Source organism: Accipiter gentilis, chromosome 12 (genome assembly GCF_929443795.1).
Source record: "Accipiter gentilis chromosome 12, bAccGen1.1, whole genome shotgun sequence".
Classification (NCBI taxonomy): domain Eukaryota; kingdom Metazoa; phylum Chordata; class Aves; order Accipitriformes; family Accipitridae; genus Astur; species Astur gentilis.
The window spans coordinates 15350111-15472006 of record NC_064891.1 but is presented as its reverse complement, the minus strand read 5'-3'; the positions used below and the strand labels follow the sequence as shown (position 1 = coordinate 15472006).

The 121896-nt window shown below is 38.2% G+C and overlaps 3 protein-coding genes across 6 annotated transcripts; all 3 read right to left on the bottom strand.

Moving 5' to 3' along the window:
* Positions 1-9773: 9773 nt before the first annotated feature.
* HSPA4L (heat shock protein family A (Hsp70) member 4 like) lies at positions 9774-35989 on the bottom strand. 2 transcript variants are annotated; one of them, XM_049815393.1, is made up of 20 exons: positions 35633-35989; positions 31296-31353; positions 29677-29817; positions 28008-28130; positions 26427-26526; positions 24506-24639; positions 23339-23583; positions 23175-23251; positions 21784-21935; positions 21179-21285; positions 20635-20768; positions 19224-19426; positions 17789-17836; positions 16523-16624; positions 15852-15989; positions 14846-14971; positions 13211-13318; positions 12329-12448; positions 11583-11744; positions 9774-11133 (listed from the first exon to the last, which is right to left on the bottom strand). In XM_049815393.1, the coding sequence occupies exons 1-20, from the start codon at positions 35737-35739 to the stop codon at positions 10939-10941; spliced, it is 2580 nt and encodes an 859-aa protein (XP_049671350.1). In that variant the 5' UTR covers positions 35740-35989; the 3' UTR covers positions 9774-10938. The 2 variants fall into 2 exon arrangements, with proteins under 2 accessions (XP_049671350.1, XP_049671351.1); XM_049815394.1 differs by lacking the exon at positions 17789-17836.
* A 2285-nt stretch (positions 35990-38274) lies between these two features.
* Positions 38275-48543, bottom strand: SLC25A31 (solute carrier family 25 member 31). Its single transcript, XM_049815574.1, is given in 9 exon segments — positions 38275-38441; positions 40747-40752; positions 41387-41521; positions 41778-41932; positions 43230-43269; positions 43271-43348; positions 45824-45951; positions 47114-47300; positions 48484-48543. Coding segments are annotated over 9 exon segments (945 nt in total). The 3' UTR covers positions 38275-38285.
* A 1045-nt stretch (positions 48544-49588) lies between these two features.
* Positions 49589-107528, bottom strand: INTU (inturned planar cell polarity protein). Of its 3 annotated transcripts, XR_007507839.1 has the most exons (17): positions 101309-101455; positions 96110-96693; positions 84492-84577; positions 77970-78173; positions 73523-73641; positions 70787-70876; positions 70141-70218; positions 69145-69334; positions 63252-63305; positions 61801-61863; positions 59362-59583; positions 58364-58786; positions 57723-57820; positions 56795-56984; positions 52757-52911; positions 50111-50769; positions 49590-50076 (listed from the first exon to the last, which is right to left on the bottom strand). XR_007507839.1 is itself a non-coding variant. In XM_049815392.1 (16 exons), exons 1-16 carry the CDS (start codon positions 107504-107506, stop codon positions 50658-50660), a joined length of 2781 nt encoding a protein of 926 aa, XP_049671349.1. In that variant the 5' UTR covers positions 107507-107528; the 3' UTR covers positions 49589-50657. The 3 variants fall into 3 exon arrangements, 2 of the variants coding, with proteins under 2 accessions (XP_049671349.1, XP_049671347.1); XM_049815392.1 differs by lacking the exon at positions 101309-101455 and adding an exon at positions 107394-107528 and having other exon boundaries at positions 49589-50769; XM_049815390.1 differs by having other exon boundaries at positions 49590-50769.
* Positions 107529-121896: the final 14368 nt, after the last annotated feature.

Genomic DNA, 121896 nt, shown 5'->3' with positions numbered 1-121896 from the left:
ACTGATGAGTGACTAACATCTGCCCCTTTTTGAAGTGTGTGCTGGGACTTGACAAACTCTTACCTGAGAGAGTCATAAGAAATGACAGAATCCATATTTTCACATACACCTGTTTGTTCCTGACATCTGAAAAGAGAGCACAGAGTGTAGATGCTTAAGAAGGGGCTCAGAACTGAAGACCAAAAGCTGTGTTTGGACTGAAGTGAAGGATGTTAGCATACAAAGCCCTAAAATACAATTCTGTTCTGGAAAGCAATGGCAGTAAGTTGCATGGGACCTCTTCATTGGAGTCCTAGGCTCAGATCTGGCAAAGAGTCCCATCTGTGCTCCACTCTGTGTATTGCAGGCAGCACTGTTGACATCAGTCAGATTAATCACACCATGCTCATGTAAGGATCTGTGTAAATCTTCGCAGAATTGGTCAGTGACTTCCATTTCAATTTATATGCCTTATAATTACAAAGTTACTCTTTTGCAATTGTTGCCTACATAGAACCTCATTGATTTGGGAGTCAAACTGCATGTTGGTATGTTTTGGTTTTTTTATTTGTGAGGATAATAAGGAGCTTGCATTAAGCCTTTATTTACACATTTGTAAAGCCATTGCATCCTGGGAGAAAGCAGAGAAGTATTTAGGAAGGGGTGACAGTAAATCACAAGGAGTAGAGGTTAGCTCCCTCTGAGATAGCTCTACAAGGTTTAGATAAGTAAAAAGTTAGGAAAAATGTGTTTCTGTGTTTTCTTATTTAAATCAGTGTATTAAAAAGTTGTTTGCAAAATATACTGAGCTATGAAAAGTCCCTTTTGCTCCTACCTAATTCTGCCTGTATGTAGATATCACTGCAGTATCTATAAGCTTTTTCTGAAAGCCTTTTCTCTGGTGGTTGCAATAGTTTTGGCTACCTATATAGAGTGTGCTCAGAAGTCTTATGACTCTCTTCAGTTATAGCTTCTACTTGATTTTGACATGTGATCCTGTCCTGGAAAGTACAAGTAGAAACGGAATTGTTTTATTAAATTTTACCTGTTGACTTACTGAAATGTTTGAGACAAATCAGAATTTGCATTTACTTTCCTTTTTGTTTTTATATTCGAAAGAGAAGAAAGTGTACTGCAGTTTTGTCTTTAGCTATTTATTTATCTGCTTGTAAATGCTGGGACTTTGTATTTTCCTACTCTAACCTTTTAAGGTTGGGGATTTTTATTTTTATTTTTTTCGCAAAACCTATGTTTGACTGTCAAGTAAGTATAATATCCTTTTGCCTCTGGCTCTTTTCTGGGGAGCTGAAGGTTATTTGGGTCAGCAGTGCTGCTCAAAAGTAGAATTATGAAAATGCTGGAGAGAGAAGAGCTTCTCTCGTGTATGAGGAAATGGAAGTGAGGCAAGGTAGTGGAGTTGAAGGAGTGGGTAGCAGAGCACCTTACATTCTGTGAGTACGTGAGTAACACACTGCGTTTTCTGTTCACTTACAGAGGGATAGTCATTGAGTACACTTTACTGGGGTGAGCAGTTTTGATTACTCCCTGACTAAATCTGTGTTGCATTACTTTTCTCATGCTTTCCTTAGAGAAAAGACCTAGTTTTAGAATCACAGAATCATAGAAGCAATTAGGTTGGAAAAGACCTTTAAGATCATTGAGTAGTCCAACCGTAAACCTAGCACTGCCAAGTCCACTACTAAACCATGTCCCTAAGCACCACGTCTACACGTCTTAAATACCTCCAGGGATGGTGGCTCAACCACTTCCCTGGGCAGCCAGTTCCAACACTTGACAACCCTTTCGGTGAAGACATTTTTCCTACTATCCAATCTAAACCTCCCCTGGCACAACTTGAGGCTGTTTCCTCTTGTCCTATCCCTTGTCACTTGGGAGAAAACCCCGTTTCTTTATGGAAACAGTTCTCTAGAGGAAAACATTTGTGGGTTTTTTTTTTTTTTTTCCTAACAGTAAGCAAAGCAGTAACTACATATGTGCCTGGATGTGGCGAGTTGCCTGGACAGGAGCTGGAGTGCTTCGTGGAGAGGGATCAGGCTTATGGGAGCTGGAGAGGAAGCAATGAGAAACCAGTGTTCTCTTTTGGGTGCTCTGCTTTCTTCTGTTTGACGCTGAATACTTCCTCCACTTTCAGGCCCAGAGATGTCAGCCTGCTAAGTTTTATCAGGTATTTGTGAACTGCTTGATGTTACAGGGAAGTGCTTTTGAAAAAGCAACAGTCAGGGAGAGCTGTTTATTTGAACTGAAGAACTTGGATGCAGTTTATAAAATAAATTACTAGGAGAGGGGAAGAAAAGAAAAAAAAAATGCAAAAAGGGAGTATAGTTCATGGGCACATTAAGGAAAATGGACAGTTCAGTGAAACTGGCTGTTGCTATTGTATGGATGTATCTACTCATACAGTTTACTGAGTGCTGTGGGTGGCCATAGAGATAGCTTTTTGGTCCCCATGGATAACTGTTACGCAGGTGGGAGTGTGGTTCTTTTTCATTTTTGTTTCAATTCTGTTTTCTGAGTATTAAAATAGCCAGGTCTTCTAACAGAAGACTGCAGACTTCAAACAGAAATTCAATAGATGCAGGGTGGATGCATGGAACTACTGATTTTCTACTCCCTCATGCTGTTCAAGTGGTCATCTGCCTGAGCTTTCCAAGAGCATTAGTCTCTAATACAGGAAGGAGGCTATTTTTATCATGTATTGGGTTAGATGAGCATAGATCATGCAAGCAATAGATAAGCTGGGTTGTTTATTCCTTGTAAATTAACACTCAAAAGCAGCAAAGGTAATGCCACTGACTTTTCTGAAATATCTGGTGAGCAGGTTGGTAATCGTTACTTAGTAAGAACTTGCAAGGTGGAGCTTGTGTGGTTATTATTGTGTGGTTATTATTTGTTCAGTGACTTTTCAAAGCACAGATCTAGAACAGCAGTCATAAATGGGATGACGTTTGCTTCCCAGATCAAGTGTCCATCTCCACTTCCTATGCTAGAATTGCCATATAAAATTTCATAAGGATATTTTGACCTGCCTTGGTATTGTAGACAATGCAATGCAGGTAGATGATGGAGTAGGTGGGGAATACTTATTGCAACGAAGTCCTGAAGCATTTAAAATATGTGGAAAGAGTAAGTAAAGGGGGAAAGGTTATTTTTGGTTGAGAAAGGAAACTTCTTAGGCCACATCTTCCTGTAGTATTGTCAAGACAAATGTTTCCTGTTTTGCTTTGTCATTTTAGTTTCCAAGAGTAGCTCTTGTGCTGGTTGCTGCCATGCACTACGGGAGGAACTCCAAGCTCTGGCCTAGGATTTTTATGCAGGTGCCTTGCCTTCCTGGTGTTGAGGATGGCTGTGGTCCTGGGAATGTAAGGTGTTTTGCCCTTGTCATAGGTGTTGTGTGACTTGAATGAGTCACTTACTTAACTTTACTCTGCTTTGGTGGCAAAGTAGTAATGCACATTTATTTACCTTCATCTGTGCAATGCTTGTAAAATGTCCAGCATTATTTCTGGAGCCCCCCCTAAAACGGACACAGTACGTGCAACAGATCAACATCCTAGCATAAGGATGTTCCCATTTCAGGGCGTACTCAGCATTTGTAGGACTGTTAGACTATACATCTTTGCAGCCACTGAGAAACTTTAAATTGTTATGCAATTCATCTGGAAAATCACCCAGTTGAGGGACTATTGTTCATTTTTCAGAAGTTTTAACATTTTTTCTAAGACTATGGGCTACCACTTTTAATTTAAGGAGCTTCACTGCAAATAGTGCTGTCGACAACGCCTGTGGTTTCATACTTTGCAGCAGTCAAAGCAGATGAATGCAGCTGGCTGAAGGTGTAGCTAAGCAAAGGGTATCTGTTTCAGTCAGCCCTTCAGCTCAGCGTTCAACACTGAATTCTGTGTAGTGGCCCTCCAGTTTAGAAGGAAAAGGTTAATTACAGGTTCCTGCAGAACCTGTTGTGGTTTGGAAGGATATGGAAGCAAGGAGAGTGGGGAGGGAAGAGCAACCACAAGTAGATATCCCTCTGCAGGTCTTGGGTTTATTTCAAGATTAAAGTGAAGATGGACGTCTTCAAGGCAAGTTAAAAGAAAACAAGCAAACAAAAATCCCTGCCACCACCTTCTTTAGAAACTGGTGTTTATAGCTGCTGACTCAGAAGCATCAAATACTTCTGTTAAAACTCCCTGACTTTTTTTTTTTTTTTCAGATGATTTTTTTGGAGAAAGCTCTTTGTCCTACTTTGTCCTCCTCAGTGTGTGAGGCTCTGGGGCAGAGGGAGAAATGTTTGGACAGGCCAAACTCTGGCAACTGCTGGCCCTTGTAGATTGACTTCCACTGCAGTGTTTCTTACTGGGTGTCCTTCTACTGATACCCATGCTGTGGGAAGCACCAGAATATTTACAGGCCTAGTCTTGTAAAATCTGAGTCCTCTGATAGTTGAGGGAGTTTTGTCTTTTCTTTGGCTAGTTAATTGCTCATAATTAACTCCGCTATAGGGAGACATGAAACTGCTGAGGGGTTAGACTATTGTCCTGAAAATCATCAGGCTGGTGTGGTTTATTACTTAAAATCCTCTTCTTTAAATTTCTGGTTTTGATGTTGTTATTGTAACACATAGAGTAGGGCGAAGAAATTGTTGTTTGGTGAGTGCTCAGGCAAGATGCGGGAATAGACAGGACGCATAGTTGTAAAGTTATATAGGAACCCACTTTGATAATTCAGTACTTTTAAAAATCCCTTTGGTCAGATGGTGTGTTTTTCTTATTTCCCAGCTGGATTCAAAAGATGCTCATAAAAAAGCAGCCTTGTGAGACAAAACCACTGGTGACGCGATTCCAGGTGCTCCTATTGCCTGCTAGTACCAACAGGAGCAATGGAGAAATGTAAAAGGCAGTTTCAGGGCTGTGCGGTAGGGCAGGCAGGGTTTCTTACCTTTGCTGTTTATGTCTCAGCTGAGAATATTTTTCTGCTGAAGAGTTATCAAAGTTCAGTGCTGCAGCAAAAATATGAGAGAGAAACAAGGAGCTTCAGAACTCTCGCATCTGTTTTGTGATGTTTTGTGGAGCTTTTAATTAAGTCTAACAGATAATGGAGGTTGGTGTGGTTTTTTTTTTTTTTAAAGGAAGGACCTTTTGCCACCCCTAAATCCCAAACCTTGCCTGTGAAATTAATGATATTGTTGAAATAGTTTAGTAGACTTTATTTGTTGAGATCTAAGTATGCAAAGCCTGGAAGAAATGCAGACTTTGTGAAGCATTTCAAGGGTATTGAGGAAGATGGATATAAACATGTTATGTCATGTTTTGATACATTCTTATAGGTTATGCAGATGTTCTACAGTCATTGCATACTGGTGGAAGATGGAAGGATTCCCGTGGCACTGCTAAGACAGTAAAGAACTCCTGGAGTAAGCCCATGGACTGCTGCACTGTCTGTATGTTGCAATTTATCATTTGAGAGAGATGAACTGCTTGAAATGTGCTAATTTGTGCTCATCCAAATGCACAAGTGTGACTACAGATGTGAAAATGACTGGAGTTGCCCAGAGGCACAGGAGTACTGTGTTGGGACTGCAGCAGGTGGAGCAAAGAGTCACTCCATTTGTAGGTAATTCATCTGGTAGAATTTGTCAGTAGAAGAAAGTCTGCAGCTGACTGGGACAGAGAGAAGCATGAGAGAAACCACACCTGACTAAGCAAGCAGGACAGGGTGAGCCAGCAAAAATGCCTATTTCTTACCTGTGGTCTTTTGGACAAATGTATATTGTATCAATCTGTGACATTAGACGAACCTTCTGTTAAGAACATTGATGTAAAAAATGAGGTCTTGAGTGGTCATTTATGGTTCAAGTAGCAGTTTATATATTTATTATAATTATACACAACCTTGACAATCTATATTGCCATTCAAAAATAAATTGCAGTATTGTCAATTTGCACATGATCTGTCACTAATAAGAATCCCATTTACATACATAGTAAACATTTTGCATACTTAAAACACTGCTTTAAATCCTAACACTCCCATTTCTTCCCTCCCCCCCCCTCAAGTCCTGTGGTGTTACGTTTAGACTATGTAAACAAACTTTTCCAACTATGCAACATTCAGGGACTACCACCTTTTTTTATTAATTTAATTAAACCATTTCAGCACTTAATAGAGGTGGCCGGTGGGTATAGCTCTTAATTGCATTTTTGTCTAAAATGATTCTTGATAGATAACATTGCAGTGATTGCTGCTTTTCATTACTTGATATATTTCCTTCTGACCAGGAAAGATGGAAAACAGGGTTTAATATTTGTATCAGGTAAGTCACATGAGCACGTTCCCAGTTTAGTATTCTGCAGTACTAATGGTCATATTTAGTTGTTTTCACTTTTATTTAGCTGTGTAATAAGTGGTTGAAGTCTTCAAATTTCAACTGTGGAGAATTAAGAATTTGGCTAAGAGTCAGCCACCACCCACTTTCTCTAGCTACAAAGGAGTTTGTATTTATACTGCAAGAGTCATCTTGGGAGTTGAAATTAAAATTTACAAGGCATTACCTGCCTTTTGTCAAGCAAAATGGTTTTTACTACCTCTTCTGACAGAGCGCTTGTGTCTTCTGGTGCCTGAAAGGCTAGAAGACTTAGCATAACAAAATTAAAGAGGCAACATAATATTCGTCCATCCAGTTAAAACTAGTGATAGCTAATGTAAGCATCCCTAGAGGGCGTGGGCACCATAGTGACCCACAACTAAAGTTTTGGCATCTGGGCTTCAGTTTAGAAGCGCTTACAGAAGTCAGCATATTAGAGTATTGCAGCGTGGTCACACAAAAATGAAAGCCCTCTTTTGAGGAATGGGAGTCCTGACAACACTGATCAATGGGAATTAAATTTAGCTTTTCCTACAGCAGCTGCCTAGGTGCTGTGAACCAGCAAATACAGTGTATTTGTAAAATGGTTTCATGTTGTTGAAAGCTAGTGTCAGGTAACTGAAAGGCATGGATAACCAGAGCACTGAGAAGTGTGAAGATTCCAAGGTTTGTTAAGGCTGTAAAGTTCTCATACTAGCGTAAAAGAAATACTTGGGAAGAAAAGGCTCCTGCTAGCTCCTTGCCCGTCTCCTGAAGTTACACTTAAACATAATCCTTACAGTGAACAAATGACTCGAATATGGAGTATTTGAGAACAGTTAGTAACAGGAAGAATCTGTAGTAGCAGAGGTTAGAGTTCAGCACATGGAGATGTTTTGAAAAAACATTAAATGCTGAAGATACAAAGAAATCTTATCAACAGACTCACTGGATGCTGTAGATTAACACTTTCAAGTGGAAGAACCACAGCTTCACACTGCACAGCACTGCAGTGGTACCCTCTGGCTGCCCACAAGGCACACGTACAGAACACCGCGGTCACAGGCCTGTACACATCGGAAGCGGCACCACAGGAACTTCCCCTCCAGTGCTGCCATCCATACCCGACCCAGAGACCAGGGCACCTTCCCCCTCCTTCTGCCACGTTGCCTTGCGAAGCTGAGTGGCAACACAGCTTGGGGCTTCACCCAAAGGGCCTGGAGGATTTGGGATCCAACTGCCTACTGAAGTTTTGCAAGCATGCCCCAAAGGCAGTATTTAAACAGTGAAAGAAGGACACTGCCAGAAACAAACAAGGGAGAGGATTCTTCATTCAAATTCAGACAAAATGAGGCAGGCAGCTGTATTGGGTTGTTTTATCACATAGCACCCTTGCCCGTTGAAAGGAAGAAGAATATAGAAGTTTAACGTAAAGGGATTGTTTAAAAGCTGTTTATGTTACATCTGAATTAAGTTCAAAGAAAATGCTGAAGTTTACTGAAAAAAAAAAAAAGATGTGGAAAGGAAACTATGCATCAGTTGTAGAACAGCTAGTAGCAACTTAGTTTAGTAAAGGAAATTAATTTTAAAGCCATGTCTTAGGCAAGCGCAGTAATGCTCTAGAGAGGAGAGAATCAGTCCTCTTTAAAAGAAGATGTTACTGGTAAAATAAAGCAAAGCATTTATGCTCTTTTAAAATTAAACTTTTACATGAAGCTGTAGACTGTGATTAATTTTATTTTTTTCTTAAAACAAAACTGCCTTTACAAAGACAGTGTTGCTTCCTGTTTTTTCTTTTTGTGGGATGGAGGGAACATTTTCAAACATTAGAAATGTATCTTACCCTCAATAGAAAGTCTCAAATAAGACATTAGCAACAACTACCTGCTTTTAAAATATACAAGATGCAGAGTAGCATACCACAAAACTTGTTAATTTTATGTTGCAAGATATTCATTCTGGTGCTGTCAGGGTAGCCATAGGGTAACTTGCCTGTTGAGTCCAATGCACAAAACCTCAAGTCCTTCATAACTTATCTACGTACTTGAGAACCTTAAATCTGCATCCTGGTAAACTTTCCTCTTTGTTCCTGAAAACAGATTATGTATGAACAAGTCCTATGTTCACATGTTTATGTGAAGCTTGCTGCAGAAAGAACAATTTTGCCCTTCCAAAGGGGATTCTTAACACATACATCAGCAAGCAGTTGCTATCAGCAGTCTGTGGGTAGCATTCTTCTTCACCAGGGATCTAGAGACAGAGCAAATGCACAGCAAAAAAAACTACTCTAGTAAGAAAACCTTACTACACTTGCTTAACCATATCTGCTTTTAAGCTTGCTGTAAGATTATTCCAGCCTTTATACACAAGAATTGCCTCAAACATTTGTAATGTACTATTAAGCATCTGATGACCACAAGCAGAAGACATTCTGTTCTTACATGTGACTTCGTTTTAGCTATTGGAGAGCTTACACTGGAGCTGTCCAGTTTGAGCTCTTCTGCCACGTATCAGAAAGTCTACTAGACAAATTAATGTGTAGATGGGTTTTAGGAAGCCAATACTTAAGAATGCTACTCATTACACTGCTGTGGTAAAGGCATTAAGATATTCATGTTAAAGCCTACAGGACCAAAGCTAAGTCAGTCATGTACTGACTTATACTTAGGACAAGTGACACTGAAATACAGTCACCCCCTCAGTGCCAAAGATGTGTGACTACAGCGGCAGAATTCAAGACTGAGGTTGCAGAGTAGCTGCAGCTCTCTTCAAGGTCACTCGGTTTTTGTTCAAGGGCTGTAAATACAAAAACTCAAGTGCCAGACCATCCCCAGTTAATTGTGTAGAGGAGGAGTAGTAGAGCAAAATACATGCATCCCAGTCACTTGACATCAGTCAAGAAGATACAATTCTAGCACTTTAGCTAGTTTAGCAGGTTTATGTACAGCTGTAAATGATGCTTCCTTTTTCTGTGAAGGTATCTGACAGTATAGTTCATGTCTACCACCTCTAGCTTGGGTCACAGACTCCTCTCTCTCTTTGTAGCATGAACAGTGGTAAAACATGAAGGGCACAGCTGTAGATAAAACAGCTGCTAAGGCCAGAACCAAGAGCAGGACCCTTCACTTGTTCACCACAGTGACAATCTTGTACAGGAGAACTGCTGCAGGAATGCCTGATTAACACCCGAACACCTCAGTGCACTTCAGCAATGGAGTCCAAGTCATTTAAGTGTATGCTGTGACTTATCTCAGTCTCTTATGCTGACTTGACTAAGAAACCACTCTTCAGAGTCAGAGTAGCCCATTCCTAGTCTGGTAACAGAAGAGCTGTTTAAAGTCAAAAGAAAAGCAACTTGCTCTAGCAAGCACTACAGTACCTTGGTGACTGACAAGCATTCAGAATATATGAACATACACTGGACCCTGACAATGTCTAAGCCATGTCTAAGATGTATTGAAGAAAACAGTGACTCAGCTGTGTAATACATTGTAGACACTTTCATTAGATCAAGTAAATGACCAAAGATAATGGGTAAGCTATGCAAGTTCATCAAGTAGATTTGATCTTTGGGGTAACAATATCCAGTTTGTAAGCTCTTTTGTTTAGATCCTTGACCAAAGCTTTATGTGCCGAGTACCAAGGCTTAAATAAACTCTCTAAGCTTGCAACAAACAGCATTGAAGTAACCTCAAAATCAGGGTGCTAATACCCGGCTTGCACAGCCCAATTTCTGTTGTTTCTCCTTCCCAGCACAAGATGTGATCAAGATGTAGATTTCATTCAAAACAAAAGAAATGGAAATAGTAACATGTGCAATAAGACATTTTCAAGGGAAAGCTATGCAACAGTCCTTATATATTCTACCCCTTCATACTATTATCATCATCCTATGATAAACACAGTACGTTATGTACAACAGTGTGCACTGAGACCATTCACTTAATTTCAGCACATGGCAGAGCCATTACGCTAGCATTTTGTAACTAAGATTTTAGTTAGTGGTATGGGAATCTAAAAAAATGTTTAAGCTTGTATTATTCAGTTTATATGAAAAAGACCATACAATGCTCATGGTACATCAACAAGATGGACTAGTATGCCAACTAACCTCTATTTTAATATTTAAATTATAACAATACAACAACTAGAAAAGGTCAGTGCTTCAAGTGACAAGTTTTGCCACTTCAATTCCAATATTTTTCCAAAATAAAGATGCAATTAGATCTACACTCGAGCATCAGTAGTGCAATACAGTATCCTTTCCTGAATAAAGGAGCTGAGGTTTATCCACAATAAAAGCTTTAAATAAGGTAGATTGTTGCCATTTATATATCAATTCTGTATGTTTGATATAAAATATATTGGGAAAGCTTAAACTGACTTATACAATCTACATTTGGCTAAAGCTCCACATAAGCAGCATGAGTGGAAACGAACATCAGAGTTGTACTTAATATAAAACACTTTCAAAACTACGCAGCAACAAATGACAGAAGGTTGGCTAAGAATAACTGAACATCTGAGGTGTGTACCACACACAAAAAAATGGACCCTGTGGTTACTTGCACTATTTTAATTCAGTAAAAGAAATGCAAGATTTAGTCCACTTCCATTTCTCCAGGTGGTTTGGTCTGCTGAGAATTGTCCTTCGCTGGTTCAGGTTTTGTTTCAGTACCGCTCTGTCCGTTCACTGGTCCATTGTGTTCACCATTAGCTTTTGACTGCCCATCATTGGGAGATTCTATCTTCGGTTTGGGCTTGTATATAATGGGATTACAGAAGCTATCCAATTCCTAGTTGTAACAAAAGTGAGAGAGAAAGTTCATTTGGTGGCACAGTAATTGCACTAATCTAGAAAGTGTCAAACTTGTTTCAGGTTCATAGTGACCTGGAATTTAATTTTCAAGGACGAGACTTTTCAATTCTATCAAGTCTAGAAACTTAAAATAAAGCCTTTCACTAGCTTCTGCTCTGTTTAAAGCCTATATGGTAACCCATTTTCTAGAATGCCTGGTGCTGTTAACTCAGGACACTTTGAAAAGGGTTATTCAGAGGTACTGCTGTAAATCAAGAGCCAGAATTTAACATTGTTAAAACCCAACTGCTCCCTCTGTATGGATCTTTCCATAGCTTTAAAATCTCTGCAGGTATAATACTGTAGCTCAACACAGAGGCCAAAATCTTGCTAAAGAAAAACTTGTTAGAAAGCAACGTGTACAATGACTTTTTTTTTTTTTTTTACCTTCGATTTTGTCAGTATTTCTGCCACTTTGACAACTGGATCCTGAGTTAGACTTAGTTTGTTCTGGGCATTCATTTTGCTGTTCAACCAATTCATAGCCTCAGTAATGTATTTTTCAACTTTTTCCATCTCAGCAGGATCTAGGTGATCATATTTTTCATCCTTAGGAGAGAGATATTTATATCATTGATTAATATATGCCTCTCACCCAATTAACAATTTCATGGACACATAATAAATAGGCCAACACTGCTATAACCTACTAGAATTTTTTTTTAACAAGCATTTAGTATGAAGAATAACTGTAGAACAAGACAGACGAGACATTTTTAGACATTTGAAATTTTGGGCTTAAAGTTCACACTGCTGAAGTGCAGGTTAGTAATGTAGTTGCACAGAAGAAAAAAAAAAAAAGCACCTGAGATTTACTGTAGTTTGATTAACTAACCTCAGCAGATAGTCTTGTAAGTTATAGAAACAATGGTAACAGCCATCACTTGGGATACCCGTTTCAAGTGGTACAAGTCACCATAAAAAAAAGTGACTATGTTTAATTTGTGTTCTCATGGAGAAACCGTTTTTGCTAGCAATCCAGAACAGTGTTAGAAGTTCCCAGGAACAGAAGCACAACAGCCATTTTAAAGCAGCTTAACAGGTAATCTATAGGATTTCTTTTTAAACACAAAAAACTCTACAGCCAAACTCAGACACCCATTATAGTTCATTCCCTAAATAATTTGCTTTACCTTATTTTTGTATGCTTCTACTGCTTTCATAAGGAGCTGAATCTTCTTTCCCAGTTCATTTAAAACTTTTGGTCTCTCTTCATGCTCCATGTATCTCTCCTGAATAGGCTGTCCAAATTTCTGGAAACATAAGCACAAAGACCTTGACAAAATACAAGTTTACTTTAGTCTGGTCTAAGAATAGATTGTGGTATTGGAAGGAAGGTTGCCTTTAACTCCTTTTCTCACCCATTCAAGAGCTTAATCTTTGCATTTTACTTTAGTGCAACAAAAAAAAGTCCAGAAGTTTGAACACAGGAGTAGTGCCTGTCCTTATTAGGCTTAGTATTTTGCAGTTCTTTTCAGCAATGAGAGCATTTGGAACAATGCATTTTAAAGAGAAAAAAGACGAGATTTACATGGATGGTTTAAGTTAAAAGCAGTTCATCTAAAAACTTCTGGGTTTATCCATTGTCTGTTTTTTTATTCTCTTGAATACTGGTATCCAAGCAAGAAGGCAGTTGCCAGGATCTACACTGCTGTTTCCATTGGTTATATCTCCCCCAAAGGAAATCTGACTTGAGAGAAAACAGTTGGAGCACAAGAGCTAGAGACATACTCTGCTTCAATTTGACTCTTTTCAAATTAGGAGCACAACTGACATTAAACAAACTGCATTTCTAGTTCTAAATATTACATTTGTTTCATAACTGAACTACATCCAAATACAACCTGAATGTCCATACTTTAAAGTTCATGGATTTACAAAAAACTCACATATGGGTATGCATGCACACACCCCTCATTAAAAGAGCATTGCTTACTTAGCCATATATATTTATATAAACGCCCCCACCCCCAAACACACACACACTTTTTCTAGAAAGTAACTTAAAACCTTACTCTTAATTCCTGAAGCTTATCCATGTATACTTGTTTTGGCTGGTCCTCTCCATCTTCATAAAGCCAGTTTTCTGTGTCCTCCAACATCAAGGTCAGCTTGTTTGAATCCTACAAAGCAAGTGAAGAACACTCTAGTTCAGAAAGGAACACGACAGACAAGACTTTTCCCCCCAGCACACAAAGAACCCCCCCTACTCAGAAAAGACTGTTTCATCAGTTTAAAATATTCAAAGTGATAGTGAAGGAAAACATTAATTAACAGACTTCAAAGCCAAGATTTTACATAACGGTAAGAGAGACAGGACAACCCTACTAATCTGATTTGCAGGTGAAGTTCATACAAGTTACAAAGTTTCAGGACTGATTTTATAGGAAAGCACATGCATCTCTCAACATTCTTGCATGTTATCTTTACATGGGAAGTTCTGCTTCTCAGGTTCTCTGATAGCAAGACGAAGACCAGACAAATTTGGACAACTATATATATAGTTGAAGTGTTTTAATTGGACTCTACTGGCTATAAACAAAGATTTTATGTTTAATTGTTTAGCAAAAAAAAAGATTTTATCTATCCCCTTAACTTATGCAAGAAAGAGTTTTGAAATTGGTATGGGAAAGGCAGCCTCCCGCCCTTGAGTTTATACTGGAAGGGCATCTACTGCATTGCTGGGTTGATGACCAGGTACAATCCAGAGAGCAGACCTTAAAACTGCTGCTGGACATTTGTTGTTTCAACAACTGGTTGCGTGTGTACCAGCCACTTTTTAGATGCCTGTTACAGAGAAATGATTATATTACAAGTGTTCTTTCAATACTGCTTTTGCAAAAGCCCAGCATACAGCTTTCTTCATCACCTTTACTTGGACTTCAACAGCATGCTAAGTTCAAAATACTTTAAGTGGGGAAAGAATCTTGCTTCTAAGTTAATAAAATTAGACAATGAAACACAGAGCTACAGACATTCAATTTCTGCTCGTTTTCATTTTATTCCTACCCACTCGTGCCATTTAGGAGCTCATGGTGCTCTGTCCTGCTTTCCTACCCCCACACCACAGGATTTTTCTTTTCTGCCTGCATCCAGAATCTCTGCTTGCCCCTGAGAATCTTCTCAGACAGTACAGAACTCTCTACATGCTTGCATGTCAAATGCCAGGTGTAAGTGTAGTTTGAACTTCACTTCTGTGAAGTTAATCCTACGTTCACAGCTGACTGTATTGGAGGCTGAAATAAGCCTAACCAGGAATGAGTGGCAAAAACACCCCATTGTGACTGGCCCAGAGGCTCCATGCATCCTTGATGTAGATTATCTCAGGAGAGGGTATTTCAAGGACCCAAAAGGGTGCCGGTGGGCCTCTGGTTATAGCTGCCTTGCAGACGGAGGAGACCGAACAGCTGTCCACCTTGCCCAGTCTCTCAGAGGACCCTTCTGTTTGGGGGTTGCTGATGGCTGGAAGAACAACAGGTGCCAATCGCTACCACAAAGGTGCACTGGTGGCAATATCGCACCGAGACTCCCTGATTCCCATCCACAGGCCGATTCCAAGAGACACCTGCAGCCTCCACATAACCCACACTCCAAACTTACAAATACTAAGGAACTTTTTCCAATAGTGAAAACACATAGGCAAGTCTTACTTCTTCAGTGATGAATTTCTCAAAGACTCCACACAGTTTGTCTCTGAAGTCATACACATATTCTTCAACAGCATTCTTAGCATCATTTCTTTCTTTCTCAAGCTTGTCTTGCATCATCATCTTCCCCTAGGGTGGCGAAAAGCTTATTTAGAGCTAAAAGCATTTCAAGTGTCAAGCTTCTTGATTACTCTTTTGAAACTGTACCACAGAACTTTGCAGAAGCCTGCTAATTCATAATTACTACTAAAATTTTCACCTTTAAGTCATTTTCACTGCGGGCAGAACTGGAATGGGGGAAAAATGAGTTCCTATTTGGAAGCTCTTTGGCAAATGCTCCAACATAGATGGATCAGATATCAATTATGATCTGACCGCCACAGACAGGACTAGAAGTAAAGACAAGTCTTGACTCTGGTTTGGAAGTCACTAGGAATTGTTCTGCCCTACAGAAAGTATTTCATATTTTATTCTTCAGACTAACCATCTTTCACAGAAGAGCTTATGCTGGTGGGGTCTTCACAGACATGATACCTGGAAAGTTCAGAAAGGATCCTCTGAAAGGGAAGTTTTCTACATGTTCTAATAATTTCCTGCTGGCGGAGGACTTGAAGGGCAAAAATGTGATATAACCAAGGACACAGCTTCTGTAAAGCACCAAAACTTCTGCAAATGCTACTCCTGACCAGTATCAGGTCAGACAGTAAAAATTAGCATTCCTGTAACAGACTGCGCAGCCTTTATTGGCAATCTCTGGCATTTCCTGCCTAAGAACAGAATCGATACTTTGGGTAATGACAGGCTAATAGGTCAAACTCGGACATCTGGGTACTTAAGTCTAATGAAACTAATTAATTTCACCAAAAATCCCAACCAAAACAAAACTTACAATTAAGGACAAACCCCTAAAGAATTCTAAATTTGATACTAAATTTACGCTTGCAAATACTTTCTACATAATTGTTTACAGTGACATTAATGTAAGTGGTCACGTTTTTATGCTGCTTACCTCATTTTCTATATAGCAATTGATAAGATCTTGTCCCAGTTGTCTGTAGAGGCTTGCCTGTATAGGTAGGTCAATACTCTTAACTTTTGCTTTAGTCTTTGGCTGGGCAGGATGATCTTGCTTGTCTCCAGAAGCAGCCTATAAAAAGATTTACACTATTAAGACACTGCAAGAATAGAAATGCTATTCCATTTATGCTCAAAAAAAGAGAGACAAATGAAACTAGCAAGACAGATACAAATTAATCTTATGTAAATGAAGCACCTAATTATTCATCTGCTATTCAGCATCACCACTAGCTTAGTATCAAACCAAACTGGTGGAATTTAACTTCTTTAAACATAACGTGAAGAACTGTTGCGAAAACTTGTTCAAAAGCTAAAGGCACCGCGTATTCTTCTTCATAATGCTTCTTAAGTTTCCCTAGATTCCATCTTCACTATAAAACTATGTTAAGTAACAGAGACTTATTTCGAAGTCTTAATCATATACTATGTTGAAAACGAAAGTGCCAAGGTAGGATTCCTAACTTAACCACTTCAGCATAGCTGTACTCCTCTAAATACAGTCCCGTGTTTTGCAACTGGTAAGATTAATGACTTTGAGATTACTGGGCAAAAAAGGACTAAGGGAAGTAACATTACATTTCCTTATCAATACTGAATACAAACTTTTGCTTCAGATCCTGCATTTTCAGTTTCCTCATCTCCTTGGTTCTGTTGTTCAGCTTGACTTTTCTGAATACCTTCATCTTGATCAACCTGCATTTTATCCTAGAAAAAGAGTTACATAACTGAATGCAAAAGTTTGCTGTACAATTTAAGACTGTCGTCAATTACAGTAAATCACAGACAATATATGGACTTATGAATCAATCTTAAGAATTTTTGATTCACCATATTTGAACAGGCATTTTGATACAGTAATTGTATTCCTATCTTTCTCAAATTAAATGAGAATTCTATTCCACCTGTTCCTCTTGAAATAACAATGTTACCATATGTCCCCATTACAGAATTACACTAAGCCTTGTGAATACTCCCTTTTAAATTAGAAATAAATACATATAAAACATATGCAAAGAACATTCTAGAAACACACCACCAACACAGGCAATAACAATAGGTTCTCTATGGAACAGCCAGAACTTTGACCTCATACCATTTTTCACCTAAACTTTGAAGTTTGTAATCCAAAGCAGAAGTAATCTAGTCATTGTAATTGTTAGCTGCATCTGTCTCACAGGACCGTGAAAATTAGTTTCTGTAGTAGCCTCCTGGAGCACATGACCAACTGTTTTCCCTCCCTGCCAACCCAAATTAAGAAAGTTTCACTTATATTTATCTGTAGTTGACCTATGCCTTATTCTAAATTTAAGGATCTTAAAGATATCACTGATTACTAGCACCGATCACTTGATTTAGTTTAAGTAATACAATTCCCTGTCATCACTGCAAAAAAACTTTTAGTAACAGTAATGGGTAAGTCTAAAGTTTTCAGGATGACTCCAGTACTTGGACATCCAGAGCATCAATAACTAACAACCTGTAGCCAAAGTCGGGAAGGTCTAAGATTACTTCCATTACAAGGAATTAAAGTTCCTGGATTCACAAACTACACATGCATGTAAAATAATTTACTGTTAGTTCTGCAAAATACAAGAAAGCTATTTAAGGATTTCAAACTCTAGCACAGGTGTGTATGTTGCAGTTGAGCTATGTTAATTGATTCAGCAAGTTTTTAAAGATCAAAGTTGAAAACAAGAAGGCTACGTTTACCTAATTTAAGCTTGGTCACTTCAGAGTAGTAAAAAACCCCAACCCTCCTCATTTACTGTTCTTACTGTTCACACAGAAAAGGCAACAACTGGAAGGAACTGTTTTGCCTACACAGAAAAGCTAGAGGGAGGGAAAGTAATACATATATACACCACAAACCTCCTCCTCAGAGTCGAGGGTATCATCCTCAATAATGAAAGGTAATTGCTGACAAGCACCATTGTAAAACAGAAGACGTGTTAGATGAACAGAAGTACTACAACTTGAAAGCCCGAGGATGGAAGTGGTTACTCTTGTACTGAACACATTGTACTCATCTTGATAACCTTCACATGCAGCAGCTTATTACACTAAATGCGACTATGTCACTTCTGAACTTTTTCACTTGTATACACACATCAGATGCAGAGCACTTGTCCACAAGGAACCGCATTGTGTTTGGCATTTCAAATATGCTCAAATTCCTGGCAAGCAGTATAATATTTGAGGAGTTGCTTTTACCAATTATGTAATACTAACTGCATAACCACTTGCTCCAATTGCTACAGTATATTCAACTGAGGTGGAAAAAGCTGCTAAGGACAAATTTTAAAAGATAATGACAGGAAATGCATTCACCGCTTCCTCCAACACAAGCTGCTGAGTATTTGCTTTCTGTCCAACCTTATTCCTTCAGTAAGCCTGACGGCCTGCGAGACTGTCACTCTGCTGACCACTTTGCAAGATCACAAAGAGAGCAGGAGTGGAAGCAGCAGCTTGCCCACTGCTTTATCCTCTTTTTGTCTACACTATCATCTCTCTCCCCTGTGAACTGTGACATAACCAAGATCCCAAGCTACAGAAGGGCACAAGCAAAAAAAAGAAAGGCTGCTGAGGCCACCACTGGTGTGCCGTTCCCAGCTGCAAAACACTCGCTGGCACCCAGTCCTCGACTCTACAATGTCAAATGCAATTGCTGCACCTCACTCCTCTCAGTGATCTACTTCCAGTACGCAGTGCACTATCAAGGAAGTTGATCTTCCTTGCATTAGAATGAGAGAACGTAATTTTGTTAATTTCTCAGTATTAACGACAAAGCTGTTACACATTTATTTCCAGTAATTTTCCCCTATAGGCTTACAAGCCAGTCTGTAAGAGCTGCCAGTACTGAACTACCTAAAGAAATACCCTTAGTGAAAGAATGTTTATGAAGAACAAGTTTTCCATATATTAAGAAATACCATATATTTTCACTCAATGAAAATGTAGTACTTGACGAAAAACAAACCTTTACAATTCATTTGTCAACAGATCTCATTAAATATGCTGCCATTTGATAGCAATACCAGATAACGCTAAGACTAGTAGAGAGATGGTAAAGAACAAAAGAAATATTACTTATTTTCTTTAGAATCTGGTTTTACACTTTTTTGCTTTCTTAGCACCATATGTCACCAGTACTTTTAATAACGAAGACATGTGTTACATAACTGAAGAAATAATTTAAGAGTGGAGAAGTAGCAATTGTCAAAAGCTATACACTATGATTTAATCTGTAATTATTGGCTCTCTTGTGAGAGTAACAAGGAAGGTAGATATTTACAACTTTACATACCAGCTCATCATCTCTGCCTTGATTCTTACTTGATGATTCAGTGTCCATAGGTGTGTCATTGTGATCTCCCTCTATGTTCTGCTTCTCTATTATAGAAGCATTAGCCACGCTGAAAAGGCCATGAATATTGACGCGCACCTTAACCTTCACTTTGGAGTTGTCGCCATCGTGTTGGGGACCAACGTTTTGAATAGTGAAACGCCCTTGAAAAAAAAAGATGGGTTTTAATTTTTGTTCCAAAAAATAGTGGAAGAGGAAAAAGAAATAAAGTACATTCCTTGAATGGTGTTAATTTAAATGGCAACCTCATGTAACAAACAAACTAATTGGAAACTTACTACTCAGTTGTCAATTCCACAACATTAAGCCACAGCTAGATGAACTAAAACCTGGTTGCCCAATCATTATCAGTTAACTGATAATTAATAAGATGGTTTTGCTTTATCTGTATTTCATAAAAAACTCAGAATAACAGTTTATGAGGTGTTCTACTTCTCTGTTGCCTTCTCTAACCATCACACTAGAAAAATTACTCCAATTTATCTCGAACAGTTTCTTTCATTCACATAACTCAAACTTTGCACTTCAAAAATAAAATGTTAACAGAGATAGAAGATTCTATTTGAATTTGGTAACACGGATGCGCTACGTGTTTTGGAGAACGAACAGTACTTATTAAGGCTTCTGGAAGCAGTGAGATCAATACTTTTATTTTGCAACTTGCTGGAAATTTGACTGTAAATGATGCAGACTGTGCACATGTAGAGGAGAACGTTCTTTCCTAAAGATGACAGGCTTCTTGCATAGACAGCTAAATAGGCAGCACCAAGTTTGTACCAGATTCATACATGAGTAAATAAAATTGTGAATTAAAGACCCTGCATAGTCTACTAATAACTACAAGTAAAGTAGACCAGGAAACTTATCCATACGATCTAATACTTTAGACTACTACAGATGTTTAAGTTCAGGAAATGCCTATCTTGTTCATTCTCAGATTAACAGAAAGAGACATGACAGATAACTGTCTAGTGCTAACAGCTCCTTTGATCCAATTTCTTTGAAAAAACCCAGGCTGGCAGGCACATAAGATCCTTATCCATTTTATAGAATTTGAAAGAACCAGACAATAAGAGCACTGAACTCTTCGTACCTATTTTTTTTAAAGCATTCAGAAACACTCAACACAGACAGAATGAAGAAAGTAAATTTTTTTAGGAACTGACAAAAGAAGATGTCGATGCCACCTGCTCACTGCATCTAAACCAAGACGACTGTGCCAAGGCTTTCTAAAAAACATAGGCTTTTCTATAACCTAGGAAATATGGAAGTAACGTATCTCAAAAAAAGGAGAACGACTTTTCCCATTATCAAGGAGTTGGGTATAGGGTTTTTATTCACATGGCCTTACCTATTCTGGAATCAGGATAAGGCACTTCATGTGGATGGGTATAGTAAGCTTCCAGGTCAAAAGGCTCTTTCTTGTGAAAAGTGATTACTTTTGAGAATGGAGCAGCATGGTTCTTACTGAAGACTTCACACTCCCTGAAGCAGTAAAAATCTTAAGTAAGGTTAAACCACTGAGCATAACATAATGGATAATCAAAATCAAGGTATGTTAATGATCAGCTGCTGTGCTAACCAAGCAGCTAAATAATTTAAGTCAGTTTATGACAAGAGTTGCAGGTTCAAGGCCTGTAGGTCTCAAAGCTGGACTATGCATTCCATGTCACACTTCTTAAACATTAAGCAACTTCACATAAACATTTTTTAATGAAATGTGTTCCAATTCTTAAGCAGTAAACAGAAATCAAGAGGTATAATGCAAAAAAAGAAAATTAAAACCGTTCAAGTGGACAACAACTTCAAAGTCCAAGGCCTGGTCTTCCCCATAGCTCAACATCCTTCTTTGTATACACAAACACACACTTTTTAGTAGGTACCATACAACTTACCCTGTTCCTTCTTCATAAGATGATTTCCACCTTAAAGTTACAGAATAAGGAACAACATCTGTGATGGAAAATTCACGCACTTTAAAAGCTGGGGAAAGAATTGCACACTAGAAAACAAAGACCGAAATTTTATTATATCCACGCAGTCAAATAAACAGCAAGTACAATAATTAATACCTAAATGCAAAAAGGCTACAATTCATATAGGTCACATGGAGGTCCTGCTCATCACAGAATTTTTAGCAGAAACTTCCTATGCTTTGTGGAAAGTTAACTGAACTAAAAGACTGAACTTAAGTAACAGTAACAGATACTACCTCCCCAGTGATTGTCAGTCAAGATAGCCAGCAAAGCTTCCAAATGACTACACAGAAGTGGGACAGTGCAATTTGAGTTATCAAATTTAACAGCTCCCTCATGACACAGCAGCAAATTAACAAATGGAATATAGTAATTTCTGACATGGTCACTGTCACCAATCGTTGAAAGAACAAGTAAGACTACATCTTGTTTCAGCTATAGTACCTTTTGCTTTTGGTTAGTTTTATTTCATTAGTACATGATGTTAAAGAAGCAATACGGAGGTTTAATTTCATTAACTATACCTGCAAGGCACAGCCTCTTGCAACAGCTTCATCAGCATTTAGCGTGGTGCTTATCTCTTTACAGAAAAAGTTAGAGATCTGTTCCTTCACTGCTGGAATTCTAGTAGCCCCACCTACTATTTCTATACTGTAGATATCTTCACGCTGAAGTTCTAGAAAAGAGAGTGCATGGCCTTAAGTTATCAAGATAACGAAAAGCTGTCTCTGAACAACTGATAAAAAAAAAAGGACAAGAGTTCTCTTATTATCTAGACACTGTGACAAGCACTGAATATATTCGACAGCCGACAAAATCTTTAAAACCAGATTTGTCACAATGTGTCCTATTCGAACTCTTTGTCCCTCCTGCAGACTACAAAGTTTTCTAGCTGCACAAACCTGGAAATTGCAGAAGCCAAGCATCAATGAGGACAGCTGTTCTTTAAAATGCATTGCCCGTTTGCATCGCCTTTCTGATGCACATAAACCCACGAGTGTGAAATAAACCCACGAGTGTGAAATTGGGTTTTTCTTGGCAGCCCTACACTACTGGACAATACCTCACACCTCCCAAACAAGAACAACAAAATGAAACCCAAATATACCTCATTTTATGTCTGGTTTAATTTTGGTTGCCAATAAAGAAAAGCAAACTAAAAATAAATAATAGAAAACTAAAAATATATAAATATTAGACTGTGCTTGCAGGGTAACTTTTTAATTCTGAATTCAAGATACTGTATGAAGTGATCTCAAGCAACTGTCAGTCCTTGAACAGCTCTGCTCAGCAGTTATGCAGGTTCTTACTTCCTGTATTAGCTATTTAGCCAAGTCACAAGATATGCAGAATTCTTCCCTTTCTTTTAGTTGAAGATGCTGGAATTAGGGGTAAAACCTTTCCCTGTGAAAGTCTAATTCTCTCGTTTACACTACATTAGCAGGGGGTGAAAAAAAAAATTGTTATTTGCACATGCTTCCGATAAATTATTTCAAGAATATACTGCCAAATTCTCAGGTCAGTGAGGACATGTATGTATCTCGTACGGAACAGGCTGGCCAGACAGTTGCAGTAAAGAATAACAGTTTTTCCCATCATAGTTTTGGTTTGGTGGTTTTCCTTTTTTAAATAAAATAATCTTTTGGAGCACCAGCCTCTTCCATTACACAGGGTGAATGAGGGTCAATAAACCAAGGTTGCAGAGTGATATGTGCACTAAATGAGGCAGGAATGGCATCATGCATACATGGCAAGCATATGAATGGAACTTACATTTAACTTTTCAGTACTTAGCTTTGCAATTCTAATAAATACAAAAATATATTAAAAAGATATCATTAAAGAGATCTAGGGTAACTGGATTACTAGTTACTTTCTTGAACCAAAAGTAGCATCTAAATGAACTCCTACTTACTAGCTTGATCCATGGCTGCTCTTAGAGGAGTTTCCACTCTGGACAGAAGGGCAGCACACAACTGCTCAAACTGAGCTCTGCAGGAACAGGGAAAGTGTTTCATGTCACAAGACAGCTTAGAGACCACACTCCACTGCACTGCAGTGAAAAACAGCGCACAGTACCTGTTCATCTTACTGGAGACATCAAGGTCATTCATGAAGCACTCAATATTGAGTGGAAGGTCAGAAGCATTTGCGCTCATAAGCTTCTTCAGTTTTTCACATTCCTGATACAATCGTAACAGCGCTCGGGGATTCTCTTTTACATTCAGTTTGTATTTTGTCCTAAATTCTTCAGAGAAGTAGTCTACCAACGCCTCATCAAAATTCCTACCACCTATGAAAGGGTCAAAGGTAGTAGCCAAGACCTGCACAGAAATGAAAGAACAACAACTAAAAGTTATTAGACAATGTTTGTTTAGATATAGGGATAGCTTTCATACAAACACTAGTTTTATAAGTTAACACCTTTAAAAACAGGTTTGATACAGGAAAACTCTTTGTGGTTTTCTCACCATCTTCTATGCAATTGCCAGATAGAACAACTTAAAAAGACAGATCACTTCTCAATTATTTAGTTTCTGCCCTCCCCAAATGAAATACTACCACATCTACCATGCTGCAGCCCCTATTCTGCTTACTAGCTCAGTAAAGAAAAGGCAGACTAGGATAGCTATTTTGTCATGCTATTACTAGTTTTGTGTCATTTACTCAAAACAGAAAAACTGGCTATCATCTTCCACATGACTTCAGATGACTACATTTTGCTACAAAAGACAAAAACATTCAGCCATCAGTAGCTCACAGACAAAAACCTCCAAACAAGGAAGTAAAGACTGTTCAGTTTTACTTCACATCCTACTGAATTTAGATTTTGAACTGTCATGGATGGCAGAAAAAAATAATAAAATCCATCATAGAGCAATTCAGTGAGTTCAACAATTTCCCATAAATAAGTGAGCCGCACAACTAGAATGCTTATGAGACTACCAGAATATGCAAATATTTCAGTGCTATAACATGGCACAAAAACTATGCAGTATGCTTAATTGTCAAGCACTTTTCAAAACACACTTTGGGATACTTAATTTCTGCATTTTATAAAATTTGATTTGCTGAAATAGCCAAAAAATAGCAGAAAGTTTTTGTATCTGGCATTTCAAAAATATTTGCTATAGACATTTATTTAGTTTTAAAAAGAAATAATCTTTCCACAGAACAGTACTTTGAGTATTGTGCAATTAAATACTTCAGGAATATGGGATTTTACTGTACGACTTGAAAAATTACCTTCAGTTTTCCCTTGTTAAAAGCACAGATTGAAACCTGATACGCAGAATGCCCCATATCTACAAAGACCACGTTTCTTGGCTTCTCTTCCAAGGCTGGCAGATCTTGCTTGTATATTCCATAGGCTAGTGCAACTGAAATAAACCAACCCACAGAAGTTAAGGGAAAGCTGTATACAACTGTAAAGCATGCGTTAAAAGCACTACTGAAAGAAAAACACTACTTACACTTAATCTTTCTAAACATCTCCATTACTCTGCTTAAATAGAACATAAGGGTCAAAAGGGTCACAAGTTTTAGACCATTATGAGTTGCCACATTCTTTATTTTAATTTCTTATTGTTTGTTCGTAGTTTTACTAGTACATTACCTCATGTTCATTCATGTAAATGACTTAAGTATTCTGTATAACCTTTCCAACAAACTTTCTGTATTCTTTCCAACAGCTGTGTGCTGTGCACCTTCAAAGCACTAACTTAAAGTCAGTAGCATAGGTGCCATATAAATTTATATTTTTAGATCCAGGATTCATCAGATGGATTGTTTTTGCTTCTGCTTAATAATTACTCTTCACGCATAAAGCATCTCATCACAAAGAAAGTAAACATGTTGAAAACACATTTTTCACTGACAAGGGAGGAAAAAGATTTCAAGTGAAGGTTTAAAGCATCATCTTGTATTTCAGTTCTGCTTGTGACCAAATTAACATTGTAATTTGTGAAATTGCACAGATTAAGTCTCATGCCTACACCTCTCCTTTGAAATGCCTTACTTTTGGCATTTTTTAGCTCAGCTTTGCAAAATTCAAGTGTGGTCAAGAGAGAAAAAATGTTTTAGGAGACTAGTTTACACAAATCTAAGATTTCAATACCAGCACTCATTTGGAAAGTTGGTTAAGATTTCCTAAAAGCAAAGAGAAAAGAGAATTTAAATCAAGAAAAAAATAAATAATTTACTGCTTTAAACAGCTCCAACTTTAGTTCCCATGAAGTGTAACATACTCTACCCTAGAATTCACCAAAACCAGTGTAGGGCAATAAACAAATTACTTCACAGAAACAACAGTTGTGCCAGTGCTACAGCTGACAGGATTGCCACAAGTTTAAACTGTCACTATCCCACAGACTTATGCTTGACTTGATTTGGGTATTTTGAAAACTCATACAGTTGTTTCTAAGTATTATCAGCAAGTCTGCTTTCAGAAAAAGCTCCACAAAATGCAGTCTGTGTAGAAGCAGCTTTTAAAGCATACCTGTTCAATATTTACAAATGAAAAATCTTTGCATTACATATTTTAAAATTTCCCTTCAATGTATTTCGCTTCAAATGTATATATTAGCTTATGATTAAAAAGTATTTCTCTAATACTTCCATGAGATTTATTTTTAGTCCAGCACATCCATCTTCCAGTAAGATAGAAAGACCCCACTATACACCTATATTAAATAATGTATTTCCTGCAAGCGTTCAGACAGATGCTGATTACATCTGCTAATACTGTACTATGCTATTATTTAATACAACAATCGAGAATTTGGGTCAGGTGCACACCCCAACTGGATCATTAAAAAGATTATGATGCTAGCTCAGGCCTTCCCAATACAGCTGCTGTAGCTTCATGGTACAGCAGAGAGGTAACCACAGATACCAGCTTTATTTCAGAAGCAGAGTAGCTATTTTCAAATGGCACTGTATTCAAGTTAGCAAACTCAAACTCTCATTCTGTCTCCTAAGTGCTGAACACCACCCCACCAAAATAGTTGCTGTGTTTCCAATTCCCACGCTGGATTGGGCAGTACTAGCCCAGATAGTACTGGCCCTAATTACACAATTAGGACCTTGGGAAAAAGCTATGTCATCATCACATCACAGATTCAATAGCCTGAATGGATTAAAAAAAAAAAAAGTTGCTGCCCTTTACCTGCTGTAGTTTCATTCATCAGCTTCAGACAGTTTAATCCTGCAATTTGTGCAGCTGCCATTACAGACCTTCTCTCAGCATCAGTGAAGAAACTGGGTACCTGTTTCCAAAAAAAATAATTACATAGGATATTATGAAATATGGACTTTTAAATTTTAATAAAGTCAGACTTAGCCATTAAGCAACCCTATAAATTTCAATACCACAAGGAACTGTTATAAACTAACCTTGGATTAATAAGGCAGTCTGAATAAAACAGCTAGGTAATTCATCTTGGTGTATATTTTCCTTAAAATTTCAAAATATGACAAAAGCGGAGTGACATCCAGAGTTGTTTTAAACAAAGTAGATTTAAGCACCAAAAAAACCTGAAAACGTTTTCTCAGATTCTTCTCATGAGTCTTTGATCTTAACAAAGTCAACACAGTAAATATCCATACATAGCCCCAAAATAATTTACTGCAGAAGCACTACAGTGGTGCTGGAATTAAACAGTGCTGAACTAAACTTTATGTTACAACTGAACCTGTATCCATTTCTCAGTTACCACCTCTACCAGAGTGCCAGCTTACAGCGCGCTACAATATTTGGTTCCACCAGAAATAGCCAAAGCACAATCAGGGCCCATTTAGAAACTGGTTGCCATCAGTTGGTGTACCTTCAACTTCTGACAAGCTTAAGACATAGAACTACATTCATAGTGTATTTTGTTAGCTACCATTGTGGTGTATGACCAAGGATCCTTGCTTGTGTGGGAGGTATTCTCTCGAAGTGTCTTTGTATACCATAAGGAAGCAAGGAAAAAGATTAAAGCAGATTTTGAACAGCTGAAATATACGGACACATGGAAACTGGAAAGCTGACAGAGAGGGGATAACCCTAATACTTCATGCCCAGACTTCTTACTAGATCAAGAGCAGAAGTGAAGCAGTACACAAAGACAATGTGAAAAGCAGACATTCAGGATTTCGTATCAGGAACAAAACCTTGTCTTCAAGCTCCCCCCACCTCACCTCCCCTGCCATGGGTGAGAACACTAGCTAAAAAACCCCAACAAAACAACACAAGTAAACCAGCCAAATAAAAAGACCTCTTCAAACAAATGCAGGTACTTTGGGGTTCTCAAATTGCCAGTATGACCCTCAGAGCCATAAATTTCAGGCAACTCTCAACTACACTACAACCCAACAGTGTTCAACTATGTAACAATGAAGAAATTCAACACTAATTTGGGAAGGTCCTTTGGAACGGAGGAAGATATGCTTACACATAGGACAGTTCCCATTTATAACAGGAACTACAGTAATCTATACCTAGCACTTGAAGTTAGCCAGTCTGGATCAGCTTAAGAAGTATGGTCCTTCTGAAAACACACTCTTGATTTAACACATTTTCCATCTCCTCACACAGGATTACAAAAGTATTCTCGTTTGGAAAAACCTACAATAAAGGCCCATTTTTTGGGGGGATGCAATTTCTATCCACTACTTGTATCTCTTACCATTGCACCATGGCATAAATGGTACTAGCTTACATAAAGTTATCTATAGAAAGAATTGCAATAAATGTGTCACAACTTACTGAAATCACACAGTCTGCCACTGGTTTCTTCAAAGCACTTTCTGAAGTCTCTTTAAGTTTGGCCAATAACATGCCTGTAATCTGTTCAACTGCAAACAGTCTCTCTTCATCTAGGTATCTCACCTGAAACAGAGAATTGCAATTTTGTAATAAATCATCTCAACTTTTCCATAAGATGTGTTACTTGGATGTTTTTTGTAATTTTGAGCATTGAGACCCAAGTTTAACATCAGACTCTGGACACAAATAACTCTCCTTTATCAACGGATTTGTGCTACCTACGATAAATCGTAACAGTTCAGTTTAGCTGAAAACGGTTTTGTGGGCAACTTAACAGCTGAGTTATCTCAAGGGGCTATTCACAATGCTACAGTATTTTGGGGGGGGTTTCTTTTGGTTGGTGGGTTTTTTTTCAATTAAAAAAACAAACAGAAAATGTGTAATACGCATAGAATCACACTTGTCCTAACACGAGTTAAAAATAAGAGTTTTGGAGCAAACCCAAAGAACATCTGCTTCCTGCAAGGGTCACTCAAGCACAAGAGGCAGGAACGGGGCAAACGAGGCAATTCTAACAGCCCTGCCCTACTCAGGAAACACATCTGAATCTTCAGCCTTCATGTAAGGTTCTACATCCTGAATTCCCGACAGGCTGCCATCTTTCTAGCAATCCCAAACACTCCTGTGCAGGGAAACTCAGAAAGATGAGCAGCAGCTATACTTACACTGACAATTAGCATGATACGAGCAGGTATACAGAACAAAAGAAACTCACTTTGTGTGGTATAAAGCCCTGCCAGAAAGCAACCCAAAGTGCACTAAGTGAGGATGACTGGGAGATTTGCTTCAGAAGCACACTCCTGATCCAAATTAAAATGCTATGGGATAGACAGATTCAGTGACTGAAGCCAGAAAGCCTAAACTTTGAGAAGAGCAGTTTCCAGCCATTTAGTTTGGAAACAAATTAGATGTAACCTGCTCTGAAGATGTAATCCGAACATTATCTTGTTTTCCCAAAATTTTGTCTCTGCATGCCCGTGAGACCTAAACTCAGATGAGACTAATAATCACACACTGTAATTCTACGCATTTGAAGGTAAATCTAGTAAGGTAAGGTGAAAAGCTACTGATAAGACTATAGAAAGCTAATACAATTGATGAGAAACCTCAATGCACACCTTGGAAAAAGTACAGTACTTGAGCAGATGTTACTGCAGGGAATAAAATGTTCTTCATCTCTTGGTAACAGCAGATTTATTACACAGTTAATTTTATCGAAGGTGAATGAAACAAACTTAACCTTTTGGGGGGTGAGAGCTATTAACCTTTTACAGCATACCTGTATGGGAGACAACACCATACGTTTTTTACACTACTTTATTACTAGAAGACATGAGTATGTAATACAGACCAAATACTCTAGATCTTCCTTAACATTTCAAGAAGTCAGTGAATTACAAGGAGAAACACAGCAAAACTATGCTAAGGCAGGCTCTGTGAAAAATAAAATATGTTATTATACTGGCTATCACCTCACATTTCTTTTCAAAATGAGTAAGAATATATTTAGTTTTCTTAGGGAAAACATAAGCCAGTAGGCAGTTAAGTGATAAAGATCCAAAGCACTCATCTCCACAACTAAAATACTCTGCACAAAGCTCTAACCCACCTTTACACCTACGGAGCCATTCGGCATCTTCTGAAGTTCATAGGGAAGTTTGGCCCTTTCAGCTTGTATGTAAGGGTCTTCAAATGCTCTTCCATGCAGTTTTTTGAAACCATGTAATGTATTTTTTACATTTGTAACAATCTGTGGAAAAGATATTTTATTTTTAATTACCCATGACATGCAGACTATAGAAGACCATCCAGAAAGGAACTCTTGTTACGTTGAGCTTAATGCACATACCCAAGCCCCATGTCAAGCCCCACACATTTACTGGAAAGCAAAGGGCAGGGGGGAGGGAAAGAAACATCTATTTTTTAAGCTATGGTCCCCATTAAAAAATTCAAATTTACTTCCCTCTTTAATACCCATTAGCTTGCTGCCATCAATTTTCACTGTACTTTTTATTTTAGAGGAGCTTTCTGATACAGTATGCAATATTTGAGATCACATTATGTATTGTTCCAAGGGCTGTCTGCAGGAACAAATGAAGTTATTACCTACATTAACCTTAAACGAAGCTTCAACAAACTAATTCATTTTAATTCCTTCAAAGTTCTCCTCTAATTCCAATCCCATCTGGACATAAAGACTCTCCACACCTATTACCTCATCAGTGTTTCAACCTAATTACATTAAGGACAGACTTTTAAGTAAAGAAAGGACCAGAACAAAAAAATCCCAACAAACACAATATTTAAGCTATTGAAAGACATTACTCCAGCGTAGTATTTTCCAAGATAAACTAGTCTAGTTTACTAGTCTAAATAGCAAACTTCATAGCTGGGAGGAATACTGACAGGACACCTTCTCACCAGCAGAGTTCAGGGGTCGAGTTCAGATAAGAAGTGTAAAGTTTCTCAGAATGAAAGTGATACAGCTTCTGCATATAGTGACTGCTCATGGTGCTAACGGTGAGTTCTATTACCTTTATATTTGCCAGGCAAATTTCCAGTTACCTACACTCTACATTAAGGGGAAAGAAGTCCTCAGCATGCTAACACGATGCATGGATGCAGAGAAAAAGGGTAAGACCCTGTCTATTTTGAATTTGTAGATTCACACTGGCTATTATGACTTTTTACCTACTGTCCTTCCAAAAGAAGGTTTTTCTAGGTTGCAGGTGAATTTACAGGGAATTGGAGAAATTTTACTTCCGTTCAAAGTTCCAGATTGAGACAGTAAATTACTAAGATGCATTCATTTAATATTATAAGCAACAACCAGTATCCATACCAAACCTCCATTGTTCCAACTTCAGTTTCAACTTTTCTTAAACATAAGCACAGTATTCCTTCCCATCCCCAATGGTGATTTAATTATTAACTGTATTCTTGCTTTCATGAGTAAGCAAGAAAAAAAAATCTTTCACTGGGGAAAATACAAGGTTTTCTGTTTCTTCCAATTTTTTACTCTGAATGACAAAACAATGCAGAAATACTGTTTCAATTTTAATACAGGGAATATACTGTTGAAGCAGTAACTACTACTATGAAATGTACACTTACTGTAGAAAATTTTCTTTAAAACAGAAAAATATCACATTGGTTCATTACTTTTCTTCCCACAGTTCAACAGTAGACAAGTCAGGAAAGTAATACAATAGTTTTTGATCCATTTACCTGGCTCTTTGCTGCATTCCCAATGGCCCGGGTCTTGGATCCTAAAGATATACATGCTCTAAGTAAAAACAGAAAAAAAAAAAAGAAAAAAATTCAGCTTTAAAAGAAAATATCATAAAATATTGCTGTGGTACTTTAAAACATGTACAAAAATTAAAGTAGCAGAACATGGATGTGGTGTTTAACAGCATTATTGCATGAAGCACCAGAACTTGCAGTGCAATTCTAGTTATTTTTAGTTATTTATTTTTAGTTATATTATTCTTTGCAAATTAGTTTAGAAACTGCATGCAACCGCAATTGTGGCCATTATAATTGCATTTAAGGAATTCTTTAAAAGCTTACATGTTCAACAGATCTTATCATGAAGGTAATGAATTAATAGTTACTTTTGGGTCACAGCTTATAACCAAAGCCTGTGACATTTGATTTGAAAACACGAACTTTACCAGTCAGGTTTTCTTGACTGAATAACCCTGAAGTCTGATAGTACCCCATTCACGCTGTAAGAGCCATTAGCAACAATAATCATAAGGCAACAATAAAAAAAAACCATCTGAGCCCCAGGTAGCTGAACAGCCCAGTTCTACAAACTGCTGAGCACTTCCCGTGATCGAGGGCTACCAGGTACCTACTGCAAACAGGCAAAAGGGGAAATGTCTGGGAACAGCTCTCAGCCACCAAGGGCTTGGGAAGCTGTAGGGTAGTGCACGGCCCCTTCCAGCTTGCTGCTTCTCAGGTTATCACTGAGCACCCCTCTCAGCCTCACGTCTGGCTCTAGAAAAGCTCTAGAAAAGTCTGCCCCAGGTCCCCAGGCACCATCCAGCCACCTCACTACTGCCTTTGGAAAATTTTTTTTTTTTTTGGAAGTTACTGTCACCACACCTTCGCTTTACAGATTTCAAATAGAACTCTTTCCCTAAAAGGGAACTGATCTGGCTAAAACCATTCAGTAATAAATAACAGATATAACCCAGATTTCCTACAGTTCAAATTTAACTGTTTAACAAATGCATAAAGGTCACTATAGTAGATTGGTTCCTGCCTCCTCTCCATCATTGCTATGACAGCACTGTATGTTATTTGGTAGTATCATCTAGCAATGTTTTCTGCTATAACGCCACACCAAACCTTCTCCAGATTTAACTGCTGCAAACAGACAATGCATTGCCCTACATTTTCAAATATGTAGTTCAGCTTTCACTAACAGGTTTTACAATTTTTAATGTTGCTTCAACGACTTGGTTCCAGCACAAGCGGATGGATGGTTTCTCCCTCCCTTGGCTAGGAAACAGAGATGTCAAAGAATAAAACATGCTCGCTTTGGCTCCAAGCACTTCAGCTGTATCCAAGACAGCCCTTTAGGAAACACATCCACCATAAGGATACAACTGTCTCCCCCACCCCTACCCTCTGCTGCTTTCAAATAAGCTTTTGTACAGTACACAGACATTTCTCAAGGTAGCAACTCTCGTCACCAGGAGGACATTTCAATCCTCTCCATGCATTGTCTTGAAGAAGATGCTACCTCATAATTTTAATTACAGTTTGTGATTACACTAATTACACATGGTCTGGAAAAAAGTTAATAAAAATTACAAGCTATCAACAATCAACTGTTTTTCTATAAAACCACACAGTGGTGAGGCACAGCACCCAAAAAGGGCCACTTGCCATGAGTTTAACACACCCAGCGCACTACAAACACATACAATAGACTTGCTGGAGTTCCCAGTTCAGGAAAAGCCAAGTGTCAGTTAACAGCCAAAGAGACACTAAGGCCAAAAGCCTTAAAAAGTACAAGTTCTACTGAAATGGATGGCTTAATGGCAGATTGTGTTAAAGCTTTGAAGATGATACACATTCTACAGACGCTAACAATCCCATGCCTTAGATCACAGGATGCAGGTTTTAGGCAAACAATATTAATAAAGGATCACCTGAATGTTTTAACAACTGGGACACTGGATTTATGACTTGAGTGCTGTATTGTGACAATACGTATGTTCTGTGAGCCTACGCTGCTTTTGTGTGTAGCACTGAAGTATGCTTACACTAACACTGTACTGTTCACAGCAGTATTGCACAGATATCTGAACCAGCTCCAAAACTGGAAGCTGGTTGCACTAATTAGCCTTGCCCAGAAAGAGCAATTAGCCTTGCCCAGAAAGAGCAATTAGCCCTGCAGAGCACAGTCAGGACTGTCCTATCTTTAGGACCTAACCCAGTATCTTTATGTGGCTTGATACCACCACACTGGGCCTGAAAGTGTACCAGCTTGTCCAGAACTAGTTCAGATACTTTTATACCACACTACACAGATAAAACAAACATCAACACTTTGTATTTCAGGGAGTAGGTCCCAAGTATTTGGGACATATCCAATCCATGTTAACTATTAGGTAACTTCAAGCATCTACATGATGTAAGCACCTCTGTAGAAACGTATAAATAAAAAGTTCATTTACAGTGTTGCTACATGCAATAGGCAGAAAAGTTCTGATGATTTAGGAGTTAGATCAGCCTATATCACACAAGTCCTGTTTGAGGTAAGGTTTAGTTACTATGAAAAACTTCCCTAACTAATAATAAGCCTGTTACGTTTCTATTTACTTTTTTTGGTTTGCCTCAAAACAATAGCATTAGAACAGAAATTCCTCATGCTCTCCCATGTTACATTTTAGAGAAAGAAAAGCAAAAAGCCAGGAAAAATGTCACTTTAAGCGAGCTAACTAATGCCTTCAAGTATTTGTGCACTCCAGATGCTATCTTGCTAACTGTGCTTTAAAACCCTTTCATAATCACTTCACAAATGTCTTGGAAGTACAGTCACTCAGACATTAACGTGAAAAATACTAAACACAGGGAAACCTGTGTGAAGCCTACCTGCAAAGAACGCACTCCAAGAACACCTAAGAATTGAAAGTGCTCTTCAATCAAAAGTGGGAAGGAAACTGCAGCTGCCTGAGGATTCCATGGGCAACAGTTTCAAGGGATTCCTTGCACAGAATTTGAAAGGCCCCAGAATTTCAGCTGTCATAAAACGTGCATAAGGATAATGCCTTCTTGAGAGTTAATGCAAGAAGTGTATTTTTCCAAGTAGCAAAAAGAATTTTAAAGCATACCCCCATTAATACAGACAACATGCATTTTAGCACTCTTGTACTTTTAAAAAAGAACTTTTTAGAAAGCAAAACAAACCCTGCGTTTCTCTGAGATCAAAAAGACAGCAATGCTAAAGTTACTATGGCCTCATGTCACAGAAACAGCTTTCTGCTGCTGGCTACAAATTCCTTCAATAAAAGTAAGCACCATCCAACCCCCTATTTTTATATGTATTATGCGAATTCCTGAATTCTCCTTGAAAGTTACACACAGATGGAGCTCTAAAAATCCTAGACGTATCCCACAGAAACACAAGAGAAAGATCTCCACCTACTCTTGCGTATCCCATCATCACGGACGTTGCCCACTACCAGCCCCCCCCCCTCCCCCGTACTTCTTGCAAGACCTCGGTATTCCACGGGCAGCAGATGCAGCGCGGTACAAGTAAGAACAGGTCTGAGAAGAGGGAACTCATCGCGCCACTTCCCTGTTTCCCCGGTGAATCAACCACCTCCTCCTCCCCTGTCTCACCACCACTCCATCATAAAATTGTTAATGAAAACGCTCCAAGCCCTGGCAACCGTTCTAGAGTTGGGGAAACACATGCACTTAACCGAGATCTTTGTCACACGAAACCAAAGTGTTAGAAGGACAGGAAAAAACCCAAAAAACCCCAAACCACTCCCATTGTGCCTCAAGAACCGTGTGGCACATCCAGCACTGCGCGGTATTTCAAGGACACGGGAGAGTCAAAAGCCGAGCGGGGGATGGGGGGGGGGGAAGTGTTTCTCGGCTAGCCTCCTGCCCCAACACACGCCATGTCCACCCCTGCTTAAAACATTTCCCTTGGTACCCAGAAAAGGGCACTGGCCCGGCAAAAGCGGCCGCGCACTGCTCCTGAACGATCGCCAGGCCTCGGCGCCGGCCGGCGGAACCCGGCTCCTCTCTCGTCGAAGGAACCGGAGATGCAACCGGCGGCGGGCCGGGGCGTCAGAGCCGCGCCAGGAGCGCCCACGGGCCGCGGAAAGAAAGGCCCTACAGGGACACACGCCACTCCCCCCCCTCAGCGCTCGGCCGCCTCAGGGAAACCGGCACGCCGGCGGGGGGGGGGGGGGGGTGGTGGTGGTGGGGGCGGTGAGAAGAAGGAGAAGAGGGCGGCCGGGCTCACCGGTACGGCGAGGAGGGGGAAAAGTGCCGTGGGAGACGGGGGGGGGGGTAGCGGCGGTACTCACGGGGTGCAGCGGTCGCTGTACTCGTTGGCGATGGTCTCGATGCCGCCGCTGCGCGCCACGCCGATGTAGCAGTTGAGGAAGCCGAGATCGATGCCAACGACGGACATGGCTGCGCCCGGTGCTTCCCCCGCCGGCCTGCGACTACAGCGGCAGCGGCGACCGTCTGGGCTGCTGGGAGCCGGCTCCTTGCCCGCCTCTCCCCCACTGCGGAGCACCGGCCACCAACCGGCGGTTACTCTCCTCTGCGCAGGCGCGCTGCGCCGGCCGGCGGGGAAGCCGCCCGGCGCCGGCTACGACTTCGGCACTTTCCGGAAGGGCTCGGGCGCCGCCGGCTGCGGGCGGCTCGCGTTCGAGAAAGATCTGGAAAGGGAGGGAGAAAGCGTTATCTAGAGCGACACCCCGCGCCCCGACGTCAGAACTGCGGCGGGCCACGCCCCCGACCCCCTTAAAGGAGCCGGCGGGCGGGAGGTCCGGCCACCTCTCGCCCACCATTTTGATGTGAAAGGTGGTTGCGACACGATATATAATTTAACGGGGCGATGACAGCCCTTCCTTCCCCTGCGGGTCCCGGAGCTGCCGGCCCTCTGGAGCCGGGCGGCGTGGAGAACCCCCGCAGTCCCGAGGCTGGGGGGGGGAGGGGGGGGGCTAGGCCTGTATCAGCCCGAAAGTGAGGGAAAACCGGGCGTTCCGTCCCAGAGGGGTCGGGATTGCTGCCCCTCGGGTCCCACCTTTCTCCAGTACGGAAGAGTGGCTCCCCAGTTTGCTCCTAGATATGCCCAGAAGTGCCCTCACCTTCTGTCGGTTTTCTTTCCTAGAAAAAAGACATCCGGCAACCCGCGTATCCCTACTGCAGCTACTCCATTTATTTTTTTTATGGGTATCATTTTAAGTATGGAGGACTGGAACTCCACAAAACATACCAACCGGCTGGAAAAGCGCCATTAAGTATTTATTTGCTTCTAAAAATGACATCTTTCTGACACAGCTCGTAGCACGGCACTGCTCAGTCTTGTTCCACTGGAGAGACTAAAAATAAGTGCTAAACCACTAAACTAGATTCACATCCCTGTCAAGTTTTGATTATCTTCCCCATGTGTTATTGTTTCAATGGTCTACATCACAACTAGAATTTTCTAGTAAAGACAACAGATGCCGTTTCCCTCTCAAACCTCAAGCAAGAGAAGCCGCTGTTCACAGAGTTACTTGCAACACAGCTACTATTTCTCCGTACAAGCAATTAACCACCTCATTTTCCGTGCTAGTATTAGGATCAGAAAGGTAAAGCAGGTCCAGTCCCACCTGCAGCAGCTAGGGAGACAAATCCCAGCTCAGGTTTCTGCTGCTTCACTCCCTGTTACAAAACCAGTTCTTGGCGATTCAAGGTATTGCAGCATCCTGCTTCTGCAGCACCACCTGAGGCTAACTCCTGACTGAAAAGAAACCTTGGGCCAAGAGATTATATGCAAATGTAGCTATGCAACATTACTAAGCCAGGCCCAGAAGAAATTGTGCAACCTTGCAGCAGGGGGACAAGCCATCACTGCAGAAATGCTGGCATGTCTCACATCTCAGCAGGATAAATCAGCCTGTACGCAGCTTCGTGCTGCCACTGCAGTGTTGTTTCTGGCAACCAAACCAGCTAGTTTCAGGCTGCAGTCAGGAGCAGAGACGTGTGTAAACATTCAGAATAGCGACAAGAAAGCGCCAACGGACTTTTTATTTGCTTTGTCAAGAGTTAAGACTGTTAGGAGTTGGGAGATGAGATCGTAAGCAGCATAAACCAAACTCTTAAAGCATTTCATAAGTCTTGTTTGTGTGCTTCAGCGTCATAACACCCGATCTGCGAGTGTGAACAAAATTCAGTCAGATCAGATTAGCCACAAACTTGCCTGAGCATATCCCCCCCCCCCCCCCCAATCGTCTACTGTCACCGTAGCAATCTGGGAACTGGTGTTGTCCAAGTCTTTCTAATTCTTGGCCTGTGGATCCCATCTGACATTTTAGAAACCAAATAAATATTTGTACTCACTCAAGGAGCTAAGGGTTTTGTGTGAACTTAACAGTTGTGGAAAAACATTAGGAATGCTGCTAGCCTTAATTTCTTTGAAACCAAACAATTGAAGTAAAGGCCTCCTAAAAGCTTTCTTTGGTCCCTAAGTTATCAGTGTTCCACAAGGTTTGGCTGCTTTTTCCTTTCCCTATTGAAAATTTTTTTTTCTTTTTACTGTGGTTCATGGAGAAGCAGTAGTGCACTGCTGATGTGTGTACACGTACTTAAAATGGGCTCTGCTGACAGGCTAGGGAAACTGTTACCCAAACATACTCATGTACCTGCCGTAATTTAAAATTCAAGATGTGTAACATTCAGCATGAATAAAATTGAAACATTCAGAATTTTAAACAAGAGGCAAGTATTTTCTTGGATTTGTTTCTTGAATGAAGACAGTGCTCTTTAGTTCCCTCATAACAAATTATTTAATTTAGTACATGTTTAGTCACAAAACCATCCAACAAATAATTTCTTAAAAGTATTGTTTGTATAACATTTAAACTAAAAATATGCTATGCAAACAATGAGAATTCTGTCGTGAACACTGTACAAACAATAGATGTTCACTCACTATTTTAATCAGATCCTGAACTCTCTGAAACATCAAAAGTCCTTAATTTTGTCATAAAGAACTAGCTCTAAGGCACCTCCTGTTCCACAAAGGATGTTGGAGAATGCTTCGCAGAAGAAAGCACTAAGCCCCTCTCGATTGTATACTTTCATAAAGCAGTCAGTGGTTCCTTTAGACTGACGTTCAGTCTCCCTGCTCTGCACACAAATAATAAGGACAAATCATTACTGCACTGCGCTGAGAAAGAAACTTAGATGCCCAGGAAAATTTGTCTTTCTTTAGTAAAGAAGACTAAGGAACTTTTTCTTTATGTTTCACTTTCTGCAAAGGAGTGATTTTTTTAACTAATGTTTATGTGATGTAATGCTCTGTTAGCTGGTTCCAATAGCTAAATTTAGAAAGGTTGTGATCCTTCTTCTGACACTTCTTTTAAGCTTTACTGGGCAAGTAGAAGGCTTAGGAATTAAATGAGGTCACTCCAGTCCTAAGGGTGCTCTGAATGGTTTCAATGCTATTAAAACTTCCGCAGCTCATTTTCTTCCTTCTTTAGCACCACTGAAATATTTTTATACCAAGTAGATTTCAGTTCATTAGCAATCAATAGAGTCCTCTAAAAAATGTTAAGGTCTCGACAGCCACAACAATGGAAAAACATAGGAAGGCTAAGGAAGAGCGCTGTCCAGTTTTCATCTAGCCCACCTTGTTTCTGAGCATAAATTTGCTCAACAAACAAAAACAAAACAAGAAGGAGGATTTGTTAGAGACCTCAGCACCATGTTCACTAAAACTTGCTTTAAGTGCTTACAGGTGAAGGAAATAAAGGATGACAAGCAGCAAATGTCCATGTACATGCATATGACCATTTCTGGACAAGTCAGAGCTTAAAGTACTGAACCTTCCCTTCAGCTTTTTCCAAGTGTAGTATGACTGAAAAATCACACCAACTCCTTTAATGTTTGAAAATTTCAACAGCGGAGTCGAGACAGCCCAGAGGAACGTTGTTGTAGCTGTTCTCTGCACAGCAGAGCACCTGGGAAATGCTCTTACCCACTGTGGAACTCAGCATAATGACGACAGCAAATCTCTCAGATACTCTGAGTAACACCACAGATCTGACAAAGCGGTTTTTTGTGTATGTGCTTGGTGAACTGTCAGACAGTTTCTGTTTTGGAACTGCAGTCTCTTCAGGATTTGAGGACTGGATTAGGAACTGGCACTCATTTTTGTCTTCACTAGCAAAAACCAAGTACACTTTTCTTTTGAGAGATTAATCCAAAATCCATATCTTTATGTGAAATTCTACTGGAAAGACAACACTAGTTTTTTTACTTAATGGTGAAGATTTCCCTTAAATTACCTACATCTTCAGTCCACCTGCAATATCAAGGTTAAGGTTCTAGAGTCTATAATGGCAGAAAGATAATCTTGCCTACTTCAGGCCTTTGTGATATACTCTGCAGCTAATAAAGTGACCTTTGAATTTTCTGATGAAGACAGTGTTATATTTTGTTACATCTTCTGTTAGGAATCAGGGTATGAGATCACTATAGATTTTTCCTGAACATAATAAGTGCAAGAAATATATTTATGATAAATATTCACATAAATCAATATAAAAAAAGCATAGTAACGTAGCTAGAAAGCATTTAAAATATTTTGGTTTGCATCAACATGAATATATGCAAATGAAAGGATATTTGGTAATGGTTATTCCTGATTAGCTGACAGAAGTCAACTTTACAGAAAGCAGTAACTGTACTGTGCTCATTATTTCAGACTGTTATCCTATTTGGCAAATATACTTTTAACTGAAGAAATAAAAGTGGCTATATTTAATTCAGGGCTTCCTCTTGGTCCAGAATAAGCGTCATGGTAAGAAATTGATAAAAATCATAGTAATCAGCTTTATTTGTACGTGAAGCTTTAGAACTACATGAATGAAACAAGGACACCGCATTAAATATATTTATACATCCACAACATATATACCTCCTCTCATTCTCATCTTTTGTGCTAGTAGACCCATTATCTTATTTCATATGATTATAAGGTATGTTTTTAATAATCTTTTGCTATTCTCTATTCTCTGTCCTCCTGGTAAGTTAATTACCAGACATACAGGTGATTCTTTGATGAGGCCTCAAGAGGCACAGCACTTATGAATAAAGACAGCATTAACTGTAGGCTTACTGCTGATTAAGCAGATAAAGCAGAATCTGAAGACAGTGAAATCATATTTAGTCTGAAAAGAAGTCAGTAGTGCTAATGGTGTTTGCCCACTGTAAGCTTCAAGGTTTCTGATATTTAGGACAGATTACCAGAGGTATGCAGGCATTACATAAGAATCTAAGTATCCCCTGGGATTTTTTGAAAGCACCTAAGCAAGTTCTGTGCCAGCATTTATTCTGATTTTCTTTTGACTTTCTGGAATCCTGGTAGACAAGAAGATACTCTTGAAACAAAACGTAGAGACACTTCTTTGGAACTAACAACTCCTTTCTATCATCATATGGCAAAACCTCCTCAGGGATGCAGGGAACAAGGTCCTGATTTTTCAAGAGCATTTTTGTGGGTTTTGATTTTGTGTTTGAGGCTGATCTTCACAGCAAGAATTTATCATATTAAATGTACTTCAAATGCTACTGAACCACCTAGTAAAATTACCTAATAGCTAGCAACAAGATCCAACATTAATTGCTAATAATATACTATCATATCCGTCACATGCTGAGAAGTAATTCTCAGCTTGTGCTGAGCTTTGAAGATTACTGATTCTACCTCACACCTGAAGAACAGCTGTGTGCCACAAAGATTATTTTTCTAACTGCATTAGCTAGGCTAATAAAGGATATTATTCTACCCACAAACCTGTCTCACTCTAAATATCTGGCTTCTGAGTAGGAAAAAGAAAACAGATGCTGTCTTTCTACTAAAAGCTCTCACAAAGCCATGAACTGTTTTACCAGACTCCCACAATACCATTATGGATTTTTCTTCTTGTCTTTCTGAAGATGTTTCCACTTTTTTCCCTGAACAGAGTTTTGCCTGCTGTAAAGCTATACAGCACTTCAGTTAGTACATTAAACTTCAAAAATTTAGTAAGTAATTTTCACAAAAGAATTGTAAGTTAGACAGTACCTGCATGCATCATCCTGTGTCTCTTGACAGTGTCAAAAGGGTAAGACAGCATTCCTGAGCAAGTAATCACAACTTGAGCAACAAAAAAGTAAACAATGAATGGAGTTTGCTTTGGATTTGGCAATAATCCCTGCAAAATAAAACAAAACTGGAAACCTGTACAAATTCTGTAATATATATGTCAAATCCAGCAGATATCAAGTATAATTTTGATAATTTCTGTTGTTAATCCTACTGTGAAATTACTTGGCTCTTCAGTAATACACTCTATTGACCAGAGTAACTGTAAAGACAAAAGCTGTAACTAGCACCCTCATTAGTTCATAATAAATATTTAAAATATGATAAAGATTTAAAACACATGCATTTTTCTTTGTAAAAGCTACCTGAGTGGTGTCATAACACCCAAAATGGGAGGCTCGGTATACAATGATTCCCTTTATGGAAACGCCAAAACCCTGGTACAGGCCAGTAAGTCTATCTGCCTTTGCAATTTTAATAATACAGTCACCAAGTCCCTGGAACTGTCGCTCAGCAGCACCTAATATAAAAGAAATTTATGCACATGGTTATGCTTTACAGAAGCCCTTCTCTTTAGTACAAACTACTCTGCATGACTGAAACACTTTACCAAAATTATATGAAAAACAGTAGATCATTGTTTCCTCCACTTATGAACGAAGCATAAAGAAGAAATCGAAACACATGGATGGACGAGAACAGTTTATTCAAACAGATAGTGGTATCCAGTTGCTGAAACACTTTCCGGTCAAATAACTACCATTCCAATATTGTCCTCATTCAGCAGAGTGCTTATGTATGAATTCTCTTACCCTCTCTCTGAAAAGAATTTTTTCTAAATAATACCATGCTTTCACTTCCTCCCCCCCCCTATTCATACTCAAATTTATTAGAAGTGTTACTCGTTTCAGCTTTTCCCCTATAGTGGAACACTAGCCACAAACTGTGACAAAGTTAAAGAAATCCATTTTTTATATCTGTAGATTCTTCATCTGTTTCTGCATTCCACAGGTAACTACACCTAAGCTCTTAGGATTCTCTACAGGTGAAAACACAGCAAGCAATAAACCGATCTTTGAAAGAACTTCAAACTGTACACCTTCTTGTGTGCTGAAGGTATCATGAAAATATAAATTCGGCCCAAGTACTGGGCACAGAAAGCAATAGGTAGAGTCAAGCAGCCAATTCCTGGGGACAACCCTGCACAGCACAGACAGCAACTAGAGTTAACTTGTCCTGTTATAGGCAAATCAGGAAAGCCAACAACAATACAGAAAGCAGAGATTTCTTTCTTTCTGCTACAAAGCCTTCCACATACGGTTTTCAGGAAATCAGTTTTATCTATTTGAATGAATGAAACATACATCTAGATACATATACTACCCAAAACCTTTGTTGAAAATCTTCAGTTGATACTCTTGATATAGAACAATGATGGTCATTAGGTCTTTAAATGACACCCCATAAAACTATAGGTCAGCAAAAATTAAACTCCCCTAGTTCATGGCATCAAGAGTTGGCAAAACTCCATTAAACTTTTCCATACAGAATCTAAAAAAAACCACAAAACTTTGAGAGATATGCTATAGCACTATTTCCAAAGAATCCTCTTTCACTCACCTTCATCCTCTCCTTTTCAATAAAGATCTTACATTTCTTAATACTTTTAAGTTTGTAATTGTGCAATGGTACATTTTTAAGTAATAGAAAGAATTCTAATAATGTTGAATATTGGTCTACCTCTAAAATGAAGTAAATAGAAACAACCTGAGGCGCATCAGATAAAACTGGAACTGCCATTTAAAAGATTTCACTACCTTTCCCAATACCAGCAGCTAAATTAGTTCGCGTGAAGTCTTAACGGGTATACCACACACATGGATGTTGCTCCTGCTGCTCCGCCAGAAGCCAGCTTTGCCAAAAACCATTTCCAGAACTGAAACACAAAAATTGCTGTATACACTGACCTTTGTTGTAGATACTAAACAAAACCTTAAAGCATGCAGAGTAAGAGCTATCTAATCCATGCATTATTTACAAAATAATAAAGAAACATGGCAGTCTCAGAGTAAGACCTATATTGGGGTATTTTGAAATTTCAACTTGTAAAGATTCCCTGGTTATTCTTACATTTATTAAAAAATATTTATAAGCTATTTTCTTTTTTCAACTTCTGAATTATATGGTGCTCCTGTGACCCAGATAGCAGATAACATCTTTCTCATGTATACCAGTCCTTCATAACAACTGGTCTGTGTATCAACTTGATACAATTATGCATCAACTCTCCATGATGGGGAAATGGGGAAACATAAATCAAAGTACTTACTGTCACTGTGGCCCATACTATTTACCAAACAAGAAAAAGCTAATCACAGTAGAAGAAACATTTTGCGTAACATTTTTACGTGGCGATATCTGACATAGCTCGGTTGACTTAAACGGCATCACAGGTACATCTTGTGTAGTAAATGCAGACCATGTAGATGTACCCAAAATGACTTCTTATTTGCTGCTTCAGTAACAGCAACAGTAGAGCTGTAGTAGTATGGAGTCCAGCATAGCTTAACTGCCCTAATATTCTATCAGTTCTACAGAAGGCTTTGCAACCTGCCTTAGCTCATGTTGCTGCATAAACTTGCTAGCAAGCCTGAGAGGAGGCAGCTGCAATATGAAGATGCTTGACTGTGACAGTATTACCTTCAATAGCAAGTGTCTGGCACACAGATACAGCCTGTCTTCTTTAACAGAAGTTCCTTTGCACTTTACTTCCCACAATCTAAAGGTTTTAGTCATTAGTATTTTTTTTAAAGATAACCCAGCTAAGTAAAAACTAATGCATGGAACCATATTGTCTTTCCCATTTTCTATTCTGCACAAAACATGTAAAAAAGCATCCAAACACCCTGAGCTCCAACAATGGACATGCTACTCTGCTAAACACTATAGTTCTAAAGAAATTAATCTTGATTGCTATTCATGGAATGTTTCTAAAATTTGAGTCACAAGCTCATACACATGTAAGCCATCTGGAAACACTTCTAGGAGATGGAAAGGAGATTTCAAGAACTATAAACACGGTTATTTACATCATGCATGTTTTACTTTTTCCACTGTAAGGAAAGAAAAGAGCAACCTTAAACTCTTTACATACAAAGTGACTGTAATTGAAAAAGGGCTGCTTAAGAATTTGCATGCAATACAAGGACATTAATCAAACTTTAATGACTGACAGCATTTCTCCTGGTCAGCACCACCAGAAAAGCCTGTGGCAAGAAAAGTTTCTGGCACTGCAGTAAAAAACTGTCAGCAAGAGAGAGCACAGAACACTGGATTTTTCTTTAAATTATCAAAACCTAACCAAAGAAATCCTAAAACAGATAACCTAAGACAGACACAAATAAAACAGATTTTCCAGCTATTTTCACATGAAACAAATTAGATATGAAGAACTTATTTTTCATTCTGATATGAATTTTATGTAATTTGTCAAATGCCAATATCAACATTTCACATCGAGACCAAGATTTCTTGTAATTAATTCTATGGGTGTAGACCTCTATGTCTTTCAATCCATCCAAGTTAAGGGACCTTCCCCAAGTACACAGAATTGCAAGGTAAAGCAGCATAGCCCAAAAGTTTAATTGCCTTTTGGAGCTATACCCTAAAACTGCTACTTTTCTGGTGCATTGTACGAAACTAAGTTCTTAAAATGCATTAAATATTGATAAGTATGTTTCTAGCCTTACATGTAGAAAGAAATCAGTTTTCAGTGTGAAGCATTACTTATCCACAGCAGTAATATGTGCTTTACTATCTGTAAGTTCTTTCTGACACTTACATGCTAATAATTATCAAGAAAATAATGTGAAAAAAATTAAAATGAGAGACTCCTGCTTGAGGGATACTACCCAAGAACTTCATATATTAAAATAAAAGCAGCTGTAATTTCATATAAGTGAAATTACAAACATAAAGGGTTTTGAGACTAGAGAACATGTTAATGCAATCTGAACTGTGAGAATGTAATTTGTGGTTTTAGATAAAGCCCAGAAATGTAGATGTCCGAGTCTAAGATTTTTAATATCCATCCTAATACTTGCATCAATTAACTCCAAAATAATTATGTCCTGAACAAAAAAAAATTTGACTGCAGTTACAAGCAGTTATTTACATGCACCTCACAAAGTCATTAATCATTAAAGATCAAACCCCAGATTCCATTACCTTCAACAATAAGCTACACATTAAGCTGAGCTCGCTCTTCCTCCTGTTATAAAATAAGCTCATTACAAAACCTTATCAATATACCACCATTAATTACCAACCATGCTGAGAGAAAGAACTGCACAGCTCTCAACCAGATCTAGTTTGCTTATTAAACAGAACTAACATGCAAGAGATTATTTACCTGTTTTTCTTCATCCACTTTGGACATAAAAATCTGTTTGTATTTGTCCTGAAAAGCAAAGTTTAGAGCCTGTGTTGGGAAATACCGTGTAACATTTGCCAAATTGCCATGCCAAAAGCTGAAAAATCCTACAGAAAAAGAAACAGATCTTTAAAATAACATTTCCAAAGTTTATGCTACACCAAGTATATTATACAGTATTCCTTCTTTTGTTTCTACTTCAGTATGAGCTGTAACAAAGGCCACAAATGTTCCTTTTCAGGTCCTTTATTTTTCAGACTTTTGGTACTGGAAATCTGGCTTTATTCTGACACTTACCAACAGATGTATGCATTTGGTGTTAGCATAAGAAAATGTAAAACTGTACATGAAATAACGCTGAGAAATAGGTAAGATTGTCAGCTTCCTTACCTCATACATTTCTAAGACTAGAGATACCTCTGGAAACTGCAGAATAGAAGAGTATTTCACAGAACTGTACAGAAATGATTTTCCTGAAGTAGCCTGCCTATGCATTTTCGCTTCCATAGGGGGTGCTCGCACTCCATATTATAGCAATGACAAACGGTTTATGCAGGCATCAGAAACTTGGTAGCACTTCTGTAATTATATTCTTCTTCTAAATTAAAGAAAGGATCCATTTGGACACTAAGATAAATGTATAAGAAGCTAAATGGAACTGAGGAAGTAGTGCAGGAGCAAATCTTATGTGGATTGGGAGGGGAAAAAAAAGTATATGAGGATGTTCACAGACATTGGGCTGTCTGGCCATGTTACCAACTTTACTAAGCAGTGACAACAACGTGATCTCTGTAATGTGTAGCCATGCTCTTCATTCAACTTACTAATTTTCTTGTGTTACCAGGAATGAAGGCAAAGACTCCTTAAGGACAAAGAAAACTCAAAACTGGGGTTTCATTTCTTATTTTGATCATGCATTCCTACACATTGAGGATGCCAAATAAACAGTGCTTTTGTAAAAGTATCACAAGGAAAACTTTAAGGGTATTTTATGCTGTCCACAAATACCAATGAGCATGACTTTGCCACTACCAAATAAACGAAAAAAAATCCTGTGGGGACGTACCCAGCAGTAACCCCCTCCTCACCACCTCCTCCACTGGTATCTGTACTCCTTTGAGTGCCCACAGCTCACGATGGATGCTCCATCGCCGTCGTTTCAAAGGCATTTTTAAAAGATTTTTTTACAAGGTTTGGGAGGAAGAAGGCAAGACGCGGGGACTGGGGAGCATCCCAGGGGAAGAGGCGGCCGTGGCTGGGTGTCCCTACCTTGCTCCCCGGGGATGTGCACGAAGCAGTCCACCATGCCCTTGTACCGCTGGTCTGTCCAGATGTGCCTGGACAAGGCCTGCACCTGCAGCAGCAGCTCCACCTGCTCGACAGGCGCCACCGCCATCTTGGAGACAGCAGCCACCACGCCACTGGCCAGCAGGTCCCTCCCGAAGGAGAAGGGGTCCTAGGGGTCCTCACCCTGCGGGTCCGCCATGGCGCACGGCACCGCCCTGGCCGCCCCCCAGCCGGTTCCTCTTCTTCCCAAAAAGCACGTGGTTGGTGGGCACCGAACTGGCTTCTTTTTCCTCAAAAATAAAAAGTTGATGGTCTTGGGGTACCCAGGAGCTGAGCCGCCTCTGTCCCCCCACCATTCCAGGCCCAGAAACTGCGCCATTTGCTCTTACTACACGGATCTGTTCCCTTCCAGGCAGTGCCACCCTCTCCGAGCTGCAGGCAGCAAGCTTTCCAGAGACCTCAGGAACTTTCCAGAAGCTGCTGTCAGCTGTGGGAGCTGGCCCCTCTCCCCAGATCAGCAACTAGAGACTGGAAAACCAGGTAACAAAGGGTAGTTGTTGATCATATTGAATTATGAGTTAATAAACATGATATATGACAAATAAATGAACTTCAGACAAGTTAATTATACCCATTCCATTGCAGGTCAGATGTACCAATTCCTTCTAGATTGCTGATAGCATTTTTTTTTTAATTGCTTTACCTCCCCTGCATCTCCTGACTTCATGACTAATGAAGGCATGAAACACCATGGTTTTTGTTGAGGTTTTAAAATGATAACTTTTGTTTCTTGCATTCTCTTGACATGAGTAATTTTAACCCTGATACTCCATTGATTTGTTGTATACCACATTGCTTTGCTAATACTTTTTTAAACAATAATTTAAAGGCAAAAAAATTTATCTCTTGAGCCTTACTACTACCATTTTAACTCCTTTAGTAGCTTCCCCGTATCTATTCCTCTTGACATTAATTCTATACATCGATTCACAGCTATAATCTTCCTCAAAGTTACAAAGCTACAAGATTTGTATCAAAGATACCTGATAAAAATCTGTGTTCTGTAGGAAATGAAATCGTATCATCCTTTGGGGTTCTTTTAAAACATACTCTTTACAAATCTGCAAAATACAGTCTCTGCTCAGTTGACTAACAAAGTAACCAGTAAAAATCTCCTTAAGTGTAGTATCAACATGATTAATGCAAATTTTGCCATGTTTTGTTGCTGAACTACACTGGTTTGAGTACAAAAGTTGTACCATACTCAGATGCCCGTAATTCTGTTTCAGGTACAGTTTCTTGTGAAGGAGCAAGCCAATCTAAATACCTGATTGGTACCAAAGGAGTCCCACCTTCCTTCGGTTCTTCTTTTCTCCATGCACATCTGCATATTCACACTGTTTCTTCTGCATTGATTCAGTTGTGTTTGTCCCAGCTGAGTCAACAGTTTAACACACTACGCTGGCAGCAGAGTAACCTAGGTCTGACTAAACACAAGGATCTACATAAAAGTTAGCTGTCCTATTCTTAAAGCATTCAACTGTCTTTTTTAGCATTCAAACCCGACCTCTAGAAGACTGAAACAAGAGACAAACATCAGCAAAATTACCCTTTTCCATACAGATAGACACTTATGTGCAGAAACATACATACAGGTTCTGTAAAAGCTGTTAAACCTGCTGAAAGCACTGCATCAAAGACTCCTTGCTTTGCTATGTTACTTCTTCCATCTACAATGAAATTTAATATTCAAAGCCCACATATTTTAGACTTTTAAAAGGTGCTTTTCAGATGTTATCCATACTATTACACAATTTTTTATATCTCAGAGTAAATCTCACACCACTTGATTTACAGATGGGGAACAAATCTAAATCAGTTTTAATCTCAAACTGAAATACTCTGTCTCATCTTCTAGGAACCATAAATTCTAGAGACAGACGATTAACAAACCTGCAATCATATGCTTACACTTCAGGCCTAAGACTTCTACTGCTGGGAATTAAAACAACTGTTGAGTGATTCAAGACAAGCTGTGAATCCCTCTGTGAGAGTGGGCAGTTAAAAGCATTTGATTGACTATTTTAGAACTACTCTAAACCGTGCAATTTACTAGTGAAAACAAGATCTATAGATTTCATCATGAGAGCCTACGGAACTGAATTTACTTTCCTGAATACTTAAACTTTTTGATCCCATTGTTTAAAATGCAACTTTAGTAATGCATTTTATGAAAAGCACTCATTAAAAGCAAGTAGAAACAGCAGAAAGGGGGGAAAAATGCACTGTTGATATAGAACATGATGAAATGCTATGCAGATGACCAGATCTAAATAAGCTGGCTGAGGGTACAAAGACTGCCCCCAAAAGCTTACATTTTAAACTAAAATTCAGTAAAAAAAAAGCTTTGGAAGCAGCTGGTCTGTAGATTACAAACATTGTAACAATTTGTAGGAAAGCTGATTTTTCCAGAAGAATTCTGATTTTGCAAACACACTGCCTTCTCTTGCCTCATATGGAGGTAACATAACATTTTTTGTAATAGCCAGCTGTAATTTGTAGAAGACCTAGCCAAATAAATATTGTTTAAATAAACAAAAGAGAAAATATCTTAAGTTAAAAAACACTGAGTTAACACTTTACTGGTCTTTGCCAAATATAATTTTTTTATTATGAAATTATGAATACAATATAAAATTGGTTGAGTGCAGGCATAGGTCTTAAAACCATCACCCCGCTGTCTTCCATCTTCTTTTGGGCTTTCAAGATTGTGTTTTAACAAATATAAGTATTATTTATAGTTGAACCTCATCAAGTCAAGTAAAACATCAACCAAGTGCTCAAGTGTGCAAGAGACCACACTGGCAAAAATGATAAGCCATTAGTTTTGTGTGGCTAAGTGCCATGAATTGGCTAAAAGATTTCTTTTTTTTTTTTTTTCTTTTCTTTTTTTTTTTTTTTTTTTTTTTTTATTGACACAGTACTACTGAAAACACTCAGGATTTTTCATGCCCTTAGAGGTGCAAAATTTTAATTAATTGGAAACCTTTTTTTTTTTTTTTTTAACTCCATCACCAGTTGCCAGATATTCAGAGAATACTTTTGAGGATATCAGCTTATCATTTTACATTGCATATTATACACACTGAACAGCAGTGAATGTACAAATTATGTGATGTTTTCATGTAATAAAAGTTATGATTGGGATAAATAATTCAACAGTAATAAAAATAAGAATTTTGGTTCTCTGAAATCTTTTTAAGTATTCAATTGATGAAATCATTAGAATCATCACTGAAGTTTTACCTGTGTCATTACCAGAAGGTAGTTTTTTTGGTTTTGTTTTTTTGTGGTTTTGTTGTTGTTGTTGTTGGGGTTTTTTGGGGGGTTTTTTTGTTTTTTTTTTTAAGCATTTGAAAGATACATTATGGTTTGGCACCACAATTGAGTTAATTTCTCTTTATACTGAAGTACTTTAAAAAGATGACAACACCCCACAGGATGGCTGAATGTTCAAGAGACTCATCTATGTAGCTAATCCGAAGGACAGTTTAAAGGCCAGTTCAACAGCAGCTTCTGTGACTGAGTCATGAAAACAGACATAACACTCCTGAGGTTTTGGATGTAGAATGAGTCTCCTGGAAAAAAAGGAAAGGAAAGAAAAAAAAATCATCATAGGTGTTAGCTTTTTCTTTGTTTGATATATTCTGGTTGTACTCTGAGGTTTCAGTAAGATGTTAAGAACAACTGCTGTTTAAGACAGCTAGCAAATGTCTGTGGCTCTCCTGCATTATCTTACTATTCTCAATACATCAGATTTTTAAATCAAGTTATTCTCTGCTCAGTTTTCTCCACACTATGTATGGAAAAAAATCTTCAGGTTTTCAGGGTCTATTTGTATGGTACTGGTGTGTTTGCAGTCATCCAAGTTTCCAGGCTACAAGCTGCAATCAAGTTACCTGGGAGCAAGCCCCAGTATTCATATATGCACTGATTTTTTTACACTTAATACATCTAGGTAGGTACATTCCCACATGTTAAGCTAATAAGCTCTTTCAGGGAAAGAGCCAAAATAGGAAAGCTGTTAATACTTGTGCATAACTGTGTGTAGCATTATAGCATAGCATATACCTCTGCAAATACTAATGGACTACCCTTGGTTTAACACGTTGTTTGATAATGCAGAATGAAAAATTATTTTTTAAAAGATAGCAACATCAGTGCAAACACTTTTAGACGTTTAAATTAAAGATCTTGATTTTTCCAGACCCAAGGATAGCAGACAAACTGGAGTTATGTACGTTCGTGGTGGGAAACAATTGTTTTCTTTTTAAACGTCTAACTTGAAGGCAAACAGGTTGAACAAAAGCTCTGTTAGAGTATTTCTACATTATTATTCCTGGCTAATATAATTACCTGTGGATGATGTTTCCTCTCATTCTATCGGAAAAAAGTTCTTATGCCATATTCAGAAATGTATTTTGCCATTTTCTTTCCTATTTGTGCAATAGTTGAACTAGTCGAAAAATCCAACTTAATAAATTAATCAAGCATAATCGTTTATCTTCCTTTTACTCCATGACTATACTGAATTTGTTTTTCATATAGGTTTCATTTAACTGGGCATTTGCATTTTAGTTTCTATTTATCTAATTGGAATACCAAATACAGAAGATGAATGTAGAGAACAAGGAAACATCCTATTGAGAATGACCACCCTTAATATGACTGTCTGCCTACTGCAGCCGAAATCTAGACAGCACAAAATACAGCAGATGGAGGAAAGAATAACATATGAGAAGTGGCCACTGAACAGGGCTTACTGACCTGGACTTAAACAATTACGACATCTGATACGTTCTGAATTGTGAAGTGATACATACTACTTTTTCATTGCACCTGATTTTAATTACTTCAGAAAATCTATTATTTTTAATATTTATTGCCTAGGGCAGTATGCTGTTCTGCATGCAAATCAGGCTTAGCTATGTAGTAATAACTATATGCATCATTAAAAAAATTATTTAAAATTAAGTTTAAATAACAACACAAACCACAATTCATTTACAATGATAATGGCAGAACTTTGAAAGCAAATTGAGGGAAGAAAACTCCCTTTCCAAAATATCTCAAATAGTCTGGTAGGTTGATTTGATCTTCCCAATGAAAAAAAGCCCCATCAACCAACAAGTACAATTGTTCACGTTACCTCTTTGTATCACTGAATCAGCATTATGCATGGAGACAAGACAGGTGGGATGGACTTGCAGAGCAGGGAATGGAGAGATCAGAAGGAGTGCGAGGAGCACAAAGGAAGTGCAGGGTATTAAAGAATATGATTACAGCACATCAGCATGTCTGCATAGCACAGTGCAGCACTGCAAAGGATGCCAGCTCTGTGGTGTTAACATGCTGGCACGGTGCTCACCTGAGTTAACACACCTATATTTTACAGCAGGTGGAACATCACACCAGTGCAACTTCCCAGATCCCAAATCAAAGCTACCTCAGTCAGTCAGCTCAAGTATTTCTGTCATGTGCTACAGTTAAATTTATTCTTAAAGAACACAGCGATATATTCAAAATGGAAGACTTTGGGAGAAATACATATGTGTTTAAACTCACCCCACAACCCAGTAATTCATTGTTGGTGGTGGTTTCTTCTGATCAGTCCAGTTATCAGGAGAGCACTCAAACAAAACTCCATGTTCTTTTACCAGATCTAGGTCCTCAGCTGCCTTACTAAATTCTGAAATCCCACTGGCTGCTTTTTTCTTTTTCTGTAAAACAATTGGTGAAATGTTAGTATACAATGACATATTCTTACATAAGCACTAGCAAATATAACTATGGAATTTCTTCAGGAATATCTTATGAATAATACTGCTTTCAAAAAGGCAGACTTGGAAGATCTAACTTGCTTACATGATTCTTTTCTCCACAGTTTTATTACTTTGGCATCAACAGGCCTTCCCATTGTTATACAGCTTGGAGGTAGACACATGCTCCCTTTTTTGATTCTTTTTTTTCCTTCTAGCTGAACACTATTTGTCTAATAAGACATCTGAAATAGTACAGCTTCTTTTAAAAAGTGTGTTACAACAGCTAAACCTCTCATCTTTCTCTGTGTGCCTCCCTAATTAAGAACTGTGATAGTAAAAGTCTATTGAATAAACTTGGCCAGGCAGGAATTTCCTTTTGTAAATAAACAGTTGAAACACTTTGCTCAGAGCATTTTCTTGCTCTTACTCAGTAAGAGTGCATAAGACGTCTTTATTTCCTATACATTTTCATGTTTCATTGAGTTTTTAGGGCTATGTTTTGCACAAAGGTTTTGAATAAACCTTGCAAAAGTTCCAGTTGTTTCTAACTGAGCTCCTGGTACCTGTTTGGTAGAAGATCAAATTGCATGCACAAAAACTATTTTTCTCTCTTTGCTCTGTCTTGGTGCTCAACAGTCCTGTGAGTCCAATAAAGTCATGGTATCTTTCACCAGAAATATGAGGGGAAAAAGATCAGAATAGACATGGAGATAAACACAAGAGGAGTTTTAAAAAGGGTTTGTCACTAGTTTAACTCTTCTCTCACTGAAGTCAAAGGAAGTTTATTACTCTTTTGTAAATGTCTATGTAAAAATGAAAAAACAAGCTTTTAATCTTTTTTTGGTTTTGAAGCATGAGAAGTGAGATAAGATTATGGAAACAGGAGTGGAAATCCCTTTGAAACAAATCTGTCTTAAGAGAGTTCCTAAGCCAGAGAGGGCATCTCTGGATCTGCCAATAAAACTTCTGTTCCCATCAGTTGCTTCAAAGGTGAAAGAAAAGCTTTTCTTGAAAAAAGTCTCAAGGAACTTCTCTTTGCCACATGCAGAAGCAGAAACTACATCTTTTGATCTGCCTACAGTATTGAAGATGTTGGGGCTGAAGATTTAGAAGAGAAAAGATGGACAAAACATCACAACTATCTTAATTTCTCAAAAATGGTGGAAGAAAAAGTGAAATACACCTTAGCATTTGAGAAACCAAATGTCTATTATTTGCCTGAGAAGATGTATTTCAAATTTCCCTAAACATGCTTTGGAATAAATTCATGAAGCATATTCTATATTACTCCTAGTTCATAGAGTGGAAGCCATTTCACAACAGATGACTTAACCCCTCCTGTATCTTTTCTTAGTACATAAAATTGTTATAAACCCTGTTATTGCTAATACTGGTACTGAAAAAGACTTTAAGAATATGTTAGTACTCAGTCTAATAATCTTCTCCATCAAAATCGGGGTAATTATAATGCAATTTCCAAGCTGGTATTTGTTTATATTTTAGCACATCTTACACTACGCTATTCATACTGAAAATACTCAAGAAAATAATATGTATTAAGAGGGGATATTTGATAGAACTATGAGGGTCTATATGCATTAAAATGTCTTTCCTTCTGATTTAAAGGTAAGAAAATACCAAGATGATGATGATGCTGCAAATGAGGTCAGGGCTGCTTATCACATACACCAACATGTATTTTAGGGTTTAAGACTAGAGAGCTTTTTTTGCTCAATTTAAAATTTATTAAAAATTTCTGTACACATTTAGGAGTTGTAAATTTTCAGTTCTCAAAAAGTGAGACAACAAATTATGGATGGGTTTACTGTAATTTTGCATTACTGGCGCAATTCTCTAAATCCTAAACTATAACAATATTTAGCTGATACCAAATAATAAGCAGTATAATAGCACATTTCTACATTTAACTTTTTTGTTGTGCACTATGAACAAGGAAAACTTCTATTCATTCTTTTATATTTTCTTCATGCCATAAGGCAACCTGCCAATTTCAGCATTAATTGTTGGAGCCAACATGCAAAAACTACCCCAAATTTCTCTAAAACAGAAACTTTGTTCTGCACCACATGTTCAATTATTTCTGATTGTCAGAGCAGAATGAACCCAGCTGCTGCCTACTGTACTCACATCTGAACAAGCCAGGAAAGCATGTGCCAAGGTAGCTGTGGCCAAAACAGAAGTTTTGACTTTCAACCGTGAGTTTTTCACTTTTTATGAGCTACACCTAATGGTTGAATGGTTTATTAATTTTTTGTTTGTTTGTTTGAACTATGAACTGTCTATTTAACAGTTGTAACCAAAGGCAATTTGATGATAAGAAATATTTGTGTATTCTCTCTACTTGCTTTTGGGCTTCTAGATGTCCCACCAGAAGTGCCCAAAATACACGACTCATTGCCAAAGTCCTACTCAGCCAAACCCCAGTGTCATATGAAGTTGACAGAACAATGCACTAAATTAACCTACTTTTCTAACACTTAAAAATTCCTACATAATTTACAAGGCACATCGGTCTAACCAGAAGTGACTTTTTATGTAACTTCAATAAAACGTTAAGAAAAATCATACTGCTGTTTGCAAACTGCATTCATTCAATTTCTACTGTTATTTCCTATTTCTCATTTAATTCACTTGGATTGTCGCTTTAGGATTTAAAAAATTCAACTGATAGACAGTATTCCACTTAGGTTTATAGTTAATTATTTCTCTTTTCCGAACGGATTAAACAGGTCACAAAATTAATAGAGATTAAATGTTATCCTAATTTGGTTCATGTCAATAAAAATCAACTCTGCAATTAAGAACCAGACTTTTAGCAAAAAAAAGTGTGCACAGAACACAGAGTGTCTGATCTGGAGTACCTCATAAATTGGTTCTTATACCTATTGTTTAGGTTTCTGCATTACTACTACCATCTTACTCCAGATGGATCATTTGGAGTAAACAGAAATTTTTAATCAAACACAAGGCAGTACAGTTGCTGACATCGGACCTGACCATTTTTAAGTCTAATCTAAATACCAAGTACCCACATAAAGCTCTGGTAGCTGGGATGATCAGGCTTCAGCTCAAGCCTAGAGCAAGGCTTGAACTGGTATCATTGTAAAGGGAAAAAGCCTTTCTTATCCTGGCACCCTACCTAAACTAAAATCCAAGAGATCTGGCAGCACAGTTAAAAGCAATCCATCATTGTAGCCAGTCTTCTTTTAGACCAATATCCATATGACCAAACGATTACAGACATTAGTGAATGGCAAATCTATAAGCAATCTTGGGTAGCAAAGAGACAAAAGACAACTAAGAATGAACAACGTAGAGTCCCTCTTCAGGTCCCTGTTCAGACATGCTAACAGCATGGTGAGGGGAGACCACACTGTCACTGCTCATGTGAAACATTTTCCATGAAAAACAGAGGGTCTAAATTTCCTTTTGCTGCCAATCTGAAAACCCCTATTTTGCGACCAGTCTGAAACCCTCTCTTTTGCTACTTACAGTTCTTGAACCCAGTGCATGAAACTTTTTGCTAAGTTACAAAGAAGAGTCCTAATACAAAACAAGAGTAAGAAAATACTATACTGGAGACACAGAGTATTTATTTTGAGGGCATTTTTGGTGGGAGACCGAGACATAATGGTATGCATACTTGGTTGGATGGTCAGAGAAAGAACCTGCCCGTAACAGTGAAAACATAGAGCTTTAAAAACAACCACACACATGCAAATACACCTGCTAGTGAACTATTTAAATAGTGGAGTGAAAACAATCTTGAAATACTGAGTTGAGAATGTAAATAGAAAAACAGAAGACAGAGCTTCCATACTTCTTTCCTCATGGACTGCTGAAAAACAGAACGAATTGAAAGACAGCAACGGTAGAAATTCTCAATTAATTGAGGGTGGATGGAGCCACCGAGCCGTGCTACTTCTTTGTGAGTTGGAGTAATAAAGATTCCTTGCATCGTTTCCAAAGATAGATAGTGGAAGAGGGTATTCTCAGGACCAGATGTCAACCTTAAAAAAAACAGGACAATTCAATTAATATTAAAATAATTTTGAAAGAAATTTCAGTTAAACAACATATACTTTTGTTTCTTAAGACAGATTTGTTTTTCTGCTACCTACAACAGAGTACAAAAATGGATACAGACATTCCAAAAGTGCCTATTTCTACACCAAGGAAATCCTGCTAATTTGGACTGTCAATACTCAATTAAAAAAACCCCAAACACAAACCAAAAAACTATGGTACAAGTTAGGTATTGCACTTGCATTCTCAAAATTTCTCACCAAAAAAAAAGGAAAGAAGAAATAAAAGCTTGGGGGGGGGGGGGGGAGGGGCAGCACGGGAGGAAAGCTTTTTTTAGAGCTCAAACAAAACATCACAGTGACTGCCATCACAAGCAACACGTGGGAACTGGGAAGAACACGGCTTCTTCGTCCTTTGTACACCTTCCTAGAGGTACCAGGGAGGCACAAGGTATATTTGTGGGCCAAAAACTCTTTTATTTGAACTTCCAAGGTCACATATATGTGGGGCATGTGCATACATTCTACTGACATATTCTTGAGAAACAGTCAACTTCTCTAATTAAGCTCTCCATTTAAGAACTTCGCTTTTGAGAATCCTTGTACAGCAAAGTTTTGGTTAGAACAAAATTATGCAGGAACTTCTGTGATCTGCGCATATTCAAAAAAAGATCCAAGTATGGCCTTAAAAATGAAATACTTGATAAAAAGAAAATTTCTTACTTGATAGCATTAAGAAGTTCTGTATCTTTCTCTGAAAGGTTCTTTTTGAGGTTTCCTAAATGAAATGGATTTGGTAGGGTGTTTTTTTTTCTAGTGGTCTGAAAAACAAGCAGATAGACAAATTAACAGAGAAAACACAGCTAACAAAAGAACAGAATCAAACCAACAAACCACCTACTTAGAAGAAAATAATGTAGCTTTTTTTTCAAAAGGCTCAAACAGTTGCATCAACTTATATAAATGTATTTTATAGCCTATTTTAGACTAAAATGGGTTAGAAGCAGTTGTACAACTTTACAGCAATTTGTTCTGATCACTTATATTTACACCATTATTATTTTGGGGATAGTCTCCAATTATTTCTGCTGATTCCAATGCAGCTGTGCCCATTTTAGTCATGTGAAAAAGCCAAATATTTACAAGCAATGATAAAATAATAAAATGTGATGGCGCTGAGGCTGACCCAAGCTTCCCAAGGCAACAAAGTATTTTCTACTGAATCCAGGGGCTCTTATTCTTTTACAGTATACAAAAAAAAAAAAAAAAAAAAAAAAAAAAAATTACTTGAGTTTTTAAAAGAATTGCCACCCCCTCCAAGCCCACCAGAACCTTATAAATTCTCTTTGTCTTTGTTCTCAGACCTGATCCACTCCAGATTGTGGATTATTGCTTTCATCTTCTGCAGGACCTTCATTACAATGGTCAGGTCCTCCACTGTTTCTCGTAGGGCTCGGCTTACGCGTCATTAAGGAAGAGTCACCAAATAGGGTCCTTTTGCTTGCTGGAGTAGTTACTGATTTGGAAGTGTTTTGTAGCTTGCTTAGGATGGGTGAGGTGGTCAAGCTCTCCAGTTTGTCACATGTTGCAGGAAGGAACCAGTCAGCACAAGATAAAGGTGGAATGGAAGGAGAATCTAGCCTTTCCTCTATGCCGGCATCTATTCCTTCCAGTTGAAGTATAGTGGCTTTGACCTGATCTACATATATACAGTCTGGTCCTGGATTTCCAATAGCTTTTGATGCACAGCCTCCTGCCTCTAGCAGGACACAGAGCATAAAGTGTCTCTGTAAACATGGAGGAAGCAACATTAGCCTTTGGTTTAATAAACAGTATGTGCTGTATTATATTTACGTCTCGTATGATACTTGGGCAAAATACAGCACTATCTATAACACTCCTTCCTCATCTCCAGAGGAGTTACTTATTTTTTTCTAATCAAATCATGTTCAAGGAGTTCTTTCTGTTATCATGTTATTTAGATTAATGATGCAAGCGTAAAAGCTATCATTTCCAAACTCATTAGTTGTTTGCTTTAAAAAAAGTCCACATTTAAAAAACCCCCACAAACACATTTCTGAAATGAGCTGTCTGAAAATACAAGATCATGAAAGTAAAAACATTTTCAATCAAAGTGAAAAGGCATAAAACCAGCAAGAATTTATACTTAAACTTGCAAGCTTTACAAATGTATAAATAAAGCTACTCTCTGAGAAATTCTATCCCATGAAACAACTATAATACAAATATTTTGTAAAATTACTATAAAATGCATGGAAAGTGTTACCTTACTGAACAGCAGACAACACACAACAGCAAAACAGAGCATCAGAAAACAGGCATACAGCAAATGTTAACTTACCAAGCCAACTATCAGTAAAAAGTATCTTGCTTCAGGTTCCCTGTATCCTGTAAAACTTGAAACTTCACACGGCTGGATATGATGATGTGGAAATACTTCCCGCCATATCACTAACTGACCAATCTTCTGCTCTGCTGCCAAGGGTAACAGACAATAGTGCCGACAATATAAACCTATATCAATAAGATCTTCCTTTGGCAAGTGATTACCAATCAAGTAACCCTTAATTAAACACAGAAAAGGAAGCATATTCAGTTAGAAATACAACACCACCACTCATCACTTAAGAGTACTTTTCATATAGAGATATCCATGCTCCACATGCATTGAGATTGTAAGCTTTCTGGCCAGAGACTGTCTTTTTGATATACAGTTCTACACCAGATAACACTGAGCTTTTGCATCACGCCTGAAGAATCAAAATACTGAAATATAAACAAATTAAAAACATCAGGATATATGCACGTTATCAAAGTCAAACTGGGAAATGCATGGCTTTAACAGCTTGCAAAACAGCTACAGAGTTAAGGTGCTTTAATTCTCATTTAATTCTCTCTCCAAAAACACTGAGCTTCCATCGGAATTAATAAAATTTCCAGAAAAGATACATAGTACAACACTTTTCTAGCACTAAGGGCATAACAGTTAAAATGGTGTCATGGTAGATACTCCGCAGTTCCATTTGTGCTAATAGTTTAGTCTCGTAACACTACCAGCATAAATCATAGAATCATAGAATCATTTAGGTTGGAAAAGACCCTCAAGATCATTGAGTCCAACCATTAACCCACTAAACCATGTCTTGAAGTGCCTTGTCTATGCGCTTTTTGAACACCTCCAGGGATGGTGACCCAACCACTTCCCTGGGCAGCCTATTCCAATGTCTGACAACCCTCTCAGTAAAGAAATTTTCCTAATATCCAACCTAAACCTCCCCTGCCGCAACTTGAGGCCATTTCCTCTCCTCCTGTCTCCAGCCACCTGACAGAAGAGACCAGCACCCACCTCGCTACAACCTCCTTTCAGGCAGTTGTAGAGAGCGATCAGGTCTCCCCCTCAGCCTCCTTTTCTCCAGACTAAACAACCCCAGTTCCCTCAGCCGCACATTACAAGTCTTGTGCTCCAGACCCTTCACCAACTTGGTTGCCCTTCTCTGGACATGCTCCAGCACCTCAATGTCTTTCCTGTAGTGAGGGGCCCAAAACTGAACACAGGACTCGAGGTGCGGCCTCACCAGTGCCAAGTACAGGGGCACGATCACCTCCCTGCTCCTGCTGGCCATGTTATTTCTGATACAGGCCAGGATGCCGTTGGCCTTCTTGGCCACCTGGGCACACTGCTGGCTCCTATTCAGCTGGCTGTTGACCAACACCTCCAGGTCTTTCTTTGCCAGGCAGCTTTCCAGCCACTCTTCCCCAGGCCTGTAACGCTGCATGGGGTTGTTGTGACCCAAGTGCAGGACCCGGCACTTGGCCTTGTTGAACCTCATACAATTGGCCTCGGCCCATCGATCCAGCCTGTCCAGATCCCGCTGTAGAGCCTGCCTACCCGCGAGCAGATCAACCCTCCCTCCCAGCTTGGTGTCATCTGCAGACTTACTGAGGGTGCACTCAATCCCCTCATCCAGATCATTGATAAAGATATTAAACAGAACTGGCCCCAGTACTGAGCCCTGGGGAACACCACTTGTGACCCCCCACCAACTAGATTTAACTCCATTCACCACAACTCTCTGGGCTCGTCCATCCAGCCAGTTTTCTACCCAGCAAAGAGTACGCTTGTCTAAGCCATGAGACGCCAGCTTCTCAAGCAGTATGCCACGAGAGACAGTGTCAAAGGCCTTACTGAAGTCCAGGCAGACAAAAAGAAAAATTGCATGACAAAAATCCTTAAAATGTAAGTTTCATTAAAACAAAGGCTGTTATCTTTCTCTTTATACTGTTGAATACACACATTTTCTACATATAATAAAGATACATAAATTTACAAATGAGGCCAAAGTGAAAAAAGCTGTCAATTCAATTTCTCAAGTCTTTGCTTTAAAGACAAATTAAAGATAGATCACCTGTTATCTTTATTAAAAAAAGGCAATGAACAAAGAAATTCCTATTAGAATATCATACAGTCTCACTTGAATTGACTCTTTTTACTTTCTTATTACTGTCTCTCTCCAATCCTTGGTTCATACAGCACAAAATTCCCATGAGACAATTTCAAACAAGTATTTTGTCCTTACTGATCATGTAGTAGACACCACTTCCTGACATCTATTTTTTCTGTTAGGGTGTTTAGAGTTTTAGGTCTGTTACTAGAAATACACATTTAAAGCAATCATACATTTTTAAAATATTTTTAAGTTTCTGAAAAGAGTTACTCCATGACTGGGTTAGATTTCCAGATGCATTTTCCTAATCTTTAGGCCTTAATCACTAATACTACCTTGTAGAAGAGACAAGAGCCCATAATCATATATAATCTTCTCATGTCGTAATAATCTTCGGACTGTGGGGAAAAAAGCATGGTATAATTTTTAATTCAGAATTTTTATTTTGTTTACCAAAGTACAAATGAACTAATTCCAGTCAATTGTAACCAGTATCTTCTTCAATACTTTCATTTTTGACTACTTCTTATTATCAGTACGGCTCTTAATACTGAACAGTTAAGTAAAATACCAAGTTTTTAGCCTCTATTATTGATTTTCATGTCACTGATTTTCTCTAACAATTTTCAGCTCAAAATAACAGATTTCCTATTTAGTTCTTATTTGTCCATAAACTTTTTGTTAGGATATGCTAATCCTCAGAGTTCTTAACAGCAAAGTGGATGAAGCATAACTATTGACACCAGAGGCCCTCCTAGAGTAAAACTTCCAAGTCAAAGCATTTTTTCCCCAGTATATGACATTTTACCCAAAATACACCCATTCCTTGATCTTTTAATCTAGATGCCCAGTGCTCTCAGATTAGTAACACTATCTTTAGGTGGATATAGTGTATTTTAAATTAAGTGGGTGCAATCAATTTTGATGCAATAAACTACACCTTATAAACAATGCTTTCTGTAAATAATCATCCACGTTGTTTAGTACAGCGATTCTTTTTTTGTATTCTTTTGCAAGATGGACTGCATGTCTGCCTACCTTGCATTTTAGGTTTTAAGAATCATTAAGTATCTTTTGAGATTATGTATGTCCCAAATTATTATGCTAAATATGTGATCAAACAAGTTATCTTTATGCTCAATTATAATATACCTATAAAGAATATAATTTTACAATAACTTTTCTGGAACATGAGTTTGAGAAAGCTCTTTCATTAGGAAGTAAAACTGAAATTTCAATATGTTTACACCTCACTGTCCTATACAGCACAGTAAAGAGCATGCACAGCAAGTGGTGCTTAAGTAAATTGCCTTCTTCTCTTTTAACAGTATTAAAAGTATGCATAACTTGTAATTGTGTTCTGTAAACTGGAAAATCAAGTTCTCGGTGCTCCAAAGAAGTTTCGAGGTTTATTCACAATTGCTTGGGAAGGAGAGAGTTATCTCTACAAAAATAGAAATATAACAAGAATCAGCTCTTTGAAATTAAGAGTGTCCTTGTAGGTATCCCAGGGACTTAAATTATAGTAAATCATGGGTTTTCAGTGACTAATCCTATAGGATTATAATACAGTTATAATGTTAACCATGGACAGAAATTCAGGATAAACAGAATGGGCAAAATTGAGCTATCTTAAAACAAGAATAATTGAGTATACCTTTGCTTTGACTCCCACTTGATTAAAAAAAGTGGATGAGTTTGGAATTAGTGCTTTTTTAAACTACTGAATATGACACCACGGCAAAGAGATACTGTACAATGCAAACAACAAAAATAAAATGTTTACCAGCTCTGCAAAGTCAGCTGCTTCCAGATCACTCAGTGCTGTGTCAATTTCCATCTGAAATATTTATACAGTGCATTTTAACAGAGATTTCCAACACATTAACTTACAATAATAGCATAGTTGGCTCCATCTTGCTGGTCTCAGAAGATTAGGTTTCACAAGTACAAAGTGAATGGATAAAAATTTGCACATACTTTTCAGTAGTAACATCAAATATCAAGAACACCCCAATTCATCAGATTAAAGAAAAATCCTTCTTAATTGCTGTGGTTTTCCCTCTTCTTTGAAACTGTAAAATGTCTCTGCTTGTGTGCCTGCTGAACCCACTGTTCGGTATGAAGGAGACGTCACTCTTACTTTCAGCATGCTTTGAAACATGAGGTCTAGAGACGAGCCCTTGAAGGCTAGAGACAACTCTGAAATCTGGCAAGCTATTGTATCCAGCTGAGTTATTAGAAAAATCTTTTTTCACAATGGATTTAGTTTTTGTCTCTATGGAAATTGCCAAAACTTTCTCACACATTATCTTTGTTCTACTGAAACCGCTTTAAGCTTGCTTGTTTCTCTAACTACAGGAGCTGTTGGTTAATAGAAGTTTTACTAGAAATACTTTCCTTTAAAGAACATGATACTAGCCACTGAAGTTCACAACATAAACGTGCTACTTAATGAAAAGAACCTAAACCCCATCATTACAAACTTCTTGGGCTGTATTAACAGGCTGCCTCTAATTGAAATACAGCCAGTTTTTCAGAGAAATTCAGTGAGGCTCTTGGCAGTCAACAACTAACCAGTCTCTCAGCTTTTCCCCAGTTAAAATTTAAATGGCTTTCTGCCCAACAAAGAACTGACATTTTTAGTTTTATATTCCTTATGGAATATAAATATCTTCACCAAAACTTAACTGGAAATTTCATCTTCTACAACAACAAAATTTTTCTGGAAAATGTGGATGATCTCGGACAATTTTGGACAATGATGTCTGTATCATAAATATCAACCACGTTGTTATCTAAATCCCTTTAAAACCTACAATTCTACAAGAAAGAAACAACTTGCAAGCTGAACTAGGGAACAAAGCATAATATAGAGTCTTTCTACAGAAACTTGAGAGGAAAAAAAAGAAAAAATGCATGGAGGATAAAAAAAATTGACCACCAAATAGTACAAGAAATGAAAGTCTGCATTTCCTGCATAGGAAAAAAATGTGTGACAACAGTTAGAGGTGCACTAAATTGCATTTTAAACATATATTAGGTTGCTGACTGACCATAGTCTACAACTATGTGTTGCATAAACATTTGATTTCCTTCAGTTATGGAGCATGGATTTTACAAGCAAATAGATGGACATGTTACAGGACTATGTGCGCACCTCCACATTTTTCACCTGGATAGTAGATTTAGCTCTGGAGTCATGATGTGAAAGAAACTTTTCGGAGACACTCTAAATATGTACTTCTGTATCTAAAACATACATAACAGGGTGTTCATACATATGTACTATAAAAGCAGAAGTCTGACTAAAATCGTCGCAAACACAGCAGCCTCAAGCACAATTAGCAAAAATGTATCTAGACATGTACTACCAGGCAAGGTGGAGAGAACTAAATCATTATCAGTCTGCTACTAAAGATAGAGGGGAAGACATTTCATATCATGGATAAAAGAGAGAGAAGGCCACACCAGCCAACAAAAGTCTTGTCGGTAACCAATAGCACTGACCAATGCATAGCTTGCAATAATGACCATGGCAACTTCTATTACTGCATAGTGGCAAACCTGAAATATTTCTGCAAACCTTGTCAATAGTAAAGTTGAAAGACTTACCACTTCATCCCTTCCCCTCCAAACATGCTTTTATGAAGATTGTACATGAGGTCTTACTAAACATAAAAATCAGAAAACCAGGAAAGTCCTAGTTAATATTATCTTCAAATAAAGACCTGTCGTGGTTTAACCCCAGCCAGCAACTAAGCACCACACAGCCGCTCACTCGCTCCCCCCCACCCCCCCTCACCCCCAGTGGGATGGGGGAGAAAATCTGGAAAAGAAGTAAAACTCATGGGTTGAGATAAGAACGGTTTAATAGAACAGAAGAAACTAATAATGATAACACTAATAAAATGACAACACTAGTAATAAAAGGATTGGAATGTACAAATGATGCACAGGGCAATAGCTCACCACCCGCCGACCGACACCCCGCCCGTCCCCGAGCAGCAATTCCCTGCCCCCACTTCCCAGTTCCTAAACTGGATGGGACGTCCCATGGTATGGAATACACCATGGAATACACCGTTGGCCAGTTTGGGTCAGGTGCCCTGGTTGTGTCCTGTGCCAACTTCTTGTGCCCCTCCAGCTGGCCAGGAGAAGCTGAAAAATCCCTGACTTTAGACTAAACACTACTGAGCAACAACTGAAAACATCAGTGTTACAAACTTTCTTGCATACTGAACTCAAAACATAGCACAGTACCAGCTACTAGGAAACCAGCTACTAGGAAGACAGTTAACTCTATCCCAGCTGAAACCAGGTCAGACCTCATAAATTAAAGAGTATGCAACTGCAGAAGTAAGGTCATTTTGAAAACCCAGACTTGGTCCTTTTGCAGACCCATCCTGAGAAGCACTTTCAATTTTCCGCTGTACAGCCTCTTTACTTTCAGTGAGTACAATGTTAATTTCTTTTGTTGCTGCTGATGAAATAAGTTTGGAAAATGGCATTTATGGTCAGCTCAGATTAGAATCATTGTCTAATAATTAAAACTAGCCTTAACTATGTTATCTACAACCTTACAAATATTTTGGGTCTATCCATGAAAGAAAACTCTCAGTTTAAAACTTCCCAGCTGTTTCATTTGCATTAAATCACAGCAAGCATTTTTAACACTTGTTAAAAAACAAACTCTACCATGACAAGACTAACATATTCTAAACATTATTCCATCTTAACGAATTATTGTTTTTCCTATGAAACTTTGTAAAAACTGCCATTCACATACTGATTCAAGTATGGTATGCAAACAATCCTTCACATGATATGGAAAATATCTTCCTAATTGTGGACGTGAAAATATTTAAAAACCACAAAGGCAAAAATGAATCCTAGATTCATTAATGTTCAAGAGGATGGAAAATTAAAACGTGGTGAATCTTTCTTTCACCCACTTTAGGCCCTGAAGTGAAATGACCTATATATCTAAGGAGTCCACTGTGCCTTACTACAATGCCTAATATCTAACACTTCTTGAATGAAGAACGATATATAAAATATTACCAAACTGCAATTTACATATATGCACTGTATGGAAAATTACCTTCTCAAATGGAATCATAGCTATTTGAGTTTTTATAGTATATGTCAAACGATTGCTCTAAATAGAAAGAGAGGTCCAATTTTACAATATGTTCATTAAAGGCCAGCAGATTTAAATAGTAATTTAGCTACTTAGTCATATGTTTAGTTCCTTGAATGAGACTGCATTTCATTAAATATCTACAGCGTAGATATTCTCTATTTGAGCTAGTCCATTCACTTCAGTTTCTCTTCGCAGTTAATGCAGATGAAGCCACAGCAGTCCTAAGGCATGACTCCTCTCTAATACTGTAGGTCAACACCTGAAGTCAAGCAGTTGAATTACTGAAGTACGAGATTTTCCCCATTAAATAACAGGAAGAGTTCAGGATCAGCACCTCAACTGTAGTCATTTATATCACAGCTCTAATAGAAGTCAAGATGGATGCTACCCCAAGCTGCTACAAATTCAAGGAAGTGAAGAAGCCTCATCTTGCCTCATTTTTAGCCTTATTTTGCTATGAGGCTAAAAACCCAATTAGGAAAAAAAACCCTCTATAGAATTAAAATAAGAAACATTATTAAAACCTACAAGGGAATAACAACTATTAATACTGATGAGATTACAGAAATTGGAAGGAAGAAAAAGAGCCAGGAGAGAGCCAGGGTACTTCTAGTATCTTCAAGCCCTGCTTAAATTTTTGCTTTAGTGCTTTACAAACTAATTTCTTGTGGATGCTTTATTTATGCAAGTGGACTGTACTGTCTTCCAAAAATAGAGCTTTTCATTTAGGAAGACAGAGAAAATATGAGGCAGGGAGGGTGGGAAGGAGAGCTTTCATCTACTCTGTGCCACACAAAAATCCCAGAAGGTCTTTCTGATGAGAAAATTAAAAGAAATCATTTCATGATCACCATGTCTTGAAAATACACATTGATTTCTGTACTTCCAGTATAACTGAAGATAAAGCAGCATACTGCCCTAGTGAGACTCCGTTATCTACACCTTAACCTACTGTCAAATCAAAACATGTTTTAGCAATGCTTTACATGGAACACATAACCCTTAGGCAGTAATGCTAAATCACTTTATAACAAACTGTAACATAAAACCAGAAAAAAATTGGAAGGTACAAGCCCTTTGAAGGAGTAAGGGAAGTCTTCTGGTTTGTTTCTAAACTAATGCATAGACAGTTGTGTTATTAAAGAATATATTTGACACCATAAGTAACAAAAAATACCCACAGGGGCTTAAAAAAAAAAAAAGACTGAAATAGGATCTGGATACAAAACAGAAAAAAAAAAAATCGCATGAGAAAAAAAAATTTCTGAGGAACTTTCTGTACATAAGACACAATTATCAGCTTTTGTCCTAAATGTAATTTCATAGAAGTTTTCCCCTACGTTCTCCGAGGATTGTATCCTGGTCACTTTGCAGAACTTACTACATTGATAAAACGTATTATAATAAGCTTGTCCACAAACTACTGTACAACACGGCTAGGACCTGCTTATCTATGCAGAACCAAACTATGCTGGAACTGTGTTATAGAATCTTCCAACCAGTAAGACAAAGTTTTTCTAGTTGCAACCCCTGTTGCAGACTTTGTTTTGCATAATTCAATCTGAATTCAATTTTCGTTTTGTGTAATTCAAATGAATATGAAATTCCAAATAATACCATAAATTTCTGAATAAATAAAATAAGTTTTGGTCTTACAACTCCGCTGCTGAAATCTCCTTGGGATTGTTTTCTCTTGTACGAAAATTGTTACAATTGTTTCAAATTGGAGAAGCATCACCTTTATGCATTTTGGGCTAATAACATCAGTTCTATAGTATATAAAAAAAACACTTCAGAGAAGACTTTGCAGGGATTATGCATCACATATAAAATCTATTTTTTCTATTTAAAAAATATTACTTTACTAATAATTATCCCAATGATCCCTATTTTAACTTCTTCAAGTTACAAAAATGAGGTTTAAGACTGAAAGCTATAATGCCATTTACTGTGATCTAGCTTTTCTCTTACTTCTGCTTAAAGCACAACTCGATTTCAAATTGGGAGGCAACCAGACAGTGAAATGGTGCAGAAAAGCTGTACCTGTATGGTGTCAAACAAATGATGTATAGATATTTTGGTTCTGCAACAGCCCTTTATAACTCTCCTAAATTACAAGTTATACATGGGCTTCTGGAGTAATATTTTCTACCTGGAAAAATACTGAAATGGTCAAAATCAAACATAAAGCTACATACCAGGGGCTGCTTTCCCTACTGCATTTGCTAGTTGTTAGAGATGTGTTTGTGCGTGTGTATACATATGTATTTTAAATAAAATTTAATTCCTTTGTCATCATGTTCTGTTCTTAGGTAACTCTGAAATCACCTAACTACACTCATAATAGCGATCTGTTTCCTGTGGGAATGATTGTGCAGTGCCAAACTTCAATAAAGGATCCTGTGGGAAAACAGGTGGTCTGGGATGGGCAAAGCACTTGTGTAAATTACACAACAAGAGCAGAAGATACCTGCATCAATCTTCTGGCCTCTCATATACAAGTTCTTCTAGAGAGATCTGAAAATGACATTACCTTGATTTCCTGAGGCAATGTCAGCCAGCGCAAGCCTGGGAGATTGTCTAAGAACAATGCACTGCAGGTATCATAGTGTTGAGCACTGGGACTGGCATTTGACTTGAGTCTTGCAGGCTGAAGTGCACGCTGGAAGAACAGGTTGAAAAAATGATCCAGACGAGAAACATTTTCCACCTGGCAAAAAGCACTGAACAAACATGAACTCCAAGTTAGAATAACACAGAGAAACTTGTAGCTTGCTTATATAACCTTCTGTGCTATAGAAATCTCTTTACAGCATGATACTACATTTGGATATTTTTTTTTTTTTTTAACGTTCACTTTAAACATGAAAAAACCCACTAAGCTAATATCCAGGCAGTACCTACAAACAAAGTAAAAAATAAAGCAGTATAGTATTATAGTAGATGTCTTAGAGCAACTTAAGATGAGACAATGATCAGCTTCATCCTTTTGGAAATCAAGATTATTCTTTTTCTTTCTCTATGGCACACACATTTTAACCCTGAATTGAGTGCAAGCATATGAATAGCCTACCTTGGCAATTTTATTTAGGTTACAGTCAGAGAGAAAATTTTCTGGGTGATTTCCAAATGCAGAGGAAGACAGTCACTCTGCCAAATAAAGTTGGGAAGTCTGGAGTGTTTATTAAAAATATAACACTGATTCAGAAGTACGTTTTACAGACAGTGCTTTAACACAAAGCATAACATTTGCAGAGTGCTGTTGACATCCACAGTGACTTAGATTATGTGAATAATTTAACCTAATCAACGACAAAACTTTCTGAAGTAACAAAGACTGTTTAAAAAGAGTCTTACTAGCATTAAGACTGAAAAAGACAAGAAGAACAGAATTCTGGTTTTTTGTGCAAGTATAAAAGAATATGCAAAGAAATTCTACGTAAACATTAAAATTAGTGCTACTGTCTTTTTCAATGATAATCAATGAAAAATTCGCGACTGAAAAGAAAATACTTTTGAAAGAACTCACCTATCTAAAGAACTGTACATAAATTTCAAGGTCCTGACAACATCTTCAATCATGTTCCTCAGCTGAGGAAGTGGCACACTAAAAAATAAAAATTCAAACGTACAGCTATATTTATAACATCTTCACTATGAATAAGCATAGGCATCTTCTGAAGAGCTCTGTTCTTAACTAGCGATACAGTACAAACAAAAAATTCTTCATCGGACTGTATGAGAGATTTACTTTGAGTGACTTGCCCGTGATGACACAGACAGTAGTAAAGCTGGGGGTTGAGGGGTGGGGGGAGCAGGGAAGAAGTCCTCCTAGAACAGATAAATATGTAGTATTACTGCTGTTATTCAGCAGTCTCTAATCAGGACTTGACTTTACCAAACTCTAAAAATTACTGTTTTCTAGCCTACACATATTTCTGAGATCTAAAGAGACCTTACTCCCTTTAGCGGAAATGAAAAAGAAACTGTACCAATGGATATATAAAAGATGCGAACAAAGTCCATCAAAGAAGTGAAAGCACAGAAACTAGTTAACGACTACATTGTAAGCCCTCTCTTTCTTGCTTTTTTGATAGAAGAGTACAATTTGAGGACACCTAACAGGAAAACAAATAAAATTAAAAGGAAAACAAAGCTTTTTATTTGAAACTCACTTTTCTTCAGGAAGGCCAATTACAAGCAACTTGTCAGATTCTTTCCAGTAAACAACTTGAACCAGTTTTCCGCATAAGAAAAGGGAGGAACTAGAAAAATTAAACCAGAAGTACTTCTGTTAACACTATGAAGTCATAAAAGACCACCATTACAAGCCAGAATGATTTATATGTGTTTTATATGCAAAATCTTATGATCATGTATAATCACATGCATGCAACTGGGCTAGGTAATGATATTAATTATTACAGAACTCAAAGACTCTCCGATTTCCCTTCCAAACAGATCACACCAGTAGTAAAAAAGTTTTCCAGTACACAAATATAAAGGATGAACAACTGCTACTGAAGCGCCACAGTCATCTTCCGAGTGATTCAGATACTTTTTAAAGGTCTTTCTGCCTAGCTTTTATCACAATCAACTTAGAAAATGAATGCCATTTCAGATCACAGTGAGGTAACCGGAGGTATTAATGAAGGTTCTCAACACAGTCACTCACAAAATCATTTAAAAAGACTCCACACATGTTTTGAAAACAAGCCCAGGAGGTATTTGAACTTATTACCGGAGTGATAAATATAAGCTTGAACTCTCATGCTATCTCCCTGTATAGAGAATTGCTCTACATAGCTCAGCAATCCCAGAAAAACACAGAGAACTCATCTGAGCCATACAGTGGATTAGAATATGAAACAGAATTAGACCCAATGTTCTAATTTGCAGTTAACCCTACATTACACACCAGATGATCAGATTAAATGTACTGGTTGCTGCTAAAACCAAGATCTGCAAGTATCTCAAACACTGAATTCATAGCAAAACTCCACCTTTCTTACTATCACCTTAGAAATTTTACCTAACAAGATAACACTGCTGCAAAGTGGAAAAAAGGTAACTTTTAAACTTTAAAGATTAAAGAAGTTAATTTTTAGGCTATGGCTCCAAGATTAACTTGCTTCACTGACTCATTCATACTGTAAAAGTGACGGTACTAAATAAAACAATAGTGTCATTTCATTAGTTAAGAAATACCTTAGTATTTTTGCAGGTTTTATCCTTCATGTAACCAAAAGTGCTTTCCAAACAAAAAAAGTTATATATTTATAATGCAATTACCTACAAAGAAATAAACATCTCCACCCCAAAAGATCCACAATACATGTGCAGACACAATAATCATAATTTACTCTTCTGACAGAAAAAGCTTCATAGCAGAGCTGGGGATTATCTATTATATTTTTTTCAAGAGATGAGACAGTCCACAGAGACCAGCAGAATTGCCTTTATATTTTTAGAACTCAAAAATGGGAAATTGCAAACCTTACAGGAAAGGCGAATCTACATTATCATGGATTTCTGTGTTGTTATTCTGATGATACCATTGGTATAGATCATCAAATAGCGGATTGATTTGTCTTTTGGATGTGTTTGAAAATGTCAAAAAATGCTTCTATACAGGAGAATTTCCATTAATAATGCATAAGCATTTAAGAGGTGTTAACATACTTCAGTGCTAATTAATGTGGTATTGCATTAAAATACTGGTATATGCAAAAGATCAAAATCCTGTGTTTGATACCTGCTGCTAAAGGAGTCAATCCACATCCCTATTGATCACTAAATCAGTAACATGACTTTTAGTAATTTATTAACTAGAAAGTTATAAGCATGGTTAAAGCACAGTGTTAAAACTTCTTACTCAAAATAGCAGGATACCAACAAGTCTGACTGATTAAAAAAAAAAAAAAAAAACAAATATAAGCAAAAGTCAACTTACCAGTATTAATTTTCTGGTAAGCAAAAATATACAAAAGCACTTCAAGAAACTCCTTTTAAGGAAAAATTTATCAGTGGAAAACCCAACTTAAATACATTAAACAGGCTTTTTGCCTTTTGAGGAATTCCTTATTATTGCCAATGCTGTTCACTACTGCACTACTGCTTGCGCTCTGTATCCTTGGCCCTGAAATCCCACATACATTTGGCTTTTTTAAACCCATCCATATCTTGTGTCTGACACACAAGGCACTGATGTGCAGAAGAGAATCTTGCCTAAGACCCCCAGGAGATGTAAACTCTTATACTGATTATCAATGGGAAGAAGTGTGAAACTGAAAAGTGATACCTGCTATCTCACTTTTAGTTATTCCATCAGAAAATCATCTACCTTTAAATATTCAATAATCTATTGACATATCTTTGCCCCCCCCACACCACTCCAAAAACCCAGGAGTCACTTTTATTAGACTTTTTACTAGAGTCCTGATCTGTGGATACAAAAATCTTTCAGGTGTTGCAAGTTGAATGTGAAATAAAATTAATTGAAAAGTAGCAGGCACTCATGAATTTAACTGAATTACATTTAATCTTCTAAAAATTTTTTAAAATTTTGATTGAAGCTGTTGTAGAATTTCCAGTCTGCCATAGTATAGTGCCACAGAACCCCAATTTAGATAAGGATGTTTTAAGAGATCTAAGAAGGGATCTAAAAACAATTTCACTGAACTAAAAATCCTAATCATTGCCACCCATGACAAAGAAATTCCCCCAAATCAAGGTACATCCAGGCTGAGCAGTCCAACTTCAGGCATGCTGTTCTAGTTAAAACATCACTGCCTAATAGGTAGAGTCACTCGTTTCGTCTAGAACTTGATGCATGACCCATGTGTGTTTTTCTGTGCACACGTGTATAAAGTAATACAAGTAGTAATACATGACATTTCAAATACTTTTACCTGATAATCTGGGTACCAGTAACACTTTCCAGTATGTCAGATAGTGTGAGAAATATTCCTCTCACACTTTTCAGTTTTTGGGATGCTTCTGATATGGGGTACTGATAAAGAATTTCTTGCTGTGAAGAAAGTTAGCTGTTAGTTAAGCAAAGCAAAACCAAAAACAAAATCACAAAAAAAATCCCGCAGAAAACAAGATAAATTTTTTTCCTGGCATCAATTTTTTTTTAAACATGAAAGCTTTTATCATATACTTTCACATGATATCAAAACAAGCAGTGGTCTGCATGAGCATACTGGAAAGTTCTAAAATGCACATGAATGTTTCTGACAGTTTTAACTTTTCTATAAAATAGAAAACTAGGACTTATTTAGAATTATTTTATGGAGAATTGTTTTGTGACAATTTTTCTTTTTCTAACCAGTTCTTTAAAATACATTTTTTTATGTAAGCATTTTAAAAAATTTTCTCTTAATTAGTTCAGCAGCCATAAAAATATAGTAGTAAGCAAACATATGATTCTCATTTATTGCTTTCTGCCAAACCATGATGGGCCAGAAATAATGTATGTAATATTAAGCATAAACAACGCAAAGTGTACAGTAAATTATCTTTTTGCACAAACAAAAGAAACACAGAAATTATTAACTTTCCTATTTACGTCACTAAGCACATCCAGGCAGTGCGAATACCCGTTAGAATATTTTCCTTCATCAAGATTAAAAGAATGTAAAGAAGGACCTGGCAAACTCTTCATTCTTACCCAATTTAATTAGCCCTATTTTCAAATACTCATTAGTGACAAGGACTTTTTTTTCTTGAATCAACTCCTCAGCTGGAAAAAAACCTTGGCATTTTCTAATTACAGCACTACAAAGGGCTAGAAAGAGCCTTTTTTCCTCCTCACTATGAACTGGGGCCTTTACACAAAATTCATTTGAGAATTATCTGTACACTCTCCCAGGGAAAGAAAAGACAACTGTAACAAAAGGTCATAGCTGTATTATATATATATATAAAAATGAGTTAGCAAGGTTCAGCACATACCACCATACATGATAGTTGTCTTCAAAGCAAGGTGAAAGTTCACAGGCCAATGACAATGGAATTAATAAATGAGAAGTAACTCATTTCTTAAAAACTGTAAGCCCTCCCTCAACCCCAAAACCCCAAACCTGGACAGTCTATCTAAACTAATGGCTTATCAAACAGCTTCCCTTATTTATTCTACTAATTTCTCAAACAGAGCCTAAATAACATTTAAAAAAAAAATTTAGTGCAGTCTTGACAACCTAAAAAATGGCTAAAAGAAATTGTGTCAAAATGGTGCTGACCAGCTAAAAACTATAATCTTCAAGCAGTGCACTGACAATGGAGGCTTTAAGTTGCATCTTACATAAGATTAAAAAAGAAACAGTAGATGAAAGACAACTATGAATTCTTAAAGATTAGTTCAGAAATTATAAAATCAGGGAGAAATGCTACAGGAAGTACAAGCCAGTGTCTGTATGAACCAAGCTACTGTAACAGCTAGTCAGTACTACCGACTTTGCAAGTGTGCTAAACACATGCTTCCAGTAACACTATCATGCAAGAGGACCGTGAACATTATTCCTTTTAAGACATGGTATTGCCAAAATCGGTTCAAACACATAAAGATGTCATAGTTGCATGCTGGTACAAATAACGTATAATTGTTATACCTACCTTGAACTGAAACATAAAAAAGACAAGATCAACCTTACTCACTGAAACCACTATCATATGGGAGACTCCCCACAGGCATGCACACATCCTCAATGATTTCTAATACTACTTTCCTTTATAGTTGAGTAGATCGAGCTTACAAGTCTTAGAGCTCATTAATTCTATTTTTGGGTGCCAAAAGCTCACAAGTGGAAGAATTACTTACTAGTTCTAGTTGCCATTGTTTACATGGATGTGATCTGCATACCATGCCTCCTTTGGATACGGGTAAAGCAGCTTAGTAAAGGATCATTATATTTTTATGTGCAATATGGCATAGGTGTACAATAACTTCACTGCTAATCTGAAATATTACTGTAAACTAAATCTGGAACTGAACATCTACAGGATAAATGTCGCTTGCTGCTCACCAAATGAAACTAAAGACAAATGCCTTGAAGAAGGCAGCATTCTTTTGTTAGGAAGCATTAGAAAGAGCTTGATTACACCAGCAAAGCATCTCTCGACATTAGAGACTATTTGGGGCTGCCTAACTGCCAAGACTTCTCAGGAAACAAGTCCTCCATGGTATGAAGGGTGAACAAGTACATTACAATGCCTCTTTTACTTCTACTCAATATTCAGGGTTAATCCTGTTTCTTGGGAGAACGTAAAGAAAAAATGGGGCAAGAAAGCAGTACTCCATTTACTCTGAATCGCAGGACTTGCAATTAGGCATTTGTATATCTACTCACCTACCAACAGTGGAGCCAGAGGCCCGGTGGTTTTTTTGGTTTTGTTTTTGGTGTTTTTAAATATTTCATAAAGGTTATGTGACCAGGAAAACACTAGTCTCTAAGTCTACAGCAATTGTCCATAGTTGTTCTATCCACATAAAATAGCAGTCTTGGACCACAAACTTAGAATTGAAGCAATGAAGAACTATTTGCAATATGCAAGTGAACTTTGATAAAGCATCTTAAGTTTATTTAATTCACAGTTAAATGAGCTCTTTTTATTTTTATTATCGGAAAATACCAAAGCAGAAAAATAGTGCAATTATCATATGTTTTAATGGAAGCAGTCTCCAGGTGGGAAAAAAGAGCACAAAATTACCTTGCCTAGTTGCAACGCTATTAAAAAAAAAATAAGATACACTTGTATAAACTAATTTCTGCTGAAGGTACCTCCCATAAAAAAAATGTAGTCTCGTAAGCGGGATTGGAAAGAACTGCAAACCAAAGCTTACAGTGTTAGTATCTTGCTGTAATATGCAATGAAGCATACATTACCTTAAAAATATTACATTAAGAGTGTGATTTATATTGCAAAGTTGAGTACTCCAGAGTTACGAAGTACTGGATTTATGGTTGCCTAATAGGCCTTAATTATACATACTCATCTGTCCATCTTGTCCTCTGCACAAGACAGGCATCTTTCAGAAGAAACGTAATACTTAAGACAATATCATGCTGCGTACATACAAAAGGGCTGAATTCAGGTTGCACAATTAGCCATAAATCTGCCATTTCCCAGCTTTCCACACTTGCCTCTGCAAACTTCACAACGTTTTTTACACTACATTATTCTACCATGTAATTTTCTAGGGTTCTCCTCCCCAGCCCTGCCTCTAGAAAATAAAATTAAACTCCATTATGTGTAGTTGTAATACTTTTTCTCTATTACACATCACCAAAAGAGCAATACAGACTTCTATCAGTTGAAAAACAGTATCAAAAAAATAAAGACATCTCAGAGAAGGGATGTAGCACTGACTGCATCCAAGGGTTAATTTCAGGGGAGAGAGAGCAAAACGTCTTTCTTCTGCTCCCCACTCCATCACTCTCCTGCCATGCAGTCCCTGGGGACTGGCAAAACTTGTGCTTCATTTGATGTCTCCACATCACAGATAATATGAGATCACTGGGGCACTATGCTAAATCTAAGGAAAATTTGCAGAAGGGGAGAAGAGTCTGTTTCCAACGTCAGTTCCTAAAAAGTCCACTTTGTCCACTTGTCATTTTCAGATCAGGCAAAAGGCCAAGCTCGGCTCTCCACACTGTTCTGTGTCCCAGCGTTCTGGGCGGAGTATTTGTAGCTATGGCTACATCATGAACAACATCTACACAAACTTATAATGGGTTATACGTACACTGGCAAAATTTTTCTGAAGAACACAAAAAGGAAAGAGATGTGAAAGGAAGCTTCACAGACAAAGGAGAAGTACTTCAGTAGCTCAAAAATGCTGCCCAAACAAGAACCAACAAAGTTGATTGCAAACAGCAGACATGCAAGAGTCCTGTAAGAAAAGGCACATTAGCATTTCAAAACAGGAGGAGCTAGACAGATTACGTATGTGGACTGCCAACCGATCCTGTTGGAGACAAATTTTTTGACTAGGCAGATTGCATAGTTCAAGTGTGAGAGGCATATTGAAAACATCACAGAGAGCATCTGAGAGACAATAACGAACTTCTGAATTTATCTCTGCTTTGTCTGTTAACACCTCTGTTAACACCTCTAGCCTACTCTTTAGGTAAAGACATTCAGCAGTGCTGAAGTCATTTAAAGTCCAATTAGAGTTTGTCAACAGTGATGATAACTTTTCCCTGGAATTTCAGGCCTTATTTCTGTCAAACTGGACGTTTTAGAGACTAGTCAAAATGATTAGCAAGATTTTTTAATCCCCCCTTTTTTTTTTTAACATCAAAAGGCATAGCAGTTGCTACCTTTCATCTTCAGATTTACTTAGCCACATACCTCATCCTTAGACGTTTCAGAGTCCAGTTTCAGTGTGAGGAACATCACAATATGAGGCACATCTTGTATAGCCTGTTGAAGGTCTGTACTATCTTCTCCCCACAAGAGCCGAACCAGATTGTTCATACTTGACTGTGCCCGTTTATACCCTTGCTGAGAAGTTCCTTCAGGCTCAAATATTGATGTTTCAAATGTAAGTTTAACCTATTAAGATAATTAATTATTGTGAAAATGAGGCTGTACTTACAATCTAGTATCAGATGAAATAGATGCAGTTTGAGCCCTTGAAGAGATTAAGTTTTCTTAGCTTTACTGACAAAGATGTAAGCATTCAAAAATTCCTGTTGTTTCAAGAAAACCAATTATATATTCAGCATTACATAACCATCTATTATTAAGGACAAAGCCAGCTATTACATGCTCTATGAACCATGTGAATAAGCATGTGGTTTGGTGTGTTTTCGTACTTAATTCTTATGGTTTTGAGAATGGAAAAATATACTTACTGCTCTGGGTTTGAACACAAAACCTATTACCATGCTCTTGAAACACACACAATATTTGAGTTATTTCAAAATGTCAGCACTTTCCTAAGTATATATCCTCAAGGCTCTTCCATGAGCATTTCTCTGCTATTTTGAGTGCACTGACAGGTACATTTGCACAGGAAAATCAATTTACATTAGATTGCAAAAGTCTCTTAATTTGTAATACTCAGCAATTCTTTCAATCTGCCAACATTTTCACTATGTTAACTTTCTCCTTTTTTTAAGCTGTGAAGTCAGCAAATAAAGAGTTTTGTTGCTGCATTTAACAATTGTACACAACCAGCAAGAAGCATAAAAATTGTTTACATCACTTGCTGCGCTGTGTCTTTGGAAGAAGAAAAAAAAACAGAAAGCACAAACAGAGCATTCTCTCTTAAAAAATAACTTAAAGGTTAGATCATCAAGCTCACTTTGTCAAAAAAATTACATGATGTTTACTGTTCTTTATTTCCCAAATAAAGTAAAAACCAGGAATTTTAGTATAAATGCGCATTTCCTGGCTCACAAGCAACACGAAATCCAATGAACACTTCATCATAAGTATGAAAGAAGGATATGTGAGAAATACCTAGCTCTTGACTGAGCATAAAATTGTAATTTCCAAGGAGAATAAATTGATTTCTTTTCTTGGACGATACATAAAATTGTAATTTCCAAGGAGAATAAATTGATTTATTTTCTTGGACAATACCTTAGTTTTCATCATTGTTCAAAGTGACTGAAAATATATCTATTCGGACTAAGTAGAGGCACACTCAGTTCCCTCTTGCATGTGTTTTTATTAAGATTGTTTGTCTGCCGTAAAGTATCCTTAACATGCCTATTGACTGGGAAGTTCTAAACATAATACATCACACCAAATCCTGCTTCTCTTTAAGGTTAGTGACAGTTTAGGCTAATGATTGAGGCAACAAAAAAGGTTTATATTTTCCCAGTTGCAAGTACTTTGAAAAGCCCAAGCAGAGCTGATTTATACATTTAAATATAGATAATTTACATTTTTGTAATTGTGTATGTGTACACTCATACTTAAAGAGAGGAGTGCCAGCAAGAAATAATGATGCTTTAAAACACTCACTGCCTGTCAAACTAGATCAGAGAGAAGCACCATCATCAGTTCTTCCAGCTCCAACATTTATGTCACTGGCTGCCCCCTTCCCATTCCACTCCAGTACCTCCCAACACTTCCCATTAATCCTTTCTCCTCCCATTTTGGCTGCTATCAGCTTTTTTCTCCTTTCCCATTCTCTGGAACAGCACCGCACTCAATCCTGCTCTCCTGCCATGTGCTACCACTTTCTTTTCTGACAGTAACTCATCCCTCGCTCTCTCCTCATCATTTCAGTTTCAATTCATTACACTGCATATTAACAGGACTCGAGGAGCAGAAACATCGAGCTAAAGCAGCAGTGGCTTTTTAAGACCCAGTAACTTGATCATTCGCAGTTTTATAGATTCAAGTTTTCTCCTCTGGCGTTCTGTGACTCAGTTCTCTTTCTTCATCACGCCATCTGCATGTATTTCAGAGGATTTTCCTCATACCCCGTTTAACTTCTTGCAGATTTCCTCAAGACTCAATAGTTATTTCTCTTAACTTCTACTACATCTTGTCTGTGGACACTTATTCATGACACTTAGGCTACAGCCTCTACCCTAATGACACACAGATGGAATTCTTGCTGCAGTCTATCTTGTAGTCTCTCAATTTTAAAAAAACCAAACTCTGTTTGTCTTGTCTTAAAGACATAACCACATGGCCCTCCAAGCAAGAGCTCAAAATAAACAGGGCTGAACAGAACTTTAACTGTCCCTCCTCCTTTAGGCATCCAAGCTGCCTCCCATATCGCTGTGGGCAATACCACACAGCTCAGATGTGAAGTCACTGTATTTTGAGAAAAATCTCTCTCCACACTTTGACTACAAGTGCCTTTACAAATCTTCTAGATTCAAGCTAACAGCTTGAAACATGAATTTTTCTGTTCCTCTCTACTTTTGTCCAAGTTCTAATCTATTTCCTACCTTAAAAAAAAAAAAAATCTGTGAAAAAGACCATCTAGTCTGGAAAATGCTGTAATAGAAAATGACCAAGAGACTACATATCTACATACGCTAAAAACTAATTTTCTTTTTTGTGGAGGAGAAATGAATCTTTGTCCTGAGCAGTGCACAGGATCTGATTAAATATGTGACTAATGAATTACCCTTTTGTAAATACGGACTATGAAATCTTTCACAACTTTGATTCCATTTCTCCTAAGAAAATCCATTCAATGCACAGCAGAAAACAGAAAAGGAAATGAAATGAAGAATGGAAAAAGCACAGAAAATATTAGTATTCCACTCTATAAATATATAGCATGCACACATTTGCAATACTTAGAACAGTTCTCAAAAAGAATTTAATCAAACTGCAAGAAGGCAGTGATGAAGGTGACAGTAACAGCAAACTATGAGGTACATTGATGGGGATTTTCCCGCTTAGGGAAGATGTGATAAAAGTGGAAGATGACAGAGCTCTCCAAAGTCATGGAATGATACAAAGAATAAGACACGGACAGTTAACTACTCCTCACTTAATTAACTATTCCGCATTTAATTAGATCACATTTTGAAAACCAACAAAAATGAGTGTAACACAAACCAGTTATGTAAATCACTGCTACAGGATGCTGTGGAGGTCAAAGAAATTTTAAGAACTAGATTAAAAAAAGATACAAACCTGTAAGTGATTCAACAAGTCCTCAACTATTGACTGCTGGAAGCTGGATAAGTATGATGGGAAGGTCACTCTGTATTTAATTTGTTTCTTAATACCCTTTAGTAAACATTTGTCAGTGTAAGAAACAGAAAATGTAGCTGTTATACCATTGGTCTGACCCAGAAAGGCACAGTTTCTGTTTATCTGCAAGAAAGCTGTATGTCTTAGAATATGGATTTGATTATAGACAGAGCTGGTGGCATTGCCTGCCTCTTAAGACTGCCTGCCATTTCCTGTTTTAAGTATCTGTTTTCCATGTGCTTATGGTTTGCACAACTAACTCAAATTTTCAGGCTGAAATTTCTGATTCTGAACGTCTGCCTCAGGCTGAATATTTTTGGAAAGTTTCGGGTAAAATGGTTCTGCAACTTCCAAGTATCAGGATAAGGAAAACTACATTCTTTTAGCCTATCTTCCCCTTCCTATGCTGTCTTTGTCTTGTGGTCCTAGGAAACGGCAGCTATTTTGATTACAGAAATGTAAAATTATATAGACTGTGGAATGTAACTTTCTCATACTATCTCAAGCATTGATTGAGGGGTATGCTTTGGCCTGTCACATTCAGTGACTGCTACAGAACTTCTAAACGAGATATCCAATGCTTTAATCAGAATCGTGACTTTATCTTATTAGGTGACATGCAAGCACCCAAACAGAAACAGTTGAGTCATTAAAAAAAAACAAAAAACAACAAACAAAAAAAACCCAAAGACTCATATAGCATTTGGACTTCTGTTGCTCAATAAATACACTAAACTAGCCCTTACATGCCTAGAAGCTACTTTGCCTAAACTGAGGTATGGAAAACAAAAATATGAAAATATAATGAGATATGTTATGCCACATGCTGCAACTAAGAGAATCTAGGTAGTTAGTTTTTGAAATTACTTCCAGTAATTTTTAACACTGAACCCAGAAGGGCAGTGACTTCTTTTATGTAAATACCTTATAGACTACAGTAAAATGGTTTTAAACTGCATCTTTTTTGATGTTTTGTAACATACAATGAATGAGAATATATTAACAATTTTGCTTGTGTAAGAGCTGTCTTTATTACTAAATCTCAGAAACAACAACCCTCTGTTTCTTCAGCAGCATGAGCACAGTGTTCTACACTGCAAAAAAATTGAGAACTCTGTATTTAAATTCTCCACTGGTCTATTTCAGCAATCACTCTTCTGGCTTGACTCAAACTGCACAGTAAAAATGGAATAATTGCACTTTAATAAAAGGTTTTGGAAAGCCAACATGACAAACAGTTACACATTTCAAGTAATCGCTGCCTACTTGACAGATTTACTGACAATGTAAACATTAACGTTGCATTAAAAGTAACTAGTATGTACAGGGTTGCGTTGCATTTTAGCAACAAGTAATATGTATACTCTAATCTAGCAAGGATACAATTAAATAAGCTGCATAATCTCTGCTTTTTTAATCATTCTGTATTTAACAACAGTTACAGCAACTCCGTATTTGGTCAAAGACAGGCAAGACAAGGTTTTTCTACCATGGAGCTCTGCCAATACCTGACCACAACTCTGGTAGCTTAGGCAAGCTTCATACTGTCAAATATCTTGGAAAGCTTCCTAAACTGACATACTAGTACTCAATCTTACTGCAGTTGTAGATGTAGTTCTACAGGCACTTACACTACATAAGTTGCAAACAGAAGCATGTTTAACAAAACCTAAAATTTCCTCTCCTTTTTAATCTCTAGACAGTAACACACTTCTATTATTAGCACCTCATATATTCTACCGGAACAAAAACTAGCAAGAGATTACAGACATACCGTAAGAGACACTGTAATTTTAACGTGCTCCATCTCATATCTGTAAATTGCAACTTTTACGTTATCTTCCTCTCCACCAAGAAGTGGATTTAAGCAGAATAACTTAAAATACTTAATTTTATGCTACTAGCATCTGAGAGAATTAACACCCTCCTGGTTTAATTCTGAAATAGCTATCTAATTCTTTATTAGTTATTTCGTTCTTCATTATAGCTTCAAAATTATTATTCAGCTAGAAGACAACATACATGCAGTAGGTTTGGGGGGAAGAAACATTATTCATCAGGTCAGTTCTTCAGGTTTGGGGGTTTTTTTTGTCAATTTTTATTACTGACCTCTATCAATCTTCATCACTGTTCAGGTTTGAAAGATCTTAAAAGTATTTAATATAAAAGCTCTTAAATGCTCTAGAATTTATTTTTCTATTTAAATATGAAAGCGGTATCAGTTTCTCCATTTAAATGCTCTTAAATACCTTTAATAGCACTACTTGTTAATTCAGGCTTCTTTTTATTCTCTTGTGGTTTGTGAGTCTCTTATACTGATGAAGAGGTAATTATTTAAGTATTTCCATAGCAGTTATTACCGTTTTAAGAACGGTAATTGACAAAAAAAGCCATTACTATTCTGCAGCTGTCATATTTATTTTTAAGCTAGACATCGGTATCTTGCTTCATACATGCTGTTGCCAGATTGCACATCCCCAGCAGGAGCAAGGCATCACAAAATTACACACCTTGTCCTTAATTTCCTGAGATCAGAGTATTCAAGATAACAACTCTCAAAGTAAGCATACTTGCCATCTTTGCCTGTAACTACAACTATCGCTGGTTAAAAGTTCATGCAGGTCTCAAAGGAGTTAATTCCCTGTATTCAACTAGAAGTAACTAATTTTGACGCAAGTGGTAACATAATAATGAAGTTGTTTTCCGAGCAGGAAAAGTAATAAAACTTGATTTTTCACATGTATATGTACTGGCTTCTCATAGAGAAACATGAATATTCAGAATTCTGCAAGCATAAAATACCTTGATTCTCACACTGGGCAAAAAAAAATAATCAGGTGTTACAGTTAGTCTAAACGTAAAAGTATGATGCTACCTCTTGCACAGTGTTGCATGTGCTTTCTGACTCTGGCTGATGACAAACAGAATATGTAACAGCTGCACTGTGCCTCATGTCCCTTAATGGGACACTGGCTTGAGTCACTTACTTGCACCTACCTATTTACACAAAACTTACCAGAACTGAACTCTGAAATTTCTACTCCAAGTTTGACTAAAGTCAACCAATGTGTTCAAAAGTAAATGAGGAAATTCTAAGGAAAAGACGGTCTAAGTTCTGTTTCCTAAGGAAAAAAAGGCTAGAAACAATATTAATTTTTACAGAGGACATATGGAATACATGTTCCACTACCATACCTGCATAGGACCTGGAATGCAAGACAAAACCCTTTCTATGTTTTCAGAATTCACGTCAACATCATTTACAGCAACTAGAGCATCTCCTGGAGATAAAACAGACAAAAGAATGAGAAAGTTAGATGATATTACACAACAATACAAAGCCAAACAGTGTTTTGTTTTGAAAATTAATATGGCATTCAAACAGTCATAAATGTCTTTTTGTTACATTTAAGTAGATAGTTTCTACATGCAATATTTACTATGTTTAAAAATGTTGTCTATTACCTCATTGCTCTTAAGGTGTTACTGCCTTGCTTGCATCATTTTACAGAAATAACTGTCAAAACCTCTCCCCTCCATCCCAGCTTACATCACTCATGTTACTTGATCAGAAAACCCAACAACTTCACTAATCAAGTTATGCCCAAGAATTACTTTTCTTCCCTCCAAAACCACCTCCAAAACCACCACTTGCCAATCCTTCTCCACTGCTACCTCCACTGACATAAACACTACCATTTCCAAAAGCACTCCAAAGCTCACTCTTCCCGTAGCAGCTTACAAGTTCTAGGCCACCACTTACACCAAAGTTTTCAACTGTTGGCTGAGCCTAACTATGGGAAAATCCCACCACCCTTGAGCCCCTCGCTTTGAAGCAGTCCTGGCAATTAACTGTGCGTAGTAATAACTCAGCTCAGTTCACTAAACTGGCAGAAAACCATTCGCTCTTCCTCATTTCATCCCTACACCTCCTTTGTCTCTCAAGCCACACCACAATTTAGTCCTTTCTCTTCTTTTCCATGCCTTGTCCACTGCTGTGGCTTCTTATTCTGCCCTCTTCATGCTTTTATCTGCCAGTTCTTCCTGCCCAATGACATCTTGTGTTTTCTAAATCTGACTCTCTTCCCATTACTGGAAACAAGGAGAAAAAAAAACCAGCATCCCAAAGAAAAAGTCTTTAACTGAACATGGAAAAGGTTTGAAAAATTAAAGGCACTAGTTACGAAAGCAAAGAGAACCGTATTAGAGCTTACAGACTTAAAATCCACATTGAAGTTTAAAGTACAAAAATCAAGCCGGGATTTCTATCTGAAGTGAGGGGAAATAATCTAGAGAAGTATCACAGTAATAATTAGTTGATAGCCTCTGCCTCATCCCCCTCAAAAAGATGCATGTTTAAGCATGGAGTAAGAAGGATGAGAGAGACCAGTGAAAAAAAAAGAACACCTGTGAAGTTAGAAAACGTAAAGCTAAAGTAACATCAAAAGATAAAACTACTTAGACTTGTGGAATAGAAATTGAAAAGTAAAAATAGAATTTTTGCTTGGTCATTCACCTACTTGCAAAAAAAAAAAAAAAAAAGAAAAAAAAGCAGCAGCAATAAGAGAAGGATACATATTAAAGATATTCCAGGTATGGTAGTGGGAGACCAAAAAAACCCAAAAGATTTGATTACACAAGCTGGCAATTTAGACCATCAGTCCAACATTTAAGATGAGATTTGAGGTTGAACTTAAGTCAGAAAAACTCTCACTAAAAGGATAGTCCTTCATGGTTTCTCTAATATCAACATCCAAAGTTGGAAGCACTTTTCAGTATAAAAGAAAGACTGTATCACAGATGAAGAAACCAATAAATATTACTGGAATAACAGAAGTATAAGGAATTAAATAGTATATTTATTCTCAAGAAGGTAACCAAGTAACACAAAACATGAAAAAGACAAACACAACACCCAGAAGCATTATGAAATGCATTTCCTTTGAATGTAGGTGAGTATTAATAGGACCTGACAGGATCCCATCCAAAGTACTCCTTACAATTCTATTCCCCTGTGCTCAAGAAAAATGAAATCAAATGAGATCAGATACACAGAAGTAATACTGCAATGACCATGGGAAATAGAGAACCCGTTTATGTTGGTTCAAGATGAGGTGACTAAAGGCTATGTGTGAAAGTAGCTAGAGCCGAAATCAGAAGGTTCTGTAATCTCAAAACAGAGAATTTCTAACAAGCTTTCCAATAAGGCTATCTAGGGCAAAATACCTAAGATGAGGCAACATAAATTTGTGCAAAGAACTATATGAAGTGACCGCCAGTGGCACCAGGATATAGGTCTTGATGGTTCATTAGGTACTTTCCAGAGCCAAATATTCAACTTCAGAGTAACAAAACAGGCCTTATTTTCTACTTGATTTTCTTTGGTGTCACTTTCAGTTGTCTCTGCTTTCTGTCCTATTGGGTGAAAAACTTGATTAGTTTCCAGCTTGTATCATCTGTCTGTAGAAAGGGAAATAAAGAAAAGAAATTAGCTTCTTACTAACATTGAAAGTGACTTGATTCCAGGTCATTCTTAAGCCTTACAGGCGTGAACTAAAAATATCAAGAGCTGCTCTGGAAGAGCAGATTGAAAATCAAGCCTAATTTTGCTTAAGCTGCACAAAGACTCACTTAAAAAGTACCTCCACATCCTCTCCAAGATCATCAATATTAGCATTTAAAAGGGTGTAACATGTAATATGAAACACTTAATAACCGACCGAAAAAAAGAAAAAAGGATTGACTGAGGGACTTGATTTTCTTTCAAACTAGGTACTCTTGAGCTTTGTTTTCTAAGGAAATGAGTCTTCTAAGATAATCCTATGAATAGCTTTGATCGCATTACTAACTTTCAGCCAAAGCTGGAAGAGAAGGCGCAAGTCATGTTACATGCTAGAGTTCTCTTAATAGACTGCTGGACAGAGAAGCCCTCCCCTTTTCCTTCCCTCTCCTGCCCCAGGTAAAGCTGCACCCTGAGCTCATCATCCGCCCTGTTTGTGCTCCAGGCTGCCCAGTTCGTGCAAGGGCAGCTCAGAATCAGACACAGCAAACACTGACTTGTCCAAAAAGCTGTTAAGAGGGCAGGGGAGGGAAGGGTATTATAAGAGCAGTATGAGGTATATCCCCATGTGTGGGGAAAGACGTGAGGGGAAGCATTCTGGGACTGGCCTAGCAAAGGCACGTGGATATAATGTAAATCCAAAGGCAGCTGGACAGTTCATTATTTCCTCTGTTCACAGTTTATTATTTGTATCTACATTTATATCTCATCACACTTAGGTGAGCCTTATTGAAAAAGGTGAAATAAACCAGCACGTTCCTCACAACTAGTGCTGCTACATTTGCAGGGTTCAAGGAACTCTATGAATTCCAGAACACACAGGCTAGAAACTGCAAAAGAACACCTGTCCTTTTCTCCTGCAGCAGGACAGGTGAAAAGCCAGAGGCAGCATTACAGTAGTGTTCAACTACACCTGCAACAGAGAAATCCTCAGCCAGGTAGTGGCAGCACTGCTCATCACTCTTTCAGGCAGCGTAAAGAGATTAGAAAAAGTATATGGATTCGTAGCAAACGTGCACATTAGTGTAACTTTTTGTTGCCAAGTGAAGGCTTAAAATAAACGTGCTCAACTGCAGAAATAGAGCGCTGAACTGTAAGGTTCAGTATATATTTTGAGGTTTCTAGGGAGAAGACTTGCTCAGCTCAAACTAACACAGTGATGATAATGATGTGCATACTAAGGAAAAGTTGAATCTGCGTCTCTGAGGTCTCTCCATTTCCTGAGAATCTAGTAAAGACAACAGAATCTGAAAGTTTAGAAGACTTCTGACAGTTTATCATTACTTCTATCTTCTACCTTGTTATTAAATACCATCAAATACAACTGGAATTCTTCCTAGGCACTAGGTCGATTGCTCAAAATCAGTGCAAAATACAATTAAGGCCAATGAGAGAAAGAACATTCTCCTTAACTAATCATCAGTAAGGAAATACAGAATCTCCCCAAAATGCAAGCAATATTCCTCTTTAATACACTAGGCAACAACCAACTGCTCACTGTTCTTTTACATTAAAGGAAAATTCATTCCTACTCTTTCTTACAGCAAAACCAAGAAAAGGTGAATTTTTATTATACACACAAAATGTTATCATTCCTTGGAACGAATTAAATTGTTTTTTCTATTTCAAGTAATAGTAGCGCTCTCCCTAACCTCTGTGTTTCTTGATATACAGCACAGTGAAGTTTTAGCCCATCAAATCTTCAATGCAACAATAATTCAAAGACAGGAAAGTTGAAAGTCAAACAGCATTTAAAAGCAGCTCAGTAAGTCCATGTCAGAGCTTCAGGACTTGAAAATTAGTAATCAAAAGCAGAGTGTTCAGGCTACTCTAATATAACAAGAAATTATATAAACAGAATTACTATGTTCTTTGTTGAAGAACACTGTATTAAAGATCATCATTCACAAATACAAGAGAAAGCATAAATTTGCTCTTGTACTCATCTGGAGCACTGTTTAAACAAAAGTTGTTTGTGTTCCCTTTGTTTTACTAGAGACCTTACGAATTCTCTTGTAAAGCCAACAGTCATCTAATTCACAAAGCCATTCAAACCAGCTGCACACATTTTGTGAAGACATACACACCTCAGCACTTAAGGGAGTATTTTTGAACCTCATCTCCCACAGCAGACTATACAAAGACACTTTGAAAGAAGATGATCCATCAGTATTTACATGTTAAATATTCAAAGTGTTTTATTTATTTGATGCCTAATGTACACATGTAAAACTTTCATTGAAGCAGTAAATATTTATTCCATTCAATTTGTAAAAATGTAATTATGTACCATAGATGGAACAGCTTTCCAGAAGACACAGCCAAAGAAATTCTGTAAAGCTGCCTTCATTTTGCCAGAAAATGCCATATCGCTATTAAAGAACTGCGACTCAACGTACAACTGAGAAAATCTGCATTTATCAGTATGGAGTGTCCAAAATTGTGGGGGGGTTGCAATTTTTTCCTTCTTTTCTTTTTGCCAAACACAACAGCATTCAGGGAATAGAGACTATGAAGTAACAGAATGAAAGACATCACTGGCACAATAGGAAGTATGTAAAATTATGAACACAGAATATCTTAAAGCAGAACATGACCACAAGATCTATCCAGTGTGGTAATTAATGCCAGCAAAAGAGTTTATACATGCAAGTGTTCCTTTGTTAGAGTTTCACATCTACACTTTCTTTGAGAATTGTTTCCTCCCCTTTAGCAGTGTGAAAAACTTACAGGAAGTGAGACTGACTTAGCTCTTCAGACATTAAGACCATCAGAAATATAGGGCAAATGTATAAAGTTTAATCTAATTTCACATACTTAATGCTTAATCAATTTAGGTTAAATGAAATGAAAGGGTAAATAGTGTTTGCCATTGTTTAAGTTGATCTAAATCGATGGTTTGCAGAGTTAAGTAAAATTTTCCCAGAATGAAACATTGCTGAATTTCAGATGTGGAGAGACATTTCACTAGCAGACAGAAAAAAAAGTTCTACAGATGGTACTGCAAATACATTTTTTCAATCATTCTTGTGCTCTTGTGGGTGAAAAAGCCCCTCTAACTGACTTTTTTTAAGTACAGAGATCAAAGTGAACTTTATCCTTTTTGCTGAAGTAGATGTATATACTTACATAGACAAGAAGCAGACATTTGCATGAAATCTTCTTTTCAATCCTGATATAAAATAATGTGAAATTTTGCCCCCTCCTTTTTTTTGCTTTTCAACAAATCAGTTGTATACAAAAATTTTACTGTATAATACTATATAGAATAGCACGTGACCTGCTCTTAGTGGCTTGCATTTCTACTGGCAATAAGATCACTATTGTCTGTCATGAAAGTCACCAGCATATATGTTAAAAGATGAAGAACATTAGAACAAAGTCTTGCTCAGTTCCATTTTTAGAGACACAGTGAACAACTGCAATAAAGGAAATAAATTTTCTTCAGGCAGCTCCAAGATATCAGACCTTGAGTCAATAAATTTATCTTTAGCAAAATACATGTCCTTCTCTAAGGAATAAAGTAAGCTTTTTTCTTAATTCCATAATAATGAATAATCAGGCTTTTGAGTTCTATCACTTAGAAAAAGATTCTCAGTCCACAAAGAAACTATAAGATGTCCATATATGTTCTCTACACAATGCCAAGCAAAACTGAATTTCACTAGACTGATGGAACAGAGAGAGAAGGCAGGAATTCTTTCCTATTTTCTTTTTTCTGTCTTTCTGTCTTCTCATTAGAAAAAACTTCTCACATCCAGCCAGTAGTAGCTAAGAACAGTGTACATTGATCTCAAGACACCTATTTTGCACACAGCTGATGAAATTATTCCTGCTTTTTTAAAGACAAAGTTTAGAAAAGTCTTTGGGACTGCTGGCATCCCTAAAATGTTTATTTCAGAACTGCCTATCACTTTGCCACATGAGGCATAGGACTATTACTTTTGTGAAATATCCATTCCCTAGAGATAAACCTGCAAGCACCATTTCTAAAAGTAGATCTTCTTTGCATTAAGCCAGGGTACACTGACTGATAAATGAATACCAGTTCCATGCTGTGATGGAAAGTGAACATTTTTGGCTGAATTAAAATCAGAACCATGTTGTTCATGTAGGAAAGGACTGAGGACACTTTTTTCATGAAATCCTGATATTTAGTTTCCTCTGTTCTTGGTAATGACTTGGTGGAAGTACTTATAAATGTTCACATACTCCTTTCCAAAAAAGGCAAAGTATGGAACACATTCTACTGAAGAAAGCCAGATCAATTACTTGCTTTACATGTTAGCAGGCTGCTTTTACCCAAACCAATGCTGTTATGCTTCAAGAGGAGATTAAAAGAACATAAACGACATCCCAAACTCCACAGTGAGAACATAGCAAAGCTTACACAAGCTCTGTATTTCTATCTTGCGTGCCCAGCGTCTCTACTTTGGAGAGCTTTTTCAACAAGTACACCATATATGGTAATTCCTCATGAAAATCTCAAACTCTCACAGTATTTTGGTCCTTTTGAGGATGTTTTTCTGACAGGACTCTTAGTTCCATGGTCTGCAAATGACAAAACCAGCATTTATCTTGACTGTCCGAAGATGACTGCAAGTTGCTTAATTTTTGTAAGTGGATTACCATTTTAAACCACTAGTCTATGCTACAGAAATCTAACAGATATACTTGACTTTCTAGCAATGATGGCCTCGTTTACCAAAACTTCAGAACTCTAACAGCAGTATCTGCATTTTTACTATTAAAATTAAAATGAGCAGAGATTACTTAAACATTTCTTTATTTGGGGAAAACAAACAAATAACCCTCCCACATAACATCAACAGAATTACTGGACTAAAATCCATAGAAAACCATTTGTCACTAAATGGGGTTGGGATCTGGACCTTTCAACTGAAACTTGCAACAGCAGTCTGCATCTTTTGCATACTTGTTCAAAATGAGGTAATTATAGCTCATCTTTACTATCATCCAAGATTAACCCCTGTCCCTGGGTAGTTTTCACACTTTGACAACTGTGCCTAGTGATCAGGTGAGAGAATTCATGCAAACTGTTCAGATATTCGGTGATGAGAGCAATAAGAACAGAAGATAATTTCAAAGAGGGTAACAATAGTAAGCTCTGCTAGTGAAAAGAGCTTTCCTGTATTTTCAGTGTCATTGGAATTACTTTTCCATTTGTACTACAGCAAAGATGATGATCATCAGCATTTATAAGAAATATCCCCTGCTGTGAATTGGATAGGTTTCAATTTGAGGAACAGGGGAAAAAAAAAAAAAAAATCAAATTATAATGGCATTTCCTATCACAACTGTCATTTGCCTGGATCTAAGGGGGAATATTTAGTGGAGCTTTTTCACCTTTGAAGATATGCTCACATATGAGACTAGAAAATTTTACACAGCAGACCAAGCTTTGCATATTGTTAATAATGAACTCAAGCAAGAAAAAGTTTTGCCAAAAATACAGAAGACACTTAAAAAAAACCATGAGATAAAAGCAACTGTATTTCATCTTAATCAAAATGAAAAGTGACAGCAAAAATTTAAAAATCAATGAGGGCTTTTTTGTTTTGAAAATTTAAGATGGATGCTGAACTGCTAAATATTAAAACAAATAAATAAATAAATGAACGGATAAACAACACATGCATCATGCATCAAGTGGCATCTTTTTACAGAGTTACAAAGCGGCAGGGGTTTTTTAGCTTGCAAAACTGTTGTATTTACTTTCATATGGTCAGCGCCTGCATTCTACTTGGTTAATAAAGTACAGCAACAAGACTTACGACTTCCATATGCAATCTTAAATAAAAAAAATTAGTGTAGTGCACAAATAATAAACAGATGTTTTAAGTGTTCAAAGCTATAAGGGATACACATTTCAGAATAAACTGAACAAGCCACCTAAGTAAAGTGATTATTTAGGAGGGCAAAACCAGTTATTTCTACTAAGAAATGTTAAAGCAATAACCATTTTGTAACTGTTTATTCAGAGTGAAAAAAATGAAGAGAGTTTAATCTCCCTTACAATTCAACCTTGTAAGCCATGTCAGTGGCTACCATACTTACCACTGAAAAATTAACTAATTTGCCAATGAAAATACAAAGTAATCACTAACTTGGTTATTATTTAACATATTACAAACCCAAGCCTTGGGAAAAATAATCTAGAGCTCAAATTTTAAATAAGATGGGAGAGTTAGAACACCATTATCGGGCATTACTGGCAGGATTTTGGTAGCGGGGTGCTGCAGGAATGACTCGTGGCAGAAGGTCGCGAGCTGCCTTGTGCTGCTCATAGCCAGTTCCAAAGCTAGTGGAAGCAACTCACCACCTACCGAAACATGACCTAGCTAGGGGAGCCATGGCACCTCTGCCCAAATGTACTGAAAAGTGAGCAGGAGTCACTAGAGGAGGGGCCGTAGCCCACGGAGGGGACCCATCCCTGAAGGGCTGTGGCCTGTGGAGAAGTCATGCTGCAGCAGAGGAAAACGAGAAAGAAGCGAGGAGTGGCAGAAGGAAAACATCACACACACAATCCCACCCTCTTCTGCCACCCGTTATCTCACCAAAGGAGTTGGGATGCACAGTGTCAACGTGCAGTAAAAACAAGGGTACCCGAGACTGGGAAAGGGGAGAGATGTTTGACTGAAGCTGAGCCTGGAGAAGGCAGGGAAAAAGGCATTTTTTTAATTGTTTGGGGTCTTGTTTTGTTTTCATCTTCTCAGTACTTTAAACAGTGATCTGAAGTTTTATGTTAACTGGCAAAAAGTTAAATTCAGTAACAACTCCCTGAGCCAAGACTGTTTGCCTGCAATGCATGTTGCAAACTGGTCACCAGGAAGACCACAGTATGTCATTTTGAAGCATGTATTTTAAAAGGAAAATACACTTAGTATTTGCTTCACAAAAGACTACTACGAAAAATGGTCTGCACCATTGAAGACTATTAAAATATTAAAAAGCAAAACAAGAACAGGTTAATATCTATGCATATGCAGGTCAATGAGGCTGAACAAAGTTATAACCAAACCAGCTACCAGGCATCATGCTCTACTGATAAGTATTCCTCATGTGTGATGGCTCAAGAAGCTGCCTCATGGCTCAAGAACTTTTGTGCAAATACTTCAATTTTAGACTGACCACAGAAATATTATTTACTGACTGTTTCCACAATTCACAACAGGATTCCTAAAACTTACTTTTAACAACAAAAACAACAAAAAAAAGCAAAGTTCTACTGTATTTTTCTTGAACTTTCTGTCCAACTTCAGATCCTATTGAACTTCAGTTGCTTCCAAATCAGGCTTTGGGTGTATACCATAGCTATCCCACCCTCTGATGTGCAATGCGGAAGCAGTAAACCAGATAGTTTTTTGACTGGAACAAAGCTTTTTTTACTGTATATTCTTTATGCATACAGCACTGAAACCTGAGCATCTCATTTATGCAAAGCATCCCTATTTCTAGATACCACATAAAAATTCCAGAGTACTCAGCATTCACTATAGATATATAATTTGAAAGTATTTTTATATGAAAATTATACATTTTATACTGTTGGCACAGAATACAGCTCATTTTCCCAGTTAAGAGCTGAATGACTACAGCATGCTTAAAAGTATTTGTTTCCACTGTGCAAAAACAAGGCAATATAGGTTGATGATAGGCTAGGACATATTAAACTGCAAGACTCTTTAGATTAATTTACACGTTCTTCTATTTGAAACAAAACAAAACCAGTTTTTGTCCTCACTAGCTCCGGGAATCATTAAGCGCAGCAGATGAAGTACCATCTCCATTTAGAAGGTTAGTTTTATGTCCAGGATCTGCTATTTGCCTACACTATTCTGACTTCACACCTGCTCTTACAAACATGCCGTTATATACATATTTGTGTCTCAAAATTAACCTACAGGCTATAAATACCCACACCTACACTAATTAGATTAAACACCATTAAGCAGATCAAGCTGAAACTCCCTCCCTCCTCCTCCTCAGTCTGCATCCCCCACTTCTTGACTAATGAGTTCTTTTCGTAAAATCTGAAAGTTATCCAATTCTCCCTCTGGAGTATTCTTTAGCATCCCTACCAAAAATATGTGCTAGAAAAATCAGCTACTCAAAGCACGATTTGCCTTTTTACACACACAACATTGGAATTTCAAAAGCACTCGTGCTGACTGTGGGATTTGTGCTACTGCAGTATTAAGATTTTCATGATCTTCTAATCAACATCACATCTTTGCGCTCTCTCTACGAGGGACCAACTTCAAGGGTAATTAAACAACCTTCCACCCTTTGCAGGTGTAGGCTAGCTGTCTCACATTTACTGTCTTTGAGCCTAGGGTCTTGTGACTGCCGAGTCCTTTTAATGGCCTCTTGATGCTGGAAGCAGGAGTATTTCTGCTCCTTCACTACTGGCCACAGAAGTTCATTCTCTTCCACTATTCACGCTTGGGTGCCTGTCAGACCTTCTATAACCCAAATTTAACTTAACTATACCAGCAAAAACTAGACAAGCAGTTTTTCTTCTGGGTTAGTTTTCTGCCAGGTTATTTAGTTGCATCAGCTCATGGAAGTGTCTGACAAGAGCCAAACCAACACAATGGCGAGCTGCTATACTGGCCCAATGCCTTCTAAAACTGCAGTCCCACTATGTATTTGGAGGCCTTCTGATCACAGCTGCTGAAGCAGCAGCTGTATACTTGCTAAACAGAGGAATATCCAAACTAGGCTGTGCAGAAAGTTTAAAACATAAATCGTACTCAGTATTTTTTCTTCATATACAGTAAAGCTTTTTAATCAAGGGGAATAGTGCGGAAAAAAATGAAAACAAAATACAGTATTTGGCAGACTATAGCTTTTCCCCAGTCCCACTTACCTACTGAACAAATTCTGCATTAGATTAAAGCAGGTGGTGGTGGGGTATTTGTTGCTCCAAGTTCAAGCTGCTCATTGCCGGTAAGCCTAAAGGATAGTCATCTCCTTACTGTATTAACACCTTCTAGTTTATGTCACATGTTCTTAAAACCACTAATACAGTAAAAGCGAACAGGTAAGAAAACATCAGATACAATGACATTTATTTAAAATAATCCCTCAAGAACTGACAAAATACTTGTTTTAAGTAATTGCTTATGTCTCAGGAATATTAAAGTCAGCTGCCTAAAAGAAAAAAAATAATTTACATCATCATTTTAAAGGAAGAGTGCAGAAGTTAACTATTCATTCGATTACTTACCAATCAAGATTTGACCTGTTTTCATTGCTGAACTACCTGGCACTAAGCCATGTACTACAAGCTTCTCTTCACTGATTCCTCTGATGACTTTATTCTTCCTGCCTTGTTTTTCCGCTCTTCTGCTCCATGAAGACTGATGGACAATCCCTATTAAGGCCTCCAGCAGCCTGTGCTGCTCATCTTCTTCAGTGCTGTACAGTTTTCTGGGATTTACATAAACATATACATCTTTGTATTTTTGCTGCACAGTGACACCCATTTTCTGAGCAGACTGGTGTTTCAATATGGAAGTAGGACCAGTGGAGTGCACATTACAGCTTCCACTGCCTTTCTTATCAGAATGCTTTGGTAAAAGATTCTTCTTTTTTAATATTTTGGTCAATTTCTTCAGTTCATACTTTTTTTCTTTTCGTGATCCCTCTTGAATAACTTCAGCTTCATTTTCACGAAACCTGACATGATTCACTGCTGGCATTTCTGGACAGCTGTTCTGAAGCAGAGTTTCTTCCTCACTTTCACTCAATTCTAAATAAAATAATTCCCCATTTTTCTGCACACCATCCAACCATTCAGGTTCAAGGTCACTGGGAAAGAAAGAAGAAAGATCAGTGACAGCTCTACTAAGGAAAACTGCTATGCAAGTGACATCTGATTACTTCAAGTAGGGAGAGGATAGGGAGAGTACAACAGGGAGGCGGGGGGGGGGGGTGGGGGGGTGTGGAGAAAAAAAAAAAAGTTGCCTCCTGAATCTCAAGTGCTTTAAGTTTGCCACAAGGGTAAGAGCTCTTCTCAGACAAATGATGGATATGGCAAGTAAAGACATCCCTCACAAATGTTAAAAGAGTTTCTTCAAATGCCTTACAGGAAAACAGCCATTGCAAAAAGCAATATTCCCTTTTCTGAAAACAAACAAACAAAACCAACCCCAAACCATTTCTTACATATACAAGTTTTAATTAGTAATTACATTCATGGGTATAATGGGGCTTTCTCTTAGAGAAAAAATGCCATCCTATTTTTTCTCTCCCATTATTTCTTCCCTTACACATTTATAAGAAGGCTTGTATTTTGGAAAGACAAGATTAACATTTTAAAATCACCTCAACATCACCAAAAAACTCCAAGATGAAATCTAGGTAACACTTTTTAAGGCAAGTTCAAAATAGCATACTGAAGCTCACAGGCAAAAATACACAAGAAGTAAAGAGGCAGCACTGCTACAGAAAAAGTTCTAGCAGCTGGAGTGGATCACTAAGTCACTAGCAAGAAGCTGCTGCAAAGAAAAGGCAAAGCAACTACAGGATGTATTAACAGGAGTACCATCTGCACAACACAAAAAAATTTTTTCCCTAATTTGGCAATGGCGATGTGTCAACCATGTCCAGTTTTGGATAGTACATTTAAAGAAAGATGTAAGAACTGGAACAAGCCCAGAGCACAGAGAGAAATAGTAAGTAGTTTATAAACATGTTTTAAAGGGAAAGAGACTGAAGGAAATCATACTCTTTTGGCTGAGAAAAAAAACAAAGAAAAAATTATAGCTGAGAGGCAACAGACCAAATGGTCCACCACTCCCCTCCCCAAGATGAACCACAGAGTATTACTACAGAAGGATGAGGATCAATAATGGTCCAAGCAGGAGTACTTAGTGGTTTAACGTACCAAACTATTTAAGCTAAATATTAAGGTAGCTTTTTGATCACCAGCCCCTCTCCAAAAACAAACAAACAAACCCAGAAAAAAACCCAACAAAAACCCCTCAGCATTAGCAGGCAATGTAAGGAACATCTGGGACGTTCTGTATGGAACATTTTCAGGAACAGACAAGACCAGTTCATTCTTCCTGAGTAGATGACAAACAGGTCTCCCTTTCTATGAATGAGTCCACGCTGATAAAAATCAAATAAGGAAAAACTAGAATGGAGACTTGCATCATAATTAATATCATTAGTTGTTTAAAGTTAACATACATTCATTCATACATTTTATACTAGAACTAGCTAATTTTACTGACTCAAGGATGCAAATTCTGTTTAAAACTAGTATTATATAATTCAAATGGAGCATTTATTTGAATACACAGACAAATGATACAGCTTCAAAGTTTAGCTGAACAGAGAACATTGTACAAAGACACTGCACCACACCACCTTTAAGGGCTCAAAGAGAGGATCTGGCTGGACTAAGAATACGGAAAATGTTGGCATTACTCTCTTCCTGGAACCCCAGTGAGTTAGGGAGGTCTATGGATGTTGCAGACAGGAAGAAACATCACACATTTCCTCTGTAGTTATTAATTATTTTGCCCAAATTGATAGTTTTAAAAGAAGAGCCACTACCTGTGATAATTTGGCTATTCCTGATGGTCATGGGTAAGTCAGAGTTTGCATCTTCCACCACATCTTACTCAAGATCTTGAGTATCTTACTCAAGCAAAGTATCAGAAAGATAAAAACACCTAAAGGCTGTTGTTAGAGCCAGACAATTATCTAACCTAACATCTCTCAAAAGGTGGTAGGTAAGAAATAACAAGACAGTTTTTCCTTGTTTTGTTTTGGGTTTTTTTTAAGAAGTACTCCTGCAGTCTGGTGCATGTAAGCAAAATGAGGGAAAACCCAAAATTGATAAAGGACACATTAGAAGTTTACAAAGAAATAACATTTGGGTTAGCAGAAACTCCTGTGATGTCTGATAGCCTTTTTATTCCCTCTTTAAAAGGGACTGTGCTCTTTGGAAAAACTTTCTTCTTCGGGGTAAATGTCAAAATCTCAACTTGGATGCCAGTTCACATACTTATGTTCTCCAGCTTCCTTGCCTGTTTTCATTAGAAGCTACTACATGGACCAAGGGGAAAAAAAAAAGGGGGGTGGTGGTGGTGGTGGTGTGGTGTTTACACTGGGTCCACTCAAACAGAAGCGCTCCAGAGAGAAGGCTCTTCAAGGAGGGGCACACATGACAAAGTTCCTCTATGCAAATAAGGTGGTAAAGACAGAAGACTGAAAAAGTGTCACAAGCACATGAATTGCTCTCCTTGAAGGCATTTTCATGACAGTAGTGTAAAGGTACTATTACTTTCTGAATACAGATCCATACAGACATCTAAAAAAGCAAAGTCTGAAATAAGAAATCTGCACCTAGTATGACAGGTTTTTTTCCTAAATTCACAATTGATTTAAACCAAGATAAAAGAAAAAAAATTATAATCTCATTTTCATCTCTTCCCTTGTGCCAAAACAGGCAGTTACACAATAACCTGAGCTTCTGTGTAGGCCCGGAAGCCTCAATCAAGGGATGTAAAAATCTGGAAGACCCGGATTCCTCCAAGAACGGTTTCACAGATCCCACACAGATATTTCTCCTTTGGGATAAATGTCCGAAAAACTGTGCCAATTGAAATTGTCCATGTATGGAAGAAACATATACTAGAAACGCAGGATCCAAATTCTGATTCCGAAGCAGGTGACTGTACTCACCCAAGGAAACTCGGAAACAATAAACAGTTAACATCTATGAGCCTTGTTTTAAAGCAATTAAAGAAAACAACAAACCAAGGATTAACAATTTTACTGCACTGTATGATTAAATTCCACCCATATGATACTTTACAGAAGTAAAGATCATCTTTAGTTTTCCCAACCTTTGCCTACACAACAACAAAGTACAGCTTAAGACTGAGGCATCAACTTGGTATACGCAAAGCTGCCATCTTCTTAATAGCTATGGCTGCCTAGAGGGGTTCTGATCCATCACAACTAGCAAAGTGACAGAAAATGTTAAACTCTGTTAAAACAGACAACACTATTAAAAAAACCAAATCAAAACCACACTATTTCCACAATGGCATATGTAAGCATTCACTTCACACATCTGCCTGAAAACAGGCCTTGGACAAAATCACTGGGGTCTGAGAAAGAAGCACTCTATCACCCTTACTTCTGCCCTCACATGAACGTTCCTTGGTGTGTCTTGATTTTGTCACATCAGCTGTATTATCAAGCAGCACGGTTTCAACTGTCAGAAGCTTATTCTGGAAGCTGTTAAACTGTTAATTCAGAAGACCATTCCCAAGGTTTTTCTTTCTTTAATTTATCAAATATGGCCGATTATAAAACCAGATACAGATAATCTGCCATTATCTTCAAATGCCATTATCTTCAACAAACGCCATTCTCTTCAAATAGCTAACAGGCCTATCTTTGTACCTGTTACTTTGGCAAACTGCACTCTGTTTCTCCCTCCCTTTTCACTACAAGTCACACCTTCACCTTTTGTTTCTGTACTGAGAAAGCTGGAGTGTTACAGGCCCAACAGGAGAAACTATTTGGACCCAAAATTAAAGCTTCACAGTACTGTTGATGCAGTGATAACAAAAGACACATCTCAATTTATCCAACAGTATTACACATTGTGTTGTGTTGAAAACTGTGGAACACGGCTTTAACCTCTCAACACATGTAAAGAACACCAGCAAGTAGGCATTTTAGATGAAAGAATTAGGAAAAAACCACCAAATACACACAAAAGAAAAAAAAAAGCATGGCTTCAGGCAGAAAAGTGTTACAGTTGAGTTCTGGCGTATAAACCCAGAAACAAAGTAAGGTAGGTGTGCAACCAACAGCTTTGTTTCTCAGCCAGCCAGAAGTATGGGACAACTACAAAACCAAGTATACTTAAACACACATCAAACCTCTCCCACGTAAAATCTTCCTTTTTCTTCCTCACTGCACTGCATAATGAAAATAACAGGCCGAACAAAATGCCATTGATTAGACCTCGAAATACACATTTGAACTGTCAAGCAGAGTTGCTTTAATGCAGGGATCTGACAGAGAGTCAGTTTTTATATGAATTGAAAACCAAAACCCCAATAAAAGAAAACGCCAGCGGTTGTGCACACGACTTTAAAACATGTATAGGTATTACAGAGTGGTCTTCTCACCCACCGCTTCCCCAAAGCCAGGCCAGTAAACCAGGAGAGCTGCACCTCCAGCTCCCAAGCATTTAGTACAGGCACCAGCCCGAGGGGCTGCCCGCTAGCTTAACTAACGCTGCCGCTCCCCACGTTACTTTCAGGGTTTCGTCAAAGAAACACACTCTTAAAAAACGACCCGCCCGGGGAAAACCCCCGGCCCGGCCCACGTCCCGCCGCCCGGCCCCGCGGCAGCGGAGGGCACCGAACGCCGCCGTCCCCGCCCTTACTCGGAGCTCGCGGACGGCGAAGTGGCGGACGAGCCGCTCTCGCTGCTGCCGCCGCCCGTACCCGCACGCTCAACGCCTTCTCCCCTCGACGGCTCCATCCCCTCAGCAGCTCCGCGCCCACTCCCGCCATCCCCCCCGGACGCCATGACACCCCAGCGCACTCGGGTGGGGGGGGGGGCACGTGACCCGCGCCCTGCCCTTCCCATTGGCGGGCCCGGCCCGGCGCTATGGAGACGAGGAGGGAAGCCTGAAGGCGCGTCCTGCCCAGGGCTGCCGCGCGCGGAGCGTTAACGGTCGCGGCGGCGGCACCGCCGCCTGTGAGGCCCGCGCCCACGGAGAGCCCCGGCACCGCCAGCCGGCCCCGGGAGGAACTGGCGACGGGCCTCAGAGCACCAGGCTCTTCTAAGCAGTAATTACGGCACGCACCGCTGCCCGCCTCGGGAGGAGGTAAAGCATAATTTTAGCGCGGCTTCTGACAGAAAGGCCAGCTCGCCTGCCTCCTTTGGCTGGCAAGACTCGTAATAAACGCTTCGAAGTGCCCAACCTCCCCGTTTAGTTCCTCAAAACAAACAGCTGAGTCTCACTAGTCCCTTGAAAGTCTTTCAGTGCGTCAGTAGGGAACGCATAATGGAGACCAGGCTATTTATTTAGTTGTCTGATACCAACGTCTCAGCAACTGTTCCATAAAAGAGACTGTTAATGAAACTCATAGCCCTGGGGTAAGCCTCAAAGCATTGCTTATAATCAAAAACTGATTCAGAGAAAGAAACGTGAGGTAAATAGTAATTTTCATCAAGTCAAATGGTTAGCAGTGGAATACTTCCGTGCTTTATGTTATGCCCTGTTATGATCATTTAAAGAGTCGAGAGAAACTGATAACTTCTCTTTAGGTTAGTCAGGAGAGCAGTTAGGTTAGGGAGGAGAGGCCAGGATGTGAGACAGACCCAAACAACCTCGGTGATGTGGCACCTTAAAGCAGTCAAGGCAGTCTACAAATGCAAAATCATGCACAGTCAAGAGAGAGAGAAAAAAACCTACTCAGTTTTCAGGACTTAAATTATTCACATCCATGAAAAACAAGACCCATGGCAACCCTGCAGACAACTTGCTGTGTAGCTATGTCAGTAAACACATCAGGACACGCATGGTGAATAAGGAAAGGGATGGAGAATAATTGTTGGAACATTTTTAATGCGTTGGATTTAATCTCTGCTCAGTGGGATATTTGCACAGCTTCAGCAGTGAGGTTTTATAGTCACAGAATTCTGGTATGAAATTCCTGTGCTTGAAACTGTTTTAGGGAAGTGTTCGTTAATAAGTGTGATTTCAAGTGAATTAACAGATAGGAATGTTTTGGACTTGTATGCGTGTGATTAAGGCTTCAACTGGAGTAGTTAGAGATACCTATACTAAATTTTGTGGCCGTTCTGAAGTGCCAACACAAGACCTAACTTTACAGATAAATCACTGTTGTGTGGATTTTAAGACAACAAACCTATCCAAAGAAGGAGACAAAAACATTCCCTACTTAAAGAAAAAAAAAAGTTTGTTCTAATATGGTTTCATTCAGTTCAGGACAGGATATGGTAGATAATTTAAGGGGTTTTTTTCCTATATGAGCTGGCAACAACCACTTCATGCAAAATATATAATCCCTGCATGTTAGGCAATTCTTTAAAACAAAACAAAACTTCAGATCTTTAGTTGTTTCCAATTGTCAGAATGCAAGATATGCATCAACTTTCATTCTTTCTTTCATTTCCAGAAGAACAGGTGGAAAAAATATTTTAAAAGTACCCCACTTCCCAAACAATTTACTCTGTGAAAACAAAATAGCCTGCATAAACAGCATTTCCCAAAGAGCGTAACAAGTTACAATTTTCTAAGAGGAATACAGAAGGAGTTAGAATTTTAACAAAGGTAGGTGAGATACACTGTCCTGCCCTCCCTAATTCTGCTTGTATTTGCAAGCATTTTTAATACACTGAACAGCACACTGTAGTGTTTCTGTAGAGAAGTGATAGTCTATGCCAGATGGTCCTGTGTTAGTTATGTCAAATTTCACTGAGTTCAAGAGTTGGTTAATTGTTTCCAGTTGTTTGCTCAATAAGTGAGAAATACAGGCTCTCTAAAAAGGAGGCACCAGTCTTACACTACTTGCTATTTTATAGGGATAACCATATCATGAAGGAAAGGATGATGGAAGATTTTGGTCCACTGAGAGAGGTAGTTGGGAGTCACCTAAGTATTTTTCTGAAATGAATGTGGAAATTTTGCTGCTGTGGGAACAATTAAAGATCGCAAGACATAATATATCTCATACAGCAGGATTTTATTTTAGTGAAGACACAGATTTTCCCACACAATCCCTCTCGAGAGGAAAGCCTGTTATTTCTTGTGCGTAAATATTAGGAAAAGACTTCAAATAATTTGTCTTCTGGCAGATCCTTTACACTTAATCCAACCAGTTGGGCTGATGCTTCTCACTAAGGAACCCATAAGCTTTCTATGCTAGGTTGCTGTTATTAACAAGCAGATGGCAAAAATTTGCCACAGGGCATTATTGGCATCGATACTACTGTTCACCCTTACTGGACAACTGGTTAATAAGCATTTAAAAGTGGATAATTACAAAGCACTCTCTTTTGCCTAAGGTTGTTCTGATTAGCTGTTCCTGCAAGGAACTAAATCCATGTGTGGAAATTCATTTCAGAACAAGAGTTCCTTGTTACTTTTTTGGCTTAACCTGCTTCAAAAGCTATTGTACTTTAAAAATAACAGTCTACCTTGATCCACATTTATATTCAGGAGTAGATCATAGTTAAAAGACACCAATGTATAGGACACACCAAAGATATATACCAGTCCTTTCTAATAAAGGAGGAACATAACTAGGGTGTAACTCTATTTTTTGGTCCTGTTGGCATGGATACTTACGAACCCCTACTCCAACCACTGTCCAATTTAAACTACTAACATTTTTTCCACTGTTACATACTGACCGATGGTTTTTTCAACCTGATGATGAAGAAACAAGGCTGGAGTTACAGTCTTTCCTAGCAGCTAGACGGAAGAGCACACGGAAATTTAGGACTAGCATTTATGACTACTCTAACTTGTTGCGTTTGGGTTTGTATAGTCAGGCCTGATTTTAGCAATTTTACCAGGACCCATGATTCACTGATGATATACCAGATAGATTTCACTGGTTCACATTCAGCAGGCATGTTGGGCCTGAACTGTGGATGTAGTTGAGCTCTTCTCAACACAGGGCTGAAAACTGGGACAATGTTACACCCCTGGTATACTGGGGTGAACTAACGCTCCCTCTGCTATGAGGGAATGCTACCTGATACTTAGGACTACCCAGTTTATGCCCATGAGGTGCCAGGGCACTATCCAGTGATTGTATCAGATCCCTGATATTTCAGCACTCTCCCTTTCTTCTTCAGGGTCATTCCCCCTGCTAAATGCCAGCGTGGGCAAAGAAGAGCACAGACTGCAGCACTGTCTCTCTGCTATCTGAACAGTGCTCCAAACTGGAAGAATTCTCTAATGACTGGATCTGCCAGCTTTCTGGCTCTTTTGTTGGGTGTACACAGTATGAACAGACCATAGAAATACTGCAAGATAAATCTCACTGGATGTACCTGTGCTATAGTTGAATCTGTCTTTCTTACACAGACTACGTGTATCAACAGCATTTTAAGTGTCCCCTTGCTTTGCCCCTCCCCTTCCATACTTCAAATTACAGCTCTTAATTATTGTTAAAGAAATAAGGCCTAAGTGTTCTTCTTATTATTGTTTCATTTTTTCCTTTCTCCTGGTTTTCAAATCAGATAATATTTCCAGGAAGGCTCTATCAACAACTGGACAGACATAAAATAATATATTACAGGTATAACATGACACATTACAAGCAGATAAAACTAAGAGGAAAATATTTCATTTTAACAGTTCTGTTTCTTACTGCTAACACCTGCTTTACTCAAACATCTGAAAAAAAACCTTATAGAAAATCTGGATTGCTAAAGAGTGACATTACAGGCTTTTCAACTATTGATTCCTATTGATTTTTTTAGTCCTTCAGTGCACAGCATCAGCAAAAATGGGACAGAAGTAAGTTCCTCTGTTTTAAAGATTAATGACAATACAGCTTTCCCCTACCCCACCAAAGTCTTTCTTAAGAGACAAAAGGCACATTTCACAGGCATTCCTTAATAAATAAGATTTTGTGATTACAACGTTTACATAAAACTACACGAGTAAGACTGCGATTACAAAATCTGTTCACAGCTTTTCTGACATTATTGCATAGAGACCATCCATAGCAAAGTGGCATGAATTGAATGGTGACACTGGACTGTATACATATAAAGATACTAAATGGAGAATGAAGGCTACCTTTATGACCAAAGGAACAGAAATTTCACTCCAGTGCTCAAGAAATAAAAGACTGTTCTGACTTTTTAAGCTTTATATCAACTTCCCTCTATGCAACTGGATGACAGAAAGTATTTTAGAAGAAGAACATAAAAACAACAGAAGACAGCCATGAAGAATTCAGGAAGACTAGTTCAACCCATCTCATTCTTTTGGAAAACAGTCTTACAGAGTTCCCTCTAGCATGAAAAGCAGCTGTAATTTCAAATAAGATTTTTCCTACTGTTTTTACTTCCCTTTAAATCTACAGGCTTTTTTAGGATCACCTGCTATGCATAGCAGGCATGTTGAGCATGAAAGAAAACCATTATTTGCAGTCAGTCAACATGCAAATGTTTCAAGTATGAATAGCACCTTCTTACACCGAAAGTATACTAATATAAGCAATACCATGGGGCAGCATGCTTTTAATCCAACTTTAAAATGGAACATTTTCTGTTAAGTCACTGACAAATGCATGCGCAGGGTTTCAGATACCAGAGGGTCCCCTGATAGCATAAGGGCACGCTTATTTCTTGTAAAGCGGCTTCAGAGTGCAGTGCAGGAACAGGCTGATTCTGGCATGCCCTCCTTGCTGCATTCAATGTTTTCGTCCTCAGTGTTCACAGAAATGGATTTTAATCAACTGTTCAGTTTGATGCTTTGAGGTGGAGAGAAGCTGAGTTAATAATTAGTTGTTAGTTTCCATAGCAAGAGCTGCTTGGAGTTGGCACTGAGAGAGCAGTAGGAAATAAATCAACACATTAGGAAAGGGGCACTTTAGAGAACAACTGGAGAAGAGCTTCTCTTGGATACTGCTGAATGGGATGGTGTTTTCCTTATAAAGTTTAAGGGGCTCTCAGCCAGCGCAAAGAAAATGGCACCGAGGGTGGCTTTGAAAGTCCTGCATTGGCCTATTGGGTAAGATCCTATTGTCGAGATTTCTTGTGGGGGGGATGCTGTCGAGAATTGCACGTTAGGGATGGTGAAGGCACGGGAAAAAGCAGCAGCTTCTCACGCAGGGTGCCTCCCGCACATCCACCGAAGCAGTGCCCGTCTTGGGTTTGTGTGCGAGTTAAGATTTTTTTTTTCCCCCCTCCCCTTAAAGAAGGGTTCAGAACGCTTATGGAATTGATGCAAGAGAATTTCCCTCTGCCCTCCCCCCGCCCCGTCTCCTTACACGTGTAAGGAACGCAGGCGTAGCCCCTGGGCTGCCATGCCGTCCTGCAGGGCGCCCTTCAAAAGTGCACGAGGGGAGCTCCCCTCCCCTCACCTGCAGGTCCCCCGCTTCTCAGGGAAGGCGGGAAGCCCGAGGGCGAGCGGCTGCCCCGCGGGCAGCCGCCCCTTGCCCTTCCCGCGACCACCGGGGCAGCGGCGGCGGGCACGGCACGGCACGGCACGGCACGGCGCCTCCCCTGCCCGCACCCCACCGGCGCCCGGGGAAGGTGAGGGAGGGGAGGCAGGGACAACGGCCCCTCTCCCTTCCTGCCTCCACAACAAAAGGCTGCCGCGGGGGAGCCTCCCCGGAGAGCCCGGGGGGCTCGCCGCTGCCCCGCGGGCCGCGCTGCCGGCCCCCCCGCCCGGGGAGCTGCCGGCCGGCGGGTCCCAGCCAGGCTGCGGCGACCTCCCCCGGCGCAGCCGCCTCCCCGTCGCCGGCACTGACCTGTGCAACAGGACGCTCTGCACCGAGTCCAGGTCCTCCAAGTTCCTGGTGACAGGCCGCGGGATACTGTACCTGCCCGCCCCGAACATCGCGGGCGCCCGCGGCCCCTTCATCGCCTGCCCCGCGGCACCGGGAACTGCGGGCGGCCGCGGGGCAGGTGGGAGCCCTTCAACCCGCCCGCCTCCTCCGCGCCGCCCGCGCGGTCCTAGAGCCCGCCGGCGCCGCGCCGCGGGGCACGGGGGAAACGCGTCGCAGGCGGCCGAGAACGGCGGCGTGCGCCCGGGACAGAGCCGCACCGGTCCCGAAGAGATAGATGGTGGTCTGCCGCCGCCTGCCCCCGCCGCGGGGTCTGTCCCAGGCCTCTTACCGGCCGCCCAAGGGGGCTGCCTTACGCTGCTGCACGGTATTGTTTCTCTCGGGAACTTGCAGACCCCAAAACTGCAAGTTTCGTATAAATGCAGTAAAATCGTTCCTAACTGCAGCCGTAGATTATTCCCCGCCCACCCAGCTGCATCCACAGCTCCCATTATATGAGAAAGTAGTTTTTCCCACGTATTTTCCCGTTGGTTAAAACAATGGAATTGCCCGGTTGATTCTATTTCCGTAAGTACGAACAATTATCAATCCCACAAAAACTAATCCAGTCTTTGCTTCCCGCTTTCACAAAATAGCAATTACAAGCGCTTTCAGATGACTACTGAGTTACAGGACTCCTCATTGGTTCCCCATCTGCAAATTCTGACACAGTATTCTGAATGAACAGGGATGTAAATGTGTAAAAGTGATGTGACCCGTACCTTCACCATTTTTATTTCTTACCCATGATTTGCTACCTTTTATTTTCTCTGCTCGCTTTTACAAAGAGATGAGTTTTTTCTAACGTTTAGAATTTTTCAAGATGTGGCCATCTCCTCCAGATTTTCCTCTATAGGTGATTTAAGATCAATAGCTAATAAAGTCTTGCGGTCAGTTACTAAAAGCATCAGTTTTAGTTTCTCTCAGTGTCTGAGATAAGTAGAGCAATGCAACAATGAAGTTGTTTCCCAGAAAGACCATTAAGAGGAGGACCATTAGCATGATACAGAATGGATAACAAATTGGAAGTCATTTAATATTTTAGCACCCAACTCCATGGGATGTTGGCCACTACATGGTATAAAAGCTTCAGCTTTCTTGAAGACTTTGGCTTGAATAGACAATGGCAACAGCTCAGTTTGGAGAGTGAGTCTGTGGCTGGGATTCTCACCAAGTCATGTGACTCTAATATTTAGGTGTCTTACCATTTTTTCCTTTTTAAAATTTTGCTTGCTTGCTTGCTTTGATACCAGCTATAAATCTTAAGAGAATGACAATCTCCTCTGAATTCTACTACTGTCAAAGATGTGGGAGCCACCATCATCTACTGAGGTGGCCAACAGCAGCAGTACTATCTAGGATTATGACCATAAAACCTTTGTCATGATCTTTAGCACCCGGGCTAATGTGCTAGGGAAGCTGAAGGTATACCAGGATTTGGGGTCTAAGTAGCAGTGGTTGGAAGAGTTCGGGATGTACAGTATCACAATTAGTGTAATGCTTCCCCAGCGGGCACTAAGCAAAGAACTTCTTGCAATACCCACATCTTGATTTCAGAAAGCTGATAGAAATTGCATGGTGGTCTTGTCCCCATCACTCTAGAAAAACACTTAGGCACAATCTGTGTTTCTTGGTGACTGCAGCAGTGGCCAATGTGTGATCTGGAGCTTAGAATGTTTCATATACAAACGTTCCTGGAAGCATGGATCAGATGGCAAGGTTAGAATTTTTCCTCCTGTTCATAGATATAGCTACTTTTGTGTCTTTGTAGTGTGTCTGGTATGGTAAATGAGCCCTGTGAAAGTGGGGAAGAGATGGTGCAGGCCATTTTAAGCTGTGTGTTTACTCTTGGCTACATGCCAAATTGGAAAAAAAAAAAAAAAAAAAAAAAGGCAAAGATTAGCTGATGATGCTTAAGGTAGCATTGATTAATCCAAAAATATTTTGTAATTCCTCTTTGACGTAATCAGCCTTCGGCAGCTCAGCATCTGACAGCAGCATGATTAGGAGTCAGAGCTAGCACTGTGTGTATTTTGCTCAAGCAAATGAGAGGCAAAAGTCCCTACACATGCATACTGAGGCTATAAATTTTAGGCTAGAATTTCATGTAGATCTGGGACTTCAGCAGCTTATCTGGACCACTAGATTCCCATCAGTCTTGTACAGTGTGGTTTTCAGAACAGCATTATGTAACAGCAGCAGAGCCAAAAAGCTGCAGAGATTTACTTTGCTATATTTTTTTCACTCTTAGTACTATTTTTATGCCCTGAGGGAGCAGAGATGTTTAATTTTGTACACAACAGGGGTGTGTTTTCCCAATTCGCTTAGGTCAACACAAAACCCACTTCTAGGGCTGGCATTTGATTGTAGAAAACAACAGAAAACCCAAACATTACCATCAAAATCACACTGCATTGCCAGAAGGCCTTTCCAAGATGCTTGTCAGCTTTTCTTTGTCCCTGGGTTCCTTCTCACAGGAGACCATTTTTTGTGTTTCTTACAACTACTGACTTAATGCTGAGCTTCATGATAACATCATCTGCTACTATATATTGCACTTTTACATGGGCTTAAAATCAATTGTGAAGACCTTTATTAGAATTGCTTACAACTCAGCAAAACTAGAACATGTAAATGTCAATAAAGAGAGCCTCAAAATGCGCCAAAATGAAAAAAGGTGACAGGTTTTGTATAGCTTACAAAATAGCAGATCCAACAGCACCATGCTGCTGATAAACAGGCAAAATTACTAATTTTTAAATTAAAGAGAATGTTTTTCTAGATATGAATTACAACCTTTATTACCACATTTACTGTGCCTAGGCTCAATATGGATGATGCAACTGGAAAATGAGAGCAGAGCTGATATTCAAAAGTGATACAGTGGATACTTTCAGACCCATGTATTTTTTTTTCCTGAATATATTTACGTTACCTTAGCCATAGATAAGATTCTAAGTTAAGAGAGAGTTCTGAGCTAGCATTAATCCTCTAACACAACTTCTGCAAATCCCCCAGCCTTTGACATTTACAAGAATTACTTTAGTTGAGTCTTACAGATTGAAGTTTCGTTAAAATACAAAGAGCCATTCCATTGTATTTCTGCAAGATTTTAGCATAGGTACAATAGGCCACAGAAAATGGAAGGTCACCATTCCATTTGAAGTCTGTCAGCTCTTGTATTTAACTCTAACTACATATAGGGAACATGGCATTACACCATATTTCCTGAATCCAGTGAAATACATGCAACTGGAGAAAGATTAAAAAGTTCTGCAATGCAGAGAAACAAAACCATTAGGGATTGGGGAAGGAGGAAATTTAACCAGGTTGAAAACAGAGCAATGACAACAAAAAAGAATTTTAACAGGCACTCTGCATACAAAATAATTGTAGTATGCCTGGGCTCCCCTTCCATTTGTGGTACTTTTACTGCCAGTTGAACTGCCTTATGAAAACCCTTCTGCTTTGTTAAAGAACAATTCTGGTGTTTCTGATGTAAAAGGAAAAAAAAAAAAGAAATAGCAAAGTATTATGATGCTATGCTTATGACAGAGATCTCTTTCTGAGATTGTAGTGTGTTTTTTTCTTAAAGAAGCAGTTGTTAAGCTCTTGATTATGAAACTATTTCCTATGCTGACAGGGTCAGAAGTTTTTCAATCATAATTCTTTTTTGGAAAAGACTAAAAGAGGTAGTAAAGCTGCTTTTGCTATAGTTGAAGACCTTTGTTTGGCTAGTAAGTTTTAGCATGCCTAGAGATCAAAGACTAACCTGCTTTTGCATTGGCTGCACAAGATGGAAATCAGGTTGTCATTACTTCATATATATGACTGGACATTTATATCATTAGCCGTGAGATGTTAGCATACCAGGGATAGCTGAAATCTTTCGTAAGAGTCTCCATTCCTTCCACTGAACATGGAGGGGGAAATATTAGATAATTATTAATCAGTCCCCTCCTCCTGAGGCAACACATACTTCCTAGTCCAGTGTCCTGGCAGTAGCCCAACTGTGGGCTATTGTTGGCTGCTGACCCTGCATAGGTTAAGTATGAGGCTTGAATGAAAGTGCGTTGACTGTGACTCCATCTGGATAAGACAAAAGCTGTGACAAGACTGTAAGAATTTAATGGAAATTAGGACTGCCAAGCAGGAAGGATTTGGAGGATTTGTCTCTTTTAGATCATTTTTGCCTGTAACATTTTTTGTCCTGGTGATAAGTTTGTAGAAAAAGCTATTTTTTTATGTTTGATTACACCAATCAATATGGGAGACCGTACCTTATTGTACTCAGTTCCCAAACTAAGGGCTATGACAAATTGTTGTCTGAGCACAAGGTTACTTTCCTGGCTATTCTATCTTTCCTCACCTCTTTGTTCATGAAACTACCCCTGTAACAGAGGAAGCAGAACAGGCACTGAGAATGCATGTTACCAGCTGCAATTCATAGTCCAGCATATTAACTTAAACGCCCAACTACTTCCATTTATTTTGTTATGCCAAGCTATAAACTGTGGCAGTTGAGTGTCAAGTTCACATATCTATTGCATTAAGCTACAGTAACGGAAGGGATCCAGGAATGATGAATCAGAGACCACGTTTACTACTCATCTGAAACCACAGAGATTTGACAGCCCAAGGATATTTTTTTCCATCTGACTGGGTCATGTGTAGTTTACCTTTTACTTTTAAATAGGAGATTGTTTATCTTTGGATGTAGTAGGCAAGCAAGGGCTTTACATTAGTACAAGGGATGAAAACCCATAAAGGAAACGGATCAGTTAGCATTGGATTGTTCTGCGTTGTGTTATATTGCCTTTTCTGGTGACTTCATTAACAAATATGCTTTTACTGTTTTAAAAACTTAAGAATAACTTCAAAGATTAGTAAAAAGCAGTGATTTGCATTACTGAATACAGTTCTTCAGAATCATGACCCATAAAGAAGGAAAATGTGTAAATTCTTCCAATCTGTGTGGAAACATTCTTCAAGCCTATAGTGGTTTATTTCTAGTATTACTTGATCTTCTGCTGATTAATAGTGGATAGTGATGGCAATTTTGTGGAGTGGATATTTGTTCTCAGATAACTGGATAGGCTCTCACCAGAAGATGCATATTCAGGTTGCTACTGCCTATCTGTTGCAGTGTTTGAAAGATTTAGGGGTGGGGTTGGTAGGGTATTTTTGTCAAGGAGATGTTTCCAGGCTCTGCCTCCTTTCCAGAACCAGCTATCAAGGTTATAGAAAGCAGAGGCAATACTATACTTTTCACTTATGACAGGATCAAATATGGACATCCACCTCTGGATTTGCTTTTTATTCTAAGGCTAGATGCATATTTAAAAAAACCCCAAAACCACACAGATAGATTTTGGTGTTATTGCATCAGTTAAAGAACAGCTGCTTCTTTTCTGTCTGTATGGAAAAAGCCAGGTTCCCCAAGTTGTTGTCCTGTTAATACACTTGTATTATATCAGCACTGCACTGCAGAGAGCAGAAGGTTTAGCTCTGCTATGCTGAGTTTAATGATCTGTCCTTTGCAGACTGCAGGGGTAGTAAACACTGTGTGCAGTTGCCATGTCTGCCTTCAGTTCAGCCTTCCAGCAGCAAGAGAGAAAATCCAGTTAATTTGTCGAACAAATTTCCTGTAATTCTGGGATGTCTTCAAAACCAGCCACAAAGGCAGTGCTTTTGACAAATGGGCGAAGTCAGCAATACAAGAACCCCTGGAAATAAGAATCAATTGTCCACAAGTAAACCATTAGTCCTAGGAGTGTGATAAACTGAAGAGCAGATGATGTCACTCCTTCATATCAATCTATCAGTTCCCCTCTGCAAATACTTTTCAGTTTGCAGAATAGTGGGAATAGGGTGTCAACATGTGGCTACTTTATGGCCTTTAAAATAATTTACTGGATTCTTATTACTTCCTCTAAGACAGTTTTTTGTATGAATGACACATCTAAATCTATTTGAAAAAGCTATCCTAAAAATTATTAGGTTATTGATACATTGCAAAGACAGATAAAACTTAATTAGATTTTGCTAAACTGAAGCTGATAAAGTTCTTGTAAATTTGTCTATAAATATGGTTTGTGACCATCTGGTCTTCTGAGAATAGATGACCATAAACCATAAAGAAGGGCAACTTATGCTTTATATGAACATCTGGGCAAAATGTAAGACTATTTGGCAAACATGCTTAATAAAAAAAAAGAATCCTTGAACTTTGACCCCAGATTTATTTTCTAGAATTGATTTTAAGGCTCTCTCTCCCTCTTATTCCCACCTTCTGGACTAGTCTGAGTTTCTGGAGGCAAAGACTTTGGTGTTCAGCTAGCTCACTCCTTCCATCATTTTTCTTCCTTCAAGCAGGAAGTAGGCCTGTTTGCCTGTCTCATCCAAGGCAAGAAGCATGATGTTGTTACATTATGCTTTTGTTTGCAAAAAAACCTTCACTTGAATGTTTGTTCTTGATTTTTTTTGTTTTTACAAAAATAAGCACTTTTTTCCATGTCAAGCTTCCAGAGATATGTGAAAATTTAATTTTATTTTGAAGAAAATTGTTCCTATACCTAATCCTAGTGGTTTCAAAGTAGAACGTGAAAATTCAAGTTTATTGGTACTAAGTAAGAAGGCAAAAACATACTTTTATTAGTTTCAGATCTCATACTTAAAAAGAAATCTAATGGTTAATGATTTGACTAATGCTAATTAATATTTGGGGCTGGTAATGCAGTATATGTCACAATCATTGACGGCAACCCATGGCAAAAAACATTCTGTCATATATTCATGTAATACCAATGTTGAGATTGTGTATTAATCTTTTTTAACTCTGAAGGAAAGGGAAATTATGGAATGTTGATTAGACAGCCTGCCTGTAATTTAAAAATTTACAAGCAAATATGCATACTTGGTATGTATCATCTCACAGCCAGCACTTTTGGATTAAGCTGAATTTTCTTTTTTTGTGTGAGACTCTCAAAAAAGCATTTGTAGAATTTTTGTGGATTAAAAAATTTATATGACTAGTTTAATTGTGAGGTAAGTAGGATTATTTTTAAAGCTACAGACTTTTAAAATTTTCCTATCAGGTGTGCTGAGAATCCTCTGCTTCTTAAATATAGAAATGCATAACACCAAGAGCAGTCACAATTGACTTAGAGCTTGAGAAAATAGATACTTTTCTCATTCGTTTAATCAGAGGTTATTCTTTTACAATGTAAATATTTTAGTAGCTCACAAGATTTTTAAAAAAAGCAGAATAGCACCACCTGGTGCTGAGCAAAGTTTTTACGATCAATTCCAATCACTTTTTTGAGATTATTGCTTTGCAGATAAACTACCGCCTTTCACAATCACGATTTCAGGTCAATGATTAGGGACATAACATTATCACTATCTATTATTAATGCATCCTGGCCCTTCTTTCTTATAGGTACTTTTTTTTTTCTAAATCTTTATCCATTATTTAACAGTTTTTAGGGGCTTTTAAAAAAGTTCTTGTAGCTTAAACATTCTGGACATGTGTAAAAAGTCATTGATTAAAATCTGATTCCTAGACGTTTCTTCACCTGGTGTAGATTTGAGGATGATGAAGAACTACAGCTAAAAGTGGGCTTCACTACTCTTTATCTTTGTTTCTAATTATTTCTGGGATTCCTCATGGTGCTAGGAATTAAAAGCATAATTGAGGTTAAGACCTACATCCTGAAAGGACATGAGATGCCTAAAATCTGTCAAAAGCAATAGGAACTTAAGTGCCTGAGGATGTAACCTTAAGAATTCAATTTCAAGGCATTATATATTTATTTCTGCAAATAAAAGAATAAAGATAGTGTCTCATTTTTAAGTAATCTATTTCCTGCTTGATATTTATACAGTCCTCAACTGAAGCCCATGAAATGTATAAAAAATTCTTTGTATGTGACATCCCAGCAGGAACCCTAAATTCCAGCTACGTCTTGAAGCTACCAAGAATATAGCTTAGATTTCAGTCTCCAGCTGCGCCGTCACTCTTAAGGCTTTCTGATTCTGAAAACTGCACAAACAGTAAAAGGAAACCAACATCTCATCATTAAAACTGAAAAGAAACCCTTTCACCCAAAGCTTAGCTGCATCTCTCCTAACCTACCTTGCCCTTAAACAGTAAATAAAACCACTGGGGAAAAACGCGGAGCCTAATTTTGTTCCTGCTGAAACTATTGAATGCTGAAGCTATTGGATAACAAACTGCCATAAAACTGTATATATTGGCAGAAGAACAAGAAGGTTTATTTCTGCTTGATGTTTTGTTTCTCTGTGCTGCAGTTTACCACGTTTTCCTTCTCAGTGATTGATAGTAACATTCCGACCACTTTGTCCCATGAACACTACTTTGTGTGTCACTATTTCAATTATGTTACTTTTTAAAGATGACTTGCATGTAATTTTTTGTGAAGTAAGAAAAGTATTTTTGTAAAACCAATGCATTCATACAATAATCACCAATACAGTCATAAAATAAACAAGCCAATAACTAGGTAAACTGTCACAAATGATTAGGGGACAGTTTGTGAGTTTGTCACAACATTGTTTTGGAATTTTTTTTGTTTTAATTTTATGTGTTTGAAGTATTAAAAACAACTAAATATGGTATTTTTTTCAGATTAATGAGGCAGAACTGCGCGCCTTTGTGTTCAGAAATTGCTGACCAGGAAGCTAATGTAAAGAGATACTAAGGGCATATCTTCATGAGTGCGCACAGCAGGAGAGTAGAGATCTCTCAACTACCAAGCCAAAAACTTACACAATAAGAGTGATACTGTATGAGATAGTTGTTTGACCCTAAAAGTGTGATCAAAGCTGGTTAGCTTGGGCACAGTGCTGTAATGATACATTACTGCTGCTGTGCTACATATCAGGAAATCAGAGCATTCACAGCTCTAAAAATAATTGTTATTTCTTAGATAGTTGCTAGCTAGATGATGGAATCCTGCTGTTAATGTAGTCTTTATGACTTCTGTCATTTGGGAGAGAACTTTGTAATTGTGTCATGTCTTGGCTTGATTGCCTGTTGTCTTCCAGCATCCATGCTATTTCTCACTGTGCACACATGTAAAAGTCAGGACAATCATGGAGCTGTTTAGGACAGGACGCTCTCTCTTACCGAGATAACACAATTCTAATCAAACTATCATGCAAGTTTTGTTTCTTCTGGTCTCTGAAATCTCAGCTATTTGTTTGCCTTCCATCTTGTTGAGGCACTTTGATCTGACATCATCTCCTACTCCTTCAATTTCTTCCATATAGCAGATGCACTTGGTCATCTTGGTGCAGTGCATAGGATCACACAGCTGAAAGGAGACTGTGGCACTGCAGGGACAGAGCTATCTAATCTTGTGCCCCAAACCTCTGGAAGATTCACTCCTCAGCTATAGGTAGTGTCATGGCTTCTTTCTCGCCGTGTGACTATACATACATCACATCTCTTGTGCAGGCATGTCCTGAATGCATGGGTTTACCAATAAACGGAGTCTTCCAGTTTGCAAGAGAAGTTGAGAGGCCTGCTATGCACTGTTTGAATTTCAAACACTGAAAACATTCCACAGCCTATCTCAGTTGAAGCAGTTTTACTTTCTTTTCTATGTTTCATGATATAGCCGTATTTACAATGGGTTTGTTTTCAGTATCCACAAAGGGACTTAAAAATCCAGCTAACCAACCATGCTAACAAATTTTCACTGACTATAAGAAGTTTTAATTTGCAAGCAAGAAACACTAGAGGGCATTGAAAGTTCTGTGCACATACATCTGGTAACTCCACAGTGCTTTGCTTTAACAGCAGTCTTCTCAATGTGATTAACAAATAAAAGATTACTAACGTAATGGAAAAAGCTGTGGAGACCATGTGCAGACTGAAAAAAAACTTCTGGCACTTAAATGACAAGTACAATGATCACTTTGGTCAGCAAGCACATGCGGCACACACAATACAAACCAATATAATATGAAGTTGCACATGGATTTCTCTGAAAATGGAAGTAAAACAATATTAGGTACAGCCATTTCTGAAAATGGAATTGTGTTACTTGGGACTGGCAGCTGCTGGAGTTATATTTTCCAGCCTATCTCTGGTCTGAGAAATAGATTTTTGGTTTTTTTCCCCACATGCATTGTACAGATTCTATTAAAGATTTAACAAAAATACTGATAGTTTCACTAGGGTCTGTTTTAAGTGAGATCTAAACTGCATGGAAAGTAAAGACAGAGTGAGTATACACAAAGGGGGGATTTTAGGAGTAGTTTACAAGTAATTTTTCAGTGATAGGAGTAGAATTTGCAAGCTGGTTCTTTGAGTTTCCTGAAAAAAAATGCTGGCTCTTCAGAAAATTCTGTGTCCTATAATACATGTCACTGATCTTTCTTCCTGGAAATAATAGTGCAGGAAAAATTCTGAGGATGCAAAGAGTTCTTGAGACAGAACTGCACATACGGGATACAACAGAGGAATATCTTCCTTTGCAGAGAAAGGTTGCTTACACTCCCTTACCCCTTTATCTGTTTTAGATGTCTGTATGTGTCTGTATACGGCAGACTTCAAAGAGGATATTTTTTTGAAAAGTGCAAATGCTGCCACAGTGTCAGAGGGAGTGATGCAAAGTGGTGCAAGGAAAGGCAGCCTGCTCCTACTTCTCTGATTCCTTTCAGTTTTGCAAACCTGTACAGACCTATGCACCATCACAGGCTGGGGTCCAAAATACTGGCATTTATTGCTGTTTTACTTGTATGTAGTTCTGTGTTTAATCAAAACCGATTAAGTTTGGATATTTTTCCTTAGTCATTTTGCATATTGCTAAACTACCCAGCCCATGTAGCTATTTAAGACCATCTGTCACAACTGAACTGTTCTTAGGGATTTTAGAGATTTCCATATCAAGAAAAAGATGTTACTCATTTTTATAACACTGAGTTTTCTTTTGGAAAAATCAGAGGAAATGAAGCATACTTTATACAGAACTGGGATACATACACATATTGATGTCATTATCAGGGATATCACTGGAGTGAAGCAGAGAAATAGAAAGCCAACTCCAATGAAGCTGTTGCATCCCATGACTTTAAACCAGTCCCAACAAAGCCATATTCCCATTAGAGAATGAAGACACATAGTAGATAGGACTCCTATGAAGTATGGTCTGCAATAAGAAAGCAAGCAGACAACACTTCTTTTCCAAAGGGGTATCATTGCCTACTGCTATTTTAAAGCTTTTGTGCAAAATCCATACTGTAGAATGTAGTATTTGACTTGCACATAAAGTAAAGGTGACTAAAACTGTACTTTAACAAATAGCAAATAAATTATTTGAAGATCTGAATTATGTACTATGGCTACAACACAGATGATGCTCCAAAAAAGTATGTTTTGTAAGGGAAAAGAAAGGGAAATGAAGTTTTTTCGTCACTGGATTAGTGTTTCGAATTCACCTTAAAAAAACCTGACCAAACTAAAGATAAATAGAAAGTGAAATACAGCCACTTCTGAGAACACTGGTGGCAAGGTTGTATGTTTTTGTATATTTATCTGGTAACAACAAGAATAAAGATCAACTTTTAGCAAGGGAGAACATCAAATGGACTTTCTCTACCTGTCATAAGCCCCAGGGCTTACAAAAATAACAGACATCTTATTGCATGCTTCACAAGTTGTCAATAAAATTTGTAAGGCTTGAGGTCACACAGAAATGTTTTGAAATTACAGAAAAATCTGCAGTGGAAGCCTACAAAATGAAGACCAGAACTCCCATAGTGTTTCCCAGTGGAGCAGCATCAGATTTGTGTTCACCAGCTCAGGCTTTTGTGAATAGCTTTCTTTTTCATTATGACAAACTGCTGGAGTTACCACCAGCTATAGTTTTCACCAAAACACTTACACCATGGGATTTGAAAATGTTTCTGTTCAGAGTTTCAGATGCTGTAGAGACTGCTTTTTGCTAGCAGCTGTTACGATAGGGAATTTAGATGCAGGCAGATGAGCTAAAGCCCAACACTGATGAGATGAAAGTTACTGAATGAGATGTCTTCAGGAACTGAAGCACAGTATTGGCATCTTCTGCACCAGAAATACTTGGTGTTGTGTCATTATCTTTAAAGCTTGTTTTCTTTACCATCTAAATGTTTTTCTTTTCATAATCAATTATAGTTAAGAACTTGTGCAGCTTATCAGTGCTTAATTGTTGTCCATTTCAGGTAGTGGTGAATGACACAATCTTTTTACTAGCTGTGGCTAATCAGAAAATTATTTTGGCTTCTTTAGGTAGTGGACTTGTCACAAAGATCCATGCCTTAATCTGCAACTTTCAGGTTCCAAACAACATAAATTTTAATAGCTACTGTACCACTGGAAAACAAGAGACAGTGTAACTGTCATTCAAGGTCTATTGTGGTAAGTTGAGATGTACCGTTACTGTCTCTGAGCCACACTGTTGTGGAGTTTCTAGCATGTTATTGGCACAGATGAAATAAAACATAGAACAAGTATTTGTAGCCAGGTTGAAGAGTCAATGCATAACCAGAACCAAGCCAAAATTAATTAGAGTAAAGCATTTTATATTGACTCTTGCTGCTGTCTAACCTGATTATAACAGCTTTGTCTTCACTAGGAAAAAATGTATAATGAGTTGAACATTAAAGTCATAGCCTACTTAATACAGATGTAATTACATTTTTAGATGATTAAGATAAAGCCTCATTTCCTTCTCAGGAGAATGTTAAGACAGGGCCTTTAATGCTGGAATCTGCAAATTATTTGTACATCTTTAATGTGCACAAAACACCTGTCTGACTGCCTGATAACATTCAATAGTTTATTGAGGAAGAAAACCAGGATTCATCACAAAGCTTTTAAGAAGAGAAATCACATCAGCATATTGCCAAACAGGAAAGCAATATGAAAGCTCCACAGTGTGTTGAAGGAGACTGGCATGATCTATATGATGAAAAAGAAAAATCTTCTTTTGTTAATTTGGAACATAAAAGAGACTAACTTAAAACTTCGTAATATCTGGTACCTGCTGCACAAACCACTTCAACTTATGTTTAGCTAGAGCTCTCTCACAAGTGGTTTATATGAAGAAAAAATTCAGCTGCATTACAGCAGAGCACATATCTTCAATTTAAAACAGCACGCCAAAATAATACCAATGCATTCCAGAAACATCTATAAAGGCAGAACTAATGCAGCTCTGTTTTTATTAATGCCCAGTTATGTCAAGATGCATAACAGGCCTTCATGATTATAATAAATCAGTGACAAGGTATGCAATAAAAGTCATACTGTAGCTTAGGGTTATGTTTTCTGATTGGTAACCGATGAAGTCATACTATGAATTTACTGGAGACTGCTGGAACGGTAAGGTGTAATCATATTGTTTAGATTATGCACTGGTTTCCATCTTATAGTAAACTACAAAGTACACCTATTTTTTTCTGAAGTATTATTTGAAACATTTAGAATATTTCTGCTTATATTACATATGGACATTGTTTTTAAAAATACTTCTAAAAAAAGTCATTTAATATACAAACACTATAAAGCTCACTGATCTTACTAGCTCTGGCACCTTTTATTATATTGAGAAGTACCACAGTGGTGCTGTGCATACCTTTGGATATTTATTTGTTAAAACATCCAGTTTTCTTCCTTACCTCACTGAACATGAATGTTCAGAAGAGAGAGGAATAGCTAAAGATCTATGAAAACAGCAGCTGGTCAGTGCAATTAAAAAAACATTCTTAAACTTGGAGAATTGGATTCTCAGCTTTAAGGTCTGCCATGAAGAAAGAAATAAAATGTTGTAATTTATATTTCTTTGGTTCCATAATAAGTAAAATGTTGGAATGTGTGCAAGTTTTTGAAGAGTAGGTCAGAATCTGACTAGAAGATAGGGCTTACAGAAGAATTTCTCTGATTTCATCCTCAGCATCGAGGAATGGAGTGAGAGAGCAAGTTCAGGATGCTCTTTTGCCCCCCCCCCGAGAACATAAAAATACTAACAGGTTACTTTTCAGAATCCTTTTGAGTGTGCTTGTGCCCTGATCACTTTCATCATTCTGCAGGGCAAGAGGCAGCTCTTTCAGCTCTGTGAAGGGAGAACACAAAGAATTGCCCTCTAGCCAGTTGAGGAATTCTGTAAAGGTTAAGGAATTATATTTCTGGAGAGAATCCCAGTTTGATCTCCTCCACAAAAGAGGCCAACAGTAACAGCAGGGTGTTATTGATTAAAGGCTGGAAAATGTAGACAATACCATTTTACAAAGGACTAATGAAAAAATTCATATTGTGCAATTTGAAAATATATTAGAGCAAACATTAAAACCAGTACTTATTTAATCACCTGCAATAAAGGCTTTTAATTTTAGAAGTCCTTATACCTAGCCACAACTT

Coding starts and splice junctions, on each gene's coding strand:
- HSPA4L (XM_049815393.1), bottom strand. CDS start 35,739: ATGTCCGTCGTTGGCATCGATCTCGGCTTCCTCAACTGCTACATCGGC. Junction 26,527..28,007: donor TGGCAGACTGTGTGATTTCA/GTAAGTTGTGAC, acceptor TTTTGGAAACAG/GTACCCAGTTTCTTCACTGA. Junction 21,286..21,783: donor CAAGAGGCTGTGCCTTGCAG/GTATAGTTAATG, acceptor TTTGTTTTCTAG/TGTGCAATTCTTTCCCCAGC.
- INTU (XM_049815390.1), bottom strand. CDS start 101,454: ATGGCGTCCGGGGGGGATGGCGGGAGTGGGCGCGGAGCTGCTGAGGGG. Junction 73,642..77,969: donor CTGAAACGTCTAAGGATGAG/GTATGTGGCTAA, acceptor CTTTCTTCACAG/CAAGAAATTCTTTATCAGTA. Junction 52,912..56,794: donor AGCAGTCCATGAGGAAAGAA/GTATGGAAGCTC, acceptor ATTGTTTTACAG/AAAAAGAAAAAAGCAGCCAG.